The 121,886-nt window shown below is 36.5% G+C and overlaps 1 protein-coding gene across 2 annotated transcripts; it reads right to left on the bottom strand.

The window, feature by feature from the left end:
* Nucleotides 1–27,958: 27,958 nt before the first annotated feature.
* PLOD2 (procollagen-lysine,2-oxoglutarate 5-dioxygenase 2) lies at nt 27,959–95,132 on the bottom strand. Of its 2 annotated transcripts, XM_026701579.2 has the most exons (20): nt 94,651–95,132; nt 70,386–70,477; nt 65,792–65,928; nt 56,005–56,168; nt 53,828–53,940; nt 52,189–52,252; nt 50,242–50,339; nt 49,909–50,010; nt 46,601–46,726; nt 44,995–45,116; nt 43,254–43,358; nt 41,745–41,870; nt 39,118–39,259; nt 38,012–38,074; nt 35,330–35,443; nt 35,095–35,160; nt 33,079–33,183; nt 31,918–32,064; nt 30,161–30,286; nt 27,959–28,967 (listed from the first exon to the last, which is right to left on the bottom strand). In XM_026701579.2, exons 1-20 carry the CDS (start codon nt 94,775–94,777, stop codon nt 28,812–28,814), a joined length of 2,295 nt encoding a protein of 764 aa, XP_026557364.1. In that variant the 5' UTR covers nt 94,778–95,132; the 3' UTR covers nt 27,959–28,811. The 2 variants fall into 2 exon arrangements, with proteins under 2 accessions (XP_026557364.1, XP_026557365.1); XM_026701580.2 differs by lacking the exon at nt 38,012–38,074.
* Between the last annotated feature and the right edge of the window lie 26,754 nt (nt 95,133–121,886).

Below are 121,886 nucleotides of genomic sequence, written 5' to 3' on the forward strand. Positions count from 1 at the left end.
GTCTGTGCTCACCATCCAGTTCAGAGGTCCAGAATGGGGCAGCATCAGCAGGATCAGTTTTCTCATCCCTCTTGGTGCTCTGCTATACTGCCCCCCCACCCATGGCCCCAGCCATCACTGCTGAAGGAAAGCACAGGAAAAGCAAGCAGAAAAATAGCTCTCACTGGCCCAAAGAGTGGAGATTAAAGAAGGCATAGACAAGAGAAAAGGGAAGCTGCTGCCTTTGAAAAGCACCGTTTTCTGTTGCCTATGCCTTCCGATCTCCATTCTTTTGCCCCAGCAAGAGCTATGTTTCTTCTCGCTTTCTCTTCCTGTGCCTTCCTCAGGCAATGATGGATGGGGCCATAGGAGGGCAGCACAGATGTCAAGGCTGCTCTCCCCCCTCAGCAAGCTAGGCCTAGAGGAATGCGAAGAATTGCAGGCAAGCACCGGAGAAATGTGTATTGGAAATGACAACACACGTTCCAGCATGCTCTTCTCTGTCCTAAAGTAGGATTGAGTGGGGGGAAGTGAACAGGGGGAAGGGCAGTAGGGAAGGAGAAGCCTGGCTAGCTTTCCTTTGGCATGGGATGGGTTGGGGGGAGACCAAATGTCCAGACCAAAAGAGTGCTGAGGAAGACGGACTCCTAATAACCAGCCTGTTTGTGCAGGCAAGAGATTTTCTGGGCTCACCCCCCCCCCCCTTCAGTGTCCACATAGGGAGGGACACTTCTTTGCTTGGAAGCGGGGGGAGAAACCTGGAGCTTAGCCTCGGGGGGGCGGAGTCTTCTTGTATGGAGACCAAAGGGATAGTGTTGCCTGGTTATTAGGAGCCCTCGGCACTTCCAGCCTGGTCTTCCTTCCCTCCCCCAACTCCACGCAGCCACACCTGGCAAAGGAGAGAGAGGTTTCCTCTGACTTGGGGGAGATATGAAATGACAGGAGGCCAGATTGGAGGACTTTGCTTTCCTTCCATTTAAGGGGGAGCTGGTTCCTCCCCATCCAGATCTTCCCAGTCTCCAGGCCCCTCATTCTTCCTAAAGAATGAGGGAGGCCGCTCCTTTCCCTTTGCTCTGGCCCACAATTATTATTAAGCATTTATGCTTTTGTTATAATTAAATAAGCATGCATATATATATATATGTATGTATGTATGTATGTATGTATGTATGTATGTATGTATGTTGTGATTGGAAGGATCGGTCCTGTTAAGAGTTTTGAATCTGATGACTGTTAGATCGTGGATTGACGTCAGAACCAGGAAACGTTAATCTGAAGGGCAAGCCAGTTAATTAGCACGTTGCCTTAATGGGTATAAAAGGACACAGCTGAGCTGGTGCCTTTTGCCAGAAACAAAATGTCTATTTTGAATGAGGACGTTACTGCAAAGAGATCTCTGTTTGTTTGAATTTTGAAGGGGAGTTCTAACCGTTTCTGCCAGTCGTTATCTTGTTATTTTCCTTCAGTTTGATTTGATTGTGAAATGGCTGCTTTGTGTTTGTTCTTTGAATCTCCAAGAGGAGACATAACATTATTGTTTCTGGCCTAAACAAACCATCTTTCAAGCAAGATGGATTTAAATCAACTGCAGCGTTTGGTAGAGCAGCAACATCAGCAAATTAATCAGCTACTGCAAAGCAATGTGACGCTTCAGAATCAGGTAACACAATTGCTGAATTATGTTTCCAGCTTACCAAGCCCTGCTGCTGTTCCTCCTGCCCCTCCTGTGAGGAAAAGCCCAGTATCCATGCCGGAGAAATTTTCTGGGCAAACGGACATGTTTCTGGCATTTCTGGGGCAGTGTCAATTATTTATGTCCTTGAGGCCTGAAAACTTTCCAAATGATCGGGCCAAGACAGGATTCATTCTTAGCCTTTTATCTGGGCAGGCTGCTAATTGGGCTACTCCCTTGTTGGTTCAAGATAGCCCGTTGTTGAATGATTTCCAGGGTTTTCTTCAACAAATGAGAGTGATGTTTGAGAACCCAATTAAGATACAAACTGTGGACAGACGTTTGTGGGATATAAATCAGGGGAAACGTTCTCTGCAGGATTACGTTGCAGAATTTCGTTTGCTGTGTTTGGACTCCAATTGGAACGAACCGGCTCATATGGCTGCATTCCAGGAAGGTTTGTCTGATGCCATCAAAGCTGAGCTGGTCCATGCAGAGAGGGCTTTAACTTTGGATGCATTGATAGTTCAGTGCTTACAATTGAAGCTCGTTTACAGCAACGTGGACGCAAACGGCTCGGTATGGAATCATCTTCGTCTTCTCGTGCACATCCCACGCCACCGAGAGTTTTCCAACCCACGGTTAATGTTGAGGAGCCGATGGAGTTAGGCGCACTCCGCCCTCACTTAACGGTACAAGAACAATCGAGAAGGTTCCAGGAAGGCTTGTGCCTTTATTGCGGGGGTCTGGGACATTTTGTTAATTCCTGCAAACGGAGAGGGACCCGCAGATCCGTACCTGAAACCACTCTTGGCTCAATCAGGAAAACAGGGTAGACCTGACCTCAAGGAAACCCTAGGTCGGACACATTTCACATCCCCACCTCAAATTGCTGAAGTAAATCCTGGCCCTCCTCGGCATTTACTTTTGGACACTCGAATTTTTCTACAGTCACAGAAGGAGGGAATTCCCGCTGTTGCGTTGGTGGACTCAGGGGCTACAACCAGCTTTATGGACCGAGCTTTTGCTAAGCACTATGGGATCCCATTGGTTGCTGTACATCCACCCATTAAGGTGGAAACCGTGGATGGGTGTGAGCTCAAGTCTGGGCCCATTCGCTTTCGCCACCCAGCCAGTGCGTATGATCATTGGGGATCATGAGGAGGCGATAAGTTTTACATCACCTCGAACCTTCATCTCCCTTTGGTGCTCGGAATGTCCTGGTTGCGTTTGCACAATCCGTTGGTGGCTTGGTCGCAGAACGGTATTTCTTTTCCAAGTCTCCAATGTGTAGACCACCTGAGACAATTGGAACCAGCAACACCTCCATTGGCTGTGGGAGACAGAGTGGGGTTGTCAATGAAACATCGTCAAGTTAATCATCAGACTCGGGAAGGGCCCTGCGGTGGGGGATAGTGTTGTGATTGGAAGGATCGGTCCTGTTAAGAGTTTTGAATCTGATGACTGTTAGATCGTGGATTGACGTCAGAACCAGGAAATGTTAATCTGAAGGGCAAGCCAGTTAATTAGCACGTTGCCTTAATGGGTATAAAAGGACACAGCTGAGCTGGTGCCTTTTGCCAGAAACAAAATGTCTATTTTGAATGAGGACGTTACTGCAAAGAGATCTCTGTTTGTTTGAATTTTGAAGGGAGTTCTAACCGTTTCTGCCAGTCGTTATCTTGTTATTTTCCTTCAGTTTGATTTGATTGTGAAATGGCTGCTTTGTGTTTGTTCGTTTGAATCTCCAAGAGGAGACATAACATTTATATATATATATATATATATATATATATATATATATATATATATATATATATATGTGTGTGTGTGTGTGTGTGTGTGTGTGTGTGTGTGTGTGTGTGTGTGTGTGCACGCGTGCACGTGTGTGTGCATGCGTGTGTTCTTGTGTGTATTTTCTTAAGTTTTCACGGGTACTTACATGTATGGTATTCAGCTTTGTTCGGGTATTTTCCCATGTCATTATAGTTGGGCTTTTAAAGTTGTAGCAACGTTTCGGCAGAATCTCATCTGCCATCATCAGGCTTCTGTATTGTGTTCATCTGGTGAACACATATATATGTATGTGTGTGTGTGTGTATTTAATATAAAAAATAAATATATTATATTAAATATATTATCTTTTTTAAAAAAAATTGTATTAGTGGTCCTTGAGATTTAAAAGTATGAGTTTGGTGGTCCCTGAGGTCCAAAAGGTTAGCGACTACTGTTTTAGTCTGTCAAGATCCATCTGGATCTTGAGCCTATCTTCTTGGGTGTTAGCTATTCCTGCCAGCTTAGTGTCATCTGCAAATTTGGTAAGTTCCCCTTCTTTTCCCTCATCAAAATCATTAATGAATAATTATGGCAAGGCAAGCAATGGAAACATAAGCAGTTTCTGACTTCCTGCCATCTTTCCTACTGATTATGTTGAGCGGAAGAAGAGGAATAAAGGGAGCCACTGATTACAAGGGAAACTGCAACCCTGCTCGCATCCTGGCATGTTCTCAAGGCCTCCCCCCTCCAGGAAGGGCTCATCAATCAGTCACCGGTGCCCCTAAGATGCCCTACCTCCAAGTTGCTCTCTCATCCTTCCATTATTGCCCACTACTGTTAAGAAATTACACATTTCAGCATCAATTCCAAAGGAGCCAATCACCACTCACCTGTCAGGCCACCAGACAATTGAGTGTGGGGACCAGAGGGCAGATGGAAAAAGATTGGGTATGCAGCCTTCCCATCTTCCCTTGAGCCTACAGATTTCTGGCAAATGTAGTTGGAAAGCACAGTAGTGCTGAAACAGCCACAACTCCCCCAAATTTCACTCCGGTTGGAATCATGAATGTGAGCATTTTGTAAGTTAGCTGCTTTTGAGTTACTTTGGTTGAATAATTGTTACCCTATATTTTACCATTTCAACCAACTGAAGGTTACAAACAGACATGAAAATGTTAATGCTATACATATATTATTATAAATATTTTGTCTTCTTCAATAAGCTTTTAATAGTTTCTTTTTTAAAATGACCTCAGATAAGCTTGTAAATAATTGTCAGTAAAATGGGCTCAGAAAACATTTTTTAAAACATCTAGCAGCTATAAACGACATTATTTAATAAAATAATAAAATGACCCCTTCTAAGATGAAATATAGGCCAAATGATAAACCCAGGTTACTATAGTAACATATAACTATAATACAATAACTATAATACAGTTATTCCAAGATAATAAGTAATTTTGTAAAATAAGTGGCATGACTTCTGATTTTAATGCCTTTAAAACATAAGAACGATAGTCTTTTATTATGTCTATCTGAATTAAAAAAACATAACAAGGCATTCTACTTCTCTCTGTTAGATGGTTCAGATATACGTTGTTCGAAGTATGGCTGTTTTGTGGAAATTGTGAAGGATGACATAAGTCCAATTAATTTTCTATGTGGAAAAAGAAACAAAAATGACCTCATCTGCTTTGGACACACTTGATCAATTGGAACAGTCAGCAGTTAGGTATCAGGTGCTGCATGCCTTTATAACTGTTATATATAATCTTCTTTGAATAATGTTTAAGTGCAAATGAGATAATTGTTAAAGATATAAAACTGAGGACATTAGTTCCACTTGTAATTGCTCCAAATAATGCTTTTAAATGTGTGTGTGAGCATGTGCATGTTCCAATCTGGAAAGTGTCCCAAGAAATAATTGTGGTTAATGTTAAGTTATGGATCTGTTTAAGAAGAAAAAGGCAGAAAGAAAGGAATATGCATTGCCATAATTCAAATTCCTTTTTAGATATTGAAATATCTGAGCTAGTCCATCCAAGTTTTTTACCGAAACTTATGATGGCATTGAGTTCTGAAGCATGAACTATTCATTCATTATGAAAACATTTTCTATAGTTTAGATGAATATCACATTTGGGTAGAAAATGTTGTCACCTATATTTTTATGGTTGAAATTTTACTGGAAGCCACTATTCAACAAATACTCTTTGGAATACAAATAGACTTTAGATTTATTATCTTTCTGGATGAGTCCTAAAATGTTATAGCTATGTTTTTAAAGTAAATTGAGTCTGGCTTGGAATAGTTCTTGGAAATTTTTAAAGTTTAATTCTCTTCTATGTTAAATATCAGTTCAAGAATTATGTTACTTTCCAAGTAGACATTAGGTATTTCTAGAGAAACAATACTTGTGTGGCATAAATCTAAAGGAAATATAACACTGAGATTGCAGAATAACTTTTTAAAATGTACTCCATATTCCCATTTTGGGAAAATAGATATTGTTAAATGAGGACTACCTGTAATGAAAAGACAGTCCCATTGTTTTTCACTTCAAAATCCAGTTTAGATGCAAAAAGTATATGATAGTACAAAGGAAGTTCTTTTATAATAGTTCCATTTTACTCAGGCCTTCAAATATAGTCTGTGAAATAAAATATTTCTTACATATTGTGCTGTATATCTGAGGATTCCAAAAGTGCTAACACATACAGTACAGTTTTTTGAAAAAAAATATATAAATAAAACCAGGCAATAAAGTTGTTAACACGAAATTCACTTGAGGTATTGTGAAGCTTCAGGCTCTATGAAGAACACAATAGAAAAGATACACATAAATTCTCCATTTATAAAATTGTTTAGTGATGCTAAATGGGACTCCAGCAATTTTTTCAATGATGTCAGAAAACATAGCAACTTATTACTTTAAATTCAGTCATGCACATTTAGTAAAAAGTCATATGTAGTTTATTTATGCAAATATGTATATGGCTTTATTCCAAGGATTGTATTATTTTTGTGGTTTTATATCTTTGGGATCATCTTCTATTCAGCTGTTTACTTCCTTATGGATTTTTCTGGATTGTGAATGTTTTATATAAGTTGATGGTGTTATGACTAACTGATATACTTCATGCAAGCACTTAGTGGATTTGTACATTTGTTGTGCTTTTCTAGAAATAAAATCCCAAATTCTCAAGAATAGTGCTGAGCATTACTTTAAAATTAAAGGATTGAAAAGAATGATAATTTTTCTAGTCTGCCAGCTCACTTAGTAGATAGGAAGTGAGGAAAAGAAGGAAACAGAAACATGACTGTCACTGAGGATTATTACTATTATTATTATTATCATTAGTTAATCTTTATGAGATTCACAGCCTTTGGGGCTGGTTGGTAGTTCAACAGCTTGAGTTCTAACCAAAGACCTAAGAACTGTTCAGGTAGCGTTGGAGGATATAAGCTGTTCCAAGTAGGGTGGGGTGTTTTTTTTGTAAAATCAGGGTATTCAAGTCTGATAAATTCAGAATTTCCAAATAGCAAAGTAACCATTTAGGTATTGCTCCAAGGGCTCCAATTATTATTATTATTATTATTATTATTATTATTATTATTATTATTATTATTATTTAATCTTTAGTGAGATTCACAGCCTTTGGGGCTGGTTGGTAGCTCAACAGCTTGAGTCCTAACCAAAGACCTAAGAACTGTTCAGGTAGCGTTGGAGGATATAAGCTGTTCCAAGTACGGTGGGTTTTTTTGTAAAATCAGGGTATTAAAGTCTGATAAATTCAGGATTTCCAAATAGCGAGGCAGCCCTTTAGGTATTGCTCCAAGGGCTCCAATTACAATTGGGATAACAACAATTTCTTTTTCCAAAGTCGCTCAACTTCAATTTGTAAGTCCCGATACTTTGTGATTTTTTTCTTGCTACATGTCTACAATTCATGCATCCAGGTATTGCAATGTCAATGAACCAAGCCCTTTTCTTCTCAACTATTGTTATGTCAGGCATGTTGTGGGCCAAATGCCTGTCCATCTGAATTCTAAAGTTTTTTTCTCTTTACTGCTTTTTCTTAAGTATATTATGCTGGGACCCTCATGTTGACTGCAAATTATTATTATTATTATTATTATTATTATTATTATTATTATTATTATTATTATTTGCAGTCAACATGAGGGTCCCAGCATAATATACTTAAGAAAAAGCAGTAAAGAGAAAAAAACTCAAATGGAGAAAAAAAAACATTATTTAAATTATTTAATATAAAAACTAAAAATCATTCTTGTATCATGTTAAATAGTAATATATATGAAGTTAATCAACTATGAGAAAAAGGCTGTAACACTTTGATCTTAGATGTGAGAGTTACAATATAAAATGTATGCATGATCTGGATAAAAATCTTTGGGCTTTTCAAAAATACCTGGTGGATCATTATGGTAACAGAAACTAGGCTTTAAGTCTGATAACAGTATCTCTTTTTTTCAGTAATGAATAAATGACAATTCGGATATCTTTGAAAAGAGTTAAGAATTAAAATTATTAATACTAAGGACAGCTTATAGTATGTACATTGAGTTTCAGCTATAACAAAAGGTTCAGTTCGGAGATTAAGTCCAGTTTGATTTAGACTGTTTTATTTGGGTATGGATCTAAAGTAAGATTTATGAAACTTTCTATATTTCTATTAATGCAAAAAATATTAAAGGACTCACCCCAAGCAAGCAAACTCTAATTGTATTACTTTTTAGCAAAGTGAAATGACATATGTGGATGTAATGATCCATCAGAAAATTTGGATCGAAGTTATTTAAATTTTTCATTTAAAAAGATTAAAAATTACTATAATTAATACCTATGGTATTCATCAAGAAAAAATTTTTATACTTTCTTTTTCAGGAAAGGAAGTTCCCATTACCCCTCATCATCTCCCTTATTTCATTGGCAATGCTTTTGATAACAAAATAAGTTGTTTATTCAGAAACATTATTCAAAAACATTCACTAATTAAAAAATATATAAAATTCAAGAATCAATAAAATAACAAATATATCCCATGGATGGCAACTCTTTATTGCAGAGTTGCTAAAATTAAAAATCATTAAAGGAGAGCAAGCACAAAATGAAGCAAAGGATATTATAAAACTAAAAAAAAAATCTGTCTTTGAAGACCATTTCTTAAAATTAAAATTACAAGGTGGACATTCCTGGAGTTTTACTGGAAAAATCTATTCTAAATATAGATTTGGTGGCAGATTTGTTTGCTGGTTTTTGCAAAACTTCAAAATGCTGAATTGTGTATGAAGCATTATGAATGGTCCTAAATGAATTCTGGTCACTGCAGATGAATCTGCATTATCTCCAGAAGGCACTGTATTGGCTCACAAGTAAATTTTGTATCTAAATGTATTCTTGCATGTGCAATAAGTAGAGATCTTTTTTCAGTTAATATATCCCATGCCAAGCTTAGATCATCAGGTTAAAAGAAATTTAACAAACTTTGGATACTCCCTGAATCATCTAGGAGTCAGAATCTGAAAGCAGAGCTCAGGTTGTGATAAACCTCAGAATTCAGAATACATCAAGTTAAACCAAAGTCCAAGATATTAACCATATTTGCCCCAAATTCAGTTATCTATCTGCTTTACTTTTCCTTCAGAATTAATCTGCCCTGAAACCAAAATGACAGTATTGAGCTAGGACCCAGAAGCAGCTTTGGGGATTTGGTGGAATTTCTGATTTTCCTTCCGTCTCAAGTATAAGTCAGTTAAAAGTTGTAATTTAATTCTTTCTTTCTTTAGTATTTCCTTTAGTAAATACTTTCCTTTTCTTTAGTATTTCCTTAAGCGACACAGTAGTGCCGCTTAAGTTTACTTTCAAAGAAGAAATCCAGAATGATGTCAAAGCAGGTTTTTGTTTTTTTTACATTTTAAGTATCAAATTACAATGGACCAGAAAAGCCAGTAATAAGTCTTATAACACTACATAAAACACATGATAGATTTGCGTAATGTAAACTAATTAGACTTTAGAATCCAGCTTCACACATTCATTTAAATAAGTTTCATAACAGTATGCCTGGAAATAAATTGGATTTAAAAAGCAAATGTGCTGATTTAACAAAGAAGAAGATCAAAGTTAGATACATTATTGCTCATTATAATGTATGTCAGTGGTTTGGAAGCTGAGTCTGAATGACCGAAAATAGAAATTATGATCCACAACATTACTTCATCAAGCAAGTTGAAGCTGAAAAACATAGACTTGAAGCTTTAGTATAGTATTATTTTCTATAATTGTAAAGCTCTGAATAAAGGACTTAAGATCCTCAAAATGAATACACTGAAAAGACAAAATAACAAAACCATAACAAAGCTATCATTTCATGGAAACCATAATGAATTGAGGATTGAAGAGGATGAACTTTCTAAAAAGCATTTACTTACAAACCTTTGGTTTAAAAATTGTGGAAATTGTACACAACCGAAGAAATAGAAATACTTAAAATATTTCAGTTATGTATCATTCTAAGTAGAAGTGGAAAAATAACATAGAATAACATTAAAATAATGTAAAAATGATTGCATTAACACTAAGGCAGGGGACCTTATTGTACAAAACCTCTATTTACTTGCAATGTGACTTTTTTTTATTTTTTTTAGATAGATCTGAGGAATGTATTCACTTTTTCATATATTCCAAGCAATATTAATATAGGATGAATATCTTCAACTTCATAAATCATACAAAGATCTTAATCATAGGGCATAATTTCATTCAGAAAAATAGAGTTTGGTGAAAAGTAGCACTGATAAAAATGAATGAATGGAAGTATATTTCAGAATAAGAACATAACTAACTAAAATTTATTCCCTACAGCACTCATTTTTATAGTAAAGAAAAAAGAACTGTGCTTCTGGCAGAGGTTTGCTTTGCAGAAATCAATTTAGGCATCACTTTTGAAGAATGAGCATTATGATCTTAGTAATTTAAAGACATCTCTTCTTCACCACATATAGTATCTAGTCAAAAAGAAAAAAAAATCTAGCAATGTTTATGATGTGTGGAGTTCATTACATCTAAAATAGAAAACCTTTAACAATCAAACACTATGCTGTTTCATTCCATTGTTTTAGATCCTTCTTATTGCTTCATTTTTTTTTGTCTATGTGGGTGGAAAAAGATGAATCTTTTCCAGGCAATCCTATATAACTAGGAACTTTGTTGTCCCACTTAAATAGCCAAAATGCCAACACATTCAATAAAATGAGAAAAACTGCTAGGTTCTACTATTCATTGTTTGTAGAAGAAAGGAACATAAAGAAATTCCATTCCCCACTATCCTGTCAGAGCTGAAGAAACTTCTTGAATGAGAATTGAACTGTGTTCAAAAGAAAAAAAAACAAGAAAGTCCAGCTGCCTCCTGAACAAAAAAAAAAAAAAAAAGCACCTTTGGGACAGTCATGACCGGAATGACTGAGAATCTCTACAGACTTTGTACATAAGGAAAGAATGCCTATAACTAGCAATTGACTATATTTGACTAAAGAGCTCTTGAAGAGCGAAAGGGAATGCAGAGAACAAGTTCATGTTTTGTGCAATTTTTGGCAGCCATTGTATGAGTTCTCACCACTTGCTCTCCAAAATCAAAAGGTCCTTGTGGATTCCAAAGGGTGAAGATTTTTATTCATTACAAGAAAAATGATGAACTGTACAAGTATTGCAGTTCTGGAAAAAATGTACTGTTCTTGTTTCTTCTATTTAATTGAAAGGGTAATTAATCTGAGACTACTGGAATTTTCAGTTGGTGTATGATTTAAATGAATTACAAAAACATCAGACATTTCATGTCTGTGGCTTAATTAACATAAGGCAGACAAATCATTTAACGAGTTTATGATAGTCAATACATTTTAAGGTAGTTTAGACTCCAAAAGTTTCATGAATTGTGAACCATTGTAGCCATTTTCTATCAAACTTTCATAAATCTCAATCTCAAATTGGCTGTCTTACTATCAAGAAAGTGGCCATCCTAGTGGTGATGGGGATTAATTGCTCTAATGCGGTCATATAGGATGATGTGGTCCAACTTATCTGGAGAGAACCTGGTTGAAGAAGATGAGTATTTATTTTATCAGCCTTTTTCTTCTACTTCTTCTGTCTCCACATGCATAGGTGTTGCAAAGCTCTCCAAATTAATCTGTTATGAGTCAAATCTAATCCTAGAGTTTGAAGCTATTCCTTCAGTTTCATCACCATTATCAACATTAGGTCCTATGCAGAGTGCATTGGGCAGCAAATGTTTTGCAGTGATTTTGATCATTTGTAGCACCTTCAGCATTGTCCCAAGGGACATTAATAATTTTAAGATCTTCCTTAAGTGTTTGGTGCCAAGTTCTGAGGGTGCCTCATTTTCTCTTTCCTCCAGGTGGCATCAAACATAGTGCAATTTTTGGATCCAGTCTTTAGGGATCCAAAGATCCAAGGAATGTGGCCAAAAAACCATATTCAATGTTCATTCACAGTTCTTGATAGGTGTTCTAAATCTGATCTTTGTAGTACCTCTTCATTGGGGATGTGGTCACAATATGAGATTTGGAGAGCCGTGGTGTCACAGTGGTTAAAATGCAGTATTGCAGGCTATTTCTGCTGACTGCTAGCTGACTGCAATTTGGCAGATCGAATCTCACCAGGCTGAAGGTTGACTCCGCCTTCCATCCTTCTGAGGTGGCTAAAATGGGGATCCCGATTGTTGGGGGCAATATGCTGGCTCTGTAAACCTCTTAGACAGGGCTGTAAAGCACTGTGAAGCAGTATATAAGCGTAAGTGCTATTGCTATTGCTATTATTCTCAAGCAGTATTGTTGGAAAATATTTAATCTTTTAATCATCTGAGTTGTACAGTTTCATAAATATATATTGCAGTTGGTATAATACTATTCCTTGAGTTTGAAAAATAATTTGAAATAGTCAGAGTGTAGCAGTTCTGATCTGAAGCAGACAAGGTGTTTTGGAAAGGATGTGGGATACTTGTAGCATCCACCAGTCCTTCATTTAAAAAGCCATATATTTTTCTTAACTCAATTGATACTACCTTAACTCAAAAATCCATTCTCTTGGATCATACAGTTGCATCCCATCGAAAGCATATTTTCCACTTTGTATCTGCACTGTTGCACTTTATCAGATTAAAAAATGCAAAGGAAACCATTTATCACCATATTAATCCTCCTCCTCTTCCTTCTCCACTTCCACCTCCAACTCCAATTCCTCCACTACTACTACTACTACTCAGGTGGTATTCAGCAGGTTCTGACCAGTTCTGGAGAACCGGTAGTGGAAATTTTGAGTAGTTCAGAGAACTGGCAAATGCCACCTCTGACTGGCCCCACCCCCATCTATTCTCTGCCTCCTGAGTCCCAGCAGATTGGCTGCTGCTGCTTTTGTTGCCCTGCAGAGGAGAACGGAGCTGGAAAGCAGGTTAGTGGGGTGGGGAGGGAATGGGATTTTGCAGTATCCTTCCCCTGCCCCATTTACTAAGCCACGCCCACCAAGCCATGCTACACCAGCTACTCCCACAGAACCAGTAGTAAAACATTTTGAATCCCTCCTCCTCCTCCTCCTCCTCCTCCTCCTCCTCCTCCTCCTCCTCCTCCTCCTCCTCCTCCTCTTCTTCTTCTTCTTCTTCTTCTTCTTCTTCTTCTTCTTCTTCTTCTTCTTCTTCTTCTTCTTCATTTTGATCCCTATATTTTAATTATGTTATTAAAATGTTCTGTCTCTTTCCTGATCATTTTATGAAATCAATCTTAAAAGTTATGAGTTCCGTAAATAAATAAATACTTTTAAAAGGCTCACATAAACCCTAAACTCCTGATTCACAATTATAATTTAAAGAGCCACTTGAATTATACATTCCCTAAAGACAGCTGTTCTCTATTGAAATGCAGCTGCAGAAATTTTAAAAATGAAAAGTCATTCTGGTAGTTTATGCATTGCAATCTAAACATGTACTTCATGTTAAAATATTTCCAGTTTTACTGCTTAAAGAATAAATATTGTACAACAATGAAGTTTTAGCCCAAACAGAGATTTAAACTGAGTATTCCTTATCCAATACTTGCTTAAGCAAGCAGTTGATTGCAGGTTTCAAAGAATTTATGCAAAAAGTGGAAATCTGTTGAATAATTTTAAAGAACTGCAATATAACATTTCTTTGGTACACTTCTCACTGCTCCAGAAAGAATTTTGAAAGCATAGTGGTGATAGTTGAAATCATACACTCCGTACTTGAAAGGCAAAAGGACAAATTGTGTTTCTCTCCAGAGTTCAAGTCAACAAAATAAAAACCATGAAAGTTTTATTTCAACCACCAATTTAGTTTTGCTTATTTTTGCTTTGTTTGAAAAAATTTTATGTGAAAAAAGTAAAATACATTTACTTTAGTTCTCCAACTAGTTCTCTGATTTATTTGATTTTTCTCCCACTTAAGCGGTTGGAACTGAATGTTTTCTTCAGTTAAAAAGGTTCTATCATTCCAGAAAAAAAATAAAATTCCATTTAAATAAAAGATAGTTTTTTAAAAAAATGTTTCAGATTCTAGTTTTTAATTTTTCTGGTATTTATGACACAGCTTTGAGAATGTGAAGCTGACTGCAATCATTCTTTATTTTGTCATGGACTAGAATACAGACTACTTTGTACATGGTCACAAAAATGGGAAATGGCTCATGTTCCAAAATATTGGAATTATCTTAAGAAAAATCATGATTTTAAGTACCTGGAAAAATTTTCTAAAACTTTATTAACAAGTTACTGAAGCATAATAGTACTCCAGGTGAACAGGGCAGATGGCCTGAATCATATTAAAAAAACATGGCCAGATATATTTGCAATTATAGTGATAGTGATAGTGGTACCAGAGGTGGTATTCAGTATAATACATAATACTTCAATATAATACATAATACATAACTTCCAATCGAATTCTGCTTGGTACATTCTTATAATATACACTATATTCTTTTTTTTAAAAAAGGATTATAAATATATATAATTATAAACCCTCATTCCATTCCAATTTAGTTCTATCATTAATAATCATTAAAATCTTAACATGTTTAACGTTTCTTTTCAATTAAATATCATACTTTCTTAAAGACACATATAATTTCCATAATTAATTTTTCCCTTATTTCTCTTCACATATGTTTTGTAAATCATTAAATATTCATTTTGTTACATTTATTTATTGACAAGCATTCCACTGAGTTACGATAGCTATTTTATCAAACATTTGAATCATACATTGTTTCATATTTTCTGAAATTATTTCTATTTCTAATATAACAATACTATCTTATGTACCTTTGCAGAATCCCTTTTTCCACTAGATTTTCACCCATTATCTCTAAATAGGCCCTGTTTCTCTATATTTTGTTTCTGTCCTTTATAACTTCTTTTCCTTTCTTTCTTCCCTCTCATCTTCTCCCTCCCCTTTTTACCCCCATGCTTCATTTTACTTGTAATTGGGATGAAGTTGTACTTTCCCAGAAAGAAGTGGAATACAATTTGAAAATCCTCACAGTTCTTGATCTGAAAATGGGCAGAAGCCATGGCCAGAATCACATCCTTCTTTGGACCAAGCAACACTGCTCACATTCACTCATTCTTTTGTCACCTCTCGAATGAATTGTTATAATATGCTGTAACAGGGGTCTCCAAACTTTTGGATCACAGGGACCACCAAACTCATAATTTTAAATCCCATGGACCACTAATATGAATTTTGACTGATGGTGGCTTGCTGACGTTGGTGGGAAAGTCGGTCCCATATTCCAGAGCTGCAATAGTCACAGAAGGGGCCCTTTGGTCATCCTGGAGCAGCTGCTCCTTCACCCGGGTGCACCATCCTGCCATGGACTTGAGGAGTTGCTCCGGGATGACCAAAGAGCCAGTCCTGTGACTACAGCAGCTCTGGAATATGGGACTGACTTTCCCACCAATGTCAGCAAGCGACCCTGGGGGGAATTCCCAATGCCACGTTGGTCTTACCCTCCAGTTCCAGCTCATGTGGCTCTACTCAAGGTAAGATTTGCACTCAGCTGAAGGGTGGAGATCAGTGAGTGGGTGGGCCATGTGGGCAGCACAGCCTGTGTTCCTATGCAGCCTGGAGTAATTGCTTTGGGAAGAATGCTTTGAGGGGGAGATTTATCTGTGGACCACCAAAATTTTCTCCCAGACCACCAGTGGTCCTGGCCCCACTGGTTGGTGATCACTGTTCTAAATGAGACTATTCTCAAAGCTGCAACTAATGAAGAATGAAGAACACTTACAGTTATAGGTGAATCTCTGTGCATTCATATTGTATCTCTGCTTCAATGGTTTTTGGTGCAATTCAAGATGCTGGTTGAAACCCTTCATGACATGGAGCCAGAATATTTATATGACCTCCTCTTCCAATTATTTCCACCATCCTATATATTTCATCAGGGGAAACATGGTGTTTAGAATGTCATCATGCAGGACTCAGAATGTATGACTTTTCTATTGTAGCCCCTGCCCCTTGGAAGACCAAATCATTTCCTTCAGCACATGATTCAATTGGCCCCAACTCATGTAGTTTTTCAGAAAGAAGACTTGTTCCTGGGCAAAGGATGCCAGATGGTTAACAGGGAGCTAGCGAGGATGTTGTTTATTTTGCTTTTATAGATTGCCATGTCACTTTGTTTGTATTTATGGTTATTTATTATGTTGATTGTATTCTTTTTCTCTGTTGTTAGCTGCCCACAGTCAGTCTGGTGAGTTGAGTGGCTATATAACATGAAATAAATATCCTCAACATCACCCTCATTTTTAGCCATCAGCTTTTAAATGGTAACTCTACTGGGAATCAATTATCAAAACATTTTTAATCTAGAAGCATGAAAAGAGAGCATATAAATATTGTTGCAAAAGAACAAATGACAATTAGGGAAGATGATTGTGACATGTTCTATTTTCATTCTACCATTGATGTGTTTAGTGAAACTTCCAGTGGGAACTACAATGTTTAAATATAGGGATGCAAAGATAGGGCATGTCAAATTTTTCAACTTTCAATTTCCAAACATTAGGGGTGTTCAAAAGTTGTGCCATGCCTTGGGGATTGTAAAGATATTTTAGTTACTTTAATACAATTCGGATTTGCTTGGTAAGTAACTACATGAATATTATATTTTTTTAACATTTTGCTTGTTTCATTTGCAGATAACATTAGCATATACTGCTACTGAAGGGATGACAACTAGTTTTATAAGATGTAACATTTCAAAATAAAGACTTACATCTGTTTTTCTGAGTTTTTCTTTCTACAACCTTGGCTTGAGAACATGACATTTTTACTGTAGAAGAAGAAAAATCAACTGGATGATCTACACCATTTAATAGTGTAAAAGGAAGGGAACTTTGATTTCAGTGTTTTATTTTACACAAGATGTTCATCAGTACAGCATTTTCTGTTTCTACCATGGTTGGCATCATGAAAATTCCAGTAGAAAATATTATATATCATTATATATGAGAAGAGAAAGAGAAAACAGTGGCTTTAAACTCACTCATTACCTTAATATGCTTCAGAAGTAACTATCTATTCACTTATCTGAAAGTATGCTCCATTGAATGCAACTGCATTTGTTTTCGAATGCCAAAATTTTAGCAGTGTGATGTTAGTAAAATTAAATAGCTAAAAGCTTCCAATAGTTGACAGTATTTTTTTCCTTTTTCTTTCTAGTTGAGTTTATTTTCCCAACTTTTGTTTGAAAGGTAAAGGTTAGAAAAATAGACCCTACTAAATCTACAATCAAGCTTTGCCAGATAAAATAAGCAACATACATATTTTCTTCTTTTTTTAACTTACTCAGCATTTTCTTTTTGTAGAATGTAGTTTGATTTTCCCTCCTGATTTTTTCCAAGTAAAATAAATAATATGCCAGAAATTAGCTCAGCTTTAATCCATAATATGCTATTTTTATTGACAAAGGTGATTAGAAATAATGGAGAAATAAATATAAATTGAAACAATATTACAGGCTGACTAACAAAAGGTTAAATATAATCATTTATTTCCATTCAATAATTGTTAAATTAATATCTCTACACCTAATGTTAGCAAGCCTTTGTTAATTTTTCAACTGTTGTTCAATGTTGCCCTCTCCTGGATTGACATAACTATAATATTCATAATATTATAAACATTTTTTAATTTGAATGTGTTTGATCTCCTTTATATTTATAATATAACAGCAACACAAATACTGTTATTGCAGTAATTAAATCCATTATGTCTATTAAACCTTGAACGCAGTGGAGTTCATTATAATTTTGATTACTTAAAAATGTATCTTGAGATTTGTGACACAAAATCTAATAAACATAACTTTCTGTGTTAAGAGAAAATGCAGTTAATTCTGGAACACTCACAAAATTAATGCAAACCAAAGACCATATTATTGCAAAAACATACAGATTGAAAAATTGAGTCCAAAAAAATAATTAAAAGCACCTCTCCAGAGATTACCTTTAAAAAAAAAGTTTATTATTGGATTCTTTTCAGTTAATGACTCCTTGTAGTCATGCGAGAATGCTATATAGTATTTGGTGTACATTTAGTCAGCTAAATGTTTGAAACTTATTTCTGCCAGCTCCAATGACACTGTCATAATAGTGGTTGTGGAACAGCTCATTGGCACATTTTGTGAGAAGACTTTTAATATTTCAGAAAAATTTAACTATCAGTTCTTGCAAGTCAGTACAAGCTGATTCCAATATACCACTATATATAGATCATAGCATCTTACATGTTCCATAAAATGAATTTCAATGTCATCTTTCAATAACTATTTCAGCAGCTGGACAATCAGAGGACCAAGAAGGTTGTCAACCAGATGAACAGAAGATCAAATGGATTCACAGCTCCAGACTCACAAGAATTCCCAAAAGAAATATCTAGGAGGAGAAACTGTCTGAAAGAAAACCAAATCAGTGCCAAAAAGCAAACAAATAATGTAACATGGCATCCTGGACTAAGTATTGCTGCAGAGCAAGAAAGATAGTTCAAGTCGATGATGGTTTCATGTCAGTTTGGATTAGAAAAGAATTATATATTTTCTTCTTCTTTCCCTTGGGTAGTGCACAGCTTTGCTCTCTTGGAAGTGGAAACAAAGCTTGTTTAGGAGGGAATTAGAACCTGGCAAAAAGTTAAAATATAAAAGTGATTACTTCATGGAGTCGTTGTGCAACTTTACATTTGTGTGAAAACTGAATTTATGTCTGACAATATAAAGAATGTCATTCTTTTTCCCTTATACAAATGCAAGCTAACAAGAATGATTGAAAAAACAAGAGAGGAATTTTCATTAAGCATATTGAGAAAATATTAGGCAAAATGTTTATTGAAGGAGTACAAAATGTATTAATAAGCCCACTGGAGGTATAATGGAGATTTATACTCTTCAGAATCACATGGAGAAATCTATGAATGTGAGAAGGTTTGCTGCAGATTTATTGATCTAGACAAAATATATTATAAAATCAATGCATTTCAGATGTAGAAAAGAATGCATAAATATAGAATTGAAGGTTGGATTCTGAATTTTGTAAAATACTGAAAATAAAGCATGTTAAAGAGTGCTTGTGATGACATTAGACTGTTTTCTCAATGTGCATTCAAATTTTTATCTAAATTAGGCTGTATTGTTAGCTGAGAACTAAATGAATTGTTGTGAGTCTTAGATTGCATGATGTAACAAAAGTATGGATCAAAAATTTAATGTATAGAAAATTAGGGCAATTGTATTTGACAGTAAACAATTACAAGTGATACACAAAAGTAAATGTTAACTATGAATTCATGCACCTTGGTAGAATGTTTATTGAACTGCAAAAATAGTTGGAGAAATTTTAATACAATCAAATAGTAATAAAAATAATGGTAGTATTTTGCCTCTGATGTGGAATAAATATTTGCTTTAAAAAGTAAAAATGGTTTTGTATAAAGAACCTATCTCTCCTTAATTTAGTTATACAAAAGTGAGAGTCAAATATTTAAGAATACTAAAAAACAAATTGGATCAGGAAATGGATTACTCAAAATGTATGTGGTAAAACAAGAGATGGGACCCAAAATGCATGCACTAAATAAATATGGATTGAGTACAACAGTAGGCATTGAGTAAAACCTACTGTACATTAAGGAATTTCATCATTAGAGAAAATGAATGATCATTCAATGAATACACACACACACACACACATACACACATTTTCCATCCATTTCATACAAGGATTCCCAATATTAATTATAATTAAATTTATAGATAGGCTTATAAATTAAGATTAAGGACACCTAATCTTTTGAATGCCAATGCCTACAAAGCCTCTGGAGTTTGAGATCATAAGATGATCAAGTCATCCACTAATCAAAATTTGAATTAAATTTTGTCTCCCTGCAGCAATGAAAATATTCTACTTCAAAGAAATGTCAGTGAGATTTTAAAAACAAATGAACTCTTTCAACTATTTAAAATTCATAACACCATTTTGTCTCCTAGTTTCTTAGGTGATTGAAATAGCTTATAAATAGAACAAATAAACACATTTCTTAAAATTAAATGTGATAATGCGGGGAGGGGGAGTCTGAAACCAGGGAGGTGAACTGTTGTGAGCACCACTGAATATGATTCTTAATTCCCATCAGTAAAATCCAACATCTGGTCATTTTTATGTTTGTATGAAATTGCTGTCTATTATTTCTGTAAAGGCTTCTCTTTAAGAAAAGGTGAGCATTAATATCACCAAACAATCCAATGGAAACAAGGTCATGTGGGAAGCATTCAGAGAAACATCTGGAAATAGTAAAACAGCTGCAAAGAAAATGAGTTGACAAGGCCAAATATTAGGTTGCCAAGGATGAAAACAATGTTAACAGTAAGGGAATTTCCTCCCTCCAATTCAAAAGGGAAGATTGGCCACACAACCATACTTATTATATCAAAAGAAAGAATGTTCCAGCCCAGCAATGTACGCATAAACCTTCAAACCATAATGTATCACACATAGACTCTCTTTGGCACATGGGTATGATCATGTGGAAGCACTTTTGTGAGATGTTCCCAAGAATTTCTTAGGTTTTTAAATTTTATGTATTTAAATTATAGTTGTTTATGTGTCAGAATAATGCAGGTAGTCCTCAACTTATGACCATAATTGAGCCTCACATGTTAATCAAAAGTTATTGCAGTTGAAGGTAAAAGTATCACTTGACCGTATTTAATTTTATGACTGTTTTTATAATGCTTATTAAGGAAATTTATATAATGGTCGTAACTGTGAAACCAGTTTATGAAATAGGATTTTTTTTCTGGGAAACCACAAAAAGGTCACAAAACATGGTCATGCAACCATGAGATGCTGCAAGTGGTTGTAAATGTGAATCAATTGTCAAACACCCAAAATGTGATCACAAGACTATTGGGTTAGCGTGGCAGTTGTAACTTCAAGACAGTCATAAGTAACTTCTTTGAGTCCTATTCAGGCAATCAACTGCATGTATGTTGAGGATCACCTGTAATCTCCAAGTAGCCACAGGCAACATAGATTATTTATGATAAAAATTATTTTTAAAAAACAAGCTTCTAAGATCCTTCTTAAACAGCATTTAGTAAGAGTAGTTCTGAGGTATGAAAGAAGAAAGCCAAGTCTAGATGAGTACTTTTCTGTTGTGGTTATCACTTCCTTCCCTCTTCAGGATTCTCTGTCATGATTCCAGGTAACAGACCCATAGCAAGCAAAACTCTGAGGTAGGTAGATTCCTTAAAGAATAGCTTCGTTGGATATATCATATCAGCAGAGATCTGGTGAAAACCAACTGAAGGTTCCTGTGGTTTTCACCTGATTAAAGTGAAAGTTTTTCATTTTCCCCAAACACTCACATGGTCCAATCAAGGCTCCGTCTAGTTGCTGGGTAACTTCACTCCTCCTCTCTTTGACCAGGTGTGAGAATGTCCTTGGTTCCCAAGAGAAAGTATTTTGTTTTGGCTACAAAACTCCAGCTATCTCTATTTCCCCCTCCTCCTCAGTTCTAGTGTGACAAAACTGAAGCAGCAAAATGGTTTCAATCAGGCCAGCTTCAGGGTTGACATCTCCCTTTTTCCAGAACACAACTCTCAATGTAGCTGCAATTCTTTAGTACATTTTAAGTGTGAATTCCAAAAGGGGATCAAGCTTTTTGTTTTTGAAAACAGCACTGTCAAGAACACACTGAAGCATATTATTTAGCATTCAGAGAAAGCTTTTAAAACTAGGGAGGTGGAGGAGAAAAGCCTTCAGATGGCTGGGGGGAAAAAACATCATGATGAAGGAAGTAAAAGAATTTGGTAAGTGGCACTTTAAGACTGATTATCTTCTTCCCAATTTTTGTTACTGTGCCAATATGCTTAAACTGTAGAAAGGAGATGATTTATTTGCTTGCATAAAATAGGCCAGCTGCAGATGCTGAGCTCAAAGATGCAATTTTGTACACATCTTATCCACTAGGGACCATTATGCAGTTCATGTAGGGGTGCTTATGTCAAATTTGCAAAAAAAAAAATGGCAATGTTATCTCTGAAGAAATGGAGAGCTGTTAATTTTGTCGATGAAGTACTTATCTGATTTTCTTTCCATCTCTTTTTTCACACATCTGTTTTGCTTCATCCACAACAGGTTGGCCAAGACTAGTAAATCTATTCTATTCTTGAATTTATTTATCTTCCTTTGCAAACCAAACCCTTCCATTTAACTCTCTATCCTTTTCTGTACAGGCAAGTTTCAAAGGTGCTTTTTCCAAAATGGAAACTTTCTTCTTTTTCCAAAATGGAAACTTTCTTCTCTTTTTTTCTTTGAAAACTCTTCACTTCTTATCCAAGAAGCCTCTTCAATTCTAACGGACTAGTGGGGAATGGATGGATTGAGACTGCTTGAGACTGAAGCAGTATGCTAGCTTTATTGTTATTATGATAGAATTTATGAAAATCAGTCAAAAGGATACCAATGAGTGTCAAAAATATTGAGAAATGAAAGATTTAAACAAACTGATGTGAGACAGCCTTTCAATAAAAATCAGGATGGTTCTGCCATTCAGGGAGATTCTAAGACTCATAATTGCTATCTACTACTACTAGTAACAATTTTGCCCTCAACCTCCTTGAGCTTCAGCTGTCATATAACTATTTGAAAATATTTGTTCTACCCACTCTAATGGAGCCATGATTCCATCAGACAAATCTCCTGTAACCTTTAGTTCTAAATAATTTTCTTTAAAAATATGATTCTAATTGCAAAAGAAAACCAAACTAGCATTTATTCTGACCAGAGAATACCATGCTATTCTGACCATGAGGAAAAAATGACAAATGGATGATAAGCAGCATGAATATGTATCTTTGATGGTGGAGGTTGCCCCATGTATCAACATGTGACCCTCAATTGTAAGCACTCTTATAAATCCTACATTTAATAGCTATCAAAAAGGAAAAAAAACAGCATTCAAAAGATTGAAATGGTAACATCAAATAGAGAGAAGAAATATTACAACTGCATCACTGGAACAAATTATACTAGATCATCCTGTTGGGCTTTTCCTCTAGCACCATTCATGTCTCAAATTTATTTTAATTTACATTTTGGCAATTTAAACACAAAAAATAAAAAAAATATAGTGACCTGCCAAGAAATATCTCTGCATTTTATTTCTACACTTCTCATTCAATATGGTGAAGGAATCTGCTTAGAAATGCATTCCAAAGGAATGGAGGCTTTATTGGTTAAAATGTGGTGTCCTTGTATTTACTAGCTATGAGGTGGTCAAGGATGCATGTGAATGGTCTGTCTTTCGTTGTCAAACATTTCCCTAGTGGTCTTCATAATAGTCTCTGGTTTCTCCTGCCTCAATTAAGTCCTAATGTTAGGCAACATTGGCTAACATTTCTACAGGGCTTTTTAGATTTAGAAGACTGCCAAATACTATTTTAGACAAAAGAAGAACAGCAGCCTTATCATACTTTGCACCTCCAATAAGAAATAAGTTCCAAAATTCCACTAGAAAAAAGAGAGGAGGGAAAGAGCGAGAAGTGAGAGCAAGAAAGAAAGAAAGTCCATTTTCTCCAATGTTGGGGAAAGGAGATAAAAAATAGATTTATTAGAAGGGAAAATTGTTAGGAGAAAGAGAAGAAAAAGGCAACTAGACATTTTGCGTACTCATGAAAGCTTCCAGGTTCTTTGCCAACCCTCTCTGTCATTTCAGATATATCCACTGGCTCATTGCTCAACAGCACTTGTCTCGATTTGTTAAATAAAGCTAGATGAATCTCTCGGATGCCATCAGAAATAATAACTATCTGAACTGGGGTTTTCTTTGAAAAGAAATAGAAGCCAAATCCACTAACCTTTATTCAAGAACTAATGTCTCTGTAGAATCCTGCTATGTCCTGGCATGGATTCAAAAGCAGTTTTTGTTGTTGTTTCTGGTTCAGCATAATTTGGTTTCCTTTCTCCTCTATGACACCATGGTCACTGCTATGAAACTGCTTAACAGTGAAAGTCAGCATTTGAAGAAATGGGAAAGTTAGTTCAGTTGTCCATATGATAACTCTTCAAACCTTTTCTTGTGTAATTACATACATACCGTTTTACAATACGTGACCATTTTCAGGAAAAGTATGGTGTCATTGTCTAGTAAGGGTTACAACTTATACATAACAGTGGCATTCTGTTTCTGTGAACTCTTTTTTTCATAGGTCATCCCTACTGTGTGGCTCACATGTGTGTCAGGATTCTGTCATTAATCTGCAGATACACATTATTGACAAAGTGAAGAAGTTATATATGAATACAAAGACACAAAGTGGTGGTAAAGTCTATTATTTTGCCATTTCTGATGACGTCCTTGGTGGATTGAAATCCATATTGGGGGGGGGTAGAGAATATAATATAATGGTGGGCTATAATAGTGTTGTTAGGAAAATTCCTGTGGAGTTTAGTTTTCTTGGGGATTCTATGTCATCTTTTAGTGCTGGTGGTGTTAGGAATGCTCATAACCCATTATTCCAGTTATGATGGTTCAAATGTTTAAAATGATGGACACACTGTATTGCTTGGTTTGAGCATTTTGAGAAGGAGATACCTGGTTGAAGTTTCTGAAGTGTTTCCATGTAAGTGTGAACCTGTAAGCATTTAACAAATCCTTTCATTAAATTGTACCATTCTCTCTGATATGTTGTTACAGGTGAAATTGGTAGAATGTGTCAGGGTTCTGACCAGTGTCCTAATGAAATTAAGAGTCTCAAGCCATCTGGAAATAAAAATCCAGTCATTTATTAGAACACCATGCCAGAATTTCATAGGTGAAGCCAACTCTGACCTCATCCATTTCATGCCTACCTCTGACCCTGTTTCCTCCTCCAAAGTGTGTCACCAGTCACATTCCCTAAGGAGCAAATTTTGTAGGCTGTAGAAGTCACTCCCTCCAGCCATTGCTGGTCCCCATGGAGATGGCCTTGACTTGCTTGGACAGACTGCATCTTGTTATGACTGAGGAGTAAATCCCTTGGTGCAGCTGCAAGGCATGATTTCCCATCCCTTTGCCTATGCCAATTTGAGAGCAAGTCAGGGAAGCTTTGTGAGTTGACATCTGCTTCTTGGCTTCCTTGATATAATTCTTGATGATGTTGCAAATGTCATGATAGTGCCAAGTCATTTGTTGCTATATTCCTTCATACCCAATTGCAAGATGGTCATTTTGAAGTTTTTTAGCCTTGCTAACTAGGGATTTTCATATTTTAAGGTTCATTTTTCTGTTCAATATTTGTTTTATGGTCAGAAGGTCTAATTGTCTTTTAACACCAAAACTTTATAGCAATTATCTTATTAGTTGAAAAATATATTTTCAACTTTTTCTGTGCTATTCAGTTCCATTATATTATTGACCTTAACTGGAATTTTTGTTGCAACAAATTCTTATGGTGCTCTTGGAAAAGAGCATATAAACACAGTGTGACATTATTTGTATTTGAAATAATGAGTTATCTACTGCACAACTATAATATCTTGCTACACTGCTGATATAATTTGGATCATTTAATAATAAGAGACAAGGTTTATGATGTATTGCTTTCAAAATAGTATGTTAGGTTCTGCCAAATAATTTAAAAAAGAAAATATAGCTAGTCTTCAATTTTCTGTTCTTTTCTGTTGCTAAGTGATATGGTTGTAAAGCTCAACATTACATCGCTTCATCACTTAGTGATGGCAATTCTACCACTCCCCATTGCCGTTGTTAACTGAATCCCATTGGTTTTGCCAAGGACCTACTCTTATCCACATCAGGTTGGTCCCTCTGAGCTTCAGCATTTATCTTCCAAGATAAACTGAAGTCTTCCTAACCACCTATCTTAATATTTTTAAAAATATTTTAAATACTTTTTTATAGTTATCTATCTGCAATTCTTTAAACAAGCTGTATATTTTCCTGAGATCACCCAAAAGAGTTTATCTGTAAGAGCTTACTTTCATATGAAATCTTCTAGCAAGATATGGTTTTCCCTTCTCTCTCTCTCTTTCTCTCTCTCTCTTTCTCCTTTCTTCCATGTACATTCAAACTTTTTATATTGTTAAGACTGAAGCAGAGACTTGCTTGAAATAATTCGTAAGTAGCTCTGGGAATATTTTTTTGACTAAAGTTTAGAGAAAGATGCTAAATAATAAGCAAAATGAGTAAAACCACCTTGGAAAAGGTATTTGAAGAAAGCAAATGTCTGGAGGGGAAGGATTATATAACAGTCAGTTGACATAAAACTAAAACACTGTATAAAAGCTTCCTAGAACACAGACAGATATGAATTATTCACAAGGAAAGAAAGCAATTTTAGTCTTGTAAAATTGTTCTCAATCATAAGACTAAGCTAAAATAAACAACTGTAACATCATGCATGGAAGAAAGACATATGTTATTAAAACTTTTTTGTTGGGCAAGAAAATACTTCTCAAAATTGAGATGAGACTTTGATTTTTCAAGAGCTCTAAATAGACATGTACTATTTTTTTCCTGGCTTCCTAGTTTGTTTCCAGATAGTTTTAAATAAATATGCAAAAACCCAAAGTTATCAAAAGCAATTTGTTTTCAATTCAGAGATAAATTCAAGAACACACTTCAAAAATCTCTTTTTAGCATTTCTAAAAGTGAGATAAACTAATATTCTTCATATTCTAATAGTCCTCAAAACATATATATTTTAAAAATACTCATACACATTTAAAATATAAAGCACATAAACAAACATGTAGCATCAAGTAAAAAGTCTATATTAAGTCTTGTAAATGTAGATTAATCTAATAAATGGTTTACATTTTCTAAAAGAAATGCAAGTCTGAAGGAGTATCTAAAACAGAATTTATAAACTTTTAATTAACCTTTATAAGCCTTTAAGTTTTCAAAATAATTATCTCCACAATTTGTTACATTTAATAAATGCACTTTACTTACAAATCAGTAGAGGAAAGAAAACTAGTGAGGAAATAATTTCTCCTCAATTCATCCTCCAAATATCTTTCACTTCTTTTCATGTTTGCTACATGCCCACAGTATGCTTTTTTTTCCACCTTGGGATGACTCAGGGCTACAGAAAATAAAAAATATAGAACTGAACAGGGCAAAATCCAGAAAACTATAGTGTTGCATTTTTTTGAATGTCAACAATATTCTCTTGACATCCTCCCTTTCCCTCTCCCGGCCTCACCATTCTTCTGATGTGGGTCAGTGGGGTTTTGGTATTAGCCACTACAAGGTTGAGGATAGAAACAAAAGCCAACAAAATTCCTGGACCTATGAAAAACTTCAATTCCAGCCCCAATCCCCTTTTAAAACATTCTGCAAGTACAAACGCCAAGTTTCAGACAAATGTCTTGAGCTTGAAATGTTTAAATAAATTATACTATTTCGTCCAGCTTTTTGTAAAATTTATCTCTTTGTTTTCTTAGGCATTGATATTGATGTGAATTTGCTAATTTTTGCTTAAATGTTATAGGGGATGGGGAAGACATACAATAGCCTTTTGGTATTGTTGAAGTAGTTCTTATTTAATTTAAAAAAAATATGGATTAATACATGTTTATTTATGCCTGAACTACAGGCAAAACCATATTATTCAATGAATAATAACCAACTCCTTGGGAGTATGTTGCTGAATGAACCATATTCACTATGAAGTAGGAATACTCTTTTTAAAACTAACTTATCCATAGAGTTTCAGTATAATGAAATTCCATAAACATCATACAGTGGTTGAAATAAGCATATCTGTTAAAAAGGATGATTGTTAATGTTTGAAAAATTAAAGCTTTTTTTAAACAAAAAAAAAACACCCATCTGCTATTGGTGTGTGTGTGTGTGTGTGTGTGTGTGTGTATTAAAAGGGTATGTATTTTAAAAAAAACAGCCATACTAAAACTTATTTTAAATTTTTATTTACCTTAAAATATATGCACTTTAGCACCTCAGATTTGACTTCATAATCTTTTTTCAAGTGAACATTTTAAATTACAAACAGTAGGCACAGCAGAAATATTTAAAACTGTTCCCTTAAAAAATAAAGGCAAGTCAAAAACCTGAATTATTTATTTGTTTGTTTTTAAGAACAACTTCAGCTTTTTGGTATCCTGATACAACATTCAAGTAGTTTTTAGGTAAGAATGAAGAATTTGGTTTCTGAGGTTACTTGGTCTTCTAAAGTTTTCTCAAACTGAGGGTTTCTATTGTCAAGGCTGGAGTTTGTGCACGAAGTTTGTTTAGAAAAGCTCACGTCAATCAAAGAGCAAAGATACTTAAGTAAATACTTTCTTTTCCGAGTTAAGGCACTTTAAAAAGTCTGTGTATAAACCAGGCACAGTTTTTGGGTCAATGCTTTGCCTTTATCTATAATGGACTGGATCCTAATAACAATATGAATAAGTATCCAATTTCTTTCTTTTAAAACAAATCAAGACATGCAGCTTGCTATTTTGACAATTACCAAATGGAAAACTCATATTAACACTTTTACAGAGTGACCACATTAAAGACCTTCCACTCCTTTAAAACAGGAAGACCAGTAAATTATTTTTATTTTATTATATTTGCATTTCAAGGTTCAAAGCAGATGTTTTATAAGTACTGTTTTTTGTTGTCTGTTTGTTTCCTTTAAAACCTTAGCCCCAAATAAAGCAGCTGTCTAGAAAAAGCTTCCTTTGTCATTAGTCTTCTGGGAGAAAAAATATAAATAAAAGTTTGTTGTATGCTGTCTCTGAATGGCCAGGAAAATAAAATTAAGGGTCGATAAAAGATACTGCAATATATCTTGTTCCTTTCAAAATTGGAAGTCCTTCATGTAAATGAGTAAGTCTTCCTGGATGCATGAAACTCCATCCTTTTCTAGGTGATTCAATTGAACAGTTGTATCTCAAAAATTTACATCCACCTCCCTATAAGAAATAAGTCAGAAATTTAAGTAATACCAAAGAAGTCAATAAAAACAAGATCCTCTCAGTAAAATGTATTGAATGAAATAACGATTAATATTACCATCCCATTTTCAAAGTATATTATTCTGGAGCAGCTGTAAATTTGGTTTAAAGACTTATACTTATATACTGTTCCTTAGTGCTTTACAGCACTCTGAAAAATTTACAATATCAGTACTCTAACTTTCTATATTTACATTTTCCTTGTGTTAAAATTAGATGATATACAGATTTTATCCAGTAATTACTTTCTTGACTTACAACTCTAATTCCACCCACCCCCACCCTACTAGACAAAGTAGTTGAAACCGAGTTTTGAAAATAGATTAACTATAATACAATGAATTTTAACATACATAAGGGGGACCTTGCAGTTTATATCCAACATAGTAGGTGACTCAAAGTCAGTCATTAGCAATCACCTTATCTTCTTGTAGAAATAAAATGATCAAATACCCATTTTTGGTCACCAAAAGAAAGCAGTTGCATTCACAAGAATGAATGGCTACTGACAAGCTAAAGGTGAATGAAACAGTCCATTTGGCCATAACTAACAGAATAATAGAGTTGGAAGGGACCTTGTAGGTCATCTAATCCAACCCCCTGTTCAAGCAGGAAACCCTATAACATTTCTGACAAGTGGCTGTCTAGTATCTTCCTAAAACCACCCACAAGTTCTAAATGCATTCTGTTCTATAGGTTGATTGCTCTCACTGTCATAAAAATTCTCCTTATTTCTAGGTTGAATCTCTCCTTGATCAATTTCCATCCATTGTTTCTTGTCTGGCCTTTGAGTGCTTTTGGGAAGTTTTACCTTCCAGGGAGTTTTGGGGAGTTTTACCCATTTATTTCCTAAAGTGGAACTTCAAAAAAAAAAAAAAAACCAGGCCCTATCAGTAGTACTATTTTCATACTGGACATCTTTATTAGCAATACAGTCTATTACTTATTTCAAAACTTAATATAATAACATGATTGAACATTAAGTCTCTGTACTTTAGTGTTTTACAAAAGCCTAGTCCAGAACCAGCTTTCTGATTGTTGGATCAGTTTCTTATGTTAATCTTCCAGCAGATATCCTACAAATAGTTGTGTGGAAATGAGCTAGAGTTTGAAAAAACAGCATCAGTTCCCTGGATGCAAGCTAAACTTACTTGAAAATCTTCTCCTACTTTGTTAAGGGCAATGTTGATGGTAAATGTTGATGAGTCATGGTGAGGTCTGAGAGCGCGCTGTCTTTCAGTAGTATATTTCACAACAAAATTCAACAAGGCATGACCCTGGAAAAAAAAAGACATGAAGAATTTCTTCATGAAGAATTTAAAAGGTATACTGTAACTTGTCATGAGGGGATCAATCAGTTTTGGATGCTCCATGACTGGAGGTTTTTAAGAAGAGATTGGACAACCATTTGTCTGAAATGTATAGGGCTTCCTGATTGATCAGGGGTTGGGCTACAAGTCCTCCAAAGTCCCTTCCAACTCTGTTATTCTGTTAATTGAGCAGCCACACAAACAAACACACCCACAACATTGGTGATGGGGTGTGATTATTGCTCCTTTGGATGATAAGTTCAATTTATTTATCTTCTTGAATTGCACTTCTCCACTTTTGTTGTTTTTCTTTTTAATGCAAACGCTGCAGGTTAACCTCTGTTATATTACTATTACTACTAAGAATGTTGCTATTATTATTTATGAATAAGTAATATCCATAAGTAATAAAGTTATTCATATTCAGATGAACCCACTGTATAATCTGGGAGTCCTCCTGGATGAATGACTTCTGTTCAAGGAGCATGCGACAGTCAGGAGAGCTTTTATTCAACCATGTTGTGTACCAATTTAACTCCTTCCTGGATCAAGAGGCCTTTCTTTCTGTCATTCATGCCATGGTTGTCTCCCATATGGACTACTGCAATGCACGCCACAGGAGGCAGATGGTACAGAATACAAATGTGTGACTAGTTTTAGGTGTCCCTAAAATTGCACACATAACACCTCTGTTCCATGAGCTGTATAGGTTGCCAGTTTGCTTCCAACTCCAATTCAAGATGTTGGTTATTACTGTTAAAGCCCTTTATGGCATAGGACCATGTTACATGAGGAACTGTTTTGCCTCTATTTCATCAACCCTTCACTACCAGACAAGCAGGGAGGGTACGTTGCATACCCTATCAGTTAAAGAATTTTGACTGGCAGAGTTTAGGAAGAGAGCCTGTTTGTTGCCCTATGGAACATATGACCTGCCTCTCCAAGTGACATGGGGAACTAAGAGTGGCATGCAATCCTCAGGGTGGTTGCTGGCTTGAGGATGCTACCTCCATCTTTTTCAAATTTTGTAATTCTTAATTTTTAACTTTTTAAAATGTTATTTTGAATATTTTTAAGTACATTTCTTTCTATGTTTTTTTTATTTATAAGCCACCCAGAGTTACTTAAGTGAGGTGGGCAGAGCAGAAATAAGATTAAACAAATAAATAAATCCTCAACAGTATGACTTAATTATTCAGTTTATTTATCTACTAAAAAGAACAATTTCATAATATATTATTATCATTGTTTAGCTTGTGCTTTAGAACATGAATAATTTGCTTTTTTTCATGAAGAAAAGGGTAAATCGGTAAATACAGAGACAACATGAGTAGGGTTCAAAATCACTGCAGTCCTGTCTCACTTGTAACCACATATGCTTCCAGTAACAAAGAGAGACTGGGCAAGGGCGAACAGGCCCAGTGATACCACTCTTTGCATATTTGGACTCCAAACCCTCAGAATAATTAAATGAGACACAAATAAATTTCCTTAAATATCAGCCATAAGTTATTAATAAATCAATTCAAGCTTTAACATATGAAAAATTAAGAGTTTAAACTATGTTCTACTCTATTAAGTTTTAAAATTTAACTTGCCTTTGTATAGTAGCCAGCAAATACTTTTAGGGTTACAGGTGCTATGAATTCTCTGATAAAATGCAACCACACATTTTCCAGGCCAATTTGCTTCATGTGAATGTCATCTGTTGGAACATTTTCATAGCCTCCAGAAATGCGGCTATCCTAAAACAAGATGTAATGTAGCATATTTTATATGAAATGTTTCATCTCTTTTATTACTACAGCTATAAATAAAGGAACATGAATCTTTGTAATTATTAATTCTTAACATACGCCAATATCTAGAAACAAAATACTGATTTATCTAGAGCATAGTATAGAGTATAGCTCAGTTTTTTTTACAACCAAATGGCAGTTGCTGTTCATATCAGTTTTATTGTGTAATCTACAATAGAGGACGAAAAACATTTTTCCATTAAACTTTTTGATAGTTAATACTATACTTTTATTGTAAATTAGCATGAGAGTTTGATAGCCAGTATAAAAAATTCAATACTTTCAGTTCTAAATAAACCTTTATAGTTGTAAACTGTCAACTGATTAAAGAGTTTTTGGATTATTAATCATCCATTTAATAAACACACTAACTTCCTTTAAAAGAAGTGTTTCTTCTTTATTAAATTTTATATTATACCCTTGTGGGTTGCTATAAAAGTTTAGTATGCATTTTATGTAATGTAATCCGAATCAAGCTAAACCCTTATGTGATTATACAACAAGTGTTATACATAGAATCTCACTTAGTATTGTCTACAGAGACTATTAAATCTTTAAGAGAAGAAAAGAGAAGAGTTTTTCAGCCAGAGATTAAACTTGATGCAAAACTCCATGCAAAAAATAATCATATATTTATGAATAACTATTAAATTAACAATTAAAAATTGCAGCCAACCTTAAAGCAAAGGACATATTTCTGATGTTCCTCAATATCACAGACATTAATAAAGTTCTTCCATTTCTTTTCTGGCCTTTGTTTATGGGCTTTAGCAATGAACCAAGTGGCTAAAACTGGATATCAGAACCCAATAGGATCTTCCCTAACCTCATGCACTAACCACATTCTGCCTTAGCTGTCACATAACTTGATTTTACTTAGCTTATATCAGCATTATGAATTTTAAAGCTGCTATTAAAACTAAACATAAGTTCTAAAAGTGTCCATGAAGTGATTCTTACATGATGTTTTCCACCAGACCACTGGCCAAAGTGTTCCATTTCCTCTACTAGTTCATTGCAGGCTGTTTCAGAAAATATGGGGAACCAAAACACATCTGGGCAGGGCTATAAGTTAGAAATAAAATGCACATACATTACAATGGACAGCATTTGGCACTCTATGCATTATTTGATAAGGCAACCACTCATATTTTTTATTAGTACAGCAGGGATTTTATAGTTTACAATTTTGTACCAGCTCTCGCTTACAATTGGAAAATATATGTCATTTCTTGTCTTGTACTTGGTGCATTTAATAAAATAAAATAAATAAAATAATACTTTATAATGCACTAGACCAGCTATATAATTGCTCTTGTGTAAAATATATAATTATCTGGGAGGAAAGGCCATTTCAGTGGTGGCTTGGGTCTGCTTCCATGAAGTAGTTTCCTCTCAGATGCCCACAAATATGTAGCCTTACTGTCCTTCTTATGTTTGAGCAAGACACGTATTTCTTTTCAAAAGCCTGAATTAAGTCTATGAGACCAGCAGTTACAATAATCTGTACCAGGTTGAATTATTCTGAAATGTGACTCTGGTGACTCTACATTTGGGCTGTGTAAATGTTTGGAAAGAGATTATTTACAACATATGGGAATCCATATGAAACAATGATCTCTGAAACACTAAAGCAGCGGTATCTTTTCCTGGTTTCATGCAACTTTTTGTACATCTCCACATGCAAGTACCATATGCGAGACACAGCCACATTTTATGCATGCTTTGAAAGGAGGGGTTTTTATATACCGCCCTCCCAAAGCTGACTAAAAATGCTTCCAGGATGTGAGATTTTTCATGCACATTGCACATTAACTGCAGTGTTTGCTGAAGTTACCCTGCCTGAAATATATTCAGGGCTGACTTGAAAAAGCTCTAGGCTGGGTAGTTTCAGCCAGAAATTCTCTGACTGCTGCAACATTTTCTTAAGTTGCCTAGCAGAGAAACATACTGGTTGGTGCTGACCCTGGTTCATCTTCTGCAAGAAAAGTCCTGTAGGGAGAAAGCTGACAATGAGTGTAGACCAGTGCAAAGCAACAAGGCTGCTTCTTGGTTAGAAACAAAGGGCCAGAACATAGGTGTTTTGTAATGAAAAGCAAGAGCATCATGAAATTTTTCAGGATAGATTTGAAGAAGTCCTTTACTCAGTGTTTGCTTTTCTGTTGCCAAAACAAAGCTCTCATTTCAAAGGGTGTATTGTCCTACCATGTTAGAAAACAACAACAATGCATCTTATATACGCTCACAGGGTGACTTTTTCTAGACTTAGGGTCAGATTGTGTTGTGAAGAGTCATATTGTATGTTAATGGTAAACTGAATGGTAACGTAACTGTGGAGTCTTTGGTGCTCTCTTAGTTTGATTGCAGAACAAACAGTAGCAGAAATGTGATTTCTGCTTTATTTTGGAATGAGAAGGAAGGTAACATATACATTAAGTTCCCTAAATTCAAACCAACTATACTTTTGTAACTATAGCATATGACAAAATGTTTCCACTTGGTTTCCCTGAAACACCACAAGACTCTCTGCACTTAACAATATAAACTTATGTACAAATACAGATTCCCATATAACATATGTAATTTACATGTGGTTGAATTTTCAACAAACCAGAGAGTACCAGGGAATGAATTGCTGTTCTTGAACCTTTTTCTCTCATCAGATGTCACCACACAGAAACATTTTTCTATCACTCTCCAGAGAGATTGGACGGGGCTTGATCTTATAGGATTAGAAGGCCAGTTTTGGAAGATGGAGACAGAATTATGAATTAAAGTTTTCCTAAATATTCCTTTTCCTAGATATTCCTTTTCAAAAACCACATAACAATGACTATACAAACATGTCAACAGGATACTCTTTAAGCATCAGTAAATAAATAATACTCTCCATATTAAACCTACAGAACAGCAGAACTCTTAATCATGCTTTAAAATTCCATTGTAATAATTTAATTGAGGAAAATTTCTAATTACCTGTTCTACTATACTTTCAGTAAAAATTTTTGAGTAGTTGGGATTTATGTAATTTTCCTTCCAATCCTGCAAAATATAATTTGAAAAAAAAAGATAATACGTGAATTATTTTTAATGTTTTTCAAAGCTCAAAGAATCAAATAATTTTTCACACTTAATACAGATAGTCAGTATAACCAAATGATGATTTCACACACAAGTCTGATAATTATTTAATTCGTAATTCAATACATACCACGGGATTTTCAAAGATCTGCCAGAGGTCATTGTTGTAGTGAGAAGTATTGTAGTTAGCAGTTGATACAAGTCTCCCAAATTCATGTCTGTTAGTGAGGTACATAAATATTCCCTATTATTAAAGAGCAGAGAAAATATGTTAGTTAATATATATATAATGATTTAAAATATTGAAAAAAACTATCAGCTACTTACAGATCAAGGTCATTGAAATCAATGGGGCTCAAACTATAATTTATTTGTGTTCACAAGATTACTTTATATTTTTCCCTTTGTTCATACTTTTGCTTGTTCAACCAAAGTGCGGCCCTTCACATCTTTAAATCAGTACAACTTATTTGATGGGAAATAAATGGGTTAACACTGTAAATTGACTGTCCTTAAGAAGTGAGCAAGCATGGATTCTAACATGTATACAAATTATTCAGTTCTCTCTCATATGTAGCATGTATTTGCAGTCAAAAGCAATAATAGTTTGTTGTACCCTTCTGTTACAAAAATACACCACACCACTGTCCAGTTTTATGTTCCATTACTTTTGATGGGAAGCATTACCATAGAACTGGAGAAATGCAGTGGTAGCACATGCTTCTAACACAGGTGTATTTAAAAGTATGAGATTATGTCTCATAGAAAATGAAAAAAAAAAAACCCACTACAAGCATTCTTTGTTATTATAGCACAAAAGAGCTGCAATTGATATCACAAGATTCAGGAAGAAACCTGCTATGGAAGAACAGGTTTTCAGGATCAAAACTAGATAAGAATAATTGGGCAATTTAACTTCAACATAAACCACAATAATGAAAACACTGAGTTATAGCTATAAAAACCCTTATTTTTTCCTGATACCTACTTGAATTTTATTTTGAATTTTATATAGTTCGTGCATTCAACTTCATCTTAATTTTAAAAGTTAACATCTTGTCACTCTATGGGCTAAAAATAAGAATCACTCTCATGCAATATGGTATGGTTTCATATTCATTAACTGAATGACAAATTTAGCATTTCAAAAGCAGATAAAAGTGATATAAAATATATTAGCCTCAATGAAAAATTATCCAAAATCCCATCGAATTTTATAATTGAAATTGCACTGTAATGAAATATAATAATCTACATCTGCTGTTATTAGAACAATGACTTAAAATGTATGTAAAATGTAATATAGTTTGATTCCATCACTGGATGAGCAAATGCTTTGGTTTTGATTTTAATATATAATTTGCACTTCCTTAGCCAATTTATGATTATATCACAATAATATTTGAACAGCTTTCTAAATTCAGAGACCTATTCTTTAATTTAAAAAACCTATATGAAAAGTTAATATTAAAGAAACAGTCCAGAATTGTATATATTAATAAAATGCTATAATGGTAGCTGTTTTGAAAAACTGTACATACAGAATTGAATACACTATGTAATATTTATAGAATTGTATGCATTAAAATAAGTTTATAAGGAATAATATGAAACAAAAACTAGGAAAAACTGATTGAATTGAATTGTATGCATTAAAATAAGTTTATAAGGAATAATATGAAACAAAAACTAGGAAAAACTGATTGAATTGAGAGTAATTTATATAATGTTGATAAAAGGGATTTAGACATATTTTAAACTGAATGGACATGAAAATCCACTTTTGGCAATAACACTATAAATATGTAGATATCTTAATAGTTTCATAAAAATACATATCATACCAAACAAAAGTAGTTTGTATATTAGTGCAATAATAAAGTTTCCAAGAGTATTTTAAAGGAAAAAATTCAAAAAGATATTTACTTGTGTGTTCCATATATGATATCCTAAGCTCAGTAGCGTGCTGGTAAATATTTAAGAAATAAGTCTACTGTCTCTAGTTTCCATGCTACACTGTGTTGCTAACAGATTGCTAGGCATCCTGGCTCAGCTTTGCTCTCAACCAGCTTACAGAATTCCAGAAAAGTTAACAAATAGTTATTGTGACCAGAGCAAGCCAGCTCTGAAACACAACTGTCTAAGAAATCTTATAGCGTCTCTCAATAAGAACTAACGAGGGCTGATGGGAAATGTAAGCAGCTTACAACCTAATGCTGGTAGTTACAGCACTAATACGTGGCATCACCACCACATCACCACTTTATTAGTATCAGAAAGGAAGTATCAAGACATGTCTAAAAAACTAGCTAATATATCACTATGTAATCAGTAGTAATAACTGCTCCTTTCCACCATTTATTTCTGTTGATTGTTTAGATCTGTTAACCATATTGTATCTGTTAACCTCACTGTTAGGCAGCCTGTAGTTCTAGAATGTCGTGTCTTTCAGTTTCCCTTTCTGTAAACTATATTTCTTGATTAAATCCCCTAACGCATTTTTAATAACCAAACAGTGTCTGTCTTAAGTTTAATATGCAGGGTGGGGGGGGATGTATCTTCTCCAACATTTAGAAACCCTTTAAAAATTCAGTGAGCCCTCCATGCCTATTCTTGCCCTACAACCAACTTAGTTTTTAAAAACCAATATTATTGAGTATACCTCGCACTTTAATATATTTCATGGCTTTACATGATATAGACGAAGTTGTTTGTAAAAACTGTAGACGTGGGCCAGAATGCTGAAGACATTTTTTTTTTTAAAAAAAGGATATATCGCTTGTATTGAAATAAATGATCAAAAATGTGAAACCTTTGGGGGGCTGAGCATATGGAAGGTCTCCACAGAAGGGGAGTCTTTTTCCCTCTGTATGGTCTAAAATGAAGGAGGAGAAGCAGCACATCAGTTGACCTTTCGTTGCTCTCTTTCACATTGTTAGAGCTGTATTAGGATTTCCGCTGCCATGTTAGATAAACAACATTCTTTAATCAAAAACTGGTAAAGGATTGTTACAAACAACATGCAGCTTCAAGCAAAGCTACTAAGTATAGGTTAAAAACTTGATCTGTCAGCTCTTGATGTACTGCAATTTAAAGAAAAAAAATGTGCTGAGCCACAGAACAAGGGTGTTTTCTTCTTTTTCATGAACCATGAAAGGGAGTTAGATTTAATGAACATGAGCACATGTGCACAAGCATAGACTGTTAAAACTGATGCCAGAAAGTTGCAAACAAGATGATATTGACTGAGGTATTCTGTACAATGAGTATGAATAAAATAAAACCATGCCTTGTTAAAGAAGGGAAAAAAATTTAATACTTGCCAGCTTTTCTTGTTCAAGACAGCAAAATTATTTTTCAATGCTACATTGCCTGGAAATAGCTGTCATATGTTTCTGCTCTGGAACTGATGTAAATATCAGTACAAATTACAGATTTACAGTTGTATTCCAGTGATATTCACATGTGATCTTACAATATTACCATCCATTCAATACTATTAACAGTATTATTGCTTTTGTTTGATAAAATTTAATCAGCTTTACAATCATAAAATTAATGGTAATTCTACAATGCAACACTGGGACATTAGTACAATCCACTAATGTACTAATATGTATATAATGTATAGCGTTGGAGGTATTTTTTTAGCTAATAATAATTTCAATTTATAAAATGGCAAATAACTATCTATAATTATACCACATGGAGTGGATTTCTGATTCATTATTTTAAAAAATAATTTTGCATCCAAAACTGGGCAGCCTAATTACAAATATTTAAGAATACTATGAAAATAATTTCTTTTAAATTAAATGGCTGCCAAGTTGAACAAAAGCTCAAAAAATTGGCTAGTACTTTCTTTTGTGAAAAGAAAAAAAAGGTGACAATCAACTTGGAGTATCACATGCATCTTACCATTTCCCTGGCATTCCTGCACATAGCCATATCAGAATCCAGCCTTTCACGAGAAAAATAATTTATTTCCTTCATCTCAGATCTGAGAGTCTGTCCTTTGATCAAGTATATGTTAGCCACATAAGGGACATTCCAGACACCTCTATGAGGGGCAAAATGGCAAAATGATTGGAATTGAAATAGTCATTCAGTTCAGCAAAGTTTTGGACCCAAATCCCCTTGCTTCTCTCTTAATACTGTCAAATACTGTCAAACTTCAACTATGATTTCTACTTAATATGAAGTGTAAAACTATAGTTAAAAGCTTTGGAATGCATCAAGAAGATACCCAGCTTCCTGATTGATTAATATCCTGATTTCTTCCAAAAGGGTTAACTTTAGAGATGATTAATTGAATAAATTTCCATATAAATTTATTAGGGCAAGTTAAATTCCAACAAACAATATTTCCTCTTATTATTCAGCATGACTTTATTCATTCATCAATTTTCAAGTTGCAATGCTCAGTTTCTATCTTCTATTTGAACATCATCTCACAGTCAATAACTGCACATATATAAAAACTGCATTAGCAGTTAGTTTGCTGTAGTTAGCCTATCAATGAACCAGAATAAAACTATGATAGGAAGACAATCATTTTCATGGTTGTTACTCTGCTTTGGAAGAAGTCCACAAAGCAAGTTTGCATTGCTGAATTTTACAGAACATTCGCTCCTTTCCAAGAAAATCAAGTTCTTGTGGAATATCTGAAAATGAAATGCACATTGTAAACAATTCTGAAATTAATTTCCATAAGTAGATGTAATTTGTTCCATGTTCCAGTATACTACTTCATGCAAAAGCAGTTTTATAAAATTCAACAATCCAAGGGAAACACAAATTATTTTAATTGTAATTCATAATTGAATAAATGTCTACAAATAAAGAGCATTTAATTTTCAATTTGTGACACACAATTATACTTTTTAAAATTAATGACAATTTATAGTTTACAAAAGCACAGTGCTAATAATTAACTTCACATTATTTACATGAATATTCCTTAAAAACCTTTCAGTGAGTATTTGCCACAACTTCCACAAAATTAGTAACTCTTAAATAAATGACCTAACTAGGCAAGAAGGGATTATATCAGAGGTCACCAACCTTTTGGACTTCAGGGACCACCAAACTCATAATTTTAAATCCCAGGGACCACTAACAGGTCCTGTGGGCATGACCTAATTTGTGGGTGTGGCTTGGTGGTCATATGATTGGCTGGGCATGGCTTGTATGTAGATATTATAAATATTGATATAAATATTGATTTTTTTATTAAAAAAGAGCAACTTTTACCCAAAATCAGGCAAAGAAGGCAGGCAGATTGAGTTGCTCACAGAATCACAGATTCATTCTGAGATCGATCAATCTCCATCAGCTAGATCAGTCTGCCACATAAAATTTGCTTGCAAGCAAACTCACAAAATTAACTCACAACACACCATGTATGTAAATATTGAATTTTTTATTAAAAAAGAGCAACTTTTACCCAAAATCAAGCAAAGCAAGCAGGCAGATTGAGTTGCTCACAGAATCATTCAGTGATTTGTCTATCTGCCATTGGCTATTTGAGTCTGTCCCATAAAATTTGTTTGCCATGAGTCTGCACTGAATAATAGAACCTTCAGTCCTAAGGGAGGTTCAGCTGTGCTTAAAAGCAGAGTTAAAGATCTAAAGACTAGCTAGAAAGCAAGAAATCCAACAATTTCCTGCTTCCTAGCTAATCTAAATCTCTCTGCACAGCAGAACAGCTGATAGTCGGAAAAAGGAAAAATAGCAATTTAGCAGGCAAGTTTGCCAGGTAAGGAGTGAGTGGGCAAGGAGGGTTCCTGTGGGCCATGTGGGCGGCACAGCCTTGTGTTTCTGCAAGCCTGGATTAATTGCTTTGGGGGGTGCTCTGGGCCTCAGCCCATCAGTTGGCGACCGCTGAATTATATCACATCCTGTAACAGGCATGATTTGATGGTAATATTGAAAATATTTTGATGTAATCATTTCAAAATTGAAATAGCCCATTTTGATTGTGTGAAGCAATCCAAGCATGAGATAGGCTGTTTTAAATATTTTTAAAATGATCAAGATGTTTTTGAAATACTTAAAAAGGAGCCATGTCACACAGAATTTTTGTTGTTCTTCCGTTACTAAGTTGTGTCTGACTTTTCATGACCCCATGGACCATAGCACACCAGGCCAGCCTGTCCTCCAGTCTCCCAGAGTTTGCCAAAATTCATGTTCATTGCGACTATCATGTTCATGAGACTATCTAATCATCTCACCCTCTACTGTCCCCTCCTCCCTTTGCCTTTCATCTTTCCCACAATAGGTTCTTTTCCAATGAGTCTTCTCTTCTTATTTGGTGGCCAAAGTATTTGAGCTTCATCTTCCACCCAACCCCCCCAAAAATGGCTATTTTAAATTTAACATGACATTGAAATAATTTGCACATATCTTTTTTCTTCATTATTAAAACCTTCAGTAAAAATTGCAACATACATTTAACAAGTTTATTAAAAATGTTTATACTAGATGACCACAAAACAAAAAAATACAATTGCCAGTTAAGATCTTTGAATATAAAGCTAACTTACATTCTGCTTCCTTGGATAATATCTATGTAGTCTTCAGATCGAGCATAATATCCATCAGCACTTAATGCACCCCAAAAGTTAGACCAGAGTTTCCCATGACGTGTTACAAGAGGTGCAATTATTTTTCTGTAAATAAAGTAGAAGGAAATATGACTAGGTTGGAAATTAACAATGGAAGCTAACATAATAGCATTAATAGAATAGCATAATATTCACCCTTGCCCAGGTCATCTCATGAGTGAATTACTGCAGTGTGCTTTAAATGGAGCTGCCCCTGAAGACCATCCAGAATCTATAGTGAAAATGCAGTGGCACAAGCAGTAATGGGCATTTTGCAATGTGCCCATGGCCACTGCTAATTAAGATGTGTTAGCTGTCAATTGTCTTTTGAATGCAATATAAGATACTGGTTATAGAACTTATATAGCACAGAGCTTGATATCTGAGAGACTACTTGTTTCCAATAATTTCTGCCCACCTAGTACATTTCAGTAGTGTGAGTATGCTCCAGGCCCCTCTCTTAAACTTTGCCATCTTGTGGGACCTAGGAGACATGCCTTCTCTAGCCCCACCCTGTGGAACAGGATTTTCCCATAGATAAGTATGGCATCACCTTTCTAAGGGTTCCAGAAAGCTTTGAAAACTTGGATTTGGTCCCAAGCCTATTTTTGTTTGTTTGTTTAATGGCTCATGTTTTGTTTTCTTTATTTTCTTGGGATTCCTTTAGACCATTTTAGTCTGGGCAGACTAATTCAATGTATTTAATTATATTTATGTTTTTTTCTAGTTTTGTATGCTGTCCAAAGTACACTGAAGTTGGGTGGTAAATAAATCTAAATAAATAAATAATAAATAAATACGTGATATTTATAAGATACCAGTATGAATGTATCCTGATAGTCACAGAGGATTCAAATATCTTTGTCCAGAGAAAACTGGAAATTCTATATTGTATCAGGTTCATTCTGGATTCATACACAAAAATTTATGAGCATTACAGAAACAAATAATTATTTGATATACCATAATTTCATAACTGACAGCTAATACATGCTTTGCATGTACTGAATAAGACCTCAGGTATTTACTTCAGCATTTACACTGGAAGTAACTGGGATAGCTAGGAAAATCTTCCAAAGTTTCCTGTCCAAGTAGACCATGCTGGCTGAGATGGATTAATGGTTGCTATTAACTGTTCATTGCTGTATGATGAAATGGATTCTTATATTTAGAAGCAATTTCTTTTCAAATTCAAAAGCTGTATAAATGGTTTTGAATACATTCCTTGAAAAAAATTACTGAGATGGAAATATCTAGCAGACAGTAATCTTAGTGAACAGAGAAGGGGATATTGAAAAATACTAACAGAAAAATGTTAGTATTAGTATTTTCTTTAATGCATACTAAAACTAAAGCTGTTTCAAAAAATCATTAAATATATCTAAACAAAACTTTGAGATTAGACTTAATAATGTTCTTTAACCCAACCAATTTCCCCCTTAAACATACCTATTTTGTTCTATTAGAAGCTTCAGAATATTTGGATTTGTTAAAATAACATCTGCATCAATGCTGAAATAGTAGTCACACTCTTTATTCTGTCGACAAATATCCCTTAAAAATTAAAACAGACAGAAAAGCCATAAGTATTTATAAACAAGCCAACATCTAAATTATTCATGATAGTTTTAGTTTTATGTATGTAGATAAGCTCTGGTAGCTTAAATAGTATAACACACAAGTGTGTGTGTGTGTGTGTGAGAGAGAGAGAGATGATTAATTAAAAAATACAAGCTGTTACAAATCATATGCTAGATAAAGTACTGCAAAAGAAGTTTTCAGCAGTAAAAGCACTGTGGTTTCTCATGGATCTGATAATGAACCACATATGATTCAGAAATGAATTTTGCAACTGTCTGCAAAATTATTTGTCTGCAATAATTATTCCAATGACCTTCACAGTAATCTTAAAACAAGCTATCCAACTTCTGAAATGAGAAAATGACTCAAGCAACATTGAGTCTGCATTAGCTCTTTTCTTGGCTATGACAGAATGTCAGGAAAATGTGGAACCATTACAAAGAAGAACTAAATCATGGGAAAGTAGAAAAAGTAAAAAAGTCTTCTTGGGTTCGGTACATAGGTTGGGTCTTTGAAAGAGTTTCAGAGTTCTGTAACTATATCCTAATTGCATTACATTAGTTTCCAAGATGCCAAGTAAGTCCGGCTTCCTGAAATAATTAAGTTTAAAACGTCCAAAGAGTACAAGCTACAGTACTGATAAAAGACTTTATCACTTGGTGAATGAAATGCCTGCAAGAAAATAACGAAGCTTAGAAAGCACCAAGGACCTCACAAGCTACAATACATTTGCTATTATAGTAGCATTTCAGAGAAGATGTGGAAAGCTAAGGCCAAAGTGGTCCAAATGAAGGTAAGAGCACTTGGGACTGTGACTTCTAAGCTGGGAGAGTAACTCAACAGATCCTAGAAACATCAGAACTCTCTTTTCAAAGGAGTGCAGTGCTAGGAACAACTAAGATAAATAGCAGAACCCTCAAAATGCAGACCTCTGATGTAATAAAAGAAATTGAAGAAGACACAAACCATCCAATGGGTTGAGAAGGAAACCTTTTGTTTAATTTTAAATATACATTTTATTCATACATGTACAAAGATACTGTATCTTCTGAGGATTTTTTATGGTAGAAGATCTGAAACACTCTTTCCAGATATATTGAACTTATGCATATTTTAATAGCTAACCAGGGCAAATCAAGAGAGCTTTATAATCTTGACGTCTTGTTGAATGGAATAACCATATCTATTGGTTCCCTATTTTTGTTGGGAAATGTGCAATTTTATTTCCTTTTTAATTTTTTGCTTCATTGTTTTTACTTGTTTAAATATTTCTGAATATTGAATTTAAAAGACAGTTGCTTTAAAACCTCTTAAAGGTTAGTGAATAAATTGATAAAATAAACAGAAAATAATGAAGTCAGCAGACAGGCTGATGAATAATGCACTCCATCTGCTCTGTTTCAATATACTTCTCTATCATATTAAAAAACATATATCTTAACTATTATGCAATCCCACAAAGAGAAAATGTGTATGAACAAATAACCGAGGTACTTAATTAAAATAATTCATATATATATATGTATTCATGTGAATTAAAACCCTCTAATCAAGAACATTATCTTTCTAATATATGCATTGGAAGGATAAATAATTAAAATTAAATTACATTCCCATGTTCCTGGCATTGGCTTGACTCAGATTTTCTTCAGGTCCAACAATTTTTATAGTTTTAATTATATTCTTGGCTTTATCCCAAAAGTTTTTTATATCCTTTTCATGATAAACCTCCTGGAAATGTTTTAAGAGAGAATTAATGAGAAATTAGTAAAACTATACAAGAACTAAACATGCAGTAAAATAAACAGCAGACAAAATGGAAACTGAAATGAAAACTCTACAAATCTGGAACAGATTAGAAATGGATTATTCTTATTTCAAAATTTTTATGCCAGATTTTTCTGGTATTTAGATGGGAGCAGGAGTTCACTCCATTGAAATCATATGGAGTTATACATACAGAGACAAAAACAGACAGAAATACACATAGACATATGTATTCTAAATATAGACATAATCAGCCCATGAAAAAGATGATGGCCCTTCAACTACATAGTGACAACCACTTTCCCATTCTTCCCATTTATGGATGCTTCTACTGCTGCCTGCAGCCTTAGAATATACTCTCCAAATGCCATTACTTTAAAATAACATTAAAGAAATCGCATCAGCATTGGCTCTATTTTGTCAATTTAATGACATTCAGCAGAAAGTTAAAAAGGTTTTCAGTTCTCAGACCTGATTCTTTGGTAATAGTGGATAATAGGATGTTCAGGGTGCAGATAATAATTCAAATAAAATATCCACCCAGATTGATAACACAATCTCTACTTCCACCCATCCCTACCTTCTGTAGTTAGATTAAAATACATGTAAAAAGTCCCTAAACAGTTGGGCTAAAGAAACATTTAGGATATTTATTTACCTATTTACTTATTAAATTTTTAGAGCAGTTCATCTCAACCAAGTGACTCTGTGTGGCTTACAATTCTAAACTATAAATCAAGTAAAACAAGTAAAAACAATAAAATTGTAAAACATAAAAAATACAATCAGCAGCTGACAATACATCATTAAAGCCAAGATACAGGACCCTAACATATTCCAAAACTCAAGCCTAGGGACTTAGCCAAGTTTTTAGAACTTGGCAAACAGCAATTAGGATTGGAGTCATTCTAATCTTTGGAGGGACAATATTCCATAAAGTAGGGTCTGTACCAGAGAAGAGACATATTTTAGGTCCTGCCAGTCAGCACTTTTTGGATAATGGAATTTGTCACATGCCCAATCTGGTGGAACAAATTGATTACATTTGGATTTGTAAAAAGACAGTCCCTCAGGTAACCTGGTTTCAAGCCATATAGGGCTTTAAAAGTGGCAACTAACACCATGAATTGTACCTGGAAATCCACCAGAACAGCTAATGTAATTGTGAATTTAATACTTCCTTCCATAGATCTCTAGATGTATTCAAAAGAAAGACAAAGGAACATGTACTTCAAGATTTGAAAGGAAAATGCATTGGGGAGACAACAGAAACACAAACTTGAGATGAAATTCTATTATGAACATACATAGTATATGCATATTATATCTCATGTAACAGCAGAATCACATGAAAGTTTAATATTATTTTACTATTAGTCTATATTAAAAATTGAGTCATTATTGATTAATAAAAATTACAATTAAATCCCTATTTATAAAATACTTACATTATTATGAATGAAGATGCTAAGTTTTTCTTTTGCATACTCCAGACTCAATATTCTGTCTAAACACTTTGATAGGAAAGGAGTTGGTTGTTCAATGAAAACACCAATTGTTACTGCTGGAACTTCCTAAAAAACAATAAGAGTAAAGATACAGACCCATGAAAAGGACTGACTTCAAAATCTTTCCTTGTAAGAACAATAAACTACTGTTATGAACCTTGAAAAAAGGCACTCTTTTCTGAATTAGTATTTTCCACACATTATCAAATACTTTAAATTATATCAAAGAACTGATGCATTAAATGTCTTTATAAACTACTATGATAATTAGTTTTGCCTGCAATCCTATAACTACACTGCTCAAAAAAATAAAGGGAACACGTAAACAACACAATGTAACTCCAAGTCAATCACACTTCTGTGAAATCAAACTGTCCACTTAGGTAGCAACACTGATTGACAATCAATTTCACATGCTGTTGTGCAAATGGAATAGACAACAGGTGGAAAGCATAGGCAGTTAGCAAAACATCCCCAATAAAGGAGTGGTTCTGCAGGTGGTGACCACAGACCATTTCTCAGTCCCTATGCTTTCTGGTTGATGGTTTGGTCACTTTTGAATGCTGGCGGTGCTTTCACTCTAGTGGTAACATGAGACGGAGTCTACAACCCACAGAAGTGGCTCTAGTAGTGCAGCTCATCCCAGATAGCAGATCAATGAGAGCTGTGGCAAGAAGGTTTGCTGTGTCTGTCAGTGTAGTGTCCAGAGCATGGAGGTGCTACCAGGAGACAGACCAGTACATCAGGAGACATGGAGGAGGCTGTAGGAGGGCAACAACCCAGCATCAAGACCACTACCTCCACCTTTGTGCAAGGAAGGACTGCCAGAGCCCTGCAAAATGACCTCCAGTGGGCCACAAATGTGCATGTGGCTACTCTGATGGTCAGAAACAGACTCCATGAGGGTGGTATGAGGGCCCGACGTCCACAGGTGGGGGTTGTGCTTACAGCCCAACACCGTGCAGGACATTTGGTATTTGCCAGAAAACACCAAGATTGGCAAATTTGCCACTGGCGCTCTGTGCTCTTCACAGATGAAAGCAGGTTCACACTGAGTACATGTGACAGACATGACAGGGTCTGGAAATGCTGTGGAGAATGTTCTGCTACCTGCAAAATCCTCCAGCATGACCAGTTTGGCAGTGGGTCAGTAATGATGTGGGGTGGCATTTTTTTAGGGGGCTGCACAGCCCTTCATGTGCTTGCCAGAGGTAGCCTGACTGCCATTAGGTACTGAGATGAGATCCTCAGACCCCTTGTGAGACCATATGCTGGTGCAGTTGGCCCTGGGTTCCTCCTAATGCAAGACAATGCTAGACCTCATGTGGCTGGAGTGTATCAGCAGTTCCTGCAAGATGAAGGCATTGATGCTATGGACTGGCTCGCCCGTTCCCCAGACCTGAATCCAATTGAGCACATCTGGGACATCATGTCTCGCTCCATCCACCAACGCCACGTTGCACCACAGACTGTCCAGGAGTTGGGGGATGCTTTAGTCCAGGTGTGGGAAGAGATCCCTTAGGAGACCATCCTCCACCTCATCAGGAGCATGCCCAGGCATTGTAGGGAGGTCATACAGGCACGTGGAGGCCACACACACTACTGAGCTTCATTTTGACTTGTTTTAAGGACATTACATCAAAGTTGGATCAGCCTGTAGTGTTTTCTTCCACTTTAATTTTAAGTGTAACTCCAAATCCAGACCTCCATGGGTTGCTAAATTTGATTTCCATTGATAATTTTTGTGTGTTTTTGTTGTCAGCACATTCAACCATGTAATGAATGTAGTATTTAATAAGAATATTGCATTCATTCAGATCTAGGATGTCTTATTTTTATATTCCCTTTATTTTTTTGAGCAGTGTATTTATCTAGAAATAAGTTCTATTGAATTTCATGGAGCTTAACCATTTAATAGGCACGTATAAGATGTCATAGTAATAATACAAGTACATAGTGTTCAAGTCTTTTATATAATTAAGAAAGGTGTTGATTCAAGTGTTGATTTTAATCTTTCAAATACATAATATAGAATGGCAATCTGGGAGGGAGGAGAGATTATAATTTATTATGTGTGGCTTTCCAATACCAACATCTGCAAAGTGGACTGAGTCCAAAGGAAACTTCTGTGATGTTAAAACACAAAAAGTAAAATATGAATTGAGGTATGTAACTAGGATTACATTTCCAAATCCTTTATTTAAAAATAGATTCTTTATCTTGAAATATTTATTTATGTCAACTGGAAATATTGAGAATTCCCCTATATTTGTTTCAGTTTAATACTATTCACAAAATAAGAATAACAACAGATATGTAATATCTAAACTTTCTAGCTTTGATGAAAGAAGACAAGTTACATTTTCTACAATCTTTTGCAGAATCTCCATTTGATGTCTTCTGGGCTTTGATGGAGGAGGACTATTTCCTCCACCTTTATTAATGTATGGTCCATAAGATCAGAATTATCATGGAAGCATCCACCGGGCTGTTGGGGCAGTATTAAATTTTTGGGCTTAAGAACTCAAAAGAATATTTTTGACAGCCAAAAGAAAATTATTTGGCTTCATGGCGATCCCCATTGTGCCTCAATGTTTTGGCTTACTGTTCTGAGAAAGAGAAGCCATTGAACAGAATTGCAAGTCTTTGAGAACTTATTTTCTACTATTGGGTTCAATTCTGGTTCCTTGAACCAGTTTTGAAGATTTTTTTTTGAGACATTGAACAAAGTCTGTTTTTGGAAGATTCTGCTGATTCTGGTTATTCTCCTCATCTTAGTTAGATGAGAAACATCTGAATCATGTGCAGTAATGAGTTGCCTGCACTTTGTTTGGATGTTGATTTTCTACCTACAATATTGGACTGTACCTTGTCCTTTTTGGTGAAGAGGTAGAAAAAGGGGAAATGGGGAAAAAGTTCCAAAGTGGAGGCTTACAATTTGAGACCGGTAGTATTTATCATGGGCTTGATCCAGGAAGGCTATCATCTCTCTTGAAATGCCAAAGTTTTCCCTAGTAAGCTTTGGAAATAGAAGGCCAGGATTGCCTGATGATTTTACATTCAGTCTTGAAATTCCATATAAACTTATGATTATTTTGACATAACAGAAATCATAAAATGGTAGTTAGATAAAAAAAAGAAAGATGAGAATATTCGTTGGATGCAAGGGTTTGAAAGGAGACAGTTATAGACGACTAGATAATGTATCATTTTTATGCACAGTTCAAGTGCATGCAGCATATACTTACAGACAATGTGGCTATTTCTAATAAATCTGAGTCGCAAACACCACATCCTGTTTCACGAGTCCAGCCATTAGGTATATAATTTCCAAAGTAATTGATATTAAGCTAGGTTAAGAATGAAAGAAAAAACCACAATCAAATCAAATCAACAGATTATCATTTCTAGTTTTTAAATAATATCTATTCACTTAATGGAACAAAGTGAATTTGGCGATGAAATTTCATGAAATGCATTGATCCTTTCTACCACTGTTACTACACTACTAACAAATGAATTTCTATTTTATTGCTCTTATGTGGAAAAGCTCATATTGAAATTAAGTGACTTTCACTTACTTTTGTTGGGCCATTTCCATGAAGAGTGACAGGCAAAGTATCATGTACAGAATTCCTAGCTCTGGCTCTTCCATCTTCAAATTTCAGAAGAACTTCATCTGCAGCCCATCATAAAATTAATAACACATCAACTGCTGGTTACTCAAACAAGGATGATACAACATTCTTGGCAGCTTCCTAAGCATCCATAGAGGATCACCTAATTTTGTAATTTCCTAACTACTCATTACAAAATTCAAAAATACCATGCATATCATAAAAGATATTAAAAAGTCATAGGTATTGAATGTAATAATTACTAAAATATTCAAAGAATAATATTCTAAATCAGTGGTCCCCAACCTTTTTTCTGCCGTGGCCCGGTACCGGCATCACAAAATCATCCGCGGCCCGGTACCGGCTTCAGCACGCATGGCAAGGCAAGCCAAGTGACCGGCCAGCCAGCCATCCCCCGCTTCTCCCTGCCACCTTCAACTCCTCCTTTGTACCTGTGTTGATGGGCTTCATGACGGCTTTGGAACAGTCGCTCGGCTCGCCTTGCCATGCGTGCTGAAAGAATCCTCGCGCCTTAGTTTTGTTTGAAGCCACCCCCCCCCCCATGAAACTAAGGCGCGAGGATTCTTTCAGCACCTAAATGCCGCTTTCTACCCGGAAAAGCTCACCGGAAGCACTTTTTCATCAAAACAAGATGGCGGCGCCCAGCAAACCGGAGGCCCGGTAGAAATTGTTCCACAGATCGGTACCGGTCCGGGGACTGGTGGTTAGGGACCCCTGTTGTAAATGAATAACTCCACTGATTTTTCTTAATATTAAGGAATCTGATGTCGTTTCCCCTTCCCCTTTTTGAAAGGAGGGGGGAATTAACATCTATTCAGAGTTTTCTCAAATTCTGTGGAAAATTATAAATTAGCATTTTTTTTGTCCTCATCTGTTCCATTCTTTCTTCTATTCCTATGTCTATTGCCAGGAAATGAAAATGTGGATGATTTGAAATTAGTTTTTTTTAAACCTAGAATTAATGTTCAATTAATTCCAAGCCTTCTTATTTTGAGATTTAAATATTGTGGGTAAATAAGTGAAACATACACCAACACAGTGAAACTCTGTTATTTATGACCAATAATTTCATATAAAATTTTGAAATATTCAAAGGGGAGCTTAACTTTAAAATTTGTGATGCAATGTAGCATTCTCATATTTCCAGCATTCTCTCTCAGCACTTATGAAAACTAAAAGAGCCTTCCATGTTGATGCAATTCCCAAGAAGACCTGTTTCTCAGCTCTGGCATATGACTAAGATAAGAGATGGTGACAGGAAATCATGTATATTGCAACAAATGTGAACTCTTTGGCACCTGCATTATAATGCTGCATCCAAGCATCATGTAGAGGTTATGTAGTTAATATAGTTAAATGGTAGATGTTTTGTCATGATACTATAGTGCATGCTTGGTTATTTTGATAAAACATGCACTGCTGCAGATTCCCGCGTAAGAGACACTAGGAAAATCTGAAGCTATATGAAGTGCTTCATGGAGACAAATAGCATTTCTTTTTTTCTTCAACTATGAAAATCATTTTATATCCATTTCTTCAATCAGGCAAATCTAAATCACACAGACTGAATTCCATATCATGTGCAAGAATTACAACATTGGCAAAGAAGAAGCAATAATTGTATTGTTTGTAAGCCACTTAGAGTCACCTTCAAATGTGATGGGCAGCATATTGAATGAATGAATGAATGAATGAATGAATGAATGAATGAATATTTCATCACTTAATATGTATTGGTTTTTTATTGTAAAAGAAAGTAAATATAGTCTCCGTGTTTCATTAAACAACTTCAGCAATCTTTTTCGTCCTTGGAAAGAAATAACAATATTGAACAGAATTACTATGTAGAGAACAAAAAGTTGAATTCTTCTCTCTCCTTAACATACATACCAACAGCTCCATTTAGGGTCTGGAAAATATTGCATTTGTGATCCAAGGTAATATTGATACGTTCCTAAAGTACAAGAAGAAAAAATATGGTAGAAATGGCTCTATAAAGATCTGTATAAAAGTAAATTCAAATAATGTTAGATAATGACCAGATGTATCACTGGCAATTCTTTTAAACAAACACACACACACAATTTCTTTTGCAATGTTCCATATATCATCATATTTATAATTCATCATGTCATCCAGACTTACCCTCATCAATAATATATACTTTGTTAAGACATTGTTTATATGTCACTAATACCAGAGATTTGCTTTCTGTTCAAAAAGCCAAGACAAGTTCATGACTTTTCAGAGAATAATGACTTTGCAGTATGTAATACAAGAATATCTGCCAAATAACGCTAACAGATTACCATCTTTAAAAGATCAGAATATAAAGTTGAAACTAAACTATGGTACATACACAACAGGATAGTTAAGACTGTTACATAAAATAGCCCTGCTTATTGGTATTTTTCTAAAAAGAGCAGCAAGGCCCATTTCTAGAATCCATAGATCCACCTAAGTTCAAATCAGTGAAACAGCCATAACATAATTTTAGTACCAATTCCATTCCATTTAAAAATCTTCACATAGGGAAGGAAAAATCATTTCTTAGGTTGAAGTCTACGTCCCATTTTCAAAATATAATAGGATTCAGTAAAACACTATATTTTTCTTCCTGGAATCTATTAAGTCAATTGTCCCAGAGTTAAATGTTATATTCTGAATCTTTTAGCAAAATTGATGGAAATGCTAGAGGCTGCATCTAAAGACTTTAGAGAGTAGACATTATATATCCCTAATCTAAATCTTAACAACATGCATTATTACAACCACATAACATGAGCAGTTGCATGAGAATGATCTCAATAATCATATCCATAATACAGTACAAAACATTCCAGTTTTCCCAATGATTTTTAACTGACTTCAAGTATATATCCTTGAGCATAGGAATTACATACACCAACTCCATCAAGAAAAATTGAATTCAGTTCCATCAGATTAGTGAACATAATTATTTCTAACTGAAGCAAAAAGATTTTTTACTATAATTATTTAACTAACCGTTCAAATGCAGAAAGCTGCACTGCAAAAACGGTTAAATTTTTATGGTTAACATTTGAGATAATTCTGTCACAAGTCCTGTTTTCTTTCTTCCTTCTCTCTTTTTTCTTGCTTTGTATAAAAATTCATCTGATTATATTCCATGCATCTAAAGAAGCAGGCTGTAATCTACAATAGTTATAGGATAATACTTTTATTTGCTTTGTAACAGACAGTGTTACAACTCAAAACCAGATTGGATTCAACCAAGCTATGAACATGATAATTTAATCTATAACATGTCCCTAGCTGACAAGTGATTGAAATCAGTTCACAAGGTTGCTGACTCTTCCATTCTAAGAGTTTTCACTCATCTACATCATGTGACTTAGAACAGAGATCTTCTTGCTGGAAACATTGTAGAAACGATTTTTACTTGTTTAAAAGTAAAATTTATGTGAACTGCCCCCAAATATAGGTTTAATACATATTATCTTCAGAACCTTGCAATCATTGAATTGATTGCTGATCAAGTTCTACTTACCCTCTTCAGTGGATCAATATAAATTTTTGTATAAAAAAGCTGATCATCATCACTATCTTGGAGGTCCCATTGTTGAACAATATCATTTACATTCTGTGAATAGCCAATGAATCCTGAAATATACCATAAAAAAATTGATATTTTCTAGGACACCTACCATTAAACTGTAAGAAAATTCTAAAAACATTTTTGGAGAAGCTGTACCCAATTTCTTGCTGGAGATTTCTTGATATTTATTTCTTGAAATGCATTCTGGTCTTCTGATTTCTTGCTCCTAAATAGAAAAACTATTCTAGGTATCATTCTAGTTCTGCTATTGTTTGAAAGAAACAATCAGAGATATGTTTGACCTCGGGGAGTGGTAGATGTGGCAAGCTCAAAATCATTCATGTTGGGGATACCTGTGGTGGCCTGAATGGTCTGTCAGTGAAAGCAGAGCTTCATTTTCACTGGCAGAGGCACTGCAGGCTGGTCCTTCGTTGTTCCCAGGGCAGCCCTAAGGGGCCAGTTCTAAGCACCCCATGGGCTAGATCCAGCCCGTGGGCCTTGAGTTTGACACCCCTGATCTACGTCAATAGAAATACGTTATATAAAATGAGCAAAGAAAAAAAAAGTGGGACTTTCTTAAATATAAATGTGCATAGAATTTTAGCATACCATGCTGTAAACAAGAACACATTGTAAATCTTAGCCAGTGTAAGAGTTAAGAAATCTCATATAAAACTTAAATGGGAGGACTAGGGATTGAAAGATGTATATACAAGTCTGGTTAACAGGATCTCAGATTTTTTTTTCTGGTAAATTAGTAGTAACCCAATCTTATATGTCAGCCTTATTTATTAGCAAAGTAATTTATATAGTTTAAAATCTTTATATTCAGCACAAGTTCTCTTGAAAGTCTTCAAAAAAACTTTTTGCAAAGATGATTCAGGTTTTCAGAATAACAAATATAAACCACAGCATGTCATTCAAATAAACAATATTGTTTATATAAGCAAATAATAATGGAGATAACCTACAGGTGCACATTGTATAAATCAAATCTTTCCTAATGAATTCTGTTGTTGATTTATGGTTTGTTTTCCTAAGATCAAGTACAAAAATAGCCCACAAAAGTTCCATATTCTATCATTCCTATTGCAAATGAAATAAAAGCAGTGTGTCAAATAGCCTGTGAGCTTAATTCACCTATTATTTATTCTTGAAAAGCTTTATAACAACAAAAATCAGTATAACAATTGACTGCCTACTTCTGCTCTAATGATATCATCAGTTGATCATTATTTTAGCTGCAAAAAAACAAAACAATATATGTCTTAATGCAACAATACAAAGATTGATATGTTTATATATATGAGCATACTTTTGAATTATATACCCCAAACCTGAAACTTATATAAATTTGGATAATTCTGGCTAGAGTCATTAGATGACAGATAACCAAACAGCCAGTAACCATTTTAATTTACTAAAGTGTTACAGAGCAAGGCTATATCAGAAACATTGAGAAATTCAATTCAGCCCAGGAAAGGACAAAGGAGAAAATGAATCATTCCAGTAAAGAAAGGTTGTAGTTTCTATATTTAATCATCTTTGTTAGTGTCACAAAATGATAGGCTATTTGTGATAACCTTGCATACCTTGCAGTTAGGAGTATTTTTAGGAATGTTTTAAGAATTTTTAGGAATGTGCAAATTTGCCAAAGCAATTTTCCTTGCCTAAAAAACATTCTGAGGAATTTCTGCAACATTCTTCAAATGAGCTAATTGTGTAAGAAAACCCTATGCTGTTTTATAAATAGTGTCTCAGTTTCTGTCTTTAGCAATGGTCTTCAAAGTTGACAACCCTAAGATATGTGAATTTTGATGCCAGAATTCCTTAACAAGCACAAGAAATTCTGGGGGAATCAAGGAATTGAAATCTACGCATCTTAAAATTGCCAAGTTTGAAAAATACTGTCTCCTGCTTTTCTACCTTTGTCTTCCTTTTTGCCTACTTTAGCTCTTGATGATAAGGAAAGGAAATGAGAAATGAAATAAGCTTATCTGAAATTATTATTATTAATAATGTACATTTCCTCTTCAAAACGTTTCAAAATGTAATTAACAAAGAAAAATTTGCACAGCTTCCATTTTTCCCATGTAGGCAACAAAGACTTTTAGTTTCAAACTACCTACCTCCAGCATTAAGGAATCGTTTTCCACTGCGGACAATCGGGTATTTTTCAGACAATCTTTTATCGGGCCATATCAAACTATCTGCTGCAAATACAACTTTGTGATTAAGTTGCTGGAATTTCTTCAATAATTCCTTGGGTCCTCCAGCAAATATTACATCGTAGCTGAAGTTTGAAGAGAATAGAAAAAGTGACAGTTACAAAAAAAATTCATTTCAATAGCAGCATGAAATAAAAGAGAACAATTCTACCTTTATAGTGTAAAGATTCAGATGTTATTCAGATGTAAGCTTTACATTTAGAAAAATGAGACAACTCTTTTTTTTTTCACCTCATTCACTTAGCCTTAAATAGAATCAGGTTACTTCCAATTTTTCATTCAAAACAGGTCATGCTATTGAAAGGAATATATAGGTTAGCCTTTTCATCTATTTGCTTCTGTGCATTTATCACTGCAGCCATTTTTCCCCATCTTAATGTATTTCTAATATTGGAGCCAAAAGGAGAAAAAAAAGATTTTCTGAAAGAATTATAGACAAATAGCATGGGAGACAGACCATTTACTGTGCTTTTCAGTATGTTCCTTCTACTGCTGAGACCAATGTGCAGAAACCCCAACATTCCTCCCAAGTTTTCCAAGTAACTTTCATTTTTTGCCATATTTTCCAAGCTCATGAGAAATTCCATTCAATTCCCCATGGTATGTTTTAGAGTTTACAGTATTGTTGGAGGTGGTAGAACTGAAGCTGTTATCTTCTATTACATAATTTTCCCACATTCTGAAGCCTTCGTGGCTTAGTCCAAAACATGTCATGTAAGGAATTCTTTTAGGAAGCAGGGAAGTTAGAGCAGCTGCAAAGCCACAGAACAGGATATTTTTCCATCCTGTCCTATAGCTCCAAATACCACCTAGACCAATTACATTATATTACACAAATTACATGGTATTATTTACTCTTGTTATTTTAATATTTTTATCATTTTTTTATTTTTATTGTTGCCACCCAAAGTAGTCCTATGGCAAGATGGATGGAAAATACATTTAATAAATAAACAAACATTTCTTATTTGAAATAAGTTTCAATGGCAAAGTTTCTTTTGTTCAACCTAAATCAGGACTGATGGAAAAATGCATTTAAACGCTGGGCATTGGGTATAATGTGCCCTGTATTTTACATGCCCAGAAAGAAATCAGTTGAGAATAGTTTCCAAAATAGTTGGTTCTTAACCTTTAGCAATAATAATAGCACTTAGCCTTATATACTGCTTCACAGTGCTTTACAGCCCTCTCTAAGCAGTTTACAGAATCAGCTTATTGCTCCCAACAATCTGGGTCCTCATTTTACCAACCTTGGAAGGATGGAAGGCTGAGTCAACCTTGAGCCCACTGAGATTTGACCTGCCAAACTGCAGGTAGCCAGCAGTCAGCAGAAGTAGCCTGCAGTACTGCATTCTAATCCACCCTGGCTCTTTAATTTGTATTCTCAAACAAATCCCTGATAGATAATACCTAATGTAGACTCTCACATATGAAAGTTATGATCTATGCCAATTGAGTCTATGATTTTGTACATTTTTCTTCTCTGTCAGCTCCAAAGCATTTAAAACAAAACTAATGAGTTGTTTCAACCATAGTGCTTCTGATAAGCAGAAATGTATATGCGTTTTGGACTGAAAGATCACTTTAGTGTATTTGAAGATTATACTAGATGTGTGTGTTTTAAAATGGGAACAAAAATAAATTTAATTTAATTATAGTAAATGTAAGTTTAATTAAAATTAACCCTGAATATTAGATAAGCGTTTCTTCTTGGAGGAACCAAGTATAGAATGGCTTAGATTGGGATGGATCCCACCTAATGACTAGTGGGATTTGATTAATGAAGGCAACACTGACTGCTGGGAATTCCATTCCTAAGCAGTCATGTAACACCACACTTTATGAATGTATCGTTTAGTAATGGAAATTCTAGTTGTATTACTATTGTAATCTGAGGACTAGGAATATAGTATTTTGCAAATCTGCAGCTGCAACAATTTAAGAAAATTATTCTTCTGTGCACTTTCCAAAACTTCTGAAGAAAAATATTCCTATAGAATCTGAGAAGCAACATAATTCTAATGGAATGTTGTCTTTCAATCATTTTTCATCTTAAGTGTCAACATTATGTTTGCAAACAATTATATCAGAAATTTGTGCTGCCTTCAACCAGGGCTCATCTCAAAGTATCAGCTTTGGGGTTACAGTTGTTTGTTTTTTAAATAGATATTTCATGAAAAAGATTTTTAATACTCATTTTTGTAGAAGAACAATTTGGCATGATACCTCTGCAGAAATTTACACTCATGATATTAAATAACCCACAGTAATGTATGTTGTTCTGTGGCATCAGAATATTTCTTTTAATTCATTATGAAAAAAAGCTTACAAAATTGCCAGGATTTCTTCTGCAAACTCATTAAAATTAGAGAAGTATTAGAACAGTGTTTCTCAACAATGGCAACTTTAAGTTATGTGGATTTCAATTCACAGAATTGTGAGGATTAAAGTTGACTTTTAGCTCCCCCAATTCTGGGAGGTGAAATCCACATAGCTTTAAGTTGTCCAAGTTGAGATGGCCTTAGAACATGATCTAACAAATGACCCAATCTTATTCAACCAGATCTCTAATCCAGCACCATTGTGATACCTGCACTGTACTTTCTCTGCAAGTGCAATTAATACAGCAGCAACTTGATGAAATGTAGAGGCTGACTGTCTTTCCTTAAAGATACAACATTCATTTGCCATATCTATAACCATGGAATCATTGAATTAATTACTGTGTTTTTGTGTGTGCTTGTTTTATTCAATGTTATTCCTACTAGTTCACTGCCACTCTTCAAATATTTTCAAGGATTCCTATTCACCTCTAATGAACATATTATTCCACTTAAGTGGTACAAGCCAGGCTTCAATCTTCTTTATCTCCTTTTCTCTACATCATCACAAAACAACTATATTGTAGATGCAAAACAGTGGTGGGATTCATTTTTTTTACTACTGGTTCTGTGGGCAAGGCTTGGTGGACATGGCAGGGGAAGGATACTGTAAAATCTCCAGTCAGAGGGGGTAGTTGCTGGTTCTCCAAACTACTCAAAATTTCCACTACCAGTTTTCCAGAACTGGTCAAAACCTGCTGAATACCACCTCTGATGCAAACGCAGCACCTACGGGCCCTTGCAGTTGATCCATTCAATTCCTCAAACGGATACCATTTTTTTTGTAATCTTGAATCAGAACAACAGAGTTTAAAGGAACCTTGGAGATCTTCTAGTCCAACCCCCTAATCAAGTAGGAAACCAACTCAGACAAATGGTTTGTCCAATCTCTTCTTAAAAACCTCTTGTGTTGGAGCATCCACAACTTTAGGACACAAGGCATTCCACTGATTAATTGTTCTCACTGTCAGGAAGTTTATTCTTACTTGTAGGTTGGTTCTCTCCAGGAGTGGGATTCTACCAGTTCGCACCTATTCTCTAGAACTGGTTGTTAACCTTCCAAGCAGTTCAGAGAAGAAATTACTGGCCTAATCCTGTAAGGAAGGCAGGAAGGACACATTCTGGTACTGCTAACATTAACCCTTATTACATTCTTGGCAGGACTAGACTTCCTGCCTCAGGAACCTCTCTGGAGTTTTTTTCCCTTCCTTTACTGCTACTTTGCTTGTGTGGAGTGGCCATTCAAAATTACAATGGCACTGAAAAAAATGACTTATGACCATTTGCAACTGTTGCAACATCCCCACAGTCATGAGAGGCCAAGCGAGGAGATGGGTGCCTCGATGTGAGTGATATTGAGTTGGCCATGGCCAGCCAATAACATGACCACCAAGCCATGTCCATCCAGTCACATGACCACCAAGCCACGCCCACCACCTAAGCCACGCCCACAGAACCGGTTGTTAAAAAATTTGAATACCACCCCTAGTTCTCTCCTTAATTAGTTTCAATCAAATAGAACTGTGCAAAATTATACTCTTTATCTATTCCTATTTCCTGCTTTTAATATTTCTATCTTTTTAATCTTTCACACTGCATTCTCTCACTGATGCTCCAAATGTTTGAAGTATTTCTGCCTTTTTTATTTTCATCTTATTCTTAACCATGAAACAGAAAATGTAATTTTGTTTTAAACCTGAAACAAACACAGAGTGTCTCTAAAGTCCTGCCAAACTGTTCTGGGTTAGCCATTGGCCACAACTGGCCAGAAACAAAACAGGAATTGTAGAACTCCGTGTGCTGTTTGGATTTTGGCTAAAACAAAAACTGCAGGGATCCTGGAACAATCTCATGGAGTAAGAAGGGCAAGACTATTACTCATTCTTTCTCTGCTGTCCTCCCAGAGCAACTCCCAATGCAACATATCCTAGTATTTACAATTCCCTCCAGATCTTTTCTCTCTCTTTAGCTGCAGTCAGTGATTTGGGGAGGCATTCTTCACTTCCATCCCATGGCCTGCCTTTCTTTCTTTCTTTCTTTCTTTCTTTCTTTCTTTCTTTCTTTCTTTCTTTCTTTCTTTCTTTTCTTTCTTTCTGCCTCTTCCCAGCCTCTATCATTCATTTCTCAGAATTGCACTTTCCATTGCCATCAATATTCCAATGCTTTTCTTTCTCTAAAATGTTAATGCTACACCTAGCCATTTTTCCATTTCCCCCCTTTTATTATACCATTGTTATATTGTTTCAACACAGTGATATTTGTACAGCATTAATTAAAATTACTAGCATTCTATTTTTTGATAAAGTATTACCAATAAAAAGAGAAAGAAATGTTCTATCAGGATTAATTATAAGTTATAATATTGATATTAAATGCATTAAATTATCTGACTTTTTCATATGCTATTGAGTATAAGATAAAAAAAGAAAAAATACTGCAGATCACATTGAAGGATATTTTTTAATGCTATAAAGGTATGGATCTGGAGCTAGTTACTTAGTATTGAAGTCTCCATTTAATAATTGCTAATAAAATAAAAGAGAAAAATAAGATAACCAATAAGAAAGAAGTAAGAAAACCAATTAGCTAGAATTAGGAGGAGAAAGGAAAGGGGGAGGGTGAGAAGGGGAAGGAATAGGAATAAAAATAAGACAGAACCATGAAATTAAAATTGAATATACAGGCAGTATATGATCCTATTATTACAATGGTTGGAATCCCAAGTTTCACTTAAAAATTGAAAAGTATTTCAAAAATCAAATAACTTTCATTAAAATTTTCTTTTGAAAATGTACTAATTGAATGTAGAATATGTTGAATAGAGAAGAAATATTCTGAAAAGACAACAACTAAACATGTACATTGTTTTGCTTACCCATACTCTAAGAAGTATATCAAAATGACGTTTAATGTAAGGTTAAGATCTTGAACTAGAAACTGGGACACCATAGGTTCTATGAAAACTGTCTGAATTATTTTCACTACAATTTTACTATAGTCACCTCACTCTCAGTCCAACTGCCTTGAGTTGTACAAAAATAAAGGCAGGATATTCATCTATAAATAAAAAGTGACCAGAGTTCTGTCAAAGAATGAAAAGCTTTCCAAGTTAATCACTAAAATAGATCCCTAAATTATAACAATTCCTTAATTGTAACCACTACAAAGCTGCCCAGGGTTGGGGTTTGATAACCCCCTTTTCCCTGAAAAAGCTTGGTTGAGACATTGTTATATGATTCATCTAGCTATTTCCATTTTCATGTTTATGCTTACTAAAACATATTCTTAGTAATTATGATAAAAGGAAAATGTAAACTTACTTGGCCATTAAGAGAAAACATGTCCTTCAGCATATGAGCAAGGAAAGAAATGTTCTCAGTATTTTATCCTTATCAACAACTCAGTATAGAACTTGTAGTCATTTTAACTGAGTAAAATAGAGATCTTGGAGGTTTCCTAATCCAATCCCAAGTATTTGCATATATAGGGTAAGAGGCTTTACAAGTACCACTAAAATAGTCCTATATGGCCAGGAGTCGTATAGTTCCAGTTATATTCTAAAGACTAGAAATGTTTTCTATAATTCAGGAGTAAGAAGTATTTTATGCTGAGATCTGCACTTTTGAACAGCATGTCCGGACCTTCAGTTCAAAAAGGAGACAGGCTAATACAAACCCTGGGTTTCCATTAATTTACATTTCATTAACATCTAGTTCATTTTAAGAGTTAATTTTATCCTTCTTCATTAATTTCATAATCCACCATATCATATTAAACCCTCAATTTAGTGACAATTATGGAAAGCTTTGAGAGTTTCACTCAATACTTGGAATGAATTTAGCCCTAAGAAAGAGGATGTTTTCTGTTCTCTGAGGACTAAATAAGGCTTTAGCTTTCAGCACAAACTCTGTGTCTCACAGATGTTACTATTTAAAACGTATTGCTTTGCAGAATCTCTCTTCACATCTGAATATTTATTTCTGTAAAAAAACTTTAAATGGTATTCTATGTCTGGATACCTAGTTCAATGTATATTGTTGGAAAAATTATTGCTAAAGTATTGATTTTTCTAGAAATTACAATAAATTAAAATGAAAAGGTACAATAGTGTCCATATTATTCCAAAAATATATGCATTGACAGAAATGTTTGTAAAATGAAGCATAAACCATTTTTTTAATACAATATTTAAACATTTTATTTGTGTTCCAAGAGACAGACAGAAAGACAGAGAGACAGACAGTCAAACAGACAGAAAGAGAGGGGGGAGGGAGAGAGATAATAGACAGATAGAGATGGTATCCATTTTCTTTTCAGAATGTCAAAAGCACTTCTTTACATCATGGATATAAAGGAGAATTTCCACTATCTATCTCCCAGGGTCAGTAATAATCTCTAGACTCCAAGTTTAAACTGCGCAAGACAAATTCATAACCTTCTAGAATCTGAAATACAAGACAAAAATGCAGCCATTATTTTGCTCATTAATTGTTTTTTAAAAAAATGCTAATTCTCCCTTCTATGGGTTTTAATCAGAAAAGAAAATCATAGCAATAATCAACTAAAAAAATACAATTATAGGTAAAATTCATTAGCTTTTTCATTAAGTATTCATACAATAACCCAAGATTTATCCTAACTGTGACTAAACAACTAGCCTGTTTCTCCAACAATACAGCCTCCCCCAATAGGAAGTCCCAGCATGTTTTATAGGCATGAAATGAAATTAAGCCCCTCCCCCCAAATTAAGGCCTATATTAAAACATGCGAAATGGGGGGGGAATGGTGGGGGGGCTTGCCATTAGGAAGTACTTTTGTTGGTGCGGATATGGTGCTGCCTCCGTTGACCCTGATACGAAGTGCCCTACCAACGCCAAGGTCAACATCCAAGCTGTCGCCGCCTGCCCGAAGATGCAAGGGGGGGAAATTAAGTCACCCCCGAAAAGACGGCCTAGCCATTTTGGGGGGGCTCAAAAGAAAATAAGACCCGGCCTTATTATATGAGAAACACGGTATGTGTATTCTACATAATAAAAGACCAGAATTCACAGCCTTTTTCTAGTCCTCATGAACTTATTTATTTCTGTCTTTTAAAAACAGTGATGCATAATAATGGAGAATATAACTATATAACTACAAAATTCATATTTGCCTATCAATATAAAAACCATCTAATGGCAATTCAGGCTCCCCAAGAATCCCAAACTTGGACACTACTTATTTCTCATGTCTGTTGTCAAAAACATTCCATAAATTGCTCAGAGTCTCTTAGGTAATTAGGATGATATAGAAATGTGATAAATATATAAATTCCACTGCATCTTTATGTAGAATGCTCATTGGTATATCTAATGTTATATTGTTGTAAACAGCCCAGAGTCACTGATAGTCAGTGGTTGCCATATAAATCTAATTAATTAAGTACTAATTCCAGAAAATTTTCCCAAGCCGAGTTCTATTCTCCATACCTTTGTTCTCAAGATATTTTTAAAAAAACAATAAATTACTTTCTAAAGAATTTATACCTTTTGTGTAAATCCTTGCTATACCTTTCTACCAAGATACATAATGTTATGGAATAAGATGCAACAGACCACATAGAAGGGAAATGCATACATGTGTTTCATCCTTGTGCATCATATACATAAACTATAGTCACAAGCTGCTGGATAGTTTACTTTCCATTTCTCCAAAAAATTCTGACTGGCATGCATTCTTTGATCATAGCAAGCAAATATTCTAATGGTTAAGGATTAAATGGATGCTCTACTATTAGGATCAGAACAGAGCAACAATTAATTATATCAAAAGTTATGGGAAATAAGTTTGCAGCAATAACAAAGCACAACACACATAAATAAATCAGAATTAGGATACAAATACAGTATATTAAGTAACAGAAAATGCAACATCAAAAGACTTAGAATTGGAAAATAAAGACAGTTCAGATTATTAAGAGGTGGCATATTACACTCTGTTGCAAAGAGCAGTTTTGTAATACCTGTTAACAAGCTATGACTCTTGTAAAAGGGCATATAATGAACTTAGATTAGAAATTTGATAAATAAGTGAAAATAAGTAAATGATAAGGGTAAATTACTTCTGTAATTCTTCCCAGAAAAGTATATGATTCAGTTTTTAGAAGTTCAGCTTGACTTGAGTTTTATCTTTTAAGAGCTACTAATCCTATTTGGAAGATACCAGACAGTGAAAGAAAAGAAATTTGCGTTTGGATTTCCTCTGTTTCCAAAAACCATCTGGTTGATGCTACAAACCTCCCTCTGGGAAAGTTGGCCAAACCAGAGACTGAGATAAAGAACAATGCAAAATAAGGAATAGGTGACAGAGAAACAAAAGTGGCAGCTGGCTCATAGCTACATTTTTCCTCTTTTCAAAGCTGAAAACATTAAGGTGGTGACATGATCCAGATGCAACCCAGAGCACAGCTTTCCAGAGAAACGTTTTTCTTTACCACAAAGCAGAATGACCTCATGTTATTCTGCTGGTTTCTTCTACCCTTTCTCTGTCCCAGAAAAGAATTATCCAGACTATTTGTTAAAGTAGTCATAAAGCAGTAAGGGGGGAGGAGGATATGTTGGGATAGTCAGATTGCTTTTGTTAATTTGTTCTAATTATTTGTTTTTAATTAGTCCAGAGGTTAACTGTGTGCTGACCACTTCCCTAAAAGTAAAAAATATATTAACAAAAATGTATTAATAAAACAAAGGCAAAGTGGGACACTTAAATCCCCCTCTATATTTGTGACCCTGAAAATTAAACACACTTTGCATTTCTTCCAAATATCAATGACAAATGCTAAAATTCTTGTCTGACCCAAAGATACAATACTTCTTGTTTTATACTTGTAGGAAATATTTCCAGAGCAGAAAGACAAGTGTCAGTATCTGATTCAGTATCTGATTTTCCATTTCAGGTTTGGAAAATTGATATTACCTAGCAACAGTTTCTATGCATTTAATATTGCAAGTTAAAAAGACATGTTGCCCAATCTTTTCTGACAGAAAGGACTAACTCATAGAAAAAAAATGAGCTGTACAATTCTGGACTGCATTACTCCTAAAATCCTAATAATCTCTTTGGCATCTGCAATAACTGCAAGTCTTTGACAATGTTTTATGTCTGTAAGTCCACTTGAAAATAAATTGGACATAGAAAACAGATTCTATCTCTGCTCCTTAAGAGAGACTTGGGCAGCAGAAAAGATCCAGCATGATGAATGAAACTAATAATGTTAGCACTTTCCCTATGACTAAAATATGAAACCCAAAAGAAGGAATTCTTCTTACCAGTCCACATACATAACCACCAAATCTTCCTGATCAGCATATGTCTCCAATGCAGATTTTATCAGACGTACTTTCTGGCCTCCACCAATAGAATTCAGTCCATCTCTTCCTTTCCACTTTTCACCTTTGCCTAAGACCTAGAAAGAGAAATAACATGGTTTTTATTTTTATTTTTTTTCAGGGGGAGGGAGAGAGGGAGGAAGGGAGAATTATTACAATATATATTGCCATCATTTCAGTAGTTAACAGGAACACTGACAATTGGGCTGTGTCAGTGTCAACCAGGGGTGGGATTCTACCATTTTCGCACCTATTCACTAGAACCAGTTGTTAACATTCTAAACAGTTCGGAGAGCCAGTTGTTAGAAGAAATTACTGGCCTAATCCTGTAAGGGGAGAAAGAGGACGTGGGGAACAGAAAGCCAGGAGAGCGAGTGAGCAAGTGAGCGACCGGGCAACTGGGATGGGGGCGTGGCCAGCCACTGGTTCGGTGACCCATGCCAAATAACTGCTACCAGTTTGCCTGAGTAGGTGCTAACTGGTTGAGTACCACCTCTGCTTTGTCCACAAAAAAAATTGAAAGCTGACATTTACCTATGATTTTGAGTGGAATTCAGTCAAAAACTGTAATACTTATAGTCTTCTACTTGCAACCATACATTCAATGACTTTTCAAAGTTACAGTGACACTGAAAAAATGACTTATGATCTCTTCTTACATATATGACTATTCCAACATATCCACAGTCACACAATCGGACTTTAGGGCCATGTTGGCAAACCTAATGCCATGTGTGCCGGAAGTGGCACACAGAGCCATTTCTCCCAGTATGAGAGAGATTGCCTGGAGAAGCCACACTGTGCATGCGTGTGTGCACCGCCACCCGACAGCTGATTGTCAGGTATCTGGCACAAATGCACAGGGGGGCAGAGGGGGCTGCGCGGGAGATGCATGTGCATGTGCAGAGATGCGCTGCACATGAGGGGGTTGTGCACATGTGCAAAAGTGCTGCATGCTAGGGAGAATCATGCATTCATGCGCAAACATGCTGCATGTGAGGGGGAGTTGCACATGCATGCGCAGGCATGTGGCACACTAGGGATGGAATCACACACACATGCGCAGACATGCTGCATGCAAGGGGGAACCACACATGCATGCACAGGGGGCATGGGGAGCCCCAGCGCGCATTGCCTTTTGGGTGACGGCATGCAAGCGAGAGCAAGTTAGCACACACGCAATTATCAGCTCGGGAGCTGAAAAAGGTTAGCCACCACTGCTTTGGGGGCTTGAGATGCAGCATGTATTTACAATGGCTTCAGCATCCCAAGACCCTTGGATTATCATTTGCAACCTTCTTAGGGAACTTCTAATACATAAAGTCAATGGGGAAGCCAGATTCAGTTAAGTACCTTGTGATTCACTTAACAGCTGTAGTGATTCATTTAATAACCATGGAAAAAAAGAATATATTTTTGGGGCATGACTCACTTAACTGCTTTGCTTAGCAATGGAATTTAGATTCATTTGTGGTCATAAGACATATAGATATAAGTCTTATATACTACTTACATTAAGAAATCTTATCAACTTGGAAAAATAATAATAAAACAATTTCCAATTTCCTTTTCCCAGGTCTAAGAAACTTACACTCCTATTATTCTGTACCATCATTCTGTTTACAGTGGCCTTCTGCCCAAGTCAAATATTTGCTTACAAAAGTTTGTGGAATATTATATTATATTATATTATATTATATTATATTATATTATATTATATTATATTATTATATATAATAAAATATATTCTATTCTATTTTAAGAGTTGTAAACTCCCTCTCTCTTGCTATAAGATAATGCTGTTTGTAACTTCATGTAAAAGATAAAATGGGGAGAGTTACTATATGGTTAAGAATATTCTCTCATATTTGAAGACTGGTGTCATTGGTTTCTGTAGTTTGGCATACAGAAAATTTATGAGTAGTGAAATGCTGCCTTAATATGGATTAACTTTGGAGGGCATGATATTTGAAAAAGTATATATATGCATGATAGGCTTCACTTTTAACTTTTCTTTTTTTTAAGGAAAGGATAGTTGACTCCTGACTCCACTTGTGTTAAAAGAACTGATTGATATTTACAACATAGGCTTGGAATTAAAATAACAAAAATAGCAAAAGAACCAAAAGTTAGGGTAGACTGAGGAGAGTTGCTCCTTTTTGTGCAAATCAGGAAAAAGCTTCTGGTGCTTTATCTATATTCCTTTACATTGCACTAATGCCTTTAAAAATGCCTAAAAGCCTAAACATGTTTTTACACTATTGTAGCTACTTTTATACTAAGCTACAGAATGCTCAATGACTTTTACATGATCTGATATTTATTGAAGAGTCTGGTTCTGAACTTCAAAAAAATTGAGACAGGATCAAGGTTTTAATAGGTACAAAACATTAGAACAAAGATGGTCTTTCTTGTCTTCTTTAGTCCTTTTGATAGAGATTACAAAGCTTTTTTCTCAAGCCACTAACTAGGTATAGTAAACTAGAAAAATGGAAGAAAGCTCACATCTGATATCCCAATTTTCAATTGGTATTTAGATTGGTATGAAAAGTAAATTTAGTTGTTTTTTAAGAGCTTATAAACAAGTTGGAAACAGTCTAAATATGTTAGGTGAATCAATTATTCTCTGCACAAATGAACTGTGTTCTTTCATTCTTAAATATGTTATATTTTCTCCTTTTCAAAGAGATCCTTTGTAAGAATAAGCAATACATGTATAGGCATCTTCCAGAGGGGTGCGATGGCCTAGAGGTGGAACTCCCATCTCACAATCAGGAGGATGTGAGTTTGATCCTAGGTAGAGGAAGATATTTATCTCTCTGGGCACAATCAGAATATATCTGCTCAACAAAATTCTCCATTGGCGATAGGAAGAATATCTGGCCAGTAAATACTATGCTAACTCCATTCAGTTGCCCAGACTTCACCCCACAAGGGGGTATGGGGTCATTAAAAGAAGATGATGTATAGGCATCTTCCACTTGATCAGTTGTTGCCTTATTTTAAAGTTACCAAACCATGACTATGTTTGAAGTCTTTTAAGCAGGGGTGGGATTCAGCCCGGTTCAGGCAAACCAAATTTTACATCCAGTTTGGCGAACCAGTAGTTCTGATGACCCACTAGTCTCATCCACCATGCCCCGTCCCTCCCAGGAGTCCCCACGAGGCCTGTCTGGCTCCCAGGTAAGTGTAGGAGGCCTCCTGGGAGCCCATATTAGCTTATAGGAGGCTTCAGGGAGGCTTTCTAGGGCACAGGGAGTCCGGCGCTGCCCTCCACTCCCGACTTTGGCTGTCAGGAGGCTCCAGGGAGGCCTTCAAGGGAGAAAGGAAGAAAAGAAAGAGAAAGAAAGAGAAAGAAAGAAAGAAAGAAAGAAAGAAAGAAAGAAAGAAAGAAAGAAAGAAAGAAAGAGGGAGGGAAAGGATAAAGAAAGAGGGAGGGAGGGAAGGGAAGGGAGAAAGAAAAAGGGAGGGAAGGAAGGGAGAAAGAGGGAAAGGAAATTGAATGAGATATGGAGAGATAGAGGAATGGATGGATAGAGGGAAGGAGGGATGGAGGGAGGGATAGAGAGAAAAAGGAGAGGAAGGACCACAAACCCTGGCACTAGATGTAGCTTCAGCGGATACTCTGAAAAAAGCACAGCAATCCAGGGCTGGATGTTATTTAGTTCAACCCCCTGTCTCCAGCAGGAGACATCTGGGTTATTTTGGTGCCTCACCCATTACATGACCACCAAGTCATGTCCATCAAGCCAAGCCCACAGAACTGGTTGTTAAAAAATTTGAATCCCACCCGCTTTTAAGCACATAATTTTGAAACATGCTTATGCTGTTCATAAAAAAAGTTTTTACTGACAACACAAAGAACAATCCAGTTTCCACTCCAATTTTTCAATATCTCTGTAATACTAATTGGATAAAAAAATCTGTTTTAGTTTAAAGAAAATCTGATTGAAAGATCATGCCCTGAAAATCTTGGTAATATTCATTTGTAAATGATGGTGCTAAGCTAAAGAGACCATTATTGTTACATGTGTATTGACTAAATCACAGAAACAAGTATCTTACTGAATCAAGGAGTCAGAATAAAATCATCAAACCAAAAACAAATTACACTGAGATGGCAAGAGGTGATATTGTTAATATGAAATTATGGAATAAAAAGGAATATTTTGGAATCATAACAGATGCAAGGATCATGAAGATAATTGAGTGGAAACAGAAAAAGGTAATATTTACAGACTGTTAAAAATCTTGCCAACATTTCGGTCTATAACTCTTTGAAACTGTCTCCTTAAATGGGTAAAAGACAGCATGTAGAAGATTAAGAGCTAGGCAACACTAACAAAGTATTATAGAAGGAAATAATATTGGGCTGGCAAACACATGCAACATACAGAAAGATTTTCTGATTTCATTCTATTTTTTCATTTTAGCATAGTATAACCTAATGCATACATTCCCCATATATATGTGTGCATATATACACAGAGTGGAAAATGTCTACATCGTGAAAGGGCAAATGAACACACAATACCTTTACTGTGTAGTTGAAGTGATTTGCTGATTGCATAAATCGGTGGAAGCCATCTGTTTCCTTCGTTGCAATAGTTAGAATTAAAAGTTTATCTAGTGAAGGAAAAAAGAGAAGACATTTGTTCCTGATTGATGAAATAAGATAGCTGAAAAACATGAATAACTGTGAAGTTGGTTAAACTCATCAACATCTCATGTAATAAAACAAATCTTCATTTCATCTTCAATTATAACAGTAAACCAAGTTGATTTGTTTCATCAGAAGCTCAGAATTTAAGAAGTTGACATAAACTTAGCTGTTAAAAAACAGCATAAAAGAATACTGTTGAATGGAAATGTGGTATTATCCATTACTATCTAAATGATAGTTTTATTTTATTATACAAAGTAGATAATTTATAGTTAGGATGCAATACAATTCATCAACACACTTCATTTTAAAGATTGGAATGAAAACTGTCAAGTCTGTTTCAAAAGCTGGCTCATGGAAAACATCTGTCTAAATGAATAGTCAGGGTCCATTTACATGGGATGGAAACCATTACAAGTTCAGGCTAGATTTATAACTTGGCTTCTACAGCATACCACTACTAATCAAAATTCTTCAAAATGTATAGAGGAACAAAGCTATTTAGAAACCATTCAGATTCATTGGGCAGAGGAGACTATATATATTCAATATGCTTACTTTTATAGCACAAATGGAAAAATCCATACTGAGTGGTTTCAATTTGAATGTTTGAATTAGTAAATAATGAATTTCTACCTATTTAGATTTATCTATAATATTTTTAGTTTTATTCCTTTATATTTCACACTCAGATGAGCCCACCTGAGTGGGTTGTTGTGGAGAAAGTTGCAGGAGGAAGGAGTATTAGGTACATTGTCCCATTAAGCTACATATAAAGTGATAAAATCAAGATAAAAAATCTAATTAATAAATAAAAATAAAGTAATAGGTCTGCTCATATGTCAAATGTAATTCAAAAGTGTACAAGAATAGATGTGCTGCCTTTTAAAGCAACCATAACTTTCCTCATTTCTACTCAAATCTGAAAAAAACTGAAAAATAGTCTGCTTTAATGAGTCAAATGAATGAAGCATTGATTTTTTTTTTGCTTATATGGACATGTATAAAAATATATGATTGCTTTAAAGATATGCTGTTCCTCTTTTAAATTTCTTCTCAAAGCACACATATCTCGACAAATGAACTTCAAACATTTTGACCATGTTGTGATTTTTAGGATTACAAACAATAAGGCAGGAAGAGACTACCTGGCAATATATTAAATTCAGCCATGAAGACCAGATTCATTTATCTGCAGACTGCTGAAGCTAAAAATTATGTCAGTTTATAGTTTATTAAGTTTCTTCTTCTGACTTTATTGATAGATATTACATTTCAACATTTTTTTAAAAAATGCATTTTTTTTTGTATGACTGCATTTTAAGCTTATATTGCTCATTGTGTGAAAAGTAAGGGTTAATTTAATTTCAATTATTTGTATGTGTCAGCTTGCAAAATTATATTTTGAGAGGCAACAAAAGAAATTGCTAAATAAACAAACAAAATTCTACTATATGACATTAATTTAATCACATGTTACATCAAGTATTGATGTGGTAGCTTGCTTTTGTTTAGAACCATGTGTGACCCGGGCTACTATGATTTGTTCAACAAATTATGATTAAACAAACTTTAGTTTTGCAATTTGTGAAGCCATTTTCTGTGAGTGACAAGATAGGGATTATATATTAGAATTTATTAACTCTTACTGAGGGTTGAGAAGCAAAAAATAATCAATTAATAACATGAATTTAAAATTCAATCATTTGGATAAAATTCTATTGCCTTGCATATAACTTGGTCAGCAAAGCTCTGGGGCCATATTCTGGAAAAGCAATCTACTTTATACTACTTAAAACAATTATGAGCCAAAATCTATTTTGTACTTTATTGGAAACATTCTTACTCTGCAAAAAAAGGATTTATTTTCTTATGTTATTCTCAAGGCATTTCAGAATTTCTTTAAACATTTTGGTGTATTTATTTTATCTTCATTGTTACAAAATGTAAAGGATTCAGAAAAATGTTTAGCACAGAACTATTAAATATATGAAGCATTCAGAATTCCAGTATCTTGGCCATTTTATGACTTAAATGACGCCTCAGTTAGCTTCCCCTCCTCCACCTACAGAGGTGGTATTCAGCAAGTTCTGAACAGTTCTGGAGAACCGGTAGCAGAAAGTTTGAGTAGTTCGGAGAACTAGCAAATACCACATCTGACTGGCCCTGCTCCCATCTATTCTCTGCCTCCTGAGTCCCAGCTGATTGGCTGGGTCTTCTTTTGTTGCCCTGAACAGGAGAACAGAACTGGAAAGCAGGTTAGTGGGGTGTGGAGGGAATGGGATTTTGCAGTAACCTTCCCCCAGGAGTGGGGAAGGAATGGAGATTTTACAGTATGCTTCCCACGCCATGCCCACCAAGCCACATCATGCCCACCAAGTCACACCCACAGAACCAGTAGTAATTTTTTTTTGAATCCCACCACTATTCACCTACATCCCCTCCACCCCACAAAATACTCCAAACACAACAAACCATTTGCTTTAATTTGCATTTGGACAAATATAAAGTCCATTTACAATAAGTATGGATTAATGTATGTATTTTAACAAGATAAGGTTATATGTATGTATAAATTAGGCATCAATTAGTTAAGGAACAACATTACTAGTGATCCCAAGAAGTGGAACCTGTTTCTCTCTTTAAGTGTACCCTTAGCTTTTTAAACAATTGTTCAAATTGACTGAAGTTGTTGGGAATTGAAATTTAGCAAAACCTGAGGGATCAGAGTTGTCAAATCTCCATTCAACTTCCCATTGATACAAACATAAGCTAAAATACATCTAATTTCATAAAAGGTGAGAGCAAGGTGCTAAAAATAGGCATTCTCTTAAAGAGCTACATAAACAGTTTGACCAAGAACATTTTATGTCAATTTTATCCCTCCTTTCTCCCTTCTGTTATGTTGGATTCTAAGCCCTAGCATCCTGTTGATGATAGGATGATAGTGGGAACTGCACCATCCCTCGAGATGGAGAGAACTGAAGAACAATGAAGGCTAGAAGCTACCAAAACAGAAAAGATTGTCCTATATGACTACACTTAGCAGTCCATGCCCATAACATTTTTCCCCTGAACTATTTACAAATATAAGTATAGATCAGGGGTCGCCAACCTTTTGGACCTCAGGGACCACCAAATTCATAATTTTAGATCCTAGGGACCACTACCTGGTTCTGTGGGCATGGCCTAATTTGTGGGTGTGGCTTGGTGGTCATGTGACTGGCTGAGCATGGCTTGTATGTAAATATTATAAATGTTTATATAAATATTGATTTTTTTTATAAAAAAGAGCAACTTTTACCCAAAATCAGGCAAAGCAGGCAGGCAGATTGAGTTGCTCACAGAATTACAGATTCAATCAGAAATCTATCTATCTGCCATTGGCTAGCTCAGTCTGTCACATAAAATTTGCTTTCAAGCAAACTCACAAAATTAACCCACAATGCATGTAAATATTGATTTTTTTGATAAAAAAGGAGCAACTTTTACCTAAAATCAGGCAAAGCTGCCAGATTGAGTTGCTCACAGAATCATTGAGTGATCTTTCTATCTGCTATCGGCTAGCTCAGTCTCTCAAATTTGCTTGCAAGCAAACCTTCAGTCCTAAGGGAGGTTCGACTGTGCTGAGCAGAAGATCTAAAGACTAGTCAGGAAGAAAGAAATCCAACCATTTCCTGCTTCCTAGCTAATCTAAATCTCCCAGCACAGCAGAACAGATGATGGGTGGAAAAAGGAAAAATCACAATTTAGTATGCAAGTTACCAGGTAAGAAATATGTAAAGGAATAACCTTCAGCTCATCATTTTAGTAATTTTTCTTTTCTTAAAATATAACAAATGAGTTATTCTTCCTATTTTCTCCCTCTTATCTATAAATAAATACATAAAAAGTCAGTTTGGTTTAATGGTTAAACAAGGACACTGAGTTCTAGTCCTACCTTAGGAAATAAAGCAAGCTGGGTGACCTTGAAACACTCAGTGTCTCAGTCCAATTCATCCCACAGAGTTGTGAGAAAAATGGCAGGTGGAAGATGTATTAGGTATGTTTACTGCCTTGACTTATTTATAAAATTAATAAAGGTGAGGTAGAAATAAATAGTTCCATTTTTCAGTCCTGATAAGCAAAATTTTACTAATGGTTACAAGAAATAACAACATATCTACTTCAACCTTGGTCAAATAAAGCAACATTATATTCCTTCCTTTTCCTTTTAACAATCTTGATATTTGAATTTGAGATAGCTCTTTCAAATAATGTCCTGGTTTATTTTTTGTTTTTTCTTTGTTCCTTCTCACAAAATTCTTCAAAGCTTTAATAAGACTTTTTTGTAAATCCAATATAGGAAATAGTATAGAAAACTATAGAAGACACTCCCTTGGTTTGTTATTTAAATATTTATATTTTAATTATTAGACATCAGTTTCTTTATAATTCCAGTTTACCATCTTTTTTTCATATCATTCTTGTAGCCTGTCATTTCTAAATCAAGCTCAATCTTGTCACAAGCAAACTTATTCCTCTTCCATAACTTCTTTCAGACATAATTCTTGCTACATAGGTTATCTTCTGGGTCTATCGTTTACATATATTCTTCATTATGAGAATGTTAAAATATTTTGCTTCTTTCCATATCAGTAGATTAAACTAAGTGTTCTTTAGCTTTTAGCTCATTCTCGTTCCCTTTAGTGTCCAATCTTCAAATTCTCATCCTGTTTTTTTTTTTAAGGGAAATCAAAACAAAAGCATGTTCCCATTATTTCAAAGCCATCTGAAATCTTCAGCTATTTGTCACTTTCCCCTCTTCTCATGAGGAGCAATGGTCTGGAGCACTTGTGGGCAATCTGTATTAGTTGTTCCCAAGAGGCATCATGAAGAGCTGGTCTTCTTGCCAGCAATTCATTTTGCTACAGTTGTTGGCTTCACTTCCGTTCACCATTTCTTCCCAGGAAATCATGCTACTTATGTAGTAATTTAAAGAGACCACATTTTCCATAGTGAAAATCAAATGCTGAGCTGTTTTGTTTGCAAGAAAATGATTGCCTACAAGAAATTAACATTCTTCTGACAATAATTGCAAAGTCTTCATCAGATTTATATTACATTTAATCTATGACCATTTATAGAACTTTTTTCTTTTTATATCCTAAAATGCAGTTCTGTAATCCATTCAAGATTTCACTTCTGTCATTGTCTTTTTCAATAATTCATTAAAGTTATTTTATTTTCCAAACATGCGGGATTAAATAGAAACTTAGTGGACACTTTGAAAATACAAGATATAGGACTGCATTGCAATACAAATCTTAATTTAGTGCAGTTAACATGTGGAATATGTATGCTTTCTTTTTAGACCTTTTTAAAAAGATTGTTTTTATAGTTTATGCAAGTTAATTATAAATTATTACACCAACTTGAAGACCCACTTTGAGCCAAAAGTTGACTTCTTCAAAAAAAAGAGAGCTCTGCATCCTTTACCTGACACTTCCTTTCCAAAGTAAAGATTTATAAAGGTTAGCACCATGCACTTTTCATGCATTCTTAGCTTTCCCAGGAGAAAATATATGTCATAATGCAAGAGGTCATCAGGTTGTGGATAATATAACTATATATATATATATATATATATATATATATATATATATATTTGTTTTCTTAAGTTTTCACGGGTACTTACATGTATGGTATTCAGCTTTGTTTGGGTATTTTCCCACGTCATTATAGTTGTGCTTGTAAAATTGTAGCAACGTTTCAGCAGAATCTCATCTGCCATCATCTGGATTCTGTATTGTGTTCGTCTGTGAGTCAGATTTTCTGGCCGTTTCAGTTTTAAATTTGGGGCTAGCCTACTGCTACGCCAGAATGGTTTTTCTTCATCTCTGATTGGTTGGGAGTCTTGGTCTGTGTTTATTGGTCTTGGAGTTTGCTGTGTTCTGCTTGATTGGTGTTTCTAATATTTTCTGTCTGTTAATGCTGTTTTGATGTTGTGTTTTTGGAGGATTGTAGCTTTTTTTTGTCTTGATTAGAACACAATGTTGCCAGCCAATCAAGACAAAAAAAGCCACAAAACAGACAGAAGATATTAGAAACACCAATCAAGCAGAACACAGCAAACTCCAAGACCAATAAACACAGACCAAGACTCCCAACCAAAAAATGACGAAAAAATCATTCTGGTACAGCAGAAGGCTAGCCCCAAATTTAAAACTGAAACGGCTGTGAAAGTCTGACTCACAGACGAACACAATATAGAAGCCTGATGATGGCAGATGAGATTCTTCCGAAAAGTTGCTACAATTTTAAAAGCACAACTATAATGACGTGGGAAAATACCCAAACAAATCTGAATAATTAATATGTATGTATGTATGTATGTATGTGTATGTGTATATATATATATATAGAATAGAATAGAATAGAATAGAATAGAATAGTGGTTTCTTCCCCAAACCCCAAAAACTTTAACTTTAGACTGTCTACTATTGATCTCACCCCTTTCCTAAGAGGTCTGTAGGGGGTGTGGATAAGAGCACCAATGTGCCTACCGTCCCTGTCCTATTGTTTTTTATTTTTCTTATATGTATCCATTTCATGTATTTATAACTATGTTTATACTTATACCTGTTATGTTATAACCGCTTGACAAAATAAAATAAATAATAAATAAATAAAAACTCCAAGCACCAACTGCAGGAAAAGGGACATGAAAGACATCTCCTGCTTGTAAATACCCCGATGCATCTGAATGGCCACTGGGAACACCAACGCTCACTTAAGGTGGACCTTAGCCAGACCCAACCAAATAGTTATTGTATTCTTAAGGCATGAAACATTCCTACTTGTGTTATATGTGGATAGCTAACATTACTATATTTTACACTGAAATGTTTTAAAAGATTTCCTGAAACATATACTGATCAACTACTTCCTCATTTCAGGAGCAATTACTGGCACACAGTGTAAACTGTAAATTACTGTATTAATATAATATTCAAATGTCTTTCTAGTGCCTAGCCAGTTCAGAAAGAGTAAAGGGATTTATACATTTCCCATTCCCATTCTTCCTCCTGCCCACTATACCAAATGACATGTTATCCAGGCACTGTGGTTAAACACAACCAAGCTATTTTGAAAGGAAGGAACATTTTTTTGTAAGCTAGGCTTAAAGAAATCTGAATAAGAGAGGTATGCACAAAGACCAGCAATTTGTCCAATATGTACAGAGGATTTTCAGTTGCTAGGGGTATGGATTTAGATCTAAAAACTGTTGTTCTGGGATGGTTTCCATAAGACAATGTATTTACACTGGTTAATCAGAATCCTGTAAAATAACTAGCTCTTGCAGATCTTATTTAATCTGGGGACAATAAGAAATAATGTTATGAAATTAGATTTTAGCAAATATTATAAGGCACAATAGGAATGATTACCAATGTTAAATGCACTTTGACACTAATTCAGTTTTCTTAGCAGACAAGCCATAATGCAAAAGTTATTCTAAAATTAACATTTGTTTTCTGCTACTTCTTATCCCATTCTTTTTGGATTTTTTTTAACTCAATTGTTGAAAATTATGTTAATACAATACATGGGGCCCCTGGGACAGAAATTACAACTTTTGAAAAACATAGTGGTGAAACGAACTAAAATATCTGCACTAACTGCCAAACAGTTATAGAACATATTCAAAGTATTAATATTAGTGTATAAAATTCTAAACAATTTAGACCACTAAACCATTTTGCTTTTTGTTAAAAAAAAAAAAACCTGCCTGTCAGCTCTTCGAGTCAGTCCAGACAGAAAGCAAAAGCCATGGGTACTACTACATTTATTGCAAGGTTTACAGTAAAAGAACCTTGTGTTGGAAGAAATATCCATCTGGATCAGTTCCAAGCCTGGAGAAAGGCACTGTAGACAAAATGGAGGCTGGAAGCTGATTGGAAAGAGGGTCCATTTATTGATGAAGTAGAACTACCAAGTATGTGTGATTCTGGGTTGCTGACCAGATGGAGTTGAGAGTGAGGGGTTTTTATACATTTTGGGGCTTTGAACTTGACTCCTTATCCTGTGCAAGAAAATGCATTATATCGGCTGTTGTCAGAATCCCATGGTGCCATGTACAAATCCTAGGAGTTTGTCTGAGCTAAGCTTGGTTGAAGTTTGACTGACACAATGGAGGGGCTTGTTGGGCAATTTCTATTGTCACTGAGGGCTAATCCTACCTTTGTTCAGATCTTGCTGCAGGGAAGGAATTTTTGCTATGAATAGAGATACCTATCTCTTTATCTCTTAAGTGCTGATCTGCTATGGAAGGTTGGGGCTGATTTTCAAGAACATGTTTCTCCATTTCTTATCCAGGGAAATATTCTGCCTTTTTAATATTTCTAAAAATATTTCATTCGAGGGGTGGGTGCTAACTTTCTATACTTGCAAGTCTAAAAGCACTTCTCCTCACCCTTGTCTTTCCCTTCCAATAAACTAGGGAAGGTTCCTTCTGAGACTCTTTAGCCACCCCTTTCCTACTGTGGGCTGAGACATCTCTTCCGGACCATTGTCCTGGCTGAAGCTCTTCCTCTATCTCCCAACCCATTACAATGTCCATGAAACTTCCAGAAGTCAAACTTGCTTATCTTAAAAAAAAAGATGTATCTAATTACCACCACTACCTTTTTCTTTCTGGTCCTAATTCTACCAGCCACAGTTTAGAGCAAAAATCTTCAAACTTGGCAACTTTAAGACTTGTGAACTTCAACTCAATTCTGGGAGTTGAACTCCACAAGTCTTAAAGTTTCCAAGTTTGAGGATCCCTGGTTTAGAGTATGAGTGAGGGTGCCTTCTCCATGGTACCATCTATCCTGTGGAATAAGCCCGCCCTTGTTCATGGGTCTCCTCAGTCCATTTCCTGCACACCTTTGTTCCTTTGTCCAACAGCTTAAAATGATTGCCTGGCTCTTCTATAATGTACCTAATCTGCTGTTTATAAAATAAAATTTAAAAATCTGCACTAATGCATATTGTTTATCCAACTCATGATTTTTAAAGCTGGCCCAAATCATATGCACATTCAAGTAAGTAAGTATTCATTGTCTTTGTTGTTAGGAAATGTGAATCCCACCCATGCATGTATTTCATAATTATTTCCAGCATATTAAAATATGCACATTCAAGTAAGTAAGTAAGTATTCATAAGTATTTTTTGTGTTATATCTAGGTAATTGTAAGAAAAAAAATACCCAAAGGTTGTTGGCACTGACCAATTACTATTAGGAAAAACTGTGCGGTCAACTCTTAAGATAAACGAACAGCTGAACTCAGAAGGTCAATGTGTCTTTGTCAAAGGAGACAGGCCTTTCCCCTCTCAGGCATGTAAATGTGTGGAGTTAAAGAAAAATAAATAACCTCCAGTTCTCAAGTGAACACTGCATTTACTTAGAAACTGGCAATTTAGAGTCCACATAATAGGCATGTACATCCTCCCTCTAATTGAACTGAATAACTCCATATGTGCAAGAGGCAAGCATGTGTTTTCATAACCCTTTGTGCTTTCAAAATCCACATTCATAAAATCACAAAAATAACACAGAAATGAAACGTTGTCTATGGAGGGAGACCTGGCCCATTCATCAAGCTACTGTCAACTATAAGAAACAAATTTCCACTATTAATAAGGTATGCATTTTTCTGCTGAGTGGCAATACTGTCCCCATGTCAAATATGTAGAATTAAATATGTAGTCATGTATTCAGGGGTGGGATTCTACCGGTTCTGTCTGGTTCTATAGAACTGGTTATGATTCTGTGCAGTTTGAAGAACCGGCAAATCGCACCACTGGCTAGCCCCGCCCCTCTCCGCCCACCCTTCCCCTTCCCGCTTAGTCAGTCCTTATCGTGCATACAAAATATGGCTGCCTGCAGCCTGCTTTTGTCCACCCGCCATGCCAGCCATTGCTCCCTGCCTTCTTGATCATAAGGCTCTGCAAGCAAGCCCTGGTCGCCTGTTGCCATTAGTCACCTTTCGCCCCACTTGCCTTTTGCCACCACTGCCAGTCACCTTCTCCACTACTTGCCTTTGCTGAAAAACACATGGAGCAGCTCTGTGTCAGCTCCGGCCAGGTCAGCAGCTGGTTCTCTCCCTGCTGGTCTAGCTGGGAGAGTGAGAGTCTCTTTCCTGGCACAGCAAAATTTAGCTTTGGGTCCTGCAAGTCCTCATCAGGAAATGGCTCCGGGTGGCGGAGAAGCAGCCACATTGTATCCTGTTCCTCTCTGCCACCTGGAGCCATTTCCCGAAGGGAGAGGAACTTGCAGAGCCCAAAGCAGCAACTCCCAGTTGCAAAAGTAAATGTTGCTGTGCTGCACAAGATGGTTTCCCAGGGCCCTGAGGGCTGTCTTCCCAGAGCGCTGCTGCTGCCACTTTGAAGCTCCCCTTTGGGATGGATCAGTAAGTTCTTGCTTTGTTCCCCATGAAGGGCTCCATCATGGAGGGGTGTGTCTTTGTTGTTAAGAAATTTGAATCCCACCTTTTCTGTATCTGTACAGAGATGGATTTATAAGCTGTACAGATGCAGATAGATAATTCAACAAGATGTCCATAACAAAGTACATTTATTGGTTCATCAGGTATTCTCATAACTCACATTTGTGACGAAGTTCTTTAATGACCAATCCTTTGTATATCTGCCTTGTAGTAAAAGATGGTAATCTCCTAACCCATCTTGTAGCGATAAAAAGCAGCTGCCATGAGTTAGAGAGTTTAGGCAAAGTGAGGAAAACTTCCCCCAACCCCTTGAGGGTCAATTTAGTGACCAATCAGGATTACAGATGTGGTCATGTGATATGAACTACATTTCCCAGGATACCTTAACTACATTTCCCATGATAGATTCCCTTAAGGGGACAGCTCATAATTCCTAAGTAACTATCCAATTCCCATAGACTGGCTGGGACAGCACACTCCCCACCTGGAATTGTAAATTTCACTAATAAAAGAAGAGAAAAAAATTAACTATAAACTAAGATAATCAGTAAACAGTAATACTATGAATAGCAGATAAGTGTATAACTAAGAAAAACAGTAAACATTAATAAAGCATCAAACAAAACAAAGCATGCAAAGCTTGAGGTTGAATCTTCAAGTTCGGCCTCTTGGTGTTAGTCTGCTGGTCACCTCTGGTGGCCTTTTAGGGTTGACAGGTACTCTTGGTACCAATTTTGAAACTCTGGTGTTCGCTTCTGACGGCCTTTTAGGGTTGGAATGGTACTCTTGCTTCCACGGTGTCAAAGGGCATCAGGAAGTTGTTGGAAAGGGTGTTGCGGAGGCATATACCCATGTAGAGCATCTTAGTGGATGTCTGGTGGTTGTTGGTGGCCGTTTAGGGTGTTCTAGTGAAAGTATACTGATTGCCAGTGGCCTTTTAGGCTGGAACGGCATTTTTGTTTTCAATGGTGCTAAAGGGCATTGGAAGGCAGTTGGAATGGATGGTGCTAAGGCATTTGTCTGAGTTGGGGTCTGCATCCAATCATCACTGACAATTCCTACGATCCCCTATCCTAGTGAAGATTTGATGGCCCCTGGGCCATGTACAGGGCCACCAACTGACTTGGAGAAGAGAAAGGTGCATGAGGCATTATTTCCCAGCAAGAATAGGATCTCAGCCTCTGGATCTAGAGTGGGAAAGTGATGAGCCAGGTGCTGTAGGTGAGGCATGCTACTTATGATCTCAGGTGATGCGATCTGACTGCGGTCATTTGGTACCCCAACGCATTCAAATACGGGCAGTAGTGGGAACTGGGAACTTCCATCCAATGACTCTATGCAAGAGTCCAGTAGCTCTCCTCCCCGCCGTGCTTCTTGGTCCATGGCACGTTGATACAGTGAAGTGAAGTTCATTCTTTTGCACTTCAAAGAGGTCGAAGAATGCAGGTCTGGCTGGGGTGCAGGTGCTTTGAGTGTCTATCTGCACGTACATTTTCACGGCATCTTCAGGGCGTCCTTCAAAGTACACTTGGGCTAAACAGATGGGAAGACACAAACAAGGGCATGGTGAGTCAGCATGCAGTGCTGTGTAGTTGACACTCATCCTTGGTTTTGGTTGTGGTTTGGCAGTCTGCTGAGGAGCCCTATATGTGTCTGTTTTACATTGAGTCTCCTTGTCCGAAGGAGGGGTACAAGATATCTGCAGTGGCAGCTCGGAGTCTGGATACAATGTGGTCAGGTGCTGGTAACTATTGCATAAAATTGCATTGCACCTTGGCTGTGCAGTACTTTGATGGGTGTTTGGATTTGCAACACCTATAGCAGTATTGGTACTCCCTTAGCAACTCTTTTTGTTGGGTCAGTGATTTTGCTGCAAACCCAGTGCAGCTGTTCAGTGAATGACGAGTGTGGTGCATAGGACAAAACTATATTCTCCTTGTGTTCAGAGATCTAACTTGGGTTGTATCTGATGAGTCCTCTCCCCAACTGTGTGTGGATGAGCAGTAGATCTCGGTTTTATGGACAACCATGAAGGGTCTTTCCCTGGTAGTGTGCATAGGGCCAAAGAGCGATATATGGTTGCTGTTGTATCTTCTGTCATTAGGAGGACTAACAGCTCTGAGTCCATGGGCCCGGTGTGTATTGCACACTGTTGCCTGGTGGGACATGAATTCTTCAAGAAGTGTAAAGGGTATAAAGCAGTGGCAACCCTTGGCTATGAAGGTGTCAGACAACTGGAGCTGCTTTTCAATTAGCACCTGTGGAAATTTTCGAACAATTTGGTCCTGCATGTCGGTAAGTTGGGATCCCGTTGTGTCGTTCTCAGATGGACAAGTATGTTAGTGAGGTCTATGATCCGGCAAAGCTTGTCGATAGGAGTTTTAGGAAATCTGTTGAGTCTATCAAAGATTGTTGCTTCTATGTCCTCAGAAGCACCTTACAGTTTGTCAAGCCTTTTCCATGATAACCGTAGGACAGTGGCTGGGTCGTCTAAGTGGGATGCATAAAGTGCCCTCAGTATTTTGGCAGACTGTGGCCCTAGCCATGCTATCAAGTGTCTGATTATTTCATCAGGGTTCAGGCGTGCCGCCTGAACGGGACTCAGGAAAAATCTCTTCCATACTAGATACTTGTGGCCTGGCTTGTCAGAGAATTTGTGAACTCCATTGGCATGCAAATTTAGCTTTCCACTCTGTACAGCCAAGTTTCTCCAGTAATCTTCAGCATTTGCTGAGTTGGGAAGAGTTATTGACCTAGAGGGTTCTTCCCCTGGATTCTCGTAGGGTGGGTTCATGTTGTAAAACAATGATGGGTTGTAGTCTTCCTCCCAGAACTTAGGGAGGATTTTGTTCTCCCATACTGGGGACGATGGTCGAGCATCACGCTGCTGTGTAGGCTGTGCACGGTTGCTTTGTGGTGCCTGGGAACTGGAGAGGTTGTTGCAGGAATGCTGCTGTCTGTGGATTGAGTATGGCAATAGTCATTGATGGCATGTTGACTCATCAAGAAGTGATTGTAAGCACTGGTGGGCCAAGTTGCTCGGCCAGCAGGGCGTGAGATGTTGTGGTAGGGTTGCTGGTGCTGGGAAGAGAATCTCGGACCTTAGTACGTACATCAGTTGGGGAAGGTTTGTTGTTGGTGGGAAGTGAATATCATACTTTAGGTCGTACAACGTCATTTGCATAACTGACATGTAGAGTATGTGGTTGAGATTCATCCCTGTGCTTCCCTGATTGTGGGAGACTGTTAAGCAACTTAGGTGGTTCCATCTTTTCATTTCGAAGTGAGTGCTGCTTATCCACATAGGCCTTGACCTGTGTATCTGGGATCTCTTTTCCCAAGTCTTCGAGGTCGAAGTTGAGGGAGGCAGCATTGGCCACCTTTTGCTATGCTACAGCCCATGCTCTTTTTGCTGCTGTCTCTCTTTGTCATTCGAGTAACTCCACTTGGGCCTGAGCTTTGGCTATTGCTGCTTGTTGTTTGGCCATTTCTGCTTGTTGATTGGCTTGAGCTTTGGCCATTTCTGCCCATTGTTTGGCCATTTCTGCTCACTGATTGGTCATTTCAGCTTTCTGCCATACCACCTGTCATAATACATAAATCTGCCTCTGCTGCTGCAGCTTCAACTTGGGCTTCTACAGCTCGTTCAGCATAACTTGATGCTTTGGAGGCCTTAGATGTGCTGCTATGATGGGAGGATATTCTGGAAGGATGGTGAGAACTGGCAGCAGGGAATTGGCGCGAGACACTAGAACCTGCCTGCAATCTAGTAGATTTGGGATAGAGGGAGGAGGTTTTCTTTGAATGGTGGGAAGAAGCTGCTTGTGATTGAAGACCTCTGTCAGATGTGAACTTCTCCCTCACCCCTTGTTTCTTTTGAAGCACATTGAAGATCATAGCCTGGAGGGAGTTTCTGCCTTCCCGAACACTGTCTTCGCATTCTTTGTTCTCCTCCTCGAAGCAATGAATGTGTTCCTGGAACTCTGGGTCTTCCAGGTTCGACTGTATGTATTTAAGCTTATTTTCACTGTCTCTCCACCATGTGGGGTGCTCCTCTAACTCCTTCTGCATCAGGAAGAGGCTCTCAAGGGGCAACTTGCTTTTGGGGATGTCACAGATCTTGAACAGCTCCATCCATGCATCTGCATGATGGAGATACTGCCTTTCCCAATCCTCTCTGAAGTGTGTCACTGTGGGTGAGGTAAGCTTCCTATGCCATCTGAGGTCATAGACCTTCTGAGGTATCGCGGGTTCTCCAAAGGGTTGGACATCTAAAGGCAGTTGTTGGGCAGTTGTTTATGACAAGAGTGGGTGGAGGATTCGGGTCTTGTGGTACATCACAGACATCTGTCATGGCTGAAGAAGTTGCCATGCTTCAAATTGGCAAAGGGAGAATTTGGGGAAATTTAGTGGTTTTCCATGTAATTCCTTTCTTTCTCCTAGGTGGTACTATGTGCAGGTAGCAGAAAGTAGAATTGCTGCTGGATTTAATACTTGAGCACGTAGGTGGCACTGCAGAGTCTGGGCGATGCTAGCACAGCACACAATATGGCTGCTTCTAGGGTGTGTTGTGAGCTTGCAACACAAGGGGGCACTAGAGGTTGCTTCACAAAGTCTGAAGACTAGAGGGCTGAACGCAGAAATATGCTTAGTGTAGTATGAAGACTTGAGGATGGAACACAGAAATATGCCTATAATTGTTGCTTGCTTCACAAGGTGGTAGCAGAGGGTCAGGAAGACGCTGTTGCTACACCCATGTTAGGTTGCAGTTTATTTGGGACCTTTGAATTAAGTTGATTAAATTGTCCACAGTAGTTTCAAAAAAAGGATTATCAATGCAAACATGTATTGGAAAACTCAGGGAGATTTTTCTTCGAACACCAGATGTAGCAGTGGGCTGAAGAGGAAAAAAAAAAGGGGGGGACTTCTTTGCCCACTCTTGAAAAAGGGAAAATAAATAGTAAGAATTCTTTAACTTCACTGTAAATTTCTTCTTGACCAGCAGAGGGGATGTAGACTGTTTTACCAAGATGTGATGTTGCCCATTAGGAGAGGGCTGGTTGGGTTCCAAAGGTATTTATTCTGTACTCGATGGAAGAGAAATTCATCAAACAAAGTAAAACAGTTCAAAGGTTATGTGCAAGGTGTCTTGTTATATTTAAATTTCTCTAGCATAGAAATAAGATGGCCAAACTCTATGCTTCATGAGGAAAAGGAAATTGTTCTTTGTTCACATAGCTTACTTGCTTTAGCTTTGATTTATAGCCCCAATAAAACCAACCAGAGAAGGTTTTACAGCCTTAGTTATAAATGGCTGGAGGCCTCGTGGCAAACGCTGGCAGAAGATAGAGAAGAACACATCCTTTATCTTTACTCCAAGACAGAAGCTAGTTTGCTAAATTGGCTTTCTTTGAGTTAGCTCAGGGAGAGATGAAATAAAGGAAGCTGCTTGTCTGTCCCTTGAAAGATGGGAAGTTTGCTTTCCCTCTTGTTATGTAAAATGAGTCTTTGAAATAGCAGGAAGACGAGTTGAGCAGAGAAGAGGGTGGTGAGTGGGTTAGAAAGTTCTCTTTGTTTGTAACATGTGGCGAAATTCCAACCCCTCCCACCATCCAACCAACATGTAAAAAATTCCGATGCTCAGAGAGAGAGAGAGAATGAGAGAGAGAGAGAGAGAGAGAGAGATGATGATGATACATGCATGTTTAGATTAACATTGGATATTCACCCCAGGCTTCAATATTACTTTGCTTTATCACAAATCCAAATTAACAATCTTTATATTGATGGGTCTCAGGAGTCCATCTTTTACTCTTCTGTATCCTGTACAGAGGTGGATTTATAAGCTGTACAGATACAGATAGATAATTCAACAAGATGTCCATAACAAAGTACATTTATTGGTTCATCAGGTATCCTCATAACTCACATTTGTGACGAAGTTCTTTAATGACCAATCCTTTGTATATCTGCCTTGTAGTAAAAGATGGTTATCTCCTAACCCATCTTGTAGCGAGAGAAAGCAGCTGCCGTGAGTTAGAGAATTCAGGCAAAAGTGAGGAAAACTTCCCCCAACCCCTCGAGGGTCAATTTAGTGACCAATCAGAATTACAGATGTGGTCACGTGATATGGACTACATTTCCCAGGATACCTTAACTACATTTCCCATGATGGATTCCCTTAAGGGGACAGCTCATAATTCCTAAGTAACTATCCAATTCCCATAGACTGGCTGGGACAGCACACCATCCCTGTATGTATTTCATGATTATTTCCAGCATATTAAAATATTGATTAGGAGGGACAGATTTGATCCAAACTTGTGTATCATAGGTTTCCTGACAAACACAAGAACTGTGAGGCATAGAAGAACTGAAGAAAAAAACACTATCTCATAACCACTGTAATAAAACTCATTGCTAATGGACAGTCCAACTTCTTGTATTTATGGCACTCTAATTTCCTGCAGTACAGAGAAGAATAAACTAGTTAGAAAGAGAAGACCACCAGTGGTCAAAAATGCCACTTGGTCAGAAGCAAGTTCCAGTTTTTCTTCCAAATTTCCTCCAATAAATCCATCTAAACTAGAAAATATCTACATTTATGGCTAACTGGAAGCTCCTTATAGAATTTTTGCATGAATGGAAAAAATGCACTTATGATTAGTGGTTTTATAATTAGAAACAAAATGATAATAGAAAAAGTAAGCTTCTTTGTAATCATAAGGGTAAGAGACAATTTGGTAATAGTACTTTTATTTCCCGCAAGAAAAATCAGAAGCTTCTTTTTTTTCTCCCTTTTGTCCTTCCTTTCCTCTACTTTGTACTAGTTTATTAATTTTTATGTTCCTTGTAAAACTTTTAATAACATTTATTTTGAAAAGCAATCCATCTAAAGCAGAGCTTCTCTAACCTCCTTAATTGTTGTTTCTCTGATTTTAAAAATATAAATGGGAAAATGAAATGCATCAAGGCAAAATGTAGAATTTAGAAACATCCTTATTTGCAAAAAAAATTACATATACTCTTTTAGAATAAGAAAATGATATTTGCCTACAAACAGCTAAACCAATTTATTTTTCTGATCATCTCTCAGGATTTATGGTTAATTCAGAGCTTGTGATGAGTTTTCAACCAACTCATGTTTTATACCATTGAACTGAACAAAGACATGGCATATTGATATATAAGTAATAAGAAGCAACAATTTCCCATTTACTATATTTTCTCATTCCACTTCATACTGTATTTTATATTCCCAAATAGTGTGTATTCGCCATGGGTGAATAGCTGGCAATATAAATTCAATAAATTCAATTCAATAAATAAATATATACATTTCATTATTGCTTAATGACTCAGCATTTAGGAAATACTTAGCAGCTGGCTCCAGTTATACAAAGTGAGGAAAGTTTAGAGAAAGTTTATTCTGCTTAAACACTCTTTTTACAAGGCCAGCTGTTTAAATAGCAGCAGGCAAATATGAAAATGCAGAGAATATTTTAAATTACTTTCTAGCATCCAATTTGTTGACTTTTTGAGCAGACATAGCTACTGCTCTTCCATGATACTTGACCTTCTTTGTGTATCACTTCCTCTAATTCATCCCAATAATATATATTGTATTTTATTATATATTAACAAAACCACATGATATATTAAACTTCAAGAACTGGTATGAACATTTTATAGATGAGAATACAAATCAGTTTTAAAATTACACATAATATAGCTAAACCAAGAAATTAACATTTGCAAAAAATAATGAAGCAAATAAGCATAGTGATATGCTTGCATGTAGTTGTGGGTTTTACTTGTCTGAAGTAGAGAAAACACTCTCACAAGACAAAGTTACACATTAAAACTGTTGCACTCTACACTTTGCTATTTTTATTAAAGTTCCCAAGTAATTGTTTCATGCTACACATCTCTTCCTAACAAGAGCCACATTTATTATATTTTGGGGGATTTTTTTAAACAAGAGAAACACATTCTATACAAGCTCACTTTTTCTGAGGATGATAGCAGGGCATTAAAAAGAACTATCCAGCAGAATAATTTGTTTTGACAGGAATCTAAACTATTACTAGTATGTCAGGACTTGAGCAGCCAATAAATTTGGGATATGCTCCATTGTGCATGTGTTCTTTATAAACTCTATTTCTGTCAGTGCATTTTAGCAAATGTAGTATACATAGTATTTAAATGTTGGTTACAAGTACAGCAGCAAGTTAGCAGCCACTATTATTTACTCTATTCAATCATTATTTGTATGAGTACAAAGAGTAGTTGCATGAAGGAGGCATTGTTCTGTCTGTTCATGATCCTTTCAGCTTTTCCCACTCAAAAAAGAAGTGGCAGCACCCTCCCGCTCCCATTTGCTTTGTTTTTTTTTCCTTTTTCACTAGAGCTACTGATGAAGCTGAAAAACCGAAATATTTAATAAGGTGACCATCATTATTCCTTAGGTAGGCAGGCAGAGTTTATACTACCTGAAACTTCTCAGGAAACAACTGGATGAGAAACTGCTGGTGGCCTTCTACTGGTGCACTATAGAGAGTATTTGAACTTACTGCACCTGTGTATAGTTTGCCAATTGCACAGTAGCAGATAGGACAGCACTCCAGAGGGTTAACATCATTGCTCAGAGGATCATTGGTTACCCTCTCCCCTCTTTAGAAGAGCTTTATAGCTCTGCTGTCTTAAGAAAGTTCAAAACATTCTAAAAGATCCATCTTATGCTGGCACCCTTTTTTAACTATTACAGTGGTGGCAAACCTATGGCACATGTATCAGAGGGGGAACTCAGAGCCCTCTCTGTTGGGCATGCTAGCCACTAGACTATCTTGCTAGCCTTCCCATAAGATGAATAAAATGAGCTCTCAATGTCTTGGCTAGGGTTACAAGAAAAAATTCCTCCCTTCCTCCTTAAAAGCAGAACCTTACGAAAGAAGTGCGGCATCTGAGGGGGAAGGTATTGAGCATTGGCCCAACATCCAAGCGATGCTCGCCAGAAACAGCCATTTCCTCCACTCTTTGTGAAGAATTTCGTGCGCTATTCTCCAGCTCATGCCTTTTATGCACCACGGTCCTTTCCATCACCCCGGTGTGGAGAAAGTGGTGCCCAAAGGCTTTCCTCCTCCATGCCTCTACTCACAGCCCTTGGGAGCAGCTGGGAAGCACTCAGAGCTTTTGGGAGGAAGAAGGTGAATGCTCCATTTCCCCTCTGTTTTTTTTTGGGGGGGGGGGGAAGAGGCAGTGAAATAATGTGTCTTCTTCCTACGCTGTCTCCCCATGTGCCCAGCTTGGCTCATGTTATTCAATAGGGTTGTGCAGAGGAGTCCCAATTATCGGCTAGCTGAAATATCCTCCTGATCAGTATCTTGGTTTTTCCCTACCTGCTCATAAGTCCATCCTAAAAGTTATCTGCAAAGCCTGAATTAAAACTGTTCATAGCTTGTCTCTAAAAGTCTAGGGTTTGCTGTGTTATAACCCAGAAGCCTTGACTCATTTAACTTTCCCAAGTTCAAAAGCATGCCAAATGCAAACTTTCAATAAAAAGTTGTTTGTATCATTGAAAGCTCTGTTACTGTGTTTTTCTTTTAAGACAAAAGATGTTAATGTATGAGTTGCTTTTTCTAAGCTAAAACCTCTGTTTTCAGGTTAAATTGCTGTGTTGGCACTTGGCAATAAATAAGTGGATTTTGGGTTGCAGTTTAGGGACTTGGTCTCTAAAAGGTTCACCATCATTGAACTATTACCATCAGAAGGTGGTACAGGATTATAAAGATAAGGACAAATAGGCTGAAAAACAGCTTCTATCCCAGAGCAGTAACTAAATTGAATTCTACTGTATAAAATGGACAATCCTTTCTTAAAAATCTTTGACATTCTTGTGCCCAATTTGGATACTAATATTCCAGCAGTCCCAAATCTTAAATGGAACAGAAAATGCCTTCCTCTTCTTTAAGAGACCACAGTTCTGCCAAGGAAACATCGTTTTAACATTTTCGACCATTTGGCCACAGTGCGGGCTTGTACTATGGTGAAGTCTTTCTATGGCTGATATAATTCTACCCAGCAGAACACTCAACTGTGATATGCAAACACATCATACCTCAGGCATGTTTTTTAAATCCCGCCCAATGAATGCCTTCTTGCGTTCTAGGAAAGCAGTATATCCTCATGGTTAATCCAACACTGAGGAATCCCCCTTCCAATCTATTTTTCCTCTCCAGATCTAACCTATGCAAGGGGATTTTTTTTTCCTGCTGTCATTCATAATTCCTGCATAGTTTACTTCATTCGTGGCAACTTAGATCTCCTTTCTCCTTTTTCCACATCTGCTCCAGTCTAGACAGAGCCACTGTTACATGCTGACTCAGTGTAATTTGCCATTTTTTCATCGTGGGGCAGTTTGTGAATTAACATTTTATGGCTTTCAAACCAACCAAGAAAGAAAAATAAATCCACTCTGATATTTTAGTTCTGCTTTGCCTGTGCATTATCTAGGATGGACATGGGTGTCAAACTCACCATGTCACGTTGCCATCGTGTAATGTTTTGTGACTTTTTCCCCTTCGTGGAGCTGGGGTGGGCATGGCCTGTGTGTGATGCATCTGGCCTGCAGGCTGCCAGTTGGACACCCTGATCTAAGAGGAAAAAATGTGTCCTTTTGACGTTTCTATCATTTTTGGAAAATGTATTGCATTGTTTCAACAACAACCTGTCAGCCAACAATCAAATCTTCATCACTGACCAATCCATAAGAAAAACAGTGGCAGGAAAAAAAAACCATGTCAATAAGATTTAGATAAGCTCAGAACATGAATAGCTCAAAATGAACCCAATTTGTCATTGAGCAGGCTCAACAAGCCACAGCATGAAACTTGGCTACACAAAGCATAATAACATCTATAGCTATGTCATCCAGTTAAAAAAGAATCAAAATAGATCTACCTTGTCTGTTCAACAAAAAAGAGTAAAATAAATAGCTGAACAAAATGAGCAATGCAATAGAATATGAATCAGAATAATATGGACCAAAGAGACAGAGTTAGTCTCTCTTTCCGGGGGGGTGGGGGGATGCTACCGGTTCTGCCCAGCTCTATAGAACCGGTAGTTCTGAAGAGCAGCAAACACCAAACCAGTTCTGTGTTTGCTGCTTTGGCCCAACTGACTGCCTGGGCTCTTATCTGTCCTTTATTTCCTGCTTTTTCAACTGCAGCTGCTTTGCACGGCACAGCTGAGGGTGAAAAAGCAGGAAAAAAGTGGCTTTTCAAATGCTGCACACCTGTGCACAGCGCTTTTCAGCTGTCTGGGCAGCACAGCTTAAGGTTGTTTACACGCATGCACAGCATGCGTCAGGCGCAAGCAAAACATAGTCACCAAACTGGTAGTAACACCGGTTGAATCCCACCCCTGTCTTTTTCCAATATAATGAAATTTACCCTTCTCACGCACCTGATAGTAAAATGTTAAAATGTCATAGTTCTACAGAAAACTGCCTCAAATTACTTAAGATTAGTAAGATATCTGGCTGTTTGGAAAAAATTAAAAATATGTCAAAATAATACCTTCATGCCAGACTGCAACACCAGGGTAAAATACATTGTCACATTCTAGAATCAAAGCAGCATATTCATGACGATAGTCCTGCAGTTTCCTGTAAGTCTAAGTTGGAATATAAATATCCCCCAGTGCAAGTCATCAACATCTATAGGATTTATTGTCAAGAAAGCGTGTCAATCTTAAGGTAGTTTCCTCTTCTGCACATGTTCTTTATATAAGATAAACAACATATTTATACTTTAAGCACGTTATGAAAAAAATAAAACATTCTCTTTAGTAGTTGTTTGCTACTTTAAAATGTACCCAAAACTCTGGAGAGAGTAATAAATTATCTTATTGGTTCTGGAAGTTCCTTTAAATAGAATTGAAATATTAATAGGCATATTAAAAGAATTTAGGCAAAAACAAATGGTTAAACTATTTTTTTCTCTTTCATTTTTTAACCTTCATGTTGATTTATATCTTTTCTTTTCCTTACTTGATATTAGTTTGTATTAGTTTATATCTTCCTAAAGTGTGTGCCTGTGTATAAGGTTCTTGCATTATTATCAGGGATGGAGATCAAACATTATGATTGATCAAGACAAGATACATCTAAGAATATGAAAAGTCTGATCCAAGCAAAAAAACATGTGGCAAACAAAATGTGTGTTTTAAACCCATTATTGCAGTTGAATGAAAGTCTTAAGTGCTTTTCTTTGAACAGGTTTAATGCATGTTCTTATTCTTCTGCTTTACACATTGGGGATTGAATTTCTTGCTGCTTTCCAGCTCTTTAGAACAAGCACTTTGTAAGATCCAAAAAAATAGAATATGAGCATTTCGAGAAAGCTGGCTGGGGGAGCAGGAGGATATAAAAATAACAGTTACTAAGTTGAATAAACTATTTTCCCCAACCTTGGTCATCAGGCCAAGTCTGTTACCAAATGAAATGTTGCCAAGAAAGCAGCATTTCCTTTTTTGCCTAAGAAAAAGAAAGGATTTCTCTCTTAGCTTGAAACTGGATTTCTACATTTTGCTACTTGGGTTCTGAAACTTGGAATCATCCGAGTGAGAATAAATTCTGACAGCCATTGAAGTGCATTTGACAAGTTACAGCCATAACCCCCTCCCCACCCAGCTGCTGATGTTTAAATTACTCTCAAGGAACAATGTATGGAAATCCAGAGATGCCCTCATAGCTGTTCCATGTTAAAACTCTGGACTTAATACCTCCCAGGACCTCCCCTCTTTCGAGAAAAATGGCTTCTGCTTCACTTAATTTTGTTTCTAAGACACCCTTGTAATTTTGAGGGCTATAGAAACAACTACAAATCTTTCTCTGATAGAACATAGTTAAAATCTGAGGTACCCAAAATAAACTTTTTGGAATAAAAGAAAATTGCATTTGTACAGCGTCATTTCTTTTAAATTTTCCTCCCAGACACAAAGAGAATTCCGTTTAAAAAAAAAGAACCTCAAAATTTCAGAACATATTTCTCTATGATAGGGTTGCTTTAATTAATTTCTTTTTAATGACCACCATCTTTATCCCGAATATATGCATTTAGAAACCAAATGCTTTTTAACAAATAACATTTGTTTCAATTTGTATCTAGGTGAGCATTTGCCAATTACTTAGGTTCTGCATAAATGGGGAAAGAAGAAGAAAGGGGAAAAATAGGAATGATGAATCCCCTGGATTATCCTTATAAGGGAAGAGAATGGCCACAAGAAGACTTTTGTCTCTTGAATACACAAGTGGGAGAAATGCTTTGAAACTGCTTCTTTGACAAAACCAGAAATTAAACTCCATACAAAAGTGAAAAAAAAAACATCTTTTAAAATCAAATTTGGCGAGATCTGGGATCCCCTCTCTCCTGTCGCTTCCTCAAACCTCATCCATTCATCGGCTGTTGGACTTAATCTCGTACAAAATAGAGGCAAGCATTTCTCAGAAAAGAAACGTAGTGTCACCTCCCAGAAATCAATCATCGTCTTATAAATCAGGCTGATAATGGAAAGTGCCTAGGGTAGGGCAGGGCAGGAACACTCTCGCCTTCTGTAACAGGCATATAAACTGTAAGCTTAGAACTAGAACAAGGTTAGGTACCTGCAGGAAGGGGCGACTGATAGGATTCGGGCTCGGCGAGTTGGACCGGAGGGAAGAGATGAATGACTAAACCCAAGACGAGAGCGAGGGGTCCAGCGGTCCTCATCGCCATGTTCAGCATTCCCATAAATCAGCCAGCAAAATCAGCGGCTGGGTCTGTCCCTTTGCTTCGCTCGCTCGTTCGCTCAAAGGGAATCCTTTCGCTTGCGCTCCCTTTTAATGCCAAGCCCGGGGGGCTGCCATCCAAACTCCCCAAAGGAAATGGTCTCGGGGAAAAGTTTCCCTGGAGGGAGAGGAAGTAGGGCTTGAAAATTCCACGGGTTCACTTGGAAAGAGTTGGGGAAGGAGGAGCCCCCGCTCCGATGAAGTTGGTTCAAACGCACGGATGGAGAGCGATTGCGGCTACCTTCTCTGCTCCTCCCTTCGGTCCTTGGGCAGTAGGCAAAGGGCACGCGTGAGGATCGCTAGAGCTTTTATACGTCAGGCGGGAGTGGGAGGGGTGGGGCAGCAGGGAGACCTGAGCGAAGCGAAATCGGAGCTTCTGGAGAAGGAGCTGCGAGATTCAGCCATTGGCTCGCTGGGAACGAATCTTTCTTGTATTCAGCCTCTCCCCCCCCCACCCCCCCGCCCCCCAACATTTTCTTCCCTTCACAGAACCGGCGCGAAGGGAACATCCAGAGCGCTCAAATGAGCATGTGTGGAATACGTGCACATGCTCAGTAGAGAGGTGAAGCCTTCGCCCTAATTCTAAATGCTGGCTTTATAAACGTCGAATCGGCATTTTCAATCCCGTGCAATTGCGCGCGGAAAGGAGAAGGATTGTTGGAACTCTTGACGTGGGCAGCCGTAGGGTGATACAGCCTAGGGTTTTTTTTGTTTTTGTTGCTTTTTGGCAGCTTGGTTACTGCTTTCATACAAAGAGGTACAATAATGCAGAATTGTAGTGTTTCTCAACCTGAACAACTTTAAGATGAATGGACTTCAACTGCCAGAATTTGCTTCCTTCTCTTCTTTAGACTAGACCTACCTTGTTCTATCATCCACTCTTCATCCAGTTTAGCCTCCAGGCTCTTCTTGTTCCTCTTCTCTGCACTCTTTCTTGGTGTCTCAGCATCTTTTTTTTTTTTTTTTGTATCATGGTGACCAGAACTGGACACAATGTTCCAAGTGTGGTATCAACCAGAGAAGTTGTTATGGCACCGAAGTAATATTTTCCACAGCACAAGAAGAAGCTGTTTGACTGCTGCCCTCATTACATTTCATGCCAGTTTGTCTACTCTACTGTCCTGTGGCAGCAACACTCCATCCTCTTCCCTTACTGATGATCTAGGGGGCCTTTTACCCTGAGCTCCCGGACTGGTCACAGGCTGGATATTTTTGAAATAAATAAATTGCCAGCGGAGGTGAAAGGCAAACTGAATCCTATAATATAAAATACAAATGAAAATAAAGATTGTAGGGAAATGTAGAAGAAAATGGAGGGGAGAAGAAGTGTGAGGTGGGGGGTTGGACTAGATGACCTATAAGGTCCCTTCCAACTCTGATTATCTGTTATCTGAGGGTGGGGAGGGGAAAAAAAGGCCAACACTTTCAACATTTTTCAGCATAATAGAATAAAAATAGTAAGGTACAGCCTCATTTTTTTTTTTACTTTTACCATTTCTATGACAACATCTAATCAACAAATCTGAAAATCAGTCTTCATTTTTTTCTGTCTTGAGCACAAAGTCTAGAAATAGAAACAAAACTGGTTGTATTCTTTACTTTGATTAAAGCAGTTAATTCGGCCATTTCTGAAAGCTTCACCAGTTTTTCCATCCATTATTCCATTGTAGGGATTGTTGTATCATTCGATTTTTGCGCATAAAGAATTCTTGCTGCAGCCAGCATATACAATAATAAAATTCCAGATTATTTTCAAGATCCTTGCCCAGTAGTCCTAAAACAAAAGTCTCTGGTTTCAGTTTTATATCCATTTAAAAATCTACTGCACTAAAATATGGCCTAAATATTATTATTTTTGTTTGAGAAATAGTGAAATAGTAGGTATTTCCTTTTATTTTTCTTTTAAAACAAGGTAAAATGGTAAGAGTTGTACCAATTCCCACTTCAAACTGAATGTTATGAATAATGGTTAAAAAGGAAGTCTTCTCTTCCTCCACCAGTGGTCACATCAGATGGGAATGTATCAAGTATGGAGAGGGAAGTCAACAGAAGACCACTCAGATTTTTAAAAATGGGAGCCACATATCTGGAAAGGCCCATCCATGATAAGGGAAGTAGGTAGTGTTTCATTTTTGGCATGGGTGGAAGGAATAAAGAAAGATGACTTCTTTTGGATGGAAGCCCAGACCATCACTGCAGCCAAAGTGGAGAAAGGAATTGCAGTCTAAAAAATTACTTAAGTAAATAGCTGTATTCAGTTTGTGTATAGGAATCTGCAGAATAGTCTCTTGTCTTTCTTCCCAAGAATTACTCTCAAAAGATTAGCAACAAAATGGATGGGTTCACAACACCAAGTCCAACTGACAAACACAAAATGCTTCTTGTTGCTTCCTTGTTTGTTTATTTTCTTCCTCTTTTAGCACAGCAAATTTAAGCACTTCAGTTGATTTCCAGGGTTGTGTCAGATCCATGTATCTATAATTTCTTTTAGTAAAAGGCGAAAGATTTATACGATCTGAAGAGAAACGAGAGTATGTAATTTCTTCAGTGGAAGAAAAAAGGAGGGTAGGGAGGCTGATAAAGAAATCATTTCTTGATGTAACCTGAATATATTTAATCTTATATCGAATTTGTATAACCCACACATGATACAATGGAGGGAGAAAAGCCAGATGGACGGAACCTATCACCTCTGAGAGGCACAGCCAGGAGATGAGAAGATCATAAAAATTCCACAGTGAGATGTGTCCTGGGAATCTCTGGAAAAGTTTGTTCTAAAAATGGGGTGGGAGAAAATTAGGTTTGCCCTGGGAAACTGTGAAAACAATCGTTCCTTACAAAAGGGGAGGGGAGGAATTAACATACTGGCTTTTGTTTCACTAAATACACATTGAGATAAGGGGACGGGTTCTAAACTCCCTTATGTATCCCTGTATGCTTAAGAGACCTCAGACACTGCTTTGAACTCCTACATGCATTGTCTCATCTCAATAAAGGATTCCTTTTTGATATGTTTTGATACTTTTTCAGAAGTTCATTCTAGTTGAGTAAATGGGAAAAGTTCTGTAGCCTGACATAAAGCAGCGTCTGAGGTCTCCCAGAGAACTGAAAGAACTCCGAGCATTTATCGATAAAATTTTTAAAGGGGGTTTCATTGAACCCGCCCGACCAAAAATAGCTGTCCAGGAGAGGTTTCCAGTCTGCAGCGCTTCAGAGCAGGCAGGAATCCGCGACTGTATGCGGTTTCTGTCTGTGTTCACTGCCCGAGTGCCCCGAGCCATCTGGCTTCAGGGCTAAGCCACCTCCGTAGAAGGTGGCGAAGACAGGGGGGCTCTTGCAGGGTCGAGAGACATTGCACCTTTCTTCCCTAGCCGGCTAAACCCCCTTTTCCAAAGGCAGCTGAGCGGCGGTCAACAATGGCCGCCACATAGAAGAGCTCAGCCAGAAAAAGAAAGTGCAGGAGGAGCTGTGAAGAAATGAAAGTGATCTTTGCTGACCGGGACAAAGTAACAGCGAAAGTACCCTGGAACTTAAAACTTACTAAAGATGCATCGTTCCCAGACTGTGCTAAGCGGCGAATGGAAATTAAAGGGAAAACTTTTTTTCTTTTCACTCTCCTTCCAAACATAACAGTGATAGAACTTTATGAGAAATCGGAAAACCCGCACTGGAGGTATGCTAAATGCTAAAGGCTATGCTAATGCTAAAGAGATATGGATTTCTGAATATTTAAAGAAAAATCTTTTTTGCTGTAAGTGGGAAGGGAGAGGAAAAAAAAAATTGGAGTAGAATTTGAAAACAAGGAGGAGACTGCCTAGAATTTTAAAGAGCTATTTGAACATTAATAAGACTTCAAAAAGATATATCTTAATTGGAACTTTGTGATTAAACAGCAACCCCAGAAAAAGAAATGGAAGAAAGAAAAAAGTGCTAAAAGAAATAGTTTATTTGGATTGTTTGGTGACTTTGGAACCTTTGGGAATTATTCTTGATCAAAAGCGCTTGGGTGGTTGTTTTGGGAAAAAAAATTTCTCTTTATAATGGCATTATCAGTGGATGAATTAAAAATTGAATATCAAAAATATAAAAAAGAAGAACAAGAATGGAAAGATACTTTGGACACTCTTTTTCAATTTCTAGAAATGGCGGTATGTACTTATGTAAAATTGACTGTGCAGCAGGACGATTGGGATAAAGAAGAAGCCATCTTTGATGAACAAGTGATTCTCTTTGGGGAGGAGGACAAAGAGGAAAAGAAAAAGGGAACTTTAAGACTTGAAAAAACAACCAAAAAAGACAAAAATGAGTTGAAAGGTGGATACAAGGTTAGAAAACAACAGAAAGGGGGAAAGCAGAAGAAGAAAAGGGAGGTGGAGAGACAAAGGGGTAAAAAGGGTAAGGAGAAGAATAAGCAAGGGAGAAAGGAAGGGATGAGAAGCATTAATGATGGGAAGCAAGATTTAAAGAAACAAAATTCATTTAGAGACAATGGGTAAATTTAATTGAAAAAGGGATTCTGTAAGGTACATAAGACTGTGTTTTTATATGTGTCTTTAGAATAAAATGCTTAAGATATAAATGAGTATTAATATGTATGATTAATTTTTTAATGGATTGATAGTGGTCCTAGCTACATTATATATCTATAAATCTGTTCCTTTGTTGTTTTCTTATAAAATACATTGTGTAATTTTAGAATGTACTAAACAGAATCCCAATGCAAGTTATGTGTTATATTAAGTATTATTAAGCTAGGGGAAAGAGTTAAAGGAGTCATACTCCAATCAGTGTACAGGATAAGTTTTATTTAAAGAGAAAAGATGAATGGATAGCTGGAAATAGAACAGACAAAGAATGACAAGTATTATGATTCAAACTGAGATGAGATAAATAAAATAAAACTAAGAAAGTTAAAAGAGGGAAGAAGCTATATAGAAAATTGAAAATGGTAATAAGATATGGAATGGTATATAAAATGAATATGATTTTTGAATTTGTGTCTGTACGAAGAGTTTTAACCCGGGATCAAGCAACTTTCAGAAAAGATGTTTTATGTTTTTTATGTTTTATGTTTTGTTTGTTTGTGTATTGTCCTTGAAAAGCAATTTTTCTTTTTAGTAAGAAATATAATTTGAATAAGAATGAAAGGGAGAAACAAAAAGAAGCTGGGATAAGATATGAAGTTGAACAAATAATGTAAATATATATATTAAATCGTGTTTGTGATAATTTGGATTTATTTTGTTTTTAAATAAGATGTTCTATTGGTCTTTCTAGAAAAGATCTTTTATGTTATTATATTCTATGCTTTGTTTGTTTGTGTATTGTTTTGTAAAAATTAATAAAATTTGTTTAAAAAAAAAAGAAATTCCTCTTCTTGCAATGAAGTAAAAAATGACACATGAAGCAAAGGCTTTCTTCTTCAGGTATGTTTATCTAAGGAAGTTTACAGAGAAAAGATTGTTGTCACATCATATTCCTTGTAGCCACTGGAGGATTGATGGATGCTCTTGAATGATGGGGAAAATGATGTATGCAGGAGCCACTGGGGAAGCATTACCCTACATCAAATTTCAGTCCATTCAATTTTCTTGTATTTCTCTCTCCCAGTAAAACTTGCTGTGTCCTCTCTTACAAGGTATCAGCAAAACGAAGTATCTTTTTCCCTTTTAGAAAATAACTTTTGTGCATTGCCTAGTTTCATTGTGAGAAATGAAAATATAAGGTGAGAATTATACTCTTTATCTTTCTTGCTTAGTTTTAAGAAGAGTCTGCAGGATGTATAGATATAAATAATATTTTGTGGATCTTTGGTTGTTCGGGTTTTCTCCCGCGTAAGATTCGAAGTATCTAGGCAACGTTTCGATGAAGTCTCATTCATCATCTTCAGGCTTCTGTCTCCGGCTCTGTGCTTCTCAGAGTGATGTGAGATTGCAGCTGCTTCTTCCTTTTAACTGCTAGTGGGGTGGGACTTGATTGGGTGGGGGCTTGGCTGTGTTCTGATTGGGTGGGGTGTGTTCTCATTGGTAGGGGTTTGGCTGTGTTCTGATTGGTTGGGGGGTTGGCCGTGTTCTGATTGGTTGGAGCGTGTTCTGTTCAGGTGGGGGCTTGGTTGTGCTCAGGTTAGTCTTGGTTGCTGGGGATTTGAGTTGGTGAGCTGTGATCTTGCTGTTTGGCTTGAGTTCGTGGTCGTGCTGCATCTTCATAGTGGGTGTCGGTTTGCTTCATGTATGGCTCGGAGGGGTTTGAAGTGGGTAGTGATGCAGCTGCAGTGCAGCTTCTGGTCCATGGTCGTGTCTCATCTTCTGAGTGGGTGTGAGTCTGTTTTCTACATGGAAGTGTGGTGGTGGCATCTTGTGTGGCTCTCATGGGTGTGGGTCTGGTGTCCTTCTTCATGTTAGGTACTCGTCTGTTCATGAGGGCGGGTTTCCAAATGGCTGGAAGGCGGGAGGTGTCATCTCGTTTGTTCATGCTGTGTGGGCGTTTTTCTATCTCTATGGCTTCTCTGATTATTCTGCTGTTGAAGTGTTCGGTTTTGGCGATAGTTCTGGTATTTTTAAAATCAATTTCATGTCCTGTGGCTTTGAGGTGTTGGACCAGGGAAGAGGTCGTTTCTTCTTTTTGATTGAGTTCTTATGTTCTTCAATGCGTGTATTCATTCTTCTGTTAGTTTGTCCAATGTATGTGGTAGGGCAGGCAGTGCAGGGGATTTCGTATACTCCTTGGTTTTCTAATTTGATTTTGTCTTTGGGGTTTCTTAGGATGGTGGATATTTTTCTGTTTGTGCAGAATGCTGTTTTGATGTTGTGTTTTTGGAGGATCTTGCTGATTTTGTCTGTAGTGCCTTTTATATATGGGAGGAGGGCTTTGCCGTTTTCTTGTTCTCTGTCTTGGATTTTGGTTGGGGTTTCTTTTTGGATTAGGTGGGTAATCTTCTTTCAGAGAACAAGAACCCCCCAACCAATCAGAACACAGCCAAACCCCCTACCAATGAGAACACACCCCCACCCAATCAGAACACAGCCAAGCCCCCACCCAATCAAGTCCCACCCCCACTAGCAGTTAAAAGGAAGAAGCAGCTGCAATCTCACATCACTCTGAGGAGCACAGAGCCGGAGACAGAAGCCTGAAGATGATGAATGAGACTTCATCGAAACGTTGCCTAGATACTTCGAATCTTACGCGGGAGAAAACCCGAACAACCAAAGATCCACATACAAATACCGGTGAGAACCTCAGAAAATAAATAATATTTTATTTCACTTTATTGATTTTTTATTGCCATCCAACACAACAAGTGATTATGGTTAGCTTACAATTCTAAAATTATAAAAATATTAAAACAGTAAAAAAAACATCCACAAAATAAACAAATGCAAACAGCAGTTTGTGATTATTAATCAACTAACAGTAAACCCAAGTAATGGGGCCATTAGCACATTCCAAGCCCCAAGCCCAGGTACACAGCCAAATTTTTAAAGCCTTGTGAAAGGCCAACATAGTTGTGGCCATTCTAAACTTTGAGGTTAGAATATTCCAGAAGAAAGGAGCTACAGCAGAAAAAGCCCATCTTCTAGTTACCACCAGTTGACACTGCAGTATCTGCAATATTACCAATGAGTTGGACTGAGAATGAGTTGGAATGAGAAACTTATGTTAGAGAGTAGGTACTGGGAAATAGAAAATCTAGACAAGTTCAGATAATGGTTATCTGGAACTTCCTTAATTATGGCAATACCACCTTGTGTACCATCCAGAATTCTATATTATAGGAAATCTATATTATATTTACTATAATTGGAGTTAATGGCAATAAAAAATAAATAAGGCAGGGAAATCCACTTTGATTAAAGAAGAAAATATACTGGGAAAAATTTTGTTTGCTTCTGGAGGCATAGAAAAATAATTTAAAATGCTATCTTTAGTAACAGATTACTCATTCTGACTAGAAAACATCTGTTTCAAATGCAAAATGGTCTGTTTCTCAAAGTGTTTTGGGGTTCCCAATGTGAGATACACTGTAAACAAGACTGAAACCCATCTAAAATGGGTGAACCATGCAGCTTCATATCTGAAACAGCTGTTCCTTATTTTACATGATTCTAATTACTAATAATTTAAATTTGACATGTGCACATCCAAATTTGCTTCCATAATTTCTGTGCTTTCTGAAATAGCAGAGAGTAATTTCTACATCCATGAAAGTTATTTCATGTAGTGGCAAACAAATTAAATAAATAAAAGGAACAGGTCTCAGCGAAATGATTACAGAAGCATATTCATTTCTTTTCACTAGAATTAGAAGGCTGCTTTCTTCCCATTTCTCCTTAAGTACAAGTGTTAAATTTATAGGTAGTCCTCGACTTACAATAGTTCATTTAGTAACCATTTGAAGTTACAATTGCTCTGAAAAAAAAGATATGATTCCATTTTTCACATGTATGACTGTTGCAATATCCCATGGTCACGTGATCAAAATTCAGTCGCTTGGCAACTGAGTCATATTGATGAAGTTTGCAGTGTCCCAGGATCATATGATCCCCCTGTGCAACCTGACAAAGTCAACAGGAAAGCTAGATTCATTTAACAATCGTGTTACTAACTTAACAATTGCTGTAACAATTATGGCAAGAAAGGGGCAAAAATCACTTTAGAACTGTCTTACTTAGCAACATAAATTTTGGAGTCAGTTGTGGTCTTAAGTCGAGGACTACCTGTAAACAGGAAAAAGCAAATAACTATCAAATAACTATCAGTTATTTGAAGCAAATATCTATCAGTTCAAGAGAGAGAGTTACAAAATGAAACCAAATTGTAGTTTTGGAGATTAAATAATTAAAAAAAATCTTTTAACACTTGAAAATACATTAATATAATGTAAAAAGTTAAAAGTAAGTGGACTCAGGATTGTGACCCAGATACTGGGTTTCTGGATGACAAATCAGTCAAGAACCATATTCCATTCTGGCATGCCATTGGCTGGGTACGAAAACTGTCCTTTTTACAGTTGGAAGTGGTGCACATTTTAAATTCATCTGATATTTAGCTCCAGAGGTACTAAAGAAGTCTTCTTATGCACCTTTTGTATCAGAATATGGAACCAACAAGTGTTAATTAAAATGGCCAGTTCCTTATATCAATGGGTTCCTGCTTGCCATTTGGATATTGTCATTCATGTTATGGAATGGATAACAGCTATCTTAGATAATGGAACCCATAGAGGTTCAAAGTTTATAACGTCATGGACAAGAAAATTTATATGCTGATAGCCTCAGCCTTATCATTGTTTTCTTAGACTGACTGGCCAAATTTTAAAGGAGAAAATTCATTTGAGTAGAAATATCTGTTCTAGGGGCAGCACTAGTCTTGTTATTTGTCTTTCTCACAAACAAAAACTTCAATTAATAGACAAAATAAAATAATCTTGATAATTTTATTTATCAAAACATGAACTGGACTTTCAATACATGCCTAAAGCTTCCAAGCAATTCATCAAAAATTGATCAATAAGATTAGTAATCACACTGATGCAGCAAAGTTGGAAGAGTTATGATTATTCGGGGATTATTATCAAGGTATTGCTATTTTATTGTTTGGCGTTTTGCAAAGCTTTAAGCACAACGTCCCCCACTCTTCTCCTTTACCAGCCGGGAAATACTTCGGGATGTCATTTCAGCTGGTCAGCATTCCACATAGGGGATATCAGATGGATCGGGGAGGAAGGACGACACTTGGGGAGGGGGAAGATGTTATTTGGCATTTTTCCCAGCCAGTTGCACCAAAGTGGGGAGGGGCGGTTGCGCCTGGCTTTGTCAGCTGTCATCAACATCAACTCGGGACCTTCAAGGTAGATAGCTCTCCCCCAACCATAGCGATGTGTCGGGCTTCATTCCATCAGCAGCGTTGTTGAAGCCCGACAATTATGATATAAATTGTGGTTTCAAATCTTAATGGTTGGATTAACAAAATACACTAAGCTTGATGACTAAATGTGGGCTACGTGCATTTTATGAACCAACAATTCTGTCCATTCAAGTGTGGGCAGAAAATTAAGGATATGTTTACACAGTTGGTCCTAACTCTGTAATTCTAGACATATAACCATTCGTGCAGTAATTCAGAGATAATACCTAATCACTGTCACAGTGAATAGTTTAGAGAGGGAGAAAAATCACAGCACTGAAGTCATTCAAACAGCATCTATGTAAAATTCAACATACTGAGTGAATACTGATGTTAAATTAGTAGGAATATGAAGAGAAAAAACATAGAACCACAGGAAAGCATGTCTCATGAAGTCACACTACCTCATTTTAGTGCTATGAAAATTATTTGAACAGATGGAGAATCCAACAAATCTGGAAGAAGTCAACAGGTCTGTGGTGTCTGCAGTGAATCATTCTTTACTCATGTCTACCAGTGGCATTTATAAAATAAAAGAGATCATTCTTTCCCCTCTTCATTCCATCCCAATTTTTCTGCCTTTATCTTTTTTTTTAACAATACCATGCATGAGTCCAATGGAGTTTATCTCCAGAAAAGATATGTAGCAATATTTGGTCTTAATGTTCCATAGTTGATTTAATAAACTTTGGTTTTGTACTTTAGTCACATCAAAGATCCACCATTAAGGAAAAACTGTTTTTAATATAGATTACCAGGGGGAGGGGGGAAGGCATTGGAAAAGTAAAATAGCAGGGGAGGTGAGAGGCTGGATAGTTATCTGAATATCAGTTCAACATATGCTTGTTAGCTCAGTTAACAAGACTTTGTTCTGGGAAAACAAAAAACAATGTACAGATATTTTAAATAAATATTAATACATGCATAAATTTATTTTTTGCATGCCAGAACTGACTAAGAAATATACAAGTTTTAGTTGAAACTCTAAACTAGATTTCATAGGGATGTGTACTGCAATCTATTTTAATAAAAATGTATAATTCTTCATCAGGCAACTAAAAAAAAGAATTAAAATGATAAGAGTACTTTTTTGTTTCTTCTAGATTCATTAGGACATGGGGAATTCTTCTTGAGCATTATTCAAAAATATTTAATTATGGTACTTAATTTTTTTTCAAATGGACTGTAACAAATATTAAAAGCATCTGGTATGTATGATATTCTCCTCACCCATCCCAAACTACAAATCAAAAGGTGTATCAGAAAGAAATAGATTTAAGAGAGGAATTATAGTTTAGTAAAATAGGAGCTTTGTATAGAATCCTGAAATCTTAATGTCTTAATGTTCTGTTCTTAAAATATCTAGCCTCAAACATGCCAGCCTGAGTTGGAAGCCACAATATAGAAAACTCTGATTACACCATAAATCTAAACATTAAGTACCGAGATTACAGCCTCCATAAAAATGAAGTGCTAGACTTCTCATTTTAAAACTCAGTTATAAGCTAGCATAATTGTAACCTTGCTTTCTAGAAATAGATTCATGTTTGTTACATGCCTTTGATTCTAAACTTCAATTAATCTCTTCACTGATGCTGAGGGATATTAGTATAAATTATGCATCTAAAATAATATATAGAGTGCATTCAGAATCTTTCATAGCACATGTTTATGTTTATGTAAATGTTTATGTTTCCTGCAGAGATTTAATCCTCAACTCATGATACAACCTAGGAGTTAACTTGGATTTCACTACTTAAGTGTAAGCTGAAGCTGAAGGATGATTATTTGATTTTTTCCATTTAATATTTGATTGTGTATTTTGGCAGCACAAAGCTTCTCCCCAAACACTTTTAGAAACAGTTGACTTGCAACCTGATTAGTAGCCAAATTAAGTCCAAACTGCTTCAATACGAAGAATCTACCAGCAAAGCTTCTTTCTAAAGTTCTTAAAAAGAACTTTAACTCATGGAATTCCAACTATAATTGATATTCAGGGATCAAAAGATGAATTTATACTCAGGGATCGAAAGATAAATCAAAAGTTGATTAGCAATCACATCAATAATGCAACTGAAATACTGTTATGGCAAAATCATCAGTCCTGAAATTTCATGGGCAGATTTTATTTCTTTGCTGTTTTGTGGAACTAATGTCATAGAATCCTGAATCTAAAAGAAGATAGCATGATTTCCCCTCCCCCCCCAATTTCAAAAATGCATCTTAAACAGTTAAGACTTTTCTCTTGACTAAAATGTACCCCACCCAGTGCAGTCTTTACATTCCTGTGGACTTGATCTACATTCTAATGAGAGAAAAATAGCATCTAAATTTATGATTGGGTAGATATATGTCTTGTTGTTATTGATGTAGCTATGTACTCTTATTATATTGTTGAATATTTTGGGGAAAACATCCCTTGGCAAGTTAGAAAGTTTCAAAACTGTTGAGGCAAACTGTATGGAAAGCACTGTGAGAAATTATAGACGTGACAAGAAAGCAATAGTTTTGAAATTATAGAAAATACTTGTATCTAGGGTTTTAGATGTTGGCAGTGATTTGCTCTCCAAGCTTGCTATTTAGCTGCTGAATGTTTTATAGCAATAAAATGTTTGGGGGCTAAATGGCAAGAAATAACAAATTTGGCAAACCACTGCCAAAAATCAAAAGATTATTTATTTTCCTTATTAAATCAGTTTGGGGTGTTTATTATCCTATGAAGAAAAAAAGAAATCCTTCAGTCTGAAGTGGCATTTTTTTTAAAAAAAAAAAGTCTTTCTTGTTTAGTACTGGGGTGCAGATATCATATTTCTGCTGTTTTGCAAAACTGTACTGGAACCATTTCATTGTTCCTGACAGGAATGCCAGGGGTTAACCAAAATGCCAAGTTGGCTACTCCACACAGTCATATGCTTTGACTTGGCTGACAGTTTAGGAAACATCTTACTGTTGTAGATTTCTGCTAAGTGACATATATCTTTACTCTTCTTTCTTTTACTAATGAAAGTAAAAGCCATTGCAAAACATGAATAGTTAATCCAAATTGGACTCCCTGTCTTGAACATTCCAGGGAAGTTATAACTTTCTTTTGTCCCACAGTGCTCACAATGTCATGGCTCATGTTTATAATTACTCTAAATATAAAAACCTTTCCAAGGATGTACTGTATGTAATTTAATTTCTCTTTAATTTTTAGATTCATTTTTCTAAATGGCATTTTGTTTTGTTGAAGAAAAAACATTCTAGCTTCCTCTGGCAAATTACAGTTTGCTTAAATGTCTGAAGGCCTACAGTAGTCATTAGCCTCTTCTAGCCTTCTAAATTTGGTATAGATAGTTGTTTACGATAGCAAAACTAATTATGGTCTTCCTCACTGTAGTTTGTATTCAAAACAGACTAGCTGAACGGTTCAAGAAAAATCTGCAGGTCATGATGCACTAAACTTTAAAAGATTAGCTGGATTCTGTTTGGTAAGTTGTATGAAACCAGTACCTGTGCTTTGTGTGCCTTATTTACAATTTAGTAAAGCCTATTGAATGAATTCAGCAAAATATTTGTTCTGTTTCTCTCTCTCTCTCTCTTCAATAAACTAACATGACTTTTGTAATCCCAGTCAAGCTATATGGGAAAGGTGCCAAAAATGGGGAGGAAATATTTATGTAGGTTCTATCTTTCTGGTTAAGTTCACACATTGCAGTCATAATATAGTTATAATATATAAACATGATATATAAACAAAATCAGTGTTACGAAGTTTCTGGAACATCTGGTTAATAAAAGTGCATCAAAACCTGAAACATATCCTATCACTAGAAAAACTCAGAACAAAAATAAATGTATAAATGAATAATTATTGTGGCTACTATGTAATATGAGAGCAAATTTTAAGGGCAGATTGAGACAGTTTGAGAAGGTTTTAATCTTTAAAATTAATATTTTAATAATTTCCAGCCAAATAACAGTCAAATTGTCAGCTTTGGAAACTTGAAGATTTATTTATAAACATACATTGTGCACTATCACTGAAACATACACTATCCAACATTTTAACCACTTTAGCTATCTTTCTTTCAACCAAGTTGCCTTGTTTCAGTGGTAGGATTTAAAAAAAATTCATTACTGGTTCTGTGGGCATGGCTTATTTGGTGGGTATGGCTTGGTGGTCATGTGACTGGGTGGGCATGGCCAACTTGACGTCACTCGCATCAAGGGGTGCCTTGTCTGACTTCAAAGAGATACAATTTCCCTCTCTATTTATTTATTATTACTGAACATCCAAAATACACTATTTAATCCTATGTATATAGTGTATATATAGGCACACAAAAAGATACATTATCTACTATATATACTGTATGTGTATGTACACACACACACACACACACACACACACACACACACAGAGCTCTTCTAAAACTGTACACATTCAACCTCACTGTGTTTGGAAAAACACACCCATAGTCTACTTTCTGCCACACATTTTATTATAACTTCTGTACATTAGAACATTGCACATGCCTTCAGATTTACTTCCCAAGCCTGCACATGATTGTTAGATCCAGGAGATATCATGGATTGAGTAAAATGTGGTGAAACTCACTTAACAATGCTCTTGCTCAGCAACCAAAATTTTGGGCTCAATTGTAATCATAAGTGAAGGACTATTTCTGTCTTCCTCTGCATGGCAGCCTTGTCCTAGTAAACTCCTCTGCCAATTTTCCTCTCTGTTAGAGGCACCAAAATAATCCAGATTCTAGATGATATAAGGTCTCCTGCTGGAGCAGGGGGTTGGACTAGATGGCCTCCAAAGTTCCTTCTAATTCTGCTATTCTATGATTGTGTAAGGATCTCCTGTTGGAGCAGTGGATTGGACTAGAATAGGGGTCTTCAAACTTGACAGCTTTAAGACTTGTGGACTTCAACTCTCAGAATTCCTCCTCCAGTCATGTTAGCTCAGGAATTCTGGAAGTCCATAAGTCTTAAGCTTGCCAAATTTGAAGACCCTTGGACTTGAAGATGACCGAAATCCCTTCCAGCCCTAGATTACTGTGCTGTTTCAAAGAGTCTTCTGAAGCCAGGGTTTGTGTTCTTCCTTCCTCTCCTTTTTCTCTCTCCCTCTCCCTCCCTTCCTCCTTCCATGTATCTATCTATCCATCAATTCATCCATATATCTCATTCACTTTCCCCTTCCTCCCTCCTCCTTTCTTTCTTTCTCTCCCTTCCTTCCATCTCATCTTTCTTTGTCTATCCCTTTTCTTGCTTTCTCTCTCTTTTACCTTCATCCCGCACCAAAAAAAAAAAGATGCAGTAGCTATTGGCCTCTTGCAGTGGCTTTGCTTCACTTCTCCAATGCACCACCACAGCTGCATTCGGCCACACAGGTCCACCCCATTGAGCCCACTGCACCGGAAGGACTTGCCCAAGCAAGTCTGAGTGGAGTGGTGCAGTGCTCCAAAAGAAGCAATTGAAGGCGATTATTTTTCTTTCTCTAGCTGCTCCTTTTTCAGTGTAACCAGCTGGCTCTCACCTCCTTCTCTGCCTGTTTGTTCTATATGGCCAAAGAGGAGGACAGCAGTCAGCCAATTGGGGGTGGCTTCTTGCACTGTGAAAGAAGCAGCTGGAGGAAACTCTTTTTCGGTCTTCAGCCACCCCTTTTTCATGCAACCAGCCATTTGCTCTCCTCCTCCTCTGCCAACAGGCAGAAAAGGAGGAGAGCAGCTGAGCGGTTGGAGGAGGCTTCTTGTTCTGAAAAAGGGGCAGCTGGACATGTAGCCACCAGTTGGCTGGCTGGGCCGGGCCAGATTGGAAGAGGCGCGTCTGCTGGGAGAAGGAAGAAAGCATGCTCCAGAAGGGCAGGCAGGCGGGCAGATGTCCTGGGGCCGCTGCACATGTGCATTGCATGTGTAGTGGCTGAACATGCAGTGTGCATGTGCAGCAGCCATGGGACATCTGCCCGAGCTGCGCCGCGGCTACCAACATTAAGCTAGGAGAGCGACCGGGGCAAGTGAGCGTCCAGTGACTGGGCAACCTGGTCACCAGGTCAAGGGCTGGATAACCTGGGACCAATTCAGCCAGGGGTTGCCACTGGTTCGGGCGACCTATGCCAAATCACCACTACCGGTTCATGTGAACCGGTGCAAATCGGTTGAATACCACCTCTGCCTTGTCTGCTTGGAGCAAACTTGGACTGAAATTACTTCACAGTTCAGAAAGAAAAATGGTGTTTTACAAATCTGTGATTTTCAGCCAGGCTTCCAGAGGCTCAGAGGGAGCTCCTGCATTCACCCTCTTCTACATAATCAGGCATATGAGATCCGAACTAGAATAGCCTCTTTTATACCACCAAATCAATATCTTATTTAAAAGCTTGTGCTACTGACAGTCAGGGACAGATGTAAAGTTCAGTTATAAATCACTTAGCTTTTTCCTTTTATAAATAATAATAATCCCCCAAAAAGCTGGTATATAAATTATTCATTGCACCATTAAGAGTTTAGTCAGACATTACTAAAGTAGGATAAAATACTTGCCTTAGTTTTGAAGTGAAATGTACAAAAGGCATTTCCCCAATTATTTAGGAGGAAAAGATGGTTCAACATTTTTTCAGTTTCCCAGTGTCACTCACAATAGTGGGATTGCTTTGAGTTTTCTATTCAAAACTCTTCTACTTATCCTGGAATGCTGTCATATAATTGGACATCTTTTGGTAAAAAATAATGGGTAACATTTTGATTCACCATGACATACCTTAGTAGATATAATGGGATTGCTTTTTTCATTGTTGCTTGGTATATAAGAGTAGCAATCTATCAGTTGCTATTGAGATGAAAATGTATGAGAACAATTATTTTGGTAGCAAACTATGATAGACTTCCCGGACTCTGGTTCTTGACAGAAAATGAAAATTAAATTAAATTAAAATAGAAAACACCAGGCAGAGATTTTTCTGCCTGAAAAAAAAAGCACTCTCTAAGCCAACTGTTACATAATGATAATCAGGAAATGGAGAAAGCTAGTTTAATTTAGTCAAACTTAGGCTATGCAGCTGTTGATTCTATCTCCCAAGACAACTGCCCCTGTCTTTCCACTGATTGGGATGGTCTGGATTTAATATAGTAGTACCATTCTCTCTTCTACCTTTCAGTAAGAAGTGTCTTTTATAAGGTCCTTTCCTTTAACGGGCATGTTATTCCCATGGTCCCTGGAATTTGTATGACATGCTTTATTAATGTATATGACTAGGGTATGAATTTTATGCTATGTTTTTTTAATTTCTTCCACTCTTTGCTACTGCAGTCATCCACCTGTTTTACTTAGAAATAAAGGTGAGATATAACTACAGGCCGGAAAGGTGCTATACACACACACATATTAGCAGAGATAATGGAGATAACTCATTAAATGATCTTGAAGTACACATCCTTATGACATAGCTCCACTCCAAAGCCTAGATCCAGTTTAGAGTCTGCAATAATTGAGAAATTAATGAGGTCATGTGAAGTAGGATAATTGAAATTGATTAGTTGTTAGCAAACATTCTCTAACTATATTGAGAAGGGAGAAATGACTAAAACTGCAAAATATGACCATTGTGCTAGACTCTGTGCTTCCAAACTGGACTACAGAGTCATCTCCACATCCACAGATAACCTGAACAACAAGAAGTCTTCAATGAACCCACAGGACTACCTAGATAAAGAGGGAAACAAGCAGCAAAAATCTAGACAGCATTCCTCATCACTCTTTGAACAATGCAGTCAGGGTACCTGGGCCTGTTGCATTTTGAGATAAAGTACACTTACAAAATTGGAAAATATATTTCCTCTTTTTCCAAAATGTAACAAGAGAACTCTGCTTTAAATCTCCTTCACCTTGTTAGAAGGTTGGAACCAAGATGGTGGAAATGTGTGAAAGGAACCTAGAATGAAGTGGTAATACAGAAGGCAAAGTCTGGGAGAAAAAAACTGTACTGGAACACCTGCAAGTCCAAACACATTAATCAACCCATAAAGAGTCAGCTGATAAGGTTCCAGTGCAATGAGTTATAGCAGATTTTATATACATTGAGGTTGCAGTTGGATAGTTTTGGAAAAAGGAGTGATCCATTTATTTTTATACAGGTACAACTAATGATGAGAGCCAGTTTGGTATAGCAGTGAGCTAGAACTGGGAGACCATGAATTTTAGTCCTGCCTTAGGCACAAAGACATCTGGATCATCTTTGGCCAGTCACTATGTCAGCTCTAGGAAGAAAGAGACCACTTCCAAAATCTTGCCAAAATAACTTATCCAGGCAATCACCAGGGATCGGTGTTGATTCAGAGGTGCACACAGACACACATGTTCTCTCTCTCTCTCCTCTCCCTCCCTCTCTCTTTCTCTCTCTCTCTCTGGCCCTCTCTTTCTCTCTCTCTCTCTCACACACACACACACATTCACACACACACACACACACACACACACATATGCACATACGCACAGAGCTAATGGCATCTTACCTCTGTTGAATGAAGATGAGAAAAAAGTATAACATAAGAATAAAGATGAGTGAATTCATACTGTTAGTGAATGTTTCAGCTGAATTTATGTGCAAGTGAGACGAAAGCTTTTGGCAGGATATAAATGTCATAATTAATCTCATAAAACTCATAATACTTTTCCATGAACTTATATAAGGTATTGCTATAAAACTCAAATTAATCAGATTATTTTATGCTGAATGGAAAGTTCTTTAAGCTGAATTTTCCTGACTTTGTTTTTGAAAAGTAGAACACTTTGCTTAGCTACTGTATATTGTGTTTCAGCCACAATTACTAATTGTAATACTTCATGCAATTATTGCATTTGTGTTATTTCACATCATGTACCCAGATTCGATGTGCTAGGTTCCAGATGTTATATGGCTAAATATCAATCTCATTTGAAGCACTGAGAGAGTCTTTTAGAATGGTACTTTTCTCCAAAAACACAATATTCTTTATCTAGCTGTTGTAGGCTGTAACATTGGCAGTCCAACAAGTGATGAAGATTACAGCAGTAGATAAGATCAGAGGAACAAAAACTTATTTTGTAGCATTGGTCTAACCAAACACCTAAATTTTCTTTAATTGTTCTTTTTTCTCTCCAGAGCTCTAGAGACAGTGGTGAGATTAATCTAATTCACACCAGTTCAGGAAAACCAGTTGTTAAATACCCACCCACTATCAAAGTGGATCCTGGGTGCTACGCTACATTGCAATGGAGAAATGAGCAATGGAGTGGCCTGTTCCTCCTCCTTCCCTTGTGCCAGCCACTCAGTTGCCCGTTTCTCCATTGCAATGCAGTGCAGCACCCAGGATCCACTTTGATACAGGGAGGTGGGTAATTTAACACCGGTTCTCCCAGGGTCAGGTTGGGCCACGCCTCCCAAGACAGCCAACCTGACGCTGGGTGAACTGGTTGTTAAATTATTTGAATCCCACCACTGCCTAGAGGCCCTTGCTTATGTCACTCCTGATTTGTCAAGACACACAAAGTATATTGTCTTTTATATAATGACCCTGATTCGTGATTGGTCAGTTTTGTTAGTCCTACTGCCTGGTCTAGGCTGATAAAATTTTAGTTCTATCTTTATTGTTAGGTCAAGGCTGATGGAAGAATCTAAGACTTTCTTTTGGTTTCCATTGCTACGATTCATCATGGGGAGTGAAAGGAAGGGAAAGAAAGAAAGAAAGAAAGAAAGAAAGAAAGAAAGAAAGAAAGAAAGAAAGAAAGAAAGAAAGAAAGAAAGAAAGAAAGAAAGAAAGAAAGATTATATCCAGGTAATATATCACAAGGACAGTTGATGGAAGAAAGGGTCCACTGTTTTCTATTTTGCTGCAATTCTGAGAACCACATTTTAATGAGGGTTCCAAAAAGTTGCAAAAGATTCAGCAAAGTATAGTAAATACAATCAGGGGACTAAAAATTAATAACTGGAAAAAGAGGGCGAAGGAAATGGGTATATTTAGTCCTAAGAGAATACATCTGAGAATGATGTGATAGCATTCTTCAAATATCTGAATGCATGCCACTTAAAAGAAGATACTGATCTGTTCTTTCTCATTACAACATGCAGGACATGAAATAATCCAGTTAAATTACAGAAAAATAGATACTGATTGAATGTTAGAAATAACTTCCTTACACAAAGCATTAGTAGAAGAAATTGTCTAAAGTTGTAATAGACTTCCCTTTAGTGAATTTGTTCAAGCATAGTTTCAGCTGAAGTCTGGAATGTTTTAATTTGCATTCTTGCATTAAGTAAGGGGTTGGAGTCAGGAACCCAATCCTTCCAGCTCTGTTGCTCTATCGGAAGTAATTAAGTAAACCTAGTTTGTTTTGTAGAAAGGATGGATTTATAAAATAAATCTATTTTAAAAAGAAGTAATACATTTATTATGATCCTTTCCTATTCAGAAAAAGCCTCATTAAACACAAAATCATGTTTTTACCATTTGAGCATGTATTTCCATCTATCCTGTGGGTTTTTATTTGAAAAGAAAATAATCCTATTTAGAATTCTGTTACATTTATGTTCCAAAATATTTTTCTGCATCTAATTTTAATTGTCAAATTTCTCTGAAACACAAATAGGAATACATTTATTTCAACTGCTATTCATTTTAATTACTGTTTAAAAGTCCTATTTTTAAGAAGTTTCTTTTCTTTCTTTTTTTTTTCAATTCCCTCTGCACATATTAGCTCAAAGCTTTCCTTGTTTTCCTATGGTTTGGTCAGTGGAAAAGATACATAGAGCACAGTGACTCCTTGTTCACTCTGAAGAGCTAGCTACTATTTCTTTCTTCACCTTGGCCAGGCACAGAAGGCAAATAAAATGAAGTTTATAAAACCATGTATACTAGTGCTTTGAGCTGAAAGAATTATTATTTGATCAGTTCAAAAATTTACCTCCAAGCAATTTTATATGTCTATGTGTGTCTGAGAGACAGCTTTATGTTTTTTATTTATTTATTACATTTATATGCCACCCATCTCACTATCCAAAAGAGACTCTGACACTGGCGGGATTCAATTTTTTTTTACTACCGCTTCTGTGACTGTGGCTTGGTGGCCATGGCAGGGGAAGGATACTGTAAAATCTCCAGTCAGAGATGGTATTTGCCAATTCTCTGAACTACTCAACATTTCTCCTACCGGTTCTCCAGAACTGGTCAGAATACCACCTCTGGACTTTGGGTGGCTTACAATGCAATAAAATATAAATGTAAGAACAATTATAAATACAAAAATCATTTTAAAATAACAAGAATTAAATACAGATTAAAAGCCAATGTCTTGAGAAGAGCAGGGATGGTGTCTTCTGTGTCACTGCATCAATCTGTATTGGGTCCCCAGGTTAACTAGCAGAGCCAAGTTTTAAAGCCCTTCAGAAAGGCCAGAAGGATGAGGAGAATCTCACCTGTGAGGAAGATGTTCCAAAGGACAGGGACCAGACAGAAAAGGCTTTTCTCCTCGATCCCACCAGCTGAAATCCCTTGGCTGATGGGTTCCATAAACCACCCTTTCTGCCAGAACAATCTGCCAATCCCACTGGGGCAAAAGGGTCTTTCTCTCTTTTACTGAGGAGTGGCAAAAACTTTCTTCTTTTTAATTTTCTTAAAATTTTTATAAGAGAAATCCACAGAATGAAAACTGATACAACAATCATAGTACCATAAATGAAACATTAGAGGAACAAATTAAAACTTAAAGGGAAAAAGAATATCCATACTGTTAATACAAAACTAAATGTATTTAACTTATTATGGAATTTCTTCAAGAAGAGTTTGTACGGACATGCAGCTTGATCTAACTCAGACATTATAATATTTAATGACAGATGAAGAAATTGGACTCTAATAGAGCAAGTTTGTTCCTTAATTTCAGTTAAATCCCCGAAGAAGTTATTTCAATGAACTCCCAGGAATCTTTTCAGATAGGAAGAAAAGGTTAAACAGCCATATGTATTGGATGCTTAAATTAGAGATACTCCCGGGAGCAGGAATTTTCAACTCAAAGACATAAATTGCTGCTTCTAATATTAATTATTCTGTTAATATTAATTATTCTGTTAACCAGAAACAGTTGCCCAGTGATAAAAGAGAAATTACATTAACGCTATTCACCATGTAAAAATAATTAGTTTAAAAATATGAAATTCAAAAATAATCTGAAATTGAAGCTTTTTTGCAGAGTGGAAAAAATGAGAACTAGAAACAGATTTTGACAATATACTATCTGGTCTCTTATTTGTATAGACATAGGTATACCTTTCTAACAGACTGTAGAATAATTATTGCATTTATAGAGACATATAATTGGAATATTAAATAGCATATGTATTTCTGGGAGTGAGAAAATCAGAAAAAAAAAAAAACAGAAAATATTCATAAAACTATAGCAACAGTGCCCCCTGCAGACCACATGGTGACTAGAAAGGTAAAGCAATATTTGAATGTATCTCAGTAGTAGTAGGTAAGATAACAATATTATATAGTTTCTTCTATGTAATCTATTGTATATCACATGAGTTTATAAGAATCCAATTTGCATAGCTCTCTATGTTTTACATATCAAATGGAGGCTTCTTTTAGAGAAATCTGAGAAAAATAAACACAGAATTCCAGAGATGTTTAAGTCAGAGATCTCCAAACTTGCCAAATTTAAGACTTGTGGACTTCAACTCCCAGAATTCTCTGGAGTTGGAGAATTCTAGGAGTTGGAAGTCCACTAGTCTTAAAGTTGCCAAGTTTGGGGACCCATGATTTAAGTGTTATTGTTACATAGACTTCCTTGGATGGATTGTACTGTCATGTTGAAGTTCTTCTGGTAAAATAAATCTGTGACTGAGATCACATATTCCTTTAAGCAGTTATTTCAAAATCATAGGTTGTGGAACGATAAAATAGGGTGACAGCTTATATCAGAATAAATTAAGAATAAATTCAGTTGCAAATCAGTTCACATTAGATGTTAGTCAAAAGCCCAAAGAAATTGGACTCTACGGTTTTGAATAAAAGAAATTCATCTTTTTAGGTTTATAAATGTTTGCAACAAAAAGATATGGGGAGTCACACATCACAGATGTGTTACTGGCCGCACGTTTAATAAGAAGCAAACTGTGACATTTCTCTGAACTCTTAGTTTTCTATCTGAAGTGCTACCTTCTTTGCTTGTCTCTTATTTTTCTTTTTACAGGGAGATGGACATACTTTCAAATCATATTTATTTTGTATGATTAACTTTAATTATTAAAGTTGTAATCAGCAATGACTCAAGAAGGCATACAGCAGGGGTGTCCAACCTTTCACCTTCCCTGGGCCACATTAGAAGATGAAAATTTGGTTTGGGCCACACATAAAATAAAATAACAGTAACGATACCTGATCATCCAAAAAACCATAGAAAACATAGCTAACATATTAAATTTATTTGGAAATGAAGTTAGTGAGATGTTTTTATTATTTATTATTAATTATTTATTAAAAATTATTTATTTTTATCACGGTTTTTTTATCATGGTTTATCACGGTTTTTTTCCGGTCAAATTTTGCGGGGGGAGAAAGCTCACCAGCCTCGCGCCTACCTCTCCTCCTGCAAATGGCCTGGCTGGATGAGGCAGGACTGGAAGGCAGAAGTGGCGGCAGGGGCAGAAGCAGCAGTGGTGGCGGGGGCAGAAGCAGCAGCGACAGTGGGGGCAGAAGCAGCAGCGGCGGCTGGGGCAGAAGCAGCAGCGACAGCGGGAGCAGAAGTGGCGGTGGTGGGGGCAGAAGCAGCAGCGGCGGCGGTGGCAACAGCAGGAGGTGGCGCTCTGACGGCGCCCGCCTTTTCTGTTGCTGCTTGGCGTGGCGCTCGCCTCGCCCCGCCTCGCGCCTGCCTCTCCTCCTCCTCGCTGGCTCTGGCACAAAGGTTGGGGTGGGCACTGGGCCGCATTACGAGGTGACCTGGGCCTCATGCGGCCCGTGGGCCGCAGGTTGGACAAGCCTGGCATACAGTAACATTTAAAAATATCCTTAAAAGACAATATGGGATAAGTGTCAGCCCCTTATCCATCTTGAATCGGATTTGAAGCTGCCACAAGGGAGGATGGGTAACCATGGGAATGAAAGTAAACTGAGAAGGGAAGATAGTCACATCATTCTTTCACTAGAGCTCAAGGCTGAGTTGCTGGAGTTTGGAGGGGAGTGACCAGACGTGACAGCAGTTCAGAATGGAGGTGGATTAGAGAGTGTGTCTTGAGGTTCATCAGTAAAGGGGTTTAAAATAATTAATTTAGCAGGGGAAAATGTGGGATTTCAGATTTGGGTTTTACCAGATGTCCCAATAAGACTTCTCTAATAAATTCTTACTTGGATGGACTTCGGCTCTAAGTGCTGAATTGAGATGGACAGTTTGGTTGGAATGCAGGCATTAAGTGCATAATAATCCTTCTGACACCAGCATCTGCCAGACTATCAAAATCATACTTCCAAAGTCTCACATAGGTTTAGAAGAATGCTGTGATTAATGGTATAAAAAATTGCCAAGAACTACCATGTTTTCCTGAAAATACAACCTACCCCAAAAGTAAGTTCTACCTTGATTATTTTACAAGCCCTAATTAAGACCCCATTCACTCCAGAGTGAACATGTAAAAATTAAGCTATGGTGGGGATGGTGGGGTGAAGCTGGCCTACTACTTACCTTCGGACAGTAGCATCCAGGCTTCACACCCCAACACCTGCCTTGCTGGCCCATTTCTTCTGCAGCCAGGAAGGCTTTCCTGAAGGCCTCTGCAGCTGATTGAGACAATTTCATTGAGTTCCAGATTGAGCCAATTTCATTGTACACATGTTGTGCACTGACAATAAAGGTAACAATAATACAAGGCCTTTAGGGAAGCCTTGCAGGCCTTGCTAGCCACAGAAGTTCCTGAAGCCTCTGACAGCAAAATGGAGGCTGAGGTAATGTGCACAAGTCAGGTGGTCAGTGGAAGATATTCCCCTGAAAATAAGACCTGATGCCTTTTGGATGACAAAAAAAATATAAGACAGGGTCTTATTTTCAGGGAAATACAGTAGGAAAGTTACATCCTCCTTATCCCATCAGAAGACCTCCACTAGAAAAATCAATGCTGCTTTAAGATTATATCCATGCCTGAAATTTAACTAAAAGGGATCCAGATAATCTGAGTCACCCTGGCCCAAACCATCATTTCTATAACTTTCCCCCAAAAAACAGAAAGGTTGAAAGGCAGCCAGAAATTGTCCAACACCATTGAATCTAGTGTTGGCTTCCTGTTGATGCATTGCATGTGCCTGTGCTCATTTCTTCTTCCCTTTTCAGCCCTTCAAGATGGCTCGGCTTCCAGAAAAGCAGCAATAGTTGCACTTCTGTATCTGGAAGGGAAAAAAACAAGTTGAATTTCTTGGAACTCTGGAGCCATATGGTGATGAGCAAACCAAAAGACAAAGCCCAGCACTAAAGTTGAATAAGGCCAGTGGGAAAAGCCACAGCTTGCTTCAAAGGAAGCAACAAGAAAAGAGGTAGCAGCTTGGAAAATTGGATGGGTAGGTGTTGTGGCCCCGATTCCCAAGCCTATGCTGTCAGAGGAAGAGGACCTGGAAGATGCGGAGGAGGAACTGGGAATGTCTTCCTCCTCAGGACCTTCCTTTCTGGCAATGCCTTCCTCCCCAGGACCTTCCTCCCTGATAATGCCTCAGGTTCCATCAAACAACCGAGAGGAACAGCCTGAGATTAATCAGGAGGAAGGCATATAGGAGCAACCCCTGACAGGGAGTAAAGTGGAAGAGTGTTGGCTCGATCCTAAGCAGCGTCGTAGGGAGAAACATGAGCAGCAATGTAGGAGGCGTGGGAGGGTCACAGAGTGAGCTGAGTCATTGAGCCACACCCCACAGGAGATAAAAGTGGGTGTGTTTTCTCCTGAAACTTTGTACGGGACAAAGTTTAACTTTACTTCAGATTTTCTTTGTGAATGACTATTTTTGTGGACTGCCTTGTGATTTTCTGTAAGTAAAACTTTATCAGTTCGGACTTGGCAGGCAGGACATGTGGGAATGCCAAGAATATTATCAGTTCCAAAAAATTAACCCTGTGAAGTCCGAGCCAGCTTGCCTGCCTGTGTTGGTGTGAGTTTGTACTCTTTCATATTTTGGGAAAGAGGAAAGGCGAGACAGAACAGGTAGGTGAGAATCATCCTTCTTTCCTCTATGGAAGAAGAGAGAAAGCATTCCACCTGCCATAGTGAAACACTTAAAACTCTGGCCTTTCAAGAAAAGGTAAAGGACAAAGAAAATTAGATAAAAGGCTAAATATGGTAGGAAGAGTGTAACAGCAACAGGAATATATATAGATTTGAACCAAGGATCTATTGAGTTTAGTGAAAAAGAAATATAGTGATTAAAAATGTAGAGAAATATAGATTAATATGGTGGATGAAAGTGGTCTTTAAACCTATAGTGAAAATAAAGAGAGTTAAGAAAATAGATAAGGAAAGTTTAGTACTGCAAACATTGCTTTAGAAGTACTGTATCTGGTGAAATGTAGTCTGTATTCCCTCCATTCCAGAGGGCTCAGAGACTGTGAAGCATAGAATGTTTGGTCAAGAGGGGAAAAGGAGGATAAAAATCCTCTCTAGTGATTCCCAGAGTCTATAATAGGAGTCCCCCAAACCACAATCCATGGACCAGCACCAGATCAAGGCATGCCAGAAACCGGTACATGGAAACAAGCAAATTCACAGGATGCAGGCCGCTTATAAAACCACACCCATCTGATGCACGGAAAAAAACCTCTCTCCACAGAACCAGTCCCTGGTGCCCAAGATTGGTAACTGCTGATCTATAGTGATGCAAATTGTTGCTCTGATTTGGCAATAGTTCTTTCCATGAATAAGGAATAATAAAGGAAACAACTCAAAGTAATTCCCATGTTTTTTTTTCTTAGTTTGGGAGGGAGGGCCTCACATGTAGGATATTAGAACTACCAGATAAGGGTAGGCATAGAAGTTAAGCAATGTGCCAGGAATGATGAATTTAGAGAATACCTCAAGAAATAGTTTATAATCACATTTTATAAAATAAAATAAAAATTCCTCCAGTCCCAGGTTCTAGGATTTTTGTGTGCATATGGGTTAATGTGATGCACTG

This window comes from Pseudonaja textilis, chromosome 4 (assembly GCF_049901715.1).
Source record: "Pseudonaja textilis isolate UNSWEBS1 chromosome 4, rPseTex1.2, whole genome shotgun sequence".
Taxonomy (NCBI): domain Eukaryota; kingdom Metazoa; phylum Chordata; class Lepidosauria; order Squamata; family Elapidae; genus Pseudonaja; species Pseudonaja textilis.

Bases quoted from the DNA above. Each gene is read 5' to 3' on its own strand.
- PLOD2 (XM_026701579.2), bottom strand. From the start codon at position 94,777: ATGGGAATGCTGAACATGGCGATGAGGACCGCTGGACCCCTCGCTCTC. The intron at 52,253-53,827 runs GTAAGTAGAACT...CTTGTACTTTAG, and splicing joins ATATTGATCCACTGAAGAGG to GAACGTATCAATATTACCTT. The intron at 33,184-35,094 runs GTAATTAGAAAT...TCTAACTTATAG, and splicing joins CTGAAAGTATAGTAGAACAG to CCCTGCCCAGATGTGTTTTG.